The 144,179-nt window shown below is 41.7% G+C and overlaps 1 protein-coding gene across 14 annotated transcripts; it reads left to right on the forward strand.

Moving 5' to 3' along the window:
• Positions 1-27,857: 27,857 nt before the first annotated feature.
• LOC131465100 (ephrin type-B receptor 3-like) lies at positions 27,858-85,505 on the forward strand. 14 transcript variants are annotated; one of them, XM_058637433.1, is made up of 16 exons: positions 27,858-28,654; positions 55,441-55,505; positions 59,975-60,647; positions 63,799-63,954; positions 65,108-65,443; positions 67,663-67,799; positions 68,061-68,223; positions 68,624-68,732; positions 70,242-70,294; positions 70,554-70,772; positions 72,790-73,037; positions 73,270-73,485; positions 75,159-75,344; positions 75,699-75,898; positions 78,876-79,031; positions 81,024-85,505. In XM_058637433.1, exons 1-16 carry the CDS (start codon positions 28,597-28,599, stop codon positions 81,130-81,132), a joined length of 3,084 nt encoding a protein of 1,027 aa, XP_058493416.1. In that variant the 5' UTR covers positions 27,858-28,596; the 3' UTR covers positions 81,133-85,505. The 14 variants fall into 14 exon arrangements, with proteins under 14 accessions (XP_058493416.1, XP_058493419.1, XP_058493421.1 ...); XM_058637436.1 differs by having other exon boundaries at positions 75,195-75,344; XM_058637438.1 differs by having other exon boundaries at positions 70,554-70,688.
• Positions 85,506-144,179: the final 58,674 nt, after the last annotated feature.

Genomic DNA, 144,179 nt, shown 5'->3' on the forward strand with positions numbered 1-144,179 from the left:
TGTCTGTTTTTCATTCAATAACATTGGCAGACTTAACACACAATTAAAAAGGGGATCAAAATCAACACAACAGCACCAGGGACGTCATGTTTGTTTATTCCGTGCTCACTTCTTCCTGAGCCTATCCCCAAAATGGGGCTCATTCACAAGCAATTTGTAAAAAGGTTTAAGCAAATTATGCTACTAGAGCGTCTGATAATAGTTCTCCTTTTTTTTTTCAACCTTGTAGTTTTAAGTGCCAGTGCGATGTCACTTGAGCACATTTATCATAATATGAACAGCTTTATACCCACAGCTCCAATATTTATTTTACATATTCCCATTAATGCAAAAGTTGCACTCCCTAATGTTGTAATAACACCTACTACAGAGCACCTATTCACATGTATTTAGAAACTAAACACACTTCACAGCTGCTTTTTCAAAACAATAACATTAAGGAGGAAGAGGAGAGGGTTTGTGGATTTGGGGCCCAAGAAAAGAGCATCTGTTCCCACATAATTACAGAGACATATTTGTTGCCCTTGTTATAATAACCTTTCACCAGATCTGCAAACTTCCAAATATGCATGAGCTGTAAGGTTAGCACACTCACATTTGTTTTTTGTTTTTTTTTCAGTGAAAGAGCACTGAGCTCATGTTATGATTTTAAAATCAATATACTGTATGTACAGTAGGCACATGAAGTCAATAATAAGAGACTAACAGTGGAATATCATTCTACAGAAATGAGCAGTGAGTTTTTCCTCATTGCTGAAAAGGAACAACATCAAAAAAAACAAAACACAAAGAAACAGATATTTGATTCCCTTTCCTTTTGTTTTTTGTTTTTTTAAGGCCCACAGAGGAGAAGTGATGTCAAATCCTGGATGTAATTTTAAGGTGGAAGTGTGTGCTATTTTGTCTCCTGCTTTACGGGGACTGTTATGAGTGCAGTTCAGTTCAAAGATTTTTTTGGAGAGATTCCTCCGAGCACAACTATACCAACTCAGCTCATTTTTGCGAGAGAAAAATAAGTGAGCAGCGGTGTTGTCACGGCAACCGTGGCACATTCAATTCGGATGCAGGCAACTATGAAACCCTTACGAATCAGACTGCGCTAATTGTCTTGCAGTTACTACATCTCGCTTGTTTCTTGAGGTTTGATAAGTGATGTAAAGCGGCAATGTAGAATGTCGGGCATTCAAATAAAGTCTCCAAGATTATTTGTGATGGGACATCAATTTGCAACAGGGCGAATGGCACCGCTGTCGCAGCATCGTCTGCATTTGAATTCAACGAGCAATAGTTGGAAGAGTTGAAAACGCAAGCTACGGTTGTTCTTTTGTCATTTTTTGGGGCTTTTTTTATATATATATATATATTAAAAAATAAAACACTGCAATCATATTTGTATAAATTGCTCTAATCCTGGCTGCTGTACCTGGTCAGAGTTCATCTGTGTCGTTGGCAAATGCACATGTTACTGCGACAGTTGTAACAAACAGTAAGTGATGGGCGGAATCCAAGAGCAAATCCTACGTTGTGTTACTTTAATGTGAATACTTCAGCATCATGTTATTCCAAAATAGGCTATTGTTTGCTTTCCTCTCAAAATCCCACGAGACACTTTTTCTGCTGATCCACTAAATGATCCTTTATATGCTGTTGGTGAGACCCCACAAACTTCCCCACTCCTTCTATCCATCCGGTCCTCTCCCCCCCCCCCCCCCCCAAATGCTCAGCATAGGGGTTGTGCTTGACTGAAGCATTATAATAGCTCAAGGAAATGGCCCCTTCTTGAGAAACTTTCAGGGAGCTGTCAGCGGGAGAAGATTAATGCCTGGCCAGGCTCTCCAGGGGACTGGGACCCCCCCCCCTCTCATTTCTCCCATCCTTACCCATTTTACCCCCCCCCCCCCACCCCATCCCCTCACCATCATCCACACAGCCAACAACGGCGTGTACCGAGCAAACACAAGGTTCAGTCACAGATCCACGCAAAATGCCACACACACACATTCATTTAGTTTCGTCACACTTTACCGATGTTGTTGGTATTTGCTTCTTTTTTTTTTCCTCCTCCTCTCAGGTGACACCTGAGCGCTTTGAGGACAATACAGCACTGATGCAATAATGATCTGCTCTTAAATGTTTCTCGTGTCTGACATGATGAAACGTGTGAATTGCTGTCGTTTAAAGTACAAGGATCACTCTTGTGCCCACATCTTTATGGAAATAAACGTATTAGTCACTCTTCTCTCTGAGTTTTTCGAGGGGAAAAAAAAAAACAGCACGCCGTGATAATAATAGTTATTGTGAGTGATATCCATCTACGTGCACATTTGCTCACAACTGGCACCTACTCTGCTCGTCCTCAAAACTTCACTTCCTGCTGTTGACACTCTTGACACGGAGGCCTGTTCTGTCTCTGGGTCTTTCTTCCTCTTTGCTCCCTCCCTCCCTCGGTCTCTTCTTGTGTCTGTCCTCTCCCCCTTTCTCCATCCATCCCTCACACGAGCTGTCTCTCATCATTTCTCTCCATCTTACAGTTGATGTGCTTGACACAGAGGTCTGCTCTAGCCTCTCGGTCTGGTTCGTCCAGTCCTTGTCTCTGTCTCTCATCATCTTTCCACCTTCCATGAAATGGAAGCAGTTGACACGTGTGTCCAGTCAGGAGGTTGCTTTGTTTTAGCTGAGTCGTGATCACAGGATAATGAGTTTTTTTTTTGGCCGTCCCTTTTCCCCTTTGTACTTCCTTTGTGCATTTTTCCCCCGAAATGGGTGTTTGACATTATGCGCACAACTGTGTCCCTAATTGAGGGGGATATGTGCAATAATGAGCTCAGCTTTCAAACTGTGTTGTGTGAGATTAATCTGCGTTCTTATATGTTCTCCATGTGGTTAACATGCGATGACCATACATTTCAAGTTTGTGAGCTCGGACCCATCCTGCTGCACAGCTGTTGAGAAGATGGGAGGATAATCAACTACTCAAACAGTCCTCACTCTCTGTCTCTCTCTAGCAGCCCCCCCTCCCCCCACCTTCGTCTTCCCCAGATCTCAGAAAAGTAGGGGAAGTCTCAGCGGGGCATCTTCTCTCTCAGCTCTGTTGTAGAATCGCCCGTCCTCCTCGGGGACTGCTCGTTTGAACTTTCAGAATCAGAATTTGTAACGATAGAGAGCAAAGCAGAGAAGATGCAGCCCATAACAGAGCGAGCACACATCAGACCGTGGCGAGGAGGGGCCAGATCAAACATGCCTCTTATGTAGCAGTGATGAACCTCAGAGTGAAAATCTCCAAACTCATCCGCAGAGCGTGGCTAAATTGAAGATGCCTTTTGTCTCGCACACTTTCTGAGCTTGTGACCTCGGTCTATCATTTACATCTAAGCAGCATAAACAGGCGTGTTATTCATGTGCTACCCACCCATCCCTTCCACTGACAGCAAAGAGAGAATTAAACCCCTACAGGGCAAACCCTGGTTTTCTGCAGCATACACTTTGAACAAAGAAAGCAGACTAAAACCCCTCCTAGCAGAATTTTATGAGCCAAGATATTTCTTCTTTTTCTTTTTTACCCAATTCCAATTTGCTGTTGTACATTTATGTTGGCTCGGCTGCACTGGCTGTGTGATAGAGATGACAGGACTAATTACATAGCTCAGAAAACATACACAGAAATGAAAACACTCGTGTTTTTGTAATGTAGGGCTGAAGCAGACAGCTGGTGGCACTGACCCCAAAGTCACACCGTATTTATTCCTCTGAAATAAACCAGGACCGTGGTGCCACATGGACTTGTCTACATTGCGGGATCCAGCCATGTTAAGTTCTGCCAAGTCAAACCAATAACTTGAAACAAAGAGTTCTTTAAAAAATGGACTGTCCTTACAGTTGGACACAGGTGAACTCAATGCAGTTTCCTGTGAAAGAAAAAGCTCAACGTCAGGTCGTTTTTAAGTCCTGGCCTGAACCTCATCTGGGTGTAGTGAGGAAAAATACTATGAAGACCGTATAATATCTTTTCTGCTGTAATTATACTGCAATTTGTACACAAAGCGCATTGTGGTGTACCAGTGTATGTGTGTGTCAGTGGGGAGATGTCTATGAGACGACTTTTTTTTTGTTCAAATGAAATCGGTCCAAAAAAAAGGAAAAAAACGGGTGTGTGCGTGTGCATAAACATGCATACGCATTCACATGAACTGCTTGTTAACATTTTGAACTGTGTGGTCTATCATTGCAGCCAAAACTATATTGGGTCAGACACCCACATTAATGTCTGTCTTTACATTGGCCAGACGCACATATTAGTATATTTGACAGCTCTCACGACTGCTAACAGAGAAGAGAAGAAAAGAAAAGCCTCTTGGGTGAGAGGTGGAACATCAACTAAACTCAAGCAAGTCCGGTTACCTTTATCTATTACCATGCAGTGACGTGGACGACTGAGAGCACTCGCACACAACATGTGCAGTACATAATGGATGATAAGGTCATTATTTACAGAAAAAGAAAATAAGCCAAAGCGTTCAAACCTCCTCACAATGATGCTCATCCTCGTTTCCTCGTGTGTTTAACCCCGGACAATCGGCAAAACCGGTTGTCAAAGCAAACCAGGTTGTAGTCATGACAATGGGATACAGAGCAAATGAGAAATATCGGAAAACTCATCATTTGAAGTCCAGTCCCAGACCACCATCTGGTTAAGTCAAGAAAAAAAACACTAAAGGGAATGTTAGACCAAGTCAACATGACGACCACACATGTACTAGAAGGGAAATGAGATATTATGCGATTGTATCTGTCATAATGCTTTGTATGAATGCCAGTCACTGGTTTGGAAAAACAATGACCGCCCGTAAAAAAAAAAAAAATCTAGGAATCTGGGAACTCACAGACATCACCTGCAACCAAGCTACTATTGGACAATACTAGCTGTCAGTCACACTGGTGTCCACTCATATGTGTGCTTTATCATCTATTATAACTGGAAATATAAATGACAACATAGATAGATAGATAGATAGATAGATAGATAGATAGATAGATAGATAGATAGATAGACAGATAGATAGATAGGATCGATTTATGGTTGTGACTGCAACATTCCCATTAAAATGTAAAATATATATAAAAAAACAATATAACAACAGAAAATGAGACAAAGACAAATACACTGATATAGATATAGTGGGACTGCTTCTCTCCGACTCGCACGTCTTATTGCTTCCACACAAAGACTCTGACATGGTCTTAAGCTCATTTATGGTGGGTCTATCCATATCAGGAGGGATTAAGTGTGCTTTGTTCACCCAGCAGCTCCAAGTGTTAAAGGTGTGTAAAGTGTTATTGGCAGTAGCCCTGCCTGACCTCCCCAGCACAGCTGCCTCCCCTTTAACCAACAGGGTTGAGCGGGGTCACGGCTTACCTAACCATGTGACCAGAGGAGGCCACAGGGGAGAGGTGAAAGGATCAAGTCCACTTCCAGAGAGGCCAACAGCATAAATTCTGTCACAAGGTTATGGTACTCGTGGTCAAACTCCACAAACAATGGGTGTCGGTTTGTGCTTAATGGTGTACTTGTACTGTAAAAAAATCAAATAAATTAATGAGTAAATAAAACCTCCCCCATCTCTGCCCAAACGAGAGCACGTCACAGTTCATAATGGATAAGTTTAGGCCTGGAGGATGCGCATGTCCTGCTGAATAAAGCATAAGCACGGAAGTGCAAGTCTCTTTTCTCCTGACATCAAAGACAATCACTTGCACATGCACACATATCACACAAGGACCCACACTTGTGTCAACTTGCATACATGAATGTCTTTCCATTTTCGTCTTTGATCAGCGCCTCTATCTCCTGTTTTTATATATCAGCTTTTTCTCCTCCCCCCCACCCCCCCTGTTTCTGACACATACACAAGCAAACACCTGCATATGTGCACGCACACATTCATCAAAGCATGCATACATAGCATATGCACCTGAGAAAAAAGAAAAAAAGAAATCGTCTCAGAGTTGCTCCGTTCAGCCTCTCCCCTCCGCACTGTTCCTGTTGTCTCCAATTAAAACATATGTCCCGCTCAGCTCACTCACTTTCACAGGAACTTTTTTCAGGACCACGAGAAAAGGGATGATGAATAGCAAAAGTTGCAGGTTAGCCAAATTCTGTTAAAGCAATACTTCACCCATTTGTATTTAGCTTTGTATTACTAGAATAGAGGTAGTATTTTTGAAAAAATGGTGCTTCCCAACCTCAGTTTCCCCCGAATCGAGAAATATCTTCATTCTTTGTTTTGTGACACTTGGTCCGAGGCTTGAAACTGCAACGCTGATTCCTCACTTTTTAGACCCACTCGTAGCAGGACAGGACCTCAGTCATTCAACATAACAGCAGGTTCAAACAGACGTCATATTACGGCCAGGATGTTACTGTTAAGTGAGCAGCATGTTTTTGTGTCCACTAAGCAAAGTGGTGGTGAACTGGTGATCAGTGTGTTTCTGCCCCTCTCTGTGTCCTCCCTGCAGACTCGTGTGTTCTTTGCAAAAAAATCTGTATCTGCCAAAGAAATATTGCATCTCAACTCTGTAACATAAGTATGAAGTGCATCCCTAAAGTGAACAACCACCAGTAGAAGTCACCGCGGTGGGAGTTTAATGCATCCATGGTATTTGGACTGAAACTGTAACAGATCAAATTGTTGTGCTACTTTATAAACACCTGGGAATGCAATTTTTTTTTGTTTTACGAGTTTATTAGTCATCTATAATTGAGGTGCAGTTAACATCTTGCATCAGGTTTGGCATGGCAAGTTGGCAAGCACTTTTTATATATATCCTGCCAGACTACTGTCAATCACGCGTAATAAAAAATATATAACAAAAACAAACAAGCCAACAAACAAAAGAAAATATCTCCATTATCATCTTTACTAGTCTCTTCTTTAGTTATCAAGCTATTGTATCTTTTTTATCATACGTTTTAACTGATATCCAAAACATATGTTAAATGTGTGCTAAAGGCTTGTGTGACTCAGCCTCATTAAACAGCCTGGCAGCAGTGCTGAGAGATTCAAGCCACTGAGGAAAGAAGCCTCACACTTCTTGATAGAAGGCTGAAGTCAGAGCTTTGCTGGAGCTAGAGTCAATATGTGAACATGATTCAGTTCAACTATTGCTCCTGCACCAGGGCTTCAAACTAGTGTTTGCCACAGGAAGCTGTTGCTGCAGCTGAGAGAGCACATGTTTAAAAATAATAATAATAATAATAATAGTAATAATAATGATAATAATAATAAAAAAAAAAAAAGATGTAAATAGTTTCAGCACAACTTTTTCTGGACTTTGATAGGATAAATGTGTGTGTTATGTGCTCAGATGAACAGTGCTACACTAATTCTGAACAGTATAATATGTGTGTACTTGCAAACAACACTTACTTATTGCACAGACAGGGCAGCCAGTGGCGCATAGTGGAAAAGGGAACTCTGCATGGACCCTCATGCCCTCATGGATGTTGGTTTTTAATTATGATAAGGATGTTGTCATGAATAGTGAGAAGAGAAGTGCTGCTTCCTGTAAAATGTCATAAAATAAATGGTCAAATATGGACTGTATTTCAGTTATATACACACACACACACACACCTTTTACAGAACTAGTTAGTTCAGAATCAGCTGTTTATCCCAGATCGTCTGACGCAACTTTCTTCTCATACATTCCAATAGCAGCGCGGCACATTCACACTAGGAGAAGCTCAGCTTCAGTTGACCTCTACGACACAGCACAGAATACCTTTTTTCTTTTTTTTACTGCAGTGAGCGTGAAGGTGATTGGATAAATGTGGCAAAATCGTCCCTTCCAGGGAAACTCAGTGTCTCTGGGAGTCAATGGAGCAGTGGGCGGGCACAGACACTGGGCTGATTGATGATGATGATGATGATGATGATTGGAGGAAAGCTGTCTCTTTTTTTGGACTGAGTCCCACACGGATTTGACATATTATACACTGACTGTAAATAAAAACACTATTATAGCATTTCCTTATCTCAGTTTTACAAAATTGTCAAGCTTCCTTGTTCCACCTCAGGGGGGCGAGACTCAATATTTTCAACAAAAGGAACTGAGAGCAGATTTGATATATAAATAACTGGGCCTGAAATGAGCTTCCCCTGTTTCAAAGACCAGCAACTGCCACTGGATGAAAGATGCATTGCCATGGCTATAAGCTGCACTGAGGCCTATCTTCTCATGGAGCTCGAGAGTCAGTCAGAAGAACTGGTAATATTGACTTCCCCTCAGGGACAGTGCAGGCACTTCCTAAAAAGACAGATGATTTATCCTTTCAGTTGTTTATCTTGCTTTAGATAAAAAAAAAAAAAGGGAAATCCTTTGGAATCCTGGAGGGTAGAGGTGATAGAGTGATAATATTGAGGTTAGTTTATGAATGCACTGAGAAGTCGAGGAGGATGAGAAAGGTGGAATGTAACTGCCACCTTTCACTGAAGACACACCCACACATATGTTCATGGACACTCCCCTCTCACCTCCTGGTTTCCAGCTGTCTAAAGCATCACTTTATTCCTCCTGACCACCTACCCAAACATCCACTTGCTTATCACCTTGCTTCATTGACGGCAATCATTCAGTGTGACTTCTCACAGATGAAGTGACCCTCAGATCATCCACCCGTCCTCCCCCACCTTCCCCAGCCCTCCCTGCTGATTTCCTCACTCCCCCGGTGTCCAGAATTTGTACATTTAGGAGGATTTACAAAGGAGGGCTGTGTGCTTTATCTGTGTCAGGATTAAACTGTTAACTAGGGTGTGACAAGCTGAGGAGGCGCTGCCTTTGAAATGCAAAGTGAACATAAATGGGGGTAAAAACCATGATGTTTTTTTTTTTTTTCCCGCCTTCCTCCTTCCTCCTTCCTGTGAACGTTGTTATGAATTTGGTCAAGGATTAAAATTATTGCTTGCTATGTATCAAGTCAATTCCTGAGAGTGTTTGTGCTAAGTCTCGATAGCCCTGAGGCCTCGTGTGACTTTGAAGTGGTTTTGTTTCAAAAAAAAAAAAAAAAAAAAAGATCTGCAGCATTTCTTTAAGCCCTGACAAAAATAAAGTGGCCATAGCCGGAGAATGAAATTACTGGGCTTTTGAATTCCCATTCATCATATTAAAGGAATGTATTCATCCAGAAAAAAAAGACGGAATAAAAAGAACACATGGGGAACGAGTGAAATAATCCTCTACCCCTTGAATGCTCGGGCCAATTTTTCTCTTTAATCACATGTGAACCAGGTCACTTTTGACAGTGCTGTTAAAGGAAACATAGCAGCAGTCATGTGAGGAAATATCTCAACTTTTTGTCACTTACAGAGACTAAACCGTGGACACAATACATCTGGTATGTCTGGTCTTGCGGAGACAAATAGGGACAAATGGTCAGGGGTTAGTGGTTTTACAAAACCAGACAGCTTTGGGCTGTGAACCAGACTTCTGTAACAGAGAGTGAGCACTAAAACCTGAGGTGACAGATGGGGCAGGAAGTGTGAGCCACTTGGCCACCAGGACATCCTGTGTGACTTATTTTCAAAGGGACAGTGGCCAGGCTGTTTTTGGATAGCTGGTCTCTCCAGCAGGCTGAGTGCAGGCATCCATTAGACACTCATTACATCTAAAGCGGCCAAATTTCAAGGAGTTAATCTGTAGGCCATCACAAGGCCCCATGCCGAAACAAGACCTGACTCTGAATAAAGCAATTATGAGGTGCACACATAAAAACATGAATAATGAATGACTGCATGCTGAATAAATGCATTCACAATCCTGGCATGTTGGCTGAAAATGTGCCAGTTTTATTTGTCGAAAATCAAAATTTATGTTAATTTGCATCCCTTAGTATACCGCACTGAAAGTGAAATGGTTTGCATTTCAATGACAAATCCACACTGAGCCTCCACTCAGACATTTAAATCCAAAGTTGGAATTTCAAATGGAGAATTTTTCGTTTCAGGTTCTAGTCATCGCCCCCACCCCGTTAGCATCTGACTCTCCATCTGACTGACACAAAGTCATATTGTCTGTGGTCTATTTATTTTTGATGAGTGCGCATGCTGTTTATTTTCAACATGGCATACGGTATGGCAGTGAGGTGACTCCAAAGCCAACGGAAAACCTGGATCATATGGTTGCTAGGATGCAGAACAGCTCACATTACAGGACAAAGACACTGCTGATGATGAGAGGCCCTGAGTGGAATGGGGACCTCAGCCAAAAGATGGTTATAATAAAACTTTAAAGAGAGATCAAACCCAGTGATAACATGTCTAAATTCAACTAATGTAAAAGGAAACATTGACGAGAATCCATCTTGCATGTCATGCCGGGTTTTTTTTTTTTCCAGAACGGCTCCATCGACATGTTGTAAGTTTTGGCTCTTTAAGACAAGCCCGGGCCATCCCTTCAATAACAGCTCATTGCCAACTTCTTTCTCTCGACTCGTGAGAGTCCTTCTTTACATAATGAAATGAACCCTTCCTTTAATTTGTTGCCAGCAAGTCACTTTTTGCATTAACATCAGTGCATCTACAATATAAATTGTAATTTAATCACGCAGTACATGATTTATTTGCCTTTTTCCAGGGCAACATATTGTAACGTTACCGAGGAGACATGCGTAAAGAGACAGAAAGACGGAGTGAGGCAAATATGAACGAGTTCACAGGAAGGATCGGGATCATGGAGGAATTACTCGTGTCTGCCATAAGGTTTTTGGCCTGGGATCCACTCTGCATGTTTGTTCAGTAGTAGTACTGGCATCTCCTCATAGCGGTTATGGGAAAGATAGCCGACATCGTAATCCAATTAGCCGTAAACCGCATTCTCTTCAGACCTTTCTCTGACCTGAAAACATCTCAAATATAAAACAGCCTTTTAATTGTGTGCATGAGCGTAGACGTGGTGTATGTGGACTCCTTATGTGACGATGCAGGTGTGCTGCGTGCAGGGAAAACCCTCTGTCTCATTGACAGAGACCGTGCCCACTAACTGTCACATAATGTGTAATTAATCTAGTCGACGTCTTTTCACTAAAACAAAAATGATTTTTCTGCATAAAAGACAAGGAAAGGTACGGAACTCCTCCAGCTTCCCCTGGTTGTTCCAAACTTTTGAGGCTTTCTCATCTCCTTACACCTTCTTCATGTTCAGGGGAAAAGTACAGGATGACTGACATACTCTATTCAGCCATGAATCACACTGAAACAAAGTCATATATGAGATGTGTCTCGGCCCAACTCTGAACTTGTCGGCAGCAACCACACTGTAAAACTCAGTGACATCTTTATGTTCTCCGAGGCATGTTAGTGCAGTTGGAACCATTTTGTAGGAATTTTGGATCAGTGATGTTCGGATGTTAGGTCCATAACGGTGCGCGTGCCCAGACGCACCCTTGGAAGACGAAACATCACAACAAAAAAACAAAAAAACAACCAATCACAGCATCCGTGGAAGGGTAACCTGTCCTTCTATGGTGAATAACACACTCAGCTTTGCAGCAGTTTTCCTTTCTTTTAATTTCTTCCTTCGTTATCTGCCAATTTGAGTAGACAGTGATTCATCAATGAGCCCCTGTGAGGCTGTACATGTCATATATCACTCACCTTCTTCACTGGTGTCAATGAGGTGGAGAACAAAGTATGTGTGATTCTGACAACAAGCAAATACTTGTAACTTATTCAAATCAGGCCACAGGTAGCAATTACACCGGCTCTGTTTCTTGTTTTAAGTTTGTCAGATTTAGCAGAGCAGTGATCTCCTCCTGAGGTGAACTGACTCCACTGAATTCCCCTCGCATCCGAATGGTTGTGTCCTCGCTAATAGCAGATGTCAAACGTGTGTGTGTGTGTGTGTGTGTGTGTGAAGGAGGAAAGCAACAAAGCAAATATCAGCAGTGCAAACGGGGATGAGTTCCACGGTCTTAAACCTATTGTGTTTACAGATTGGGAGCCTAATTTTGTGTTTGATCAGCAGAGATAACCAGAGGTCACGCCGATGTTTAAATAACGAATGTGGCTATAAAACAATAATTCTGCACTCCCTCGCAAACCTACACTCAGGATGGAAGGTGTGAGGAGGAGGGAGATTTTTGGCACACACAAAAAAAAAATTGTATTTGTTTTTCTCATCCCAGGGATGGGAGCTCAACTGCCACTCCCATACCCACACCCCTCCTTGTGTGCACCTTTCAATTTTCCAGATTAGTACCCCTATTGTACCGCTGGCATGTACCAGAGACACACAACGGCACAGCACAGCAGCCCTCTTCAAAACATCAGCGCTACCCCCGCTGCTCATATCCTCTGGTCCAAACATTTCCTGTCTCTCCAATCTTATTAAGCTAATTAACTCTTTCCCCCGCTCCCAATCTCATTTAGTCGTTTCTGCCCCCCCACCCCCCCCCCCCCCACACCACCCCCTGCACCACCCACCACATCTTTAATCACGTCTAAGGTGAATCTGCTGCACCTCTACCACAACCTTTGCTCTTGGGGCGCCTTGTAAGCTGTGAGCGTGTTCCTTCAAACAATTTCTACTGGGGAAGAAAGAAAAAAAAACATATTAATAAAATCCAAGCCTTTATGAGACCAAAGAAAATCTGTTTCCATGGCAATATGGTATTAGACAAGCTTCAAGCAGCATACCATATGACCGCTTCAGGGTTTTTTTGGTTTTTTTGGGGAGACTGAATTTTCTCTGATGTGTTTTTTTTCTTTAACCTAAATCTTACTTGTATGTCTTTTTTTTTGAGTTACATTCTGCTCTGTGACAAAATCTATATCAGCAGCACATGCTACTGTAAACCCAAAGAATTAAATAATCCTGTATTTTCATAATACGATAGTATACTTTATAATATAATAAGTATGAAATGTTCACATCGCACATCATACGTATCAATTTCACAGTTAAATAATTAAGTATCAGAAGAGCAACAGTCAGCTATAGGTCTGCCATGAACTGTACAAGTACTTTATTTGTGCTTTGCCATCGGAAACTGCGCAATATTTCAGTCCGGAACTTGAAATGAAAACTACTCTCACCTTCAAACAAGCTCGCCTTGACTCGTCTATCCGTCAGAGCACTGCGCGGTTCAATTTTAAAATAAATATGTCAAGTGTACGTTTAATCATCAGAGTCTCGGTGTTTACGCCGGCGTATAAACACACAGTTTGGCGAAAGCAACGCTCCTCTTCCCTGCAGCACATGTCTCACTGCAGGAGAGGATGTGACCTCTCCACCTCAGGAAGGAACACTTATGTGTGATGAGAGACAGTTTGTGACAGTCTTAGTCAAAGGCATCCAGGTTGTGGGGTATGGAATTTTAAAGTTTTTAGTTTAACATCCTTGTTCTAAAATATCAGCTGTTATTGTCACGGTGCATGCCGTCATTGACTGGATTTCACTGTCACCGTCGTTTTGAGTCTTCTTTCTCCCAGACCAATCGACATGACATGACTCACTGCTTTAAGTGTGTGTGTGTGTGTGTATGGTCCTGCTTCTAGTAAGATCCTATCAGCATACGATGACAGTATCTCTTGTTCCTACCATGTTCCTTTTCTTTTTATAATGGTTGAAGTAGATCTGACTGAATGGTTGAGTATTTGAAAAAAAAACGATGTTTTTAAAGAAATATTATCATCATAAACCTCTTCTCCTAGAACTTGATGTCCTTCTTTGTACATTGAAGGCATTTTTAGAGAGGCCACTATACAGGAGGGCAAAATGGAGCAGTTTGCATCTTGATAAGGTGGTTAGCTGGGATGACTAGATTAATTGCAGCCTCAATCTGGGTTAGCAAGTGTTAAACATTACACAGATTGGACAATAAACGAGGAGTCCAAATGTTTTCCAGCACATATATGACACGTCCTCTAACCCAATACTCGCAGCCGAGGATTGCAAAAGTTTATTTCCTATCTGCAAGGTCACCCAGAGTCTCATGGTCTGTCAACAAATTCCTCCCCCGGTTAAACCAATAGAGCGCCTTAAAAACAGAGCCGCACCTTAGACACACGTCTCTGACCAACCATCGATCCTTGATTTGAAAGTCTGGGTCCCGACTTTGCTTTTAACAACACAAAGCAGGACCCCGTGAAGGATTAACATAAGGCATGGACAGACACAGAGAGAAACACAAGGGGGAGATGGAAGGATGGATGAGCCCCCTGGTCATGGGTGTTCTAGTGGCAGCTGACAGAAGCCACATTTTCAGTAGGGTGTGAAATTCCTGCTTAGATGGGACCGCGGTCTAGTAAAAAGCCACCATGACAGAGAGGGAGGGGGCAACAAGTCAGCCTGTCTGCCCGCACTGGTCCCCTGAGTCTTCCCATCATGCTCGGGGGAGGGAGGAGAGTTTAGAGGTGGTTGCCGATGCCCAACCGATCTCCCCACTGACCCCAGCGGGGAGATTGTTGCACAGACCAACTAAACAGTGTGTGGTCTAAGCTGTTGTAGAAATAGCGTTCATGAATGAATCCTTATCACTAGGGACACAGGGTCAACACATGAAGATAATGCATCATAGAGGGGGACTGAGAGTGCAAAGAAATGATGTAATGTATGTAATGTGAGGGAACGTTGCTTTGATGAAAAAAGGAAAGGGATGATAGACTCAGTTTGGCTCAAATGCACAGCTGTCACCACAATATTGTTTCAAAGCACGCTAAGTACTTTACACATTGCCACCATAATGCAAATTAATGACAGTGTAAGCCCTCTCAGGAGAAAGCCCAACAGTAACGATCTGTGCCACAGGAGATGTTAAAGCGGGAGATCTCCAACACGAGAGCACTTTTTGTTCAATTTCATTTGAAAACTTTTCCAGGTTTAGAAGTGACACAGTTCCTCGACCTTTATTGGACCAGGGTCACACCACTCACCTCAAACTCTGTGACACATTTCTCCAATAACAGCCCATTAATTGGTTGAGCACATTATTCTGTTCAGAGGTAGGACATTTCTTTGCCTGGAGCTGGCCACCGCGTCCCGGGTGGATAGACACATGCAAATCTGTTTGTTTCATCAAGTGTGAATTCAATTTGTGAGGTTCTTTTTAATCTAGAGCACCTTTGCCCCCAGCGCATATAGGGGGAGACCACAGAGTTCCCCGTTTGGGGAAGTTTTCATGAAAACAGGGAAAAGAAAGGGCAAAAGGAGAAGGAGAGGAAGAAAAATGATGATAAAATGGGTGTTGTGGGGGGGGGGAGAAAGAATGTCCTGCAACCTTGGGGAGTTTATATAAAATGGTCTCTTTCCCTATCAGCACCCATGGGAAACTTCTCAACATTCACACAGAACAGCAGAAAATACCCAACACAAAATGACAAACAATGACAGACAGCACTGGATAGGAAGAGGATAAAGAGAGAGAGAGAGAGAGAGAGAGATGGGTGAGAAAGAGAAGGACATTATCAGCACTCACTGTTTGTAGTCACTTTTGTCAGTGTTTCTCATGCTTGTCTGTAGAATATGTTCTGTTTCCCCAGCAGATGCAGCCAGTTGAGAAAACAGGGAATTATAACAAAGGCAGAGTAAAGGACGGTATCGCAGTCCCCTGTGGAAAGTTTCCTTAAAGGAAGAAGGAAGAAGTGTGTCTGACTTTCTTGTTTTCTCTTTTTTCCACCAGGACGTGAAGGAATACTCACTTACATCAAGACACACATACAAACACAGACAGAGACACTTAAAAAACACACCTCACATGCCAAACACTTCCCTACACACACACACTCACTCAAGCTCCAGCTCTGTACTTGTTAAACTAGTTGAGTAAACTCTCTCACACACACACAGCTATTGTCACTGCATATGCGTACACACATCAATAAAACACAACGACTGAGATTCTCAATCATCTTCCAAACGGGTGACTAAGTGCCATGGAATGTGTGTGAGCTCCACAGAGACGCTCTCGACCCCGCGATTCTCCACACAGGTCTCTGTGGGTGGAGGCCATACTGTGTCAGTGGCTGCTGATGACAGACGAGCAGTCTTGGCCCTGCACTGTCAGGGGTGAGGCATGCAGTGGCATGACATAGTCTGTTATCACATGAATGTGAATCAGCCCCAAAAGCAACAGACCACAAATCACATCAGCGAAAGCAACAGCTAGACAACAGTTTCCATTTTAGGAGCTTGTGGGGATGAGCAAAAGGCTCCCCAGGCCAAACGGAGATGTGGTCTGTTTATTTATTATTATTTTTTTGGTGGCAGGCTACAGTTTCATAATAAGACTGCACAATGTGAGGCATTGTGGGTGTGAAAAAATGATACTTACTTCCTCGCTTTCGTGTTTACAGTATTTTTCAGTTGGTTTTGGCAGGAAAAAAAAAAAGTAAACATGGTATTTATTTCAAAATAAGTCTCACCACGAAGAACTGAGATGGAAACATTAAGCATCGCACAATCCTTTTCTCTCAAGTGTATAAAGTACGTGGACACATTTAATCCGCGCCCCCTGTCCCTGTGCCGTTTCATAACAAAGGAGATAAAAAGGAAGTTATGGGAGATACATTGCTTTTTTTCAACGGAAGATATAAACTGTCAGAATTTGCTATAAAATTGGATTCATGCTTTAACAATAGTATCTGATTGTCTTTAGACCACAGGTGAAAAACAAGGGATCAACTCTGGAACGAGTTGCAGAGATAAGAACATTTGTATTTCTGTTCTGTTTTGTGTTTTTCATTATGATGTTACTGCTTTTATCATCTCATGGTGTTTCTTATTTTTAGACTGGTCTTCATGTCATACTTTTTCGGGAGGTGTTTTCTGGTTTGATTTGTAAAGAAATCTGACTTTGAAGTGTTGGGGTTTTTTTCTCCCCCGGGTTCTGTGTGGCATTGAATCATAAATTGGATCAGGTACGGCCTGTTTACGATCCATTCATGCCTGTCAGATAATCAGTTACAATTTCAATTTCCAGTCTGTTCCAGACTATAGTTCTCGTATCCCTTGAAGTCAATGAAGCCCTGATGGCAAAAAATGAAGAAAATTGGTGCAATTTATTCTGTGTAATTTAGTTTTATATTGAAAATTAGCCAAGGAAATATAAGCCTTTTTAGAAACAATGGACAGGGTCGGTGCTTTGCTTTTGTGAAGGCGAGAATACCTCCTGTGTCAGTGAGCAATTACCTGCTTTCAGCTTACAATAACTGATTTCCAACATCCAGTCTCTATTTTCTTTCTTTTTGTTTAAGATAAAACCTCATAATTATCTATTTTTATTAACTTTACAATGGTAGTCTGTATGAGGCCGCAATTGTTCTTCTTCGATTAAAACTGTGAAAGGTTTGGGATCCGGCTTAACTACAGTATGTGTAGCCCACTGTTCCGATGACAAGTCGCAGCAGCCTCGCGGGGACGAGGACAGACAGTCGAGACAAACACCACACCACTGTACTGCAGCAGTGGTGTGGCCTCAGAGAGTCGCAGTAATCCTACCGTATACCATTACACTGCATATAGACTAAACACAAGGTCAGGTGAGAGAATGACGGAGTGCGGCGTGTGTGTGTGTGTTTGGGATTTACCTTTTTTTTTTGGTAAAAGAAGTGGCAGTGTGTGAACGTGTGTGCGTGTGTGGGCCTGCTTGCCCGTCTCACCCCGTGTCTCCACTCTCACAATACATTTTTATGGGGAACAACACAGAGTGTGTATGCAACCAAGCTTGTGTGGATGTCAACATAATGCAGAGCAGCCTTTACCTCCTGCCCCAACTTGAGAAGAGAGAGAGAGAGAGAGAGAGAGAAAGAAAAAAAATATCACAGCCAGGAGGCCACTTTGAAACACCAGGTGCTCATTTGGCAAATCCAGACAACTGGGGTGTTTACATTTCAGCAACTGAGAGGGGAAAAAGACCAGATGCCCCCTTGAGCTGTGCTGCTCAGCGGCGTCCATACAGAGATCACTCATATCGCCATGGATGACAGACCTGTGTGTGTGTGGTGGGAGGGGTAGACGCATATATAAAGTACTGGGGAAAGTCACTAAACACCCCATGATGACTTGCAGTAGGGGGGGGAACAAGAAATAATGCAACAATGCTGAACATTTGCTGGAAGTTTGTTTGTTTGAACACCTCTCTCTGGCTTTTGAAAAGCTCTGTTGTTCGCTCTTTTGTTGACAAGTGGTTTACAAATAGCTAGCCGTGAAAAAAAAAAATATATATATATATAGGACACACACTCACACACACACACTGGTTTCCATCACTTCAGAGGGCTTTGCATCGACTTACATGTATTTCCTGGAGACTTACTCTAACTTTAACCGTAATTACTACTCACCTAATCCTAACCCTGACCTTAACCTTCACCTTAACCTAACCCTGACCTCAGCCTAACTTTAAAACATGTCTGCACCTTAAAATATACAAATTTACATTATTTGTGTCCCCATAAGGAAGACAAGTAATGTGAGTGTATAAACAGATTTAGGTCTCCACAACATAGGAAATACCAGGTGCATGCAAGTAACCACAGAGCACCTTGTACCTGCAGACATTTTTATTGTTTCATGATATCTGCTAGGAATTTACTGCATAAAATATCATCTGTCGGTTTTCTCTTAACAAATCACGTACTACGACTACAAAACGTGAATACAGACGATTTACCACACTATATTTGACTGATTTCCTCTTGACTGGTGTGTGGGTCAGTGCTGTTTCCTTGTGTGTGTGTGTGAGTGTGTGTTTCTGTGCCACAGCGATGGGTGGGGCAGCTTGAAAGGGGGTGAAAAAAAAAAGTCTGCACATTCACAACTTGTTTCTGTGTCTGTGATTGTGTGCATGCCAGCGGGTGTGCTTAGGAGAGTGATTGACTATATTTTTATGAGGCACTGCACCCATTTAAATATAGCACTATTGCAAAGTGTTTCTATTCGCGCCGCGTGCATTGCTTTTTTAACGGCTTTCCCCGTATCAGCACATTCTCCGCAGCGTCTGGAAGAAGAAAAAAAGAATGTTTCTTAGTCATAAACTTTCACATTGTGTGTTTGTTTGGGTCAGCGTCAACCTGTCTGTCAAGTAAATGCCACATGGGGATTGGAAAGTGGTTGAACTTGTGTGTCGCTGTCTGTCAAAACACTTGCTGCGTTACAGTCGTGTGTGGCTACACAACTGCGTGCATTCATTCCTGCTGCCATGTGCACGCTGTGCAGACTTGTCTGCGCATGGGTTCGCGTTCTTGAATTACATATCCGCTTTACCAAATTTCCTCCTCTGCCAGGGATCTTGCTTTTCTCTTGGTCTGCCGGTTGGTCGTCATAGCATGCATGAGTAGAGAAAGTGACACTCCTTGTATTTATACCCACATGACCAGCTGCAGTGTTCATTCAGCTTTTAGCTGTTTGTGACACAACGTGTGTGTGTAATCATTCGAAATATAACAACAAAAACTAAATAAAGTATAAACGACATATAGCCAAATACATTAGGTTTTAAAACCTAATAGTATTTGAGTGGAATCAAGCAAAAGCATTGACTCAACATTACCACCAACAGTAATGTGTTGAAAAGCATTTGCATTCACTCTGTAATGACTGGTAATGACCACGCTCAGTTCAGTCAGACAAAAGAAGACAGTGATTAAGTGTGAAACATCCACCTCTGTATCAACACGGCGGCTCAGCTTGTTGTGACTCATACGTTAGTGTGATATTGTGAGTTGCAGCGCAGCAGTCTTACTTGTTGATGATGTAATCGTGGGTAAATGCATGGACAAGTCAGAGGCCCTGGGGCAAAAAAAAAGAAAAAAAGAAGCTGCCCTACATTTTCTGCCTCAAGTCTCGTGGAAGATGAGACATATGTGAAACTGCACGGTGACGGTGTCGAGTTGTTACGTCTGTGGCTAGACTTGAACGCGTTTGAGGGACTTTATTTGTCGAAAATGAAATGTAGCCGGGTCTAAACTGAAGCAATATTTGACCCGATTATGTCCTCTTTGACCTCAGTAGCTGCAAACAAAAACAACAACATTTTAATAGTGTTAAAACATTGTTGTCTTCAATAAAAAGTCAAACTATTCACACTAAAATGTGTAAGAAAGGCTTAGTTTTATCCAACTGTGCAAGGATGGATGAAACACCAAGCTTGAAATTGTATGCGTGTGTGAGAAAGAGAGAAAGTACCATGGCAGTTACTAATGAGAGATACTAATGACACGGCAGTTGTATCTTGGTAAATAATGCTTGTTCTTAGTGTTTGTGGCAGTCCTGGCAGGGCCTTGCTGTGTTTTGTTGCTTAGCATGCTAACTTAGTGCTCAGGGAGTATCATCTGGGCTGGAGGAAGGAGAAAATGGGGATGATGAAGAACACACTCACACTTATGCCATGCCTGGGTAATAAGTAGTTTGGTTACATTACGCATACGCTAAGGTAATAAGGACTTAGCACGCACGCACACACTCACAGCACACACACACACTCACAGCACACAACACACTCTCTCATACACAGACCACCTCAGTCCCACCCACACTGAGTTAATAAGGGCTTGGCGAACACATGAGCTCACACACACATGCACACTGAATGACTTGTTTTGCAGCATCTTGCCAGGTGTCTCTGATCTCTGCTCTCTTGCCACATACCAAACAACAAGCCAAGCAAATGACCAGCTGATTCCATGTGTGCCACTACCACCACTGCAATGCAATTTGCCCAGATGTAGATGTTTGGAATTCACTTTCAGATCCTGGAGCAAAGTCCTTACCCATACAGGAAGAGTCATTAGAAATATAACCGGCGTTTGCTCAGGGTTGTGGCCGACTTTTCCTTTTTTGCGCGGCCAGAGTTTTGGGTGGTAGCGGTTAAAGCCCTCTACTTCCCCCTTACACATAGCTTTTGGGTCGTGGTATATCATATATGAGTGGTACGATCACGCAGAGACAGGGAAAGCAACCGGATGGGAGCCACATTGAATGGTAGCATGAGCTAAACTGGAACCATGTGCCTTTGTGGTTCGAGACTTTGTCATGACTAACTACCTCGGGGAGGGCTGCCGTACAGCTGGACACTGAGGGGGAAGAAAATCACTTTCCACCTGACTGACAGTAACTAGACAGGGCTGATTTGTTGTGATTTGATGCTCAAAAAAAGTAGAAACCATACCTATTAACCTCTGCTTCACTGAATGGCCTCGAGTACGTTTTTTCTGAATGAGTTTGAGTACAGCAGTAACTACGCTATTACAGACTCTGGTGTGCTTCCAAATAGCAGAACATCCCCACAGGCTGGTTTAATAAGTTGGTCTCCAGCCTTGTTTTTGAGGGATATTGATAGGGAGCTCCAATGACCTACAGTAGAAAGCGTTTGACACCATTTGCCACTGTTGCCAACCCTCAGGGTCACAGAGCGCATGGAAGATTGCATTTTGCAGCTGGACATGCTGAAAGGTCAAGGTTCAACGGAGAGTTTCTGGGTATGGAGGAAGAATGGGGCCCATGAGGGAGACACTGTGTTGACATTGTGTTTGGGCACTTTGAACAATGTTATCTCAGACAGTGTGAGGCTCTGGGCCAATCAATCATTCTGTTATTGGACCAGCTCCGGTGATTATTCATCCTAGACCCTTGATATCGGCTGGCGTCAAACAGATCCTGCATGAGCCTCCTCACTCTCTCATTGTCTGGACTTTGTCCTTGGAAGTCATCGCATGCTGTAATTTCTTCAAAACTGCTAGTTCCTATCGAAAAATTGAGTGCTCTTTCCTCCGTCATGTGTGCCGAGGACGGAACCTTTCGGAATACTCGTGAATCCAAAGCACCAGATAGTCCAAGTCTGTACGATACAGGTGTGTGTAAGTAGGTGCAGGTGACACATTACGACCTGCCAGTGTACCTGCATGGACCTCGCCACATGAACTCGGTCTTTTAGGCTTTACAGATATGCTAAATAAATCATATCCAGATATTATCTGGAGCTAGTTTTAAATACGTTTAAGTAACATTTCCATATAATTGTTTGCTTTTACAGTGGCTTAAAAAATGTCACTAAAAAAAATATGAAATGATCTTCAGGCTTTACAAAATGTTTTCGTCGTCTTATGTGTTGTTTCAAAATTTTGATAAATTTTAGTTTTGTGGGAGTAGTGATAATTCTGCAGATGTCACCAAACAGACACATTTTCTTCTATTTTAGTTCATAAAAACAAGCCGAAGCAAACTTTGAACTGTGACTAAATTTCACCACTTCAATTGGATTTTTAAAATGTGAGTACTTTTTGCTCAGGTGTGTTTATATAGTTGGTGAAAATGGAAACAAAAATCACATCGCTTATAGGGTTGTGCTGAAAAAAAAGGATATAAGACACTCTATATTGCACATGCTCATAGCCTCTGTATATACGCTTTAACATAGTAATGAAAAAAGGGGTTAACTAAGGGTTAACAGCAGAGGTGAAAAGATAAATGTATGGCGATACCTGTTGTTGAGTAAAAGAACACCACTTCAAACGTAGTTGGATGTGATAATGTCACGTGGAAATATCAGCCAACACTTGAGTTCAAGTGAAGTAACACAGTTACTGCAAAGGTCAAACTTGGAAAGCTTCTTTTACTGCTCAAACCCTCACATATCAGGATCTGAACCTCAGTTGCCAGATTTGCGAGTACTTATCCACAATCTCAATTCTTTCAACCCTGCTTCTGTCCCTGTTCTCTACATAAGCCTGTCATAAAGTGAAAAACCTTTTTTTTCTTCTAATTTTTTTGTAATTGGCATGCTTCGGCTGTTTGTCAGCTGTACATGTGCGTGCGTGCGTTATTACGCTGTTCTCCTCGTATGTGTATGACTGCATCTGACTATGACTGACTGCCTGTCTGTCTGTCTGTCTGTCTGTCTGTCTTTCCGACTGTCTACGCAAAGACGGCGCAGTCATGGTGATTGGAGGTTGAGTCATAAATCAGCTGAGACAGTGAGGTATAGCTGTTCTCAGTGAGGTGGAGAATGTACTGAAAGGTGATAGAGGCTCACCAGAGACAGACAGTAGCTGGTTGTGGCAGAAGTGTGGGTATTGCTGGTGGTATGGGAAGTAGGGGGGGGGGGGGGGTGTTGGCAAGGAGGTGCGGATTTACAGCGGCAAGACTGGAGCTGGAGGTGACACAGTGGTGGTGGTGTTGTGTGTGTGTGTGTGTGTGTGTGTCATTGTGCCGGTGTTGTGTGGATGATGGTGGTCTTGAGGGGGTGCAAGTCTGGTCTGCATTTGTGATCCTGTGTTAAGTGCTCGGTCAGTGGTGAAGGCCTGGAGGATTAGACCCCCACGCATCACTCCCCCCCCCCACCCCCCTCCCCCCAATACTCTTGTGAACAGCTCCCCTCTCTCCCATACTCACAGCATGTCACCTCCTCTCTCACACACACACACACACACACACGCACCTCCTTTCTCGCTGGATTCCAGCTTTGAGCTCAAGTGAGATTCTCCAGAACCACCTAACACCGGCTCCTCCTCCTCCTCCACTAGCACTACCAGTACTATTTTCCTGTTCACACGCACACACACACACACACACACACACACACGAAAACACATGTCAAGAGACGCTCTAACATAACCAATGGCTCGCCATTCCCTCAATATTGCCGGGGTAAAGCGATCCTCACACACTCACATCACATTAGTGCTGTTATTAGACCAGACCCAGACATAAGAGCTACAGGCTGTGTGTGCATGTGCACAAATGCGTGAGAGAGAGAGATAGTGAGAGGGAAGGAGAGAGAGCACAGGCAAAAAAAAAAAGTGCTATGAGTTTCATGCATACTAGAGAGGGAGTGAAATGTGTGTTTATATACATTGTCTGGCATGTGAATGGTGTGGGAGGACGTGAAGGAGAAGTTTGCTCTATCAGAAAGAGTGTGTTTGTGTGTTTGTGTGGGCTCTGTTTTAAGAGGGACGGTATAGAGACAGCGATATCCTGGTACCAGATGAGTGGGAGGAAGGATGGATGAGGTTAGCGAGGGTCTGACGAGTGCGCGTTAGGTGCAAGCGTGGAGAAATTTCCATATGGCAGTGAAATGTCGGCCATTTACTTATTGAGTTTCTAATGTGTGCCAGGTGCTTCTCGGGAGGAGCACTTAGTGGACCATTTATCTGCATCTGTACAGTATGTGTTTTTATGTGTTTGTTTCAGTCGGAACTAATTGTGGTCTTTAAACCGGTTCAGACACGACTTCAGGACAAAATTGGCGTCCTGAATTTGGTTTCAGAGGAGTCGGAGTCAGAATGTCTTTTTGTTCTCATGGAGCTTATATCAGAGGGTACTGGTTAAGGACAAGCATTTTTTGGTTGTGGGTAATGGGTAAGCCACCAGGAAGTAAGGGGGGGGGGTTGTCGTCTCCAGAAATATCTTTGTGCCGATGGGTGTTTTCAGCGCTACAATATTTACCCGTTAAAGTCATTATGTAACAACAAGCGCCGTACATAGAGTTTTACTGCCACCCGTCATAGAGAGGAAAACTCTTAACCATCAAACCATCTCAAATAACACAAACTATAAAATGTAGAAAAATAAATCAGCTCCATAGGTTTTGTAAAAAAACGTAACCATAGAGCCATAAAGCGCAGGACGACTGATTTATTAATGTGGATGTTCCAGTCATTGGAAAAAGTCTCTCCACCTAGTGTACTGGGTTATACTAAGCCCATATTTATGGTTTGACACACTTACTTTTTACATTGGTATACTGTACGTTTGGACGTTGAGGAATTCTCGGAGAAAAACCCCCTGGTAATCTTAGACCAAGACTTTTTGCTCTTTGATCTTCTGGAAAATAACTTCAAAGGTGTAGTGACACACTCCGAACAACAATCGCTGAACTAGACATAAAAGCTCACATTTTGGACTTACCATTATTTATTTTACCTTCTTAGTGAGGTTTTTCTTTTCTTTTCTGATGTCTTTCTACCTCATTTCCCTTTAAAAGCAGTCAGAAGCATATGGGGTGATAGTTATGAACCCAGTGGTTGCCTTATAATGGCGGGAGAAACCGGGGGTTCTGTGGTTTTGGCAACAAATGAGTCCACCTCTGATCTTCTTGCCCACGTCACTTCACTTATTAAATGATTTTTCCTTCGAGTGCACTATTTCCATGTGAGATAGACAGGAATTAATTTGTCTATGTAAGAAACACGTACACCACAGGATATCATGAGTCAGTCTAAGGCACCTTTTAACACATTTTTCTTGTTGTCTCCCAAAAAAGAATATGCAGAATAAAGAAAAAGGCGATTTGGATTTGGATTTCATGAAATGTGTTCATTAATGTGTTTTTATTAGTGCAGAAAGCAAAGAATGTTTTATTTTCTCCATCATTTGTCGTTAAAAAAAGGTTACTGAGGCTGTGATGTGGGTACCCTCTGATATTTTTAGGCACCGTAAGCTGCTACGACACCGAAATACACCGTGAATAATCACAAACGCAAACTACACATTAAGTTGTTTAAAGATGTTTCATGTGGGTTGATTATACCATCAGCAGGGGTTATGGTTTCAATATATGACTTTGTAGTTTGGTTTATTTTGGTATCTTATCTGATTCTGATTTGTATACACAACATATACAAAAAATAAACCTGTGCTTTGACCATTGCTGGTATCTGTCAGGTGGTATCTCTCCAACTTTCTAACCAAAAAGTTAAAAAAAATAGGAGATTTAAAGTTCTTTCACAAGTTAAATAAAAATAAGCGACATTAAACTAAAATGACACTATTATATGTGACAGAATGCCTGCCCTTTCATGCTAAGGCTCGCCGTGCAGTTGCAAAGATTTGCCAAATGGCAGCATATTAACTCATTAAAGTGTATATTACCTGCTAACACAGACTGGCTCACAATATACAGCCCACACTACGGAGCATGTGGTTGCGTCCTCTTGCTTGCACCTCTCAGGAAATGGCATCCAAATCACCTTTCAACTTTACACTAACACACCAGTCATTTGGCTTTTGGCTTGACATTTCACAGATCTACTCTCCTCCTAAAACACCAAAACATTTCTCTGTATATACCCCCAACAGTAACAGCTTTAATTCAATTGTATAAACAACACCGGGTGCTGTCCTCTGCACCAGGGATGAAATTAACCAAAAGATGTGGTTAGTTCCACCCTTACATAAAGTTCACAGCAATAACTGTGTTTGAAGAGCGGAGTTCGGCTGCCCACTCGTCTCCTTATCGCCACACAGGCAACAGCAGAGAGAACACATCAATATTCAATATGATTAATAATGGAGGAGACTTTGCTATTTAGATGCCTGGTGTTAATGCTGACTGTGCCAACACCAGCCTTTCATATTTGCAGAGCTGTCTGTCAGCTCTGACTCTGTTATGTATTTCCGAGTTAATTAAATGCAACAGTAAACTATGGGTATGTTGTTGTTGTTTTTTTTTTTAAATAAAGAGTATATTGCAAAGTGTTCCAGTAAAGCCCCCGTGAATCTTCAATCACAGATCACAGGGTTATTATATTTATTTTTTATTTTAGGGACCAAATGGCCATTTCCGTTCCTTTTAAATGACTCTTAAAAGTCAAAAGACGTGCTCTAAGGGACAGTCATTTATTTCCGCCACTAAATAACAACACATGATTGGCTCCCTCGGATTGAGACTGCATTACTCTTTGCACATTCTTTAACTTTGTTTACTGCTATTCTGAGTATCGACTGAAGCGCTGACTAATAAAATAAAACGGCTTTTAGAGGCAGACAGAGAGATTAGAGGGAGAGAGGCTGTAAAAGTAATTCAACTTGACGTGGAAAGAAAAATAAAACCGTTTTATTATCATTATTATTATTATTATTATTATTATTATTATTATTATTATTAATAATAATAATAATATTTTTGTTATTATTATTATTGTTGTTGTTATTAATCGAGACAATCCATAAATGTATGTTCTATCCCTTCGCCAAAAGTTTTTTAAATGTTCTAAATTAGTCAGAAAGCAACTGACACTGAAATGAAAATGAATACATGTACAACGTGGATAGCTACGTAATTCTTAGATGTTTACTCTTACAATTGCGTTTTATTCAACAATTTTCTTTTCCTAGAACGAAGACATAAAAGGGGATAGTGGCCGGGTGTGATAGTGTCCATACTTACGCACAACTCTCCAAATGAACGAGGTGTCTTTTCAGGTTCAGTGTGGGGACGATGTCCACAAGTGTCCTCGTGAGGATTTCTTGGATGTTGCAGGGTTTTTGGTTGTTTTTTTTCTGCTCGGTACAGTTGAAGAAAAATCGTTTTAATCACGGCCAGTGAAAATAAAGTCAGGAGAAAGTTCTTTCCCCTCATCATATATATCAAAACACAGCAACCCGCAGGGGGGCGCTGTGCGTCCATGCCTGTGTACAAGAAGTGCTGGGAGTGTTTGGAGAGGCAGAGCAGCAATAACACGGCGCAGAGACGTTGACATAGAAAATATGAGACGGTTCATTATGTGCGTCTCATTTTTATTTTTTATATATACATATATAAATGAAACTATATGAAAACCAATAACAAATAGACATTTCTAAGTGTAGTTGTGTCTTTGTCAAGTGTGTGCAGGAGGAGACAGTGTGGCGCAGAGCTGCGCTGCAGCACAAACAAAGAAGGAGCTGGAGAGAAAAGAAAAGGGGAACACAAATAGTGTAAAAGCGAATTTTTTAAGCGCAAAGTTTTTCATAATGAATGTGAGATAGAATGTTTCTCAAGGTAGACATTTTTATGCAGTGCAGCTGCTTCTAACGTAACCCCTCCCTCCTCTCCCAGCTCCCTGCTCTCTCTCTCTCTCTCTCTCTCTCTCTCTGCCCCTCCACAGTCAGTATGTGCTTCATTCCAGTGCACAAGCCGAGCGAAACAGACGCTTCACGCAGCAGCAACAAGCTGACAAATTCGCTCAGGGAATAAATAGATCCACAGAAACGCGCGCGGCAGTTCTTCTTCCACGGGAATAACGCTCGGTCGTGGACGCGTGGACGTGAGTGCGAGCGCACATGCTCGGCTGCGTGGGACGATACAAACCATGGTTCTGACACAAGTGCGGCTGTATCTGCCTCTGCGCCTCTGACCACAGAAAACAACCAAAGTGTTTGGATTTCAGCGATAAGGCCCCTACTATTTATTTTCATTTTTTTTTATTATTATTATTTTTATTTTTTTCCTTGACTCTCAACGAAAAAAAAAAAATATTGCTGGAGATATTCCTGTCCTGGTGGTGACAGTGGACACTGGACGACCTGTTTACAGCTGATTCGCTCCACGCGAGGGGAAAGGGACTGTGGGACCTGTGGTGGCTGCCTTTTTCTCTTGGAGATCACTGACGGACTTTGTGCATTTTTTATAACCACGGCTGTTGTTGTTTGTTTCCCCCCCCCGAACTCTCACATGTGCGTATTTTGGTGAATGGAGGTAACTGTGGTGCTGGAGGCTTGACGAAGCTGGGACTGAGGACGGGAGTGTGTGCGTGGAGCGTCGGATAACCCCGGGATTGTTTTGCCCTCCTCACTCTCTCGCTCTCGTGGGTCTATTTACATGTCCGACCTGAGCGCTTTGTGACAATGGATTACTTTCTGATTTTGTGCAGCGTCTTGCTGCCGCTGGTGTCCGCTGTTGAAGGTAAGACATTTCATGTTCTCAGTGTCAGATTGTGTTGCTTTGCAGGATGCCTTCGCTGTTGTCGCACGCAAAGTGGAGCAGCGCGCGCGCGCGCGTCTCTCAGGCAAATCTCCTTCATTACTACATTCTTTATTGTCTAGATCACCACGAACTAAAAGTGGTGTCTTCACTTTTCAAAAGTGGCCACCTGGTTCGATTTCAGGGATCGCTAATGTCTTTACGCAGCCAAGCGCTGCTGTGGCCGGCGCAGGTCTCAATACACTATTGTTGCGCGCGTCAACCAAAGCTCATCCATTTCAATGGTCGTTGTATATTCTCTTTTTTTGTAACGTCAGCTTTTGTCAGCTGGTAATGCTTTCTTTGTCACTTTAAGGAAATTAGCCGCACACTGTAACTCATCGGGGAGTCGTGGAGCAAACCACCCACCAGCAGACACTGTGCCTCAGGTCGGCTGCTCGCGTTAATAGGGCTGCGTGAGTGTGTGGCCTTTTGACATGTGTGGATCAGTTTAAGCCTTAATATTTGAACACAATATTTTTTACAATTTAAATTTGACAGTGAGATTGAATGAGATAAACGACACAATGTAGTTTTATCTCATTTCAAATAAATAAATAAATAAATTATACTAATCAATTCCTCTGTTTTTATTTAGTTTTTTCCCCCCTCCGTACGAACTGCCATCAGTTGTTTATATCGCTTGCTGTCTCCTCCAATAACAAAGCCATCTGTTTTAGCTGAGTGTTGACGTTTGCCGTGCGTAAAATCGATGGGAAATCTCCTTCTCAGCGAAATAGTCTTCCACTCCTGTGCAATTCCTTCTCTCCATCGTCCTCGTGCCGCTCCCCGCTCGGTTTGCGGGGATAAAACATGAAAGAATATTGGGAATGAGGTTGATTATTGGGGCCGAAAACTGTAACCGTTTGACTTGTGATGCCAGTAGGAAAGTAGGACAGTGGGCCACTGGTTCACTAAATTGTGCCGCTCTCTCTCTCAGTCTGTCTGTGGAGTCGCGCGTCTTAACTTTGTTATTCTGGTCTTTCATTATAAGCTGAATAAGCCCATGTAGGCAGTGGAATTGTGATTTTAAAATTCATCTTGAGTTGCCTATATTCTTAGTTCATGTTTTGCAGTTTGGTAAAAAAAAACTACCACCATGTAAATCAAGTATCTCCTCTTAAATAAGTGGACTAAAGTGACCTTTTTTGTCAAATCCAGATTTGAGGAAAACAAAAGTGCAGGCCTGTTACAGTCAGTGCTGCAGAAAAAGAAAAGGGGGAGAAAAAAAACACGTCACGCAGCCTCTTTGTCTCTTCGTGAAATCACCATTCGGACAAAAACTGCTTTCCACGCCACTGCTTCCTCTGTCACGACCACGCACGCACACACACACACACACACTGGACATACTGTAAAAACCTTATCTGATAACGGTTGTAGTTGTATGTGTACTTATTGATAACGTGGATCGAGCACGTTACATACAGGAGTTCCAATCCAGGAGTCACTTTTTCAAACTATAAATCATTCCCAAAAAAAAAAACATGGAACTAATAATTGCACTTCGTTATTGTAACAAAAACTAAAGTCACCGTCGTGCAGGAAGTAACGACCCCCCCCCCCCCCCCGCTAGTGTGTCCCTCTCTGAGTGACCCCTGCAGGTCACAGATGCACCACAGTTTGGAAAACACATGGTTTGAGTGAATATGAGTGGATTCCTGGAGGTTTACAGGTAAAGACGGGAGGAGAGAGGAGAAACCGGGTGTGGGGGGTGACAGTAGTTGGAACTCGGCTGCGCACCGGCTGCAAGTTGAAGTATTTCGTTAGAACAATCTATTCCCTACATAAGTGATGCCATAAATTGTTCCCGACTGACCTGCCAGGGGGTTTACCTAAGCTTTTAATGCAGCCTCTGCGATTTATAGCCGCTGCTTTAACTTCTTTTTCGGGGATCTTACAGTGATCATTGGAGGGGGGGTGAATCAAGCGGCCTGACCGGGGAAGTGAAACCTCGGCCTCGCCGTGCGTCTCTGTGGGTCACACAGCCCCCGGGAAATCACTCAGAACGAATTCACGTTTTCTTTATTATGTTTTCCACTTCACTAGATGAAAATAAAACAGTTAAACCAAGTGTATTCATATCTTATAAATTTGCTGTTCATTATTTAATTATGGATCCACTGCGTACGTGCCAACAGTCACAATCTTGTAGAATCCACATTATTTTTTTACTGGATGTATTCTAATGAATTGTGAATAATGAGAAGTTGAGCTGTCGAGTTGGGGTCAGGACGCCCAGTGCAGAGGGAGAAAGAGAGAGGGAGAGAGAGGCCTTGGTGTTGAACTTCGAGCTGCCCCCGGTGTGAGCTGAGGAGACAAATTGCGTCGATGACAGTCCTGTATAGCGAACAGGCGGTTTGGTTACTCTGGGGTGTAAATTACTTGTGATGGAGGAAGGAAACACAGGAAAAAAAAGCTGTAGGCGCACAGGCACCATAATGATATTCAGGCCAGGGCAGCAGCAGCGGCAGCAGCAGCTGACCCACGTCGATGCCGTTTGTCTGTGTTTATTGTTTTAATGCGCCCTTGGATCTAAGCGCTCGTGTCAAACTCATATAAATGTTTTATTATTGATTCTCGGGCTCTAAAATGAAAGAAAAGAAACTTTCCTGGAGCGAAGAGTTCAGTAGGTGCCACTCGTGATAAGGGAAGGAAAAAGTTTAGTGTGTATTTAGAACAAAAAGAAAATCCCCGTTCCACTCACTTAAAACTCAAAAGTGGGACAGTTTTCTCTCAAAAATAGCTTTTTATTCCAGTCCCAGCTCGGGATTTAACTCTCTATGTCTCCCTCTCAACGTGCGTTATTTGTTCACATTGCGCCAATTCTTTGAAAAACACATGTTTGTGTCTTTATGTGGGTGAGCTCACACCTCCACAGGAGCTTTCCTGAGCCGGTTTGTAGTTGGCACATTTCTCATCACACACTTTATTCTGCTCCCTGCTCTCTTTTCTCTCTCTCTCTCTCTCTCGCTTCGCTGTCGTCATCACCATTTTTTTTATTATCAGTATAATGAGATGAGGAGGTGTGTGTGTGTGTGTGTGTGTGTGAATAAATAATCACAGACAAACACCCGTGTCTGAGTAATAACGCACGTCAAGATTATAATACAGCGATGTCATAATCACCATTATTAGGCCGTTATCTGTGTGTCAACTGTTCCGTAACACGGATGAAAACGAGCCCCTCACACAAGGTTTTTTAGGTCAATCACAATTAACATTCATGATAAACGGGGCCATTTTGTCCACGCACACACACGCAGGCACCGAGGCCTTCATTTCAGAGTGCAGAAGGCAGCATGTGTGGCCCGAGCAGGACGCACCGGGAAGTTAGGCAATAATAAATTAAAAAAAGTTAACTTCAGCAACATGATATTTATATTTAAAGGCAAATAAGTGGACAAAATGTATTTAGAGTGTGATTAGTGTCTGTGTGGAGGCGATGACACGTTTGTATCTGTCTAATTTATGCATCATGGATGAATTATTCGTATATAAAGTGTTTATTAATTATACAATATGAAGATATAGGGAAGGGGTGATGGGGGAAGACACTGTCCAAAGTGTCAATTGATGCGGTCTCATTGATCGAGCAATCAGCGCTGCTCAGCCTTTTAAAACCGCAGAATCAGGTTTGATGCGGGAGACTGCCCAGCTGTATAGCACCAATTAACAATTCATAAGGGTGTTTATCAATTTGCTCGCTGAAGGAGGAGCTGCTGCAGGAAGCACACTGCAGGGCAAAAAGGGGCTTTCTGTCATTTCAAATATGAAAAAAAAAAAATAATAATAACAATGCTGATAGTAATCATTTCACACAATAACATCCAGTTAGAATAGTGTGTGTTCTCAAATATGAATGAATGAATAAATAATAGAGAGGAAAGCACACAATTGATATTATTTGTATTTTATAATGAAAAAAACATACAGGATTAACATATGGCCAAATTATAATAAAACATATACATACAATTATATTTATTTCTGTGTCTCACCCGAGTGTATCCTACATTAAGACACTTTTTGAGAGGAAGGTCGAGCTCAACATTCACCGGTCTGCACTTAAAGGAATAAAAGCCTAAAGACGCGAGAGACAACAGACAAATGTAGCTCTAGTCCCTCACCACCACTAGTATCTTGACCTCGCCGTAGGTCGCATGCAAGGCAGCAGCCATGTTGAACAGATGTACAGTGACTCAGAGATTGGCGTAAGAAAAAAAAAAGAGAAAAAAACACGGCGTATATGACGACATATTGGGAGTCGGGGTGAGATGGTATGGGGGGGGGGGGGGGGGGGGGGGAGTGGTGGTCGGGTTATAGGGCAGATCTGGATCAGAGAGACCCAGAGAGCAGCAGAGCAGGCAGACTTTACAGATGCCATGGGCCTGCGGGAGTGCTCATGTGCACCGTCTGATGGGTCAGAGCTTAAATGGCGGCACGGAAAGATTCACTGAGCTGGAATTTACATGAAGGCAGACAACAGCCGTGTCAGGCCGGCTGGGGCCTTCCCACACCAGGAAGTTGGACGACCGGTGAAAATGGCTGCCGGGTTGGAGAAAATGGACGCTGCAAACGTTTCAAACTCTTAGGCCGTACACAGTGGCGCTGTGAAGTCTGTGTTGAACACGACAAAATGGGACAACCGGGATGTAGTAAAGTCGTCGCTTTCCCTGTATTTGTTTTGGGCTTTGCAACCTAGAGGCGCTCCCCGGCTTGTTCTGCTTACGCAACAGTATGAACAGGGTTAAACATGAGAAAGTCATTCTGTGAAATGATACTGTTCGGGAAAACCGGGGGGAAAACACTGTACGAGACACCGGTGTCGTGTGTGACGTCGCTGTGACATAAGTGAGGAATGTGTAGAGCTGTCGCCTGTCAATCCAAAGTAAAAGATTTTCCTCTTCACACATTATATATGTGAGAAGATAGTGGCTGATAACGCAAAAAAAAAAAAGAAATAAAAACCACTGTGGAGTACGGAATTACTGAGTAAACGTTTTCAGTTTTTTAGGCGTGTCAAAAATAAAAAAAAGCTGTGTGCTGTACTGAAACTGGTCCTTCCTTTTTCACAGTATTGTTACAGTTTTATTTCTGTGCTCACAAAACATTATTATCCCTTGGGAATATTTCCTGGACGAGCTCCAGAGCTGTGAGCGGGTGTGCAGCTTGTGTTTGTGTGTGTGTGTGGGGGGCTGTTTTGTAAATGGCGTTTGTGTGTGTGTGTGTGTGTGTGTGTGTGTGTGCAGTCCATCCTGGCATCCGACAGAGGGGCCTTGTGGGATGGCAGGTCTTTGACACCCACTGTCGAGAGCAAGCAGGAGAGGGCGAATGTGTCTGGGCCTGCCCACTGCACAGACACACTGCTGCTGTCTGAAGTCAGCCAAGCAGAACAAGGGAGGAGAGAGAGGGAGACACACACACACACACACACACACACACACACAGGCACAGGGAGTGAGAAAGTGAGAGAAAATAAGAGTAAAGGAGAGATTTTGATCTATCAGGGAGAGCGAGATGAGGCGTTCATCAAGGGGGTTAGAGGGTGTGTGGTTAAGATGTATGTTTAGAAGTTGGAGCGGTTGGTGTGTATTTGTGTGTGTGTTGCTGGAGGTAAAAGTGTGTCAAAGTATGCTCACTCTAAAGAGGATAGATTAAAAAAACCTAGAAGAATTGGGATGTCATCCTAAGTTCTTAATACTCTTTGACAGATGTTCTCTTGCAGCGCTTTTTTTTTTTTTACCCCGCATTGTGTAAAAGCTCATTCACATTTTCGCCAAGAGAAAGCGCCACATATTTAAGTTTTATAGCCTCTGTGTGTGTGTGTGTGTGTGTGTGAGAGAGAATGAAGAGATGATGGGTGTTCCACACTGCCAAGCTCGCTCAGACATGGATCTATTCCCTCTTTTGTCTTTACCAACTTTTATAAATGGCTTTCAACATGCTGATGAAATGCCTGACATACGAGTTAGCGGTTTCAAGGCCCCGTCTCCAGCGGATGTCCATAAAGTGTGGCTGAAATGACCATGTGTCAAAATGACCGGATTATTAGCGAGTTAGGACCTGCTGTTTTTTCCCACCCACACTTCCTTGACCCTTATCCACAGGTCACAGGGGATGTGTTTGGAGTATTTTCAGGGGGAGCCCACTCCCCAAGTACCCCCGCTTCTCAACAATAGCCGTTTTAACACACAATCAAGCTCCAGGGTTTTTTCTTTTCCAGCGGTGAATAAAAATAATCTGAAGGAGGATGTGTTTATTTTGAGAGAGCGACTGTGCAGCTTTCCGCGGCTCGGTGACACACACACAAACACAGCAGGTTAAAAGCACAGTGGGAGAGTGGATCAGTGATGTGCGTTTGGTCTGCCGCTGAATTTATTTTGCACGTAGGACCACGACGACGTACGAGGACTGACTGAGAGCTTGTATGATCCTAGCTGTTACGCTGAGCACAAAAATGGAAGGCGCTGGCGTTTTGAAGGGTGGAGTTTAAAGGGGTTGACTTCTCCTTGCAGCATGTCTGATCCACCTCGGGGCCTCCTCCCACAATTTCTTTACGAGCCGCAGACTCCTGTAACAAAATTTGCAGATGGAGCAGAAAGGAGATCTTTTGATATTTGACTTTTAAAAAATGGCCAGCTACATCTGTCTGGAGAGTCAGTGCTGCTGTAAAATGGTGAGCCTTGAGGGGGGAGAGACAGCCACATCACCTTTCCAGCTTCTGCCAATCTTGTTAAATATAAGGAGGAAAGAGACATGGGGGAAATGGGGAGGGAAATTTCTTTTTTAATTTTATTCGTAGCTGGATAGTTTATTAGTGGAACTTTTTTTTTTTTTTTTCGAGGCAGAGGAACTAAAGCTGCAGGCCCTGCTCGCTTCAAGGGCAGAAGAAAAAAAACAGCTTTTGCCAGCGTTCAAACAGCCGTCTTGGGTAGCTGAGAATAGGAAGGGCTTCGGTAGAAGTAATAGGCTTAAATGTCCACTGTAATTATCCATAATTCATGTGTGACAAAACAAGTGTTTGTGATGTGTATAATTTACATGGTGAGGGTTCTTTTTGTTTACACTGGAGTGGCAATGCAACAGGCGACTGCTATACTGTACCTTAATCTGCCCCACTTCTCATCCTCGGTGTCAAAAACACTCACCACCTGCACTTCATCTTCACTTCAAAAGCTCCACGGGCCAGAGGAAGGCTCCTCGCAGGAATTGAATATTTTCCCCTCTCTTTCCCTTTTGTCCTCACGTGAACAGCAGCGAGTGTACAGTTCCCCCCGTATTGCGTCTTAAATACAGTCTCTTCCGCACCGCTCACACAGGATGAATCCAGCACACTTCAGCGGCAAGCGGCGCTGAACACATGTGACCTTTTGTCGGGGTATTTACATAATCCCCATGGTTCCACGCGGGAGGCTCCTGGAGGCACTGCCACCTGTGAGGAGCATTTATTTAACCTCAGCTTAAGTTAAAAACGGAGTCTCGGTGATATTGTGACGTTAATGCTCTAGTGAGTGCAATATTTCGCAGACAATGAAAGGAAGTTCAAAACGTCTGACTGGGTATTATGGAAGTATTTCATGGTGGGGCGGGGGCGGGGTTTGGGGGGGGGAGTTCTGGGGTGTAATGCTAGCAGATGTGAAGGTGTTGGTTGATTGTTGTCAGATGGTCCCAACACCTTTTGGTGGAGCTGTAGGTGGTAGATGGCTTCAAAGAGAGAAGCCAAAGATATAAAAAAATAAATGTGTGTGTGTGTGAGAGAGAAAGAAAGAATATACATGCATGGATACATATAAACTGCACACATTTAAAAACTGTTATTTCTTTGTTCAAGAGTATAATTAGATTCAATTCAGCCTACATAATGACTTTATACTCTTATTATAGTAATGTTATTATTTATTAAATAATTACTTCTTCTTCACAACAAAGCCCATTAGGGATAAAAAAAAAAATAATTCACATTTATCATGTGATTAAAAATGCATACATTACACTGTGTAACACGGTGGTTTGTTCGCTGTGATTTAGAAGCGATTTGACAACGTGTCATAGTAATCGAAAAGACAAATTGCACTGAGCCAGATGAAAGCACCAGACAATATAGGCTGACCCCCTCCCTCTGTGCTAAGTTAGACCATAAAACGCGTCCCTTTCACCTCTCACACCATCTGGAGATCCCTTCTGACCCCTCAACTCTCTTCATCACGCACACGCACACTGAACAGACATGAATGGCGACAGTTGCTTGATCACACAGACAAAAGTGCACACGCATGCGTGCATCACAGCGGCTCAATACACATGCACAGCCCGTGTAATCCTCGCCCATGCACCTTTCTGCTTTCAAGCACCGGCGCACACGTCCACATCCCCTTTGCCGCTCTGCTAATGAATCAGTCAGCTGCTTTCACTCATTTTGTTGCTGTCAGAGCCCATCGATCAGCCCCTTTCTCCCAGTCCCAACAGAGCAGCAGGGGATCCCAGAGAGCAAGAGGAGGAACGGGGGGCTCAAAACTTCCAGACAGTTCAAAGAGGCATCATTTCAAATTTGGTTTGGTAACAAAGAGATATTGCAGTTGGGTGGTTTCTAGCAGTGTGAATATGCAGTATGTGTGTCAAAAAAAAGGGGGTGGGTGGTGATTGGGGGTGTTTTTATACATGGCGTCTGACCTTCCTCTTACCTTTGAAAGCCTAGTGTGTTGGCTCTGTCAACTACAACATCACAGGGAGACTTGAATTTGCAGGTGGTGGATTTCAGCCAGGTGTGAGTTCATTCACTTCCCTCCTTTGCTATGATGCATAAACTGTCCCACGGCACTTTGGCAGCTGAGCCTCTAGCGAGGTGAGTTTAATATATGGTGGATCCCGCCTCCCACCTGTCTAGTCAAAGTCAGAAAGGTTATTGATTGTGGAAGAACCCCAAAGTTGGAGTTTTGTGTGTTCGTGAGACCATGCAGAGTATGTGTGTGTGTGTGTGAGAGAGAGGGGTAATGGCAAGAGAAGAAGTGCTTTTTTCAGAAGCCAGTGTTTGTTGGCCAGCCAATTCCTTTCAAAAGGTGTTGAGGGAAGCAACTTTGCAGCCAGAGGTTGTAGAGAGGCTACAAAGACCCAAGGTCAAGTGAGTTGGAGTGAGGGATTGAGGAGGAGAGGAAGAAGGTGAAACAGGATGAGGACTGTGAGATGCATATGAGCAAAGAAATTTTTATATCCGGATTTGGACATTTGCCACCAATCTCGGTCCAAGTCTCCATTTTCACACCGTGCACCACAGGCTCCTTCCTGATACAGAGTTGTGCCAGAGAAAAGGAGCTTCACCGTTTCCACCAGTAACTTTCACTGTCTTTTACCCACAGTCTGAGTATGCTCGCACATATACTCACGCTGGTCTCAGATAAAAGGCCCGTGAAATGAAAGGCTTTGATGCCGTGTGGCTGGAGTCTGCAGGCAATTTTTTAATGAACCCGCGAAGCAACCCAGTGCCGATCAATGGAAACATTGTGTGATGATTCCAAGATCCAATCTCTGATGGTGTCAGAATAGGTGAGTCATTGACAGATGGAACGAAATAATAATGGCTGAACAAAAAGTAGAGGCAGCGAGTGAGCAAACACCAATTTCAAATGCGCTGTGATTGCAAAATTACTAGCAGGAGCATTGTGGAAATTCAAAACCTCAGGACACTGAGGCTATCAATGTAAACAAAGCTATTATTTTGTATTCGGTTTCCTGTGTCTGGTACACAAGTACCAATTATAATCTATTGCCAATTCATTAGAGACAGTCTGAGGTTGTGTAAATACAGTGATTGAATAACATACTTTTATCAGGTACCACCATCTACAATGTCCTTGCATGTATTGTGCCAGCCAGACAGCTGCTAAATAGTAAGAAAGCAAAAGAAATCAAGCAAAAATCCACTGCAAATAATGCCCTCTTTTATATAGTTTATATGTTTACCTGTCCCTTTTTTCACCTTTATGGCACTCTTTGGCTTCTATTCTCTTATGTCCACGCCCTCTCTATGACCTTTATTTGTTCATTCACTCTTTTTGTCCATCGTTCTGCCCTCTGCCCATGTTCAGTCCGCCCTTCTGTGGCCGCAGCTTATCACAGTAACCGTAGGTCCTAATTGCAGTATTCTTTTCTTTCCCGTGTTATCTTGTGCCCTTGTGATATCAAAATACCAATGGCGACTGTAAACAGCAGGGAGACAGATGCTATTTACTGCTGCGAGAGCCTTTGTTGTTGCCTACCACTTGATAAGGTCTCGACTGTCAAGATGACTTCCTCTATTGTGTGTGTGTGTGTGGAGAGAGGGAAGTCTTAAGTTAAAAGGCATGGCAAATGCATGTCCTTGTTGTTTGTTCCCAGATTGTTTCTTGTATCTCAAGGAGGCCAAATGGTGTTCTGTGTACGGAACAGAGAAACCAAAACAATCAGGCTCATAAATTGACACTCAAGTGACAGGTCTTACATGCACACGTTTCTCTCCACATGTCATCTTTCTTTTTTTTCTTTTTTTCTTTTTTACAAATCATGTTCCTTGCCTGTCGACTTGTACAAAAAAAGATTAGAGTGGAGAGAAACGGCTATATAAAAGAGAGGCCCCAGTAAGCTGTAATGCAATATGTTGGTTTAGCTGCATGGCCAAGGGTGTCTAAGAGTGAGTCGTGGGAGGTGTCTGGGTTTTTAATACCTCTGCCACATAGAGTAGTGTGAAAACAGTCGGCAGAGACATGAAAGTGCGAGGAGGAACACACAGAGGCGTCAGATAACCCATGGCCAGATGGGGATGGTCAAGTGAATGAGGGGAGAGAGAGAGGGCTGGTGGAGGTTACATTGTTGGTGCCACTAGTGTCAGGAAAGCGATACAAAAAGCATTACCCCTTATGCCACTTTTGGCCTCTGTAAATCCCCAGGGGTGCAGGAACTAAAAGGGTGGTGATGATTAGAAATTCAATTTGGCTTGCCATCAATCAATCCCACCAAGACAGGCAGGTTTGCTGCCGAAAACCTCTCCTCGCGACCAGATTTGCTCTGTGCCTCTTGGGATTCACACCCTTTTTTCACGCTTTGTTAATTAAGCGACCAAGCTGCCCGTGCACTTACTTATTTATGAATCTTGGCTTCGACCGGTCCTGAAGGCCACTTATTAGTACCCTAATTAGGCCCCCACTAATGGCCCTGCTTCTAGACAATCCATACATTCTCAGTCCAGGCCGCTGACCCAGTCTGTCTATGCACACACAGAACCCTAACGACCATATGACCTTGACAATACGCAGTCCACGCTGTCTGGTGTTGTGTTTCTGTGGTACTGGATAAAGTGGCCCAAGTGGGATAATGAGGCAACACTTAAAAAAATCAATTTCCATCTCTGTGCCTGTCTAAGTAATTCCTCACCTGTTCGTTAACCCAAGAATAGAGCGGCCCGGATGTGTTGAGCCTTGACAGTCATTAGATATGTAAGAGAACCTGCAGAAACAGACTGGGAGTTCAACTTGGTGAAATATTAACGCTCACCTAGAGCTGTGATTGCATTGCAGATTTAGGTCCAAGGCAAGTAGAACAAATTTACACTCCTAACATAACACATTTCTGAATGGTGTACGCCAGTAACATGACATCATTCCTATAACAGCGATCTTTTATTTTACTGTAACTACCTATTTGTCCTACAAACACCGTGCCCAGAAGCCACTTTCCCCTTTTTTTCCCCCAATAAAGTCGGTGTTCTGAGTCAGTAAGCTCATCGACTGTGGCCTTGTGCTGCATGGTTTGAATCCCATAAACACTGGTCCTGAGTCAGATTTACTGGCTAGCAGCTCTGGGGATTCATTTGTATTCTACCCACTTTGGCAGTTTCAGGGTCAAGGCCAATGAGTAATCAGGTCAGTGTTGATCCACACCCTTGTGGTTTGTGTACAACCAACTCCACCTAGCCCCACTTGCACCTCCAAGAGGTTGGAATTCTGTATTTATGTGCCGAATAAAAATGAAGCACAGCATTGTGTCTCGTTCTCTATGTCTCAGACTGGGGAGAAGAACAAAGTTTGTCCATGTTGTTGTTTATTGTCTTCAAATTGTCTCCCCAAAGGCAACATCTGAACTGAACCAGGTTGGACACATATGTGCTGCTACTGTGTGGGCTTAGGTTAAAACACACTTTGTTTTTACCCTGGTAAGCTTGACTGGCAGGTAGGTAGAGGTAATATCCTGTGGAGTTTCTCTTTGCCAGCTGTGGTGCAAAACATCACAACCCTATAATTTGTGTTTACTTGCATGTACAAGTACACAATATAATAAATCTAGTTCTCTGGCAGCTCCCCTCAGACTCACTTCACCCCACTCTCTCTCTCTCTCTCTGAGGAGCATTAAATAGATTTACCATAATCCCAACCCCTAACTTTAATTAATTACCCAAAATTCAACTTTTCCCAAGTGGGGACATGGCCTAAGTCTGTCCCCACTTGGGAAAAGTTGACAAGCTTATTAACATTTTTTCTTCTTCTTTTTTTTGTTGTTGTTGTTTTTTCCGTCTGTAATTTGTCTCCAAATTACAACAGACAGACAGACAGACACAAAACACAGATGCACTAGCATTCAAAACAGATATCCATGTTTTTTTATACAGGGAAATGTGTGTGCATGTGTGTGCAAACACGCACTGTGTGTGTGTGTCAGCGCATAAATCAATGGGTGCCTGGCGGCCTTGTGGCTGCAGCTACTGTGTTTGTGTGTGTGTGTGTGTGTGTGTGTGTAGGTGGTATGGGCTAATTGGTGACACAGTGCTCCCTACACACTGCCAAGTTTAGTTACACATCAATGAAGGGTGAATAATGTATTTACCAGGATAGCCCATATATTCGTCTTATGAGAAAGACCGTTGATCCTTTTCATTCTGTCATATGTCAATAAAATATCTCTGTCGGTATCTTTTATAGAGAACAAACAAAGAGAAAAAAAGAAATCTGCTATGAAGATATAACAAAGAGCTTCATGTCCCCGTCCAAAAAGTGTCATTTGTCAGGAAACCAAACCACCAATCTTCAGCCATATCTCACTTCCTCTTTAGATAGTTCTCCTCTTCCCTTGTATTAATATAAACCCAGCTTCTTTCTCTTAGATTTATGTCACTGTTTAGGAGCTTTAAGGACAACAGGGCACCTTCAGATGAAAGAGGAATCGAGGCGTAAACTCTAGGCCAGTCGTCAGGATTATGTTTAGAGGACTTGCTGGCGTGTGTGAGGGTCCTTGAGCTGGAATCACTGATGCAAGTGGTACCGTAATCATGGAGCAATTACGTAGACATCCATCTTACTGGGACAATGACAGGATGCATATCAGTTTGTGTAAAATGCTCGAGAGAGAGAGAGGTAAACTAACTATGTGTCTATTTCACTGTGTGTGTGTGTGTGTGTGTGTGCGTGCTTATGCCCTTGCCTGTGTTACTGTATCAGTGCACATGTGTACGTGAGGCCATGTATATGTTAGGCTACTAAATGTTGTAAGATTTATTCCTTCTTTCTCTGGTGTTGCTGTCTGAGCCTTCAGTGAGTCGTGCTAATGCACAGAGGTCTTTATGTAATTGACATGGGCCTCTGAAAGCCCCCTGCCATATGGACGAGCAGCCTTGGATGCCTGTCTGTCCATCCGTCAGTTTTCTTTTAATTGCCGAGAGCCTGGATTTTGTGCTATTACTATCAGCTGAGTGGCTTCTCTATAGGTTTAAATACATTAATATATAATATGGTTTGGGATCTCACAATCCCTGATCGTGAGATTGACCACTTCTGGGCTATAGGTAGCAGGTAAAGTGGATACGGAGAGTTTATCATCCTCTTTTCATTTGCACCTGCTTTTCCCTTTCACTAATTCTATCTTACATACAGATGGTACATTTCACTGATATTTATATTGGAATCACTGAAGTCATTTGTGTTTATTGTCTACAATAAAAATTTAGTTATATTTTGTATCATTACGCTTTTTTTTCCTCCATGTTTTGGAATCTATGTGGCTCATAGTGTGGAGTGTAAACGTCAAAAGTTATGTGCATTATGCCAATTATACTTAGATTAAAAGAAACATTAAAACTGTGATGATATTCAGGCAGTACAGCAACAAGTGCCTTTAGACACAGACTTACATCTGTTGTCAGAATGCTTCATATCATTAAACAATGGCAATGTATATATATATATATATATATATATATATATACATATATATATATATATATGTATATAAATAACATGGAGTTTATTCTCTTTCCCACCACACTCACAAGAAGACTTAGCTTGGATGTAATCTAAAGTACAATGCTAATATGTAAATGTAATATACAATATACATGTAAAGACAAGAATGGCAAGGCCATATTTTATGCTTTTTTTTAATGATGTTCTCACTGCGTCTGTTTCCTGGCTGCATTATTTGTCAATGCTGTAAGTTGCTAAAGAGGTGAAGTCCAATTTGTGCAGAGGAGCTCTAACTTGTCAAGTTATTACAGCTGCCAAGTGTTAGATTAATTAACTCAGGGGTGATTAAGAATGCAGCTCCTACAAAAATCTAAGTGCATGCTCGAGAGAGAGCGAGACAGAGAGAGAGAGAGAGCGAGCGAGCTTCCACCTCAAGACGGATCAATGGGATTAATCTCACGTAGCAAATTCTGAGTATGCAACATGGGAAAACTAAATATTCATACACACCTCATACCATACATCCATGATTCCAAATTAAAAAAAACAACAACAGCACATTCATTTGCCATTACCGGCTTCAGAAATGAAATGAAATAAAAAAAAACATATAAATTAAGCTTTGTCAATAATCAGCAAAACAGCTGTTTGTCATTATAACCCGTTAACCATTGTTCACCGTGCAAAGAATGAAAAAGGGCAGCCAGCAACAAGGTTGTTTCCAGCTGTCAAGGTTTTGCGGGGAGGAAATGTGAACTACTTCAAAGTGTCAAAGCTGTTTAGTTATAGCCAGCCAACACACACACCTGGGCAAGAGACAAAGAATGGGAGTGGTAACCATGTGTGTGAAGGAGAGACTGTGTCATAAAGGTTAAAGACAAAGTAGAAAACAGAAAAGGAAGGAAGGATGGATTTGTGAGGGACAGAGAAAGGCCAAAAACTAGATCACCTGCCCAGTTTACTTAGACAAATGCTTTATAAAAAAACGACATCTGTTGTGTGAGCCCTTGTTCCCGTTCCTGTTTGCATTTGCATTGTCTCATGCTGCATTAAGATATAATTTGTTTGACATAAAGCGCCACTCCCCAAACGTCTTTGTGTGTGACGGCGCAGAGAACGAGGTATCTGCCTTTTTATGTGACCTTTGTGTATGTGGATTTGAGCGGCTGTCGGGAGACGAGGCGTGTGCGTGCACGCACATGCGTGTGTGTGAGAGAAAGAGATCCTCTCAGTCTCACAGTTGCGCGGAGAACTGACCTGGCAGGCTGCATTCCTAACTTAAACTGCTCCAACCTTCCTTTTGTTCTCAGTGTCTTTGACCTGAATGGCAAATGACTGGGCAAGCAGGTAAAGTGTAACAAGCCCTCTGTCTGCTTAACAAGCTGGTGTGAGAAGCAGCCGTCTGCCTGCAGCGTTTGTAAGTCACCTTCCTCCCTTTAGAAAACACAGGACAGATGATTGCGGGTGCAATGGTGTGTACGTGTTGTGGTGATGAGGGTATAGTAGTAATTACTCATCTTCTAAAATTCCCCATATGCTTTTTTTTTTCTATCTCTTTTCTTCCTCACAGGTAAGCAAGGGCATACCTGGGAAATTAATGACTGATGGTGATAATTGAGTTGATAATTACCCTACAACATCTTCATAAATCAGTGGTTGCCCAATGAGCCGAAAGGCATTTTTTAGTGTGTCTAGCCGCCACACACGCTAATAGGGTAGTTACGAGCTCCTATTCTGGTTCTGTTTTTTGTTTATTTTGCCTTTGCAAGTTTCCAAGGAGATGTAGAAAAGAAACAACCAGACCTCAAAGACTTTTGGTCTGTGCCAATGTGGTACTTTTTTAAAACTGTTTTAAAGTAATTGGAAGCCACTGGCATGCAGAAAATGCGGACCGCATTGGGGCTTTGCCCCTCACTACAGACACACAGGCAGCTGTTCCGGGCGGAACAGGAAGTAGACATCTTTAATTAGATTGAACAATCACTGCACGCTGCCGTGGAAGTGGATTGTAAGGTGATCTGATGTTTGCGGGACGACTTTATTAGAGGAGACTGCATTAAGAGAAGCAAAAGTAGAGCGAGAGGGAGATAGAGCGTGTCTCGCTGGAGACGGAGCGTAGTGGCTATTGAAACAGAATGGCAAAGCTGGGCGCTAAGCACTTTTCTCATGGTGTGTGCAGCCATTCAAAAAGCAATGCCTATTATTCAGTGCCTGGTTCCAGCTCTTTCTAGGCTACACCCATAGAGAACAAACAGGACGTGTTTGTGTGTGTGTGTGTGTGCGTATCTGTCTGTGTGTGTTTGCGTGTGCATAGGTGCCTGCGCTCCACTCGTGTGCGCGTTATAATAGTTTTAATAATATATCATTAATATACGACGCATGACGTGTTTTAGCATTAGCATTGTGTAGGTGTAAGGTATGGGCCTGTGTTCCCAGGTGATTGAGCTCTGTTTGTTGAGTCAGCCTTTGCTGACACACAGAAACGTCTGAAACCTGCTATTAGAGCTGTGAAGTAACTGCTCACACAAAACCATGACTGCACAGGCAGCACAATAGCCCACCTCCTACTTAACGCAAGTCTCTCTCTGTGTGTGTGTGTGTTTTTGCATGTTTATGGTGTTGTGCCTCTAAGACACTAATCACAAGCTTCCACCCTCACAGGCAAATACTCATTCATTTACGCAGGTGACTGTGTCCTAGCGTGCACACACACACACACACACACACACAATTATCTGCACCAATGAAATGCCTTCCATTGAAATTCATGTATACAGTAGCTCCTCGGGGACATTTGCTGCAATCACATTTTCATGCACAGTATCCTCTCCAGGAAACTGTGCTGTTATTTGAGTTTGTCACAGGAGCGATTGTGTTGTTATGAATGGTAGCTCCGCTTGGCACAGGGGTTAGGAGAGGAGAGGAGAGGAGAGGAGAGGAGAGCACAAGAGTGTAGGAGACACGAGGGGGATGAAAAGACAAGCGGGTAAAAAAAAAGAACAGCGACGGGGACAGAAGTGAAGTATCGTAATGGCTCCCTGTCCGGCAGTAAAGCAATGAGCAGGAGCAGTTCCCGTTGAGCTGCGTGTCACGCACACACACACACGCACACTTGAAACGAACACACAAACATACACAGGACTTACAGAACTTTGTACGTAGACACACACAGTGTGAAAACACAACAGCAGTGAGGGAATGTTGTGTTGGGAATACGAGAGAGCACGTTCCATCCTCTCCATCCTTTCCCCTGGTTCTCTCTCCTCTGTGCCCCCCACTGCCCCCACCCCCCTTGTTACCTTACTGGCCCCCTCTGCCTTTCATTCATTCCAATCTCTTTCTCTGCTTTGTTTGCTCTCTCTCTCTTTGTCTCTACTTTGAATATCTTTTTTTTGGTACACTCCCATCTCTTGCTACCCCCTTCTCTCGCCAGTTTTTTGCTTTGACTCTTCCCTTTTTACCCCTGGCTCCTTCCACTTGTGTTAAAAATCTGTGGAGATTTAGTAGCAATGCTGCTCAATAAATGAGTGTGCAGTGAATGTGTGCCACACCCAACGCTGGGAATCTTTTCCCTTTCACTGTTTCTCTGTGACTTTTCCTGGCTTATCTCAACAAATAACCCTCCTATTCAAGTAAATCCACGATCAATTCTTATTGAAGTCACGCTGTGGCTGTATCAGGCAGAGGGGTAATGCTTTGAGAATGCACGAGGTTATTGGCACATGTTGTGATGGTTAGAGCACGGTTAATTCCCCCCATTTGTTGCCTTTTGTATCTCGTGTGCGTGTTCCAACATTTAAAGTAATCAGTTTTAGGCCCTGCTCTGTCTCATAGTGACTCAGGATTTGCACAATGTAGGTTTGATTTGCTTCTCAAGGGCAATTTAAGGGCCCATTAATGGACGCTGACCTTAGAGATAAAAACCTGTGATGTTTAAAGTGGTTTCTGTGTCCACATGGCCACATGTCATGGAGTCTTTGGATTCATTTAAGGACACATTTGTAGATATATGAAAGGATTAAGTATAGGTAGATAGATAGATAGATAGATAGATAGAATATCGACTCTGTTTTATCTCATCAAGTGCGTTACTCCACTGGCCCCTTTCAGATGAGCATATAATGAGGCAAATTTTGAACAACGGTAAAAAAAGCTTTTCATTAAATTGCAAAGTACAAGAGCTATGAGATGTAAAGATAAAGAGACAGGCATCTTTTAAAAAAAAAAAAAGATGTGAAAGGAAAGTTTTTATCGTCTTGTCAGAATTGATGCTAAAAGCAAGAACAGTGCAGTGTTTTATTAATTCCCTCCACTGAGGTGCTCTTGAACAAGGTTTTTGAAGTGCTGCACATAAAGGAGTGCTTTGGTGAAAACATGCCAGTGCAATTGACAAACTACAGAACTTCTAACGCGCGTGTTATGAATAGGCGTCGCTGAAATCAAGGTAGCAGTGGAGTTGATATTAGAATGCGAGTTGCTTGTCAGACAATCTTTTTTTTTTTTGTCCTATAGAAATTTGAAATATGTTTTCATGTCTACGACTTCTAGCATATTTGTTTGCCATTATCTTGTGTGTCTGGCTAGTCAGTCAACCAGAGCTTGGTGAGGTTGCAGTTGCGCAATATTGTGTTTTGCATTTGAATCATATTCCAGGTATTTCTGTCCCCCACGGAGCGTGCGGCGGAAAGGAATGAAATAAACAGCTGTAGTGAGTCACACACGCACACCGTGTCAAACATTAACACACACACACACATAAGTAGACAACCAAATTAACAAATGCCCACAGAATTCGAGATCTGTATTTCCATATGCAGATGCTCGGGGGGGAAAGAGAAGCTCCTCCTTTGCTCGCTTGTTTGCATTTTTCAGTCGCAGTTGGCTGATTCATTCGCCAGGAAATCAGATGATGGCACCTAGGCATCTCACGCAGAGGCACACACACACACACAATCTCAGCCTATGACTTGAGTGTTTTGCCTAAACAGTGTTTACTGTCAGTTTTTGATGTGGCATTTTACTGTAGGGGAAAAAAAAGGCCAGACTGAGTTATGAAATGTAAAACAGAGAGGGAGAGGTGTGGAAAATGTCCAGAAAGGGGTGCACATGAAAGCCAACTTCATTCATAGTAAAGTCTGAGGTAAGCGTTTCCATGTTAGGTGGTGTAAACATTCCATGTCCCAACAGAAATCTGGTCCCATGCCCACTTCCTGGCGGTGGTTAAACACAGACAGACCTGATGCCCTTAACATAATCATTCGCAAATGAGGAACATGACTTTCCAAAATGACATGAAGTGGTAAACATGGGTCCAGTCGTTGGTACAACAAAGCAACACTTGGTAGATTACACATATTTCTTTTATCATAAACTCGTAAAAAAAAAAAAAGAGAAGCGGATGCTTTTTTTTTTAAGTGACAACCGTATTGTTTATTGCAAATGTCGTATTGAATTTCAGATGATGTCAGCATCAAATATGTGGCCCCACGCTTAGTTCCCAGTGAGAGGTGAGTTAGAGCACCGGCGGCCCTAATTAGATTTCACATGACAAGGCCAAACGTCTCAGCGTTGTAAATCAGCATGAGCCGGGATGACTCCTCGAGAGGAATATTTCAGTCATCACGTCATCTCAGGGAGGCATAAATAAAAAAAAAAAGAAAAGAAAAAAAAAAGGTGGTTAGGTTTTCTGAGACACAGGACGAGAAGTCTGTTATTAAGTCAAGAGAGTCGGCATCAGCAGTCTTGTGGGAGCAGTAAACACACGTGAAGATAACTACATGCGTGGTGAAGGAAGGGGCCGGAGACACATGGAGATGAATGTGTAATGACATGGACAGAACAGAACAGAAGCTTCTACATACCTGAAGGGAACTAAAAAGGGTTCAGCTTCAAAGCCACAACAACGTTAGCGAGCCAAACTTGACCTGGACAATTAGTATTTGTATAATGACAAACCGTTGCTGAGTTACACAGCACAGTCACATTAAGAGCCCAGATAACATGATCAAGGCTTTTCCACTGAACATATTCAGAATTGATTTTGAAGGCGACCCCAAGTGCTTGTGTCAGCCAATAAAACAAGTATATATGCTCCACCCCCAACCGAGCGTACTCTATGTGTGTATTTGTTTTACATTCTCATAAATGTTGATGTCAAAGGCCACTGGAGACAAAATGTATATTTTCACATTTACATTTCGGTCGGTTCAATTCTGCCCATATACTTAGAAAAACTCATCCTTGCATGTTAAGACACGAACGTACAAGTCAACAAAACAAGAGTAAGCGTCGGTCTGAGCCACTTCCATTTAGAGAGAGACACATGTACTGTCACTCAGACTTATCATCGCTCACAGACACCAGTTTACTGAACGTTGACACATCCGTACACACACACACACACACATCATAGCACACATACTGACGCACACCTGGTTTTGTAGATGTTGCCCTAAGGGCTACCTGTTCGTCAGATCCTCTGTGCTTTGTAATTAGGGGAGTTAGTGAGAGAAGGGGTAAGGGAGGGGTAAAGAGAGACAGCTAAGAGAAAGAAAAGAGGGAAGGCGTAAAGACAAAGAGGTCAATTCCCTCGGAAGAACAGGAACTAGACTAGACTTCATCAGCCCTCGATAAAGGCAACACCTTCCGTAGTTTGGGCAGAGCTGACACACACACACACGTTTGTGCAGCTATCCTTCGTAGGACATTAGCCTACATGAAGCATCCATAACCAGTTACTCAGAAATGAGGTTCTGCCTCATTAGGAGCAGGTTTTGGTCTCCACGAGGAGTGCTGGTCCTGACCAGGCCAGTGTTTATGCCAGAGGAGGTCCTAAAGAGGTACCAAATACAAGCACACGCGATATACAAGCATGCATGATTGGCAAATGTGCTTTTCTTAAAGCAGCTGCACTTGCTCAAAGTGACCTCCTCGCTGCTATCAAAGCTCATTTCCCCTCAATTTCAACCGCTTTGCTTTGCTTCTGCAAAGCCTTTGAAAAAAAAAAAAGAGCATTGTAGAGTTTGGTTTTGTTTATTTCTCACAAAAAACAGCCTCGCTGGTTAAGAGCTCGCTGCTTGTCAGAAATTGCCTTGACAGACACAACGAGCAGAGGAGACAGAAAAAAAAAAGTGGCACACTGTTACAACCCAAATAGTTCTCTACCCCAAGGTATCTTCTGACGAGGGGAAAATAATTGAGGCCAGAGGCCCAGTGACAAATGCACAGGGCAAAGACGTGCATTCATTAGACTTCCCCACAGGGAGAGATGAAACTAGAGTTACTCTGAGACAGACGGGAAAATAAACAGAGACAGGGGGAAAGATAAAGAAAGGTAGACTTATTTGCCAGATATCTGCGGTGTAACCCTGTTAGCACACACAGGACAAACCTCACGTGTGACAACCATTGTGGGATGAGTGATAGTGAGTGTTAGCAGCATGTGTGTGTCGATCGGGTGGTGGGGGGCGGGGATCCGTCCAGGAATTCCACAGAGGAATCACCTACTTGGCCTGTCCGTGTCGCAGAAACCAATTACCGTGACTGTGAGTGTTTGTGTGTGTGGGTGCTGAAGGGGAGGTCTCGCCACAAAATGGAGGGGACTTCTCCTAATCATTGCACTCTGGCCCCGCACAAAGGCAAAAAGGCTGCCAGGACAATTTGAATTTGAATGGCATCGCTCCTCCTGCTCTCCTTTTTCAGTGTCTCTCCCTCTCCATCGCTCTGCGCCTCAGCCTCACATTGGACGACAAAAGCGAAGCCAACAAAGATAGTGCACAAAGCAATTAGGCTAATAGCGCTAATAAGTTGAGCGCGGGGTCCTCACTCTCCGTGTTGACACATTTCACTGTTTCTGTGGCTAAACAGAGGCTCAAGTGTTTGGCAACCAGACGGCATAGTATTTTAATGGAGTGGCTACCCCATGCCAGGTTGCCATGTGCATGGTCTGTTTGACTGTCGAAGGGAACAACAAAGGCAACTTGGAGAAGAGGTGGCAGAAGATAATTAACTAGTGGAGAAGTCTAAAGAGAAGGATTTTTAGGGAAAAGGCCGTCGGGGATTAGATTTTGTTTTAATTAAAGCTAAACACAGAATCTTGCCATCATTGTGTTGCAGTGCTATTCCGTTAACACAGCAGCCTTACTCTAATCATTAACTGTAAATAACGCTGAAAGGAATAATAGCTAACAGTTAACGAACTGGTCTCTCTCCGAGGTTGTGGAGACACAACCTGTGTTTCAGCTCCCTCGGGGATTGGTCCCGTTGAGTTTTCAGTTGTCGCCGGTGTCACGCCGACAAAGACGAGGCATGCTCAAAACCTCACAGTAGTTCAATTCCTCACCTGTCTGTCCCATGTGACCCACAGACATGGCCCTATATGGCCCTGCACATTCCTCTCTCAATAATAGCCTTTCTTCTCCTTTCCTCCTTTAGTCTTTCTCTTTTTTTTCTTTCTTTTAGGAATTCTACTTGTTCGAACAAAGGCATATTTTAAGAGGCTTGTAACACGCTCTCTCTCTCTCTCTCCCCCTCTCTTCTGTGTGTGTGTGCGGGCATATTGAACGTGGCCATAGGGACGAATGCTTCGTTGCCCTCCCCTGTTATTAGGCCTGCCCTGTCATTATGGGATTAGATTGTAAGGGTTGGCTTTGTATGCGTGCGTGTGTGTGTGTGTGTGTGTGTGTGCGCGTGCACATGTGTGTATTTGCATGTATCTTTCCCATCTTATGCTCTCCTCTGTTTGCTCTGTTTGTATCTCTGCAATTTTTCTCCACACAATCAAAATGACACTACTACTATATTGTTTCTCCTCCCCCCCCCATGTTTGTGACATTAATCCCAGGTGCATTTGACCTCCGTGATGAATAACACTCCGCTAAGGCAGTGCTCGGGTTACTCAAACAGTGACTCTCTAATTGAATAGTCTTCATAAGCAGTAGGAGCTTGAAAAACATTCCCCTGTCCACCGCACATCACATCCATCACAGCGCAGCATGAACACCCAGGCACACATTGAGAGAGATTGTCAAGGAAGACAAATGAAAAGGGGTTGAAAATGGAGTGTCGAGAGAGAAAATAGTTACAGAAAGTGTGGGATGAATAGGGTGTAGCGGAGGGGAAGGAAAAGGGAAAAGCACGAAGTAATGAGGAATGTGATACAACATTTCATAGGATTGATTGGACGTAGATTGAAACTGAATAAGACAAAAAAGCGCGAGAGGATGGATTAAACAGGCCTGTGCATCTGTGTCTGCAGATCGGCACTGCCTTCTACATGCACTCACAGTGTATTTTTGACGGCAGCACATTTTGCATGTTCATTTTCCTGATTTACTCTTTTATCAAAGCTCCAAGTCAATTGTTCATGTTACACTCCCCAAGTGAAGTGAAACGTTTGGAGTTAAAAAGCAAACAGCAACACTTTCTTTGCACTGAGGAGGGTCTTATAGTCCCATGCAAGTTGTTTGTCCCTGAACTCGTCCGTCTGGTTCGCTCTACAGCTATTTTCTTTTTTCCCCCCCCCCCCTCTTTCAACTATAGGTCGATTAGGAAAAACCCCCAACAAGGTCTTAGAAGCTTTCAGAGTTTGTTTGCCTTTTTTAGAAAAATGGCATCTGTCTCATTCAGAGACAAGCGTTCCCTTTACCATTCTCTTTATCATTCAGGCAGCACAAAGTCACACAAAACAGGTGCTTTGTTTGTGGCCATGCACCTCCTGTGTGTGTGTGTGTGTGTTCTCTGTGGCTGTGCAGGTGCCTGAATTTGCTATACAATCACAAATATTGCAGTGTGTGTCTATCTCCCTCCCACACACACACACACACACACACACGCACGCACGCAGAAACATAATGTGCAGAACCAAATGACAACAACCCCCCACATGCACATACACACACACTGACACAGAGGGAGTGTCCGGGTGAGGTGAGGGTCATTCAGTCCTTTAGCTCCAGCCCATTGACTCAGGACTGGTGCTCCACTTTGAGCACAATAAAGGGTTTTGCACCAAACACACACATTCAAATGCACACACTAGCACAGACCCAGGGAGCTCGAACAATGCAGATGCATCGGGACGGCGAAGAATTCATATGCTCCTAAATGATCCCCTGTTCAAACCAATAGTTCCCGACTGTGTTTGTGTTTGAACGTGTGTTGTCTGTTGCTCTCCAGCTCTTGTTATTTCGCTCACATTTCTCGCCACCCCTCTCTATCCCCGTCTGGCTTTGTGTTTCACCATGTTGCCATTTTCAAGCAAGGTCAGCTCTAATGACAAGCCATTGTACCACACAAGGCCTAGTCATAATAATAAACACCCAAGCAGGAGAGGTGTATCATTTCCACCACACCAGTTTTTACCTCCCCGTGTATCGCTGACGGTAACAGGTCCCAAATCACACACTGTCATTGCATGAGTCAGGGGAAATCCTGCACCGAACAAGCACAGACACGGTTTCAGTTATGAAAAAAAAAAAAAAAAGGCTCAAAAGGGCCAAGACATACTTACCGTGTCCTGCATCCATGCATCCACTTTACAGCCAGTGGTATTGTTCATATTTAAAATCTGCATCCATCTAATATTCCACGCATGCAAATTCACTCTCATATTCTTAGACTCTAGTTGTGGGAACTTTGCACGAGGGGTTCACACTCATTTGTAACCCCTTATATTCTTTGAGAGCTGCCTAGTAGGTGTGTGTGTGTGTACTTGTAGGCCTCATATAACTTCAAGCAAGTTTCTCTGGTTACCTCGTCATCGAAGACAAGCGTGTGCCACCAACTGGGATGGGAAGTAATGTGCTAACATGTGCAGTCTGTGGGTAGGGCCCATGTGGAACCGGACTGGAGCTTTGTGCAGATTCATCCATATATGGTCTGCATGAAGCATTGCAGCAATGGGCAGATGATGAAATATACTGTATGTCACTTGGACCACACACGAAAATACTCACAGAAGTATGACCCAGCTCTCACCGATAGCAGGGTGCACGCGTGATTTTTCTGCAAACCATTTCCACTATCAGGTAGAAAAGATCCTCTGTGACGAAGTTTGCAAGCCAGATCTGTGAGTGCATGAGATTCACTTCAGTTCCCACAACCACTCCCAGAGAGACAGCATGAACTGGCTCCAAGTGAAGCTTCCAGACCAGTAAGAGGAACGAGCCAAAGCTACATCTGAAAGCTGATTTTTATTTTTTATTTTTTTTAAGTGTATGGGAACATATCTGGCTGTAACTATTCTTGTAAATCATATTTGTTTTGTGTAATAGGCACACAAGCACATCAGAGACACTGTCACTCAAAGCTTGTGGGGGCAAAATTCGGTGGGAATTCCCAGCTGTAGGAGGCTGCCGTCTCTACAGAGTTGGACATAATTCTCGATGTAGTTGGAGCGTGTTTGCATTTGTCACTGCTGGTGCTCCTGAATGCAGCAATAGTGGCAGTACGTATGTGGAGGAAAGGATGGTGAAATCCTGGGGTTATAGCACTTATAGACTCCTCCGAATGTGCCATCTTCTGTCAGGTTACCCAGCAGGATAAAAAGTGCAAAGATGAAAGGGGACGACAGAAGCAGAAGAAAAAAAGAAAGTGAGATGGTGAAGAGACTTTGTCAGGTTTATCCCCTGCAATTGAGGCAGGGATCATGAGGCATCTTACATTTCCCACCATAGTAAGGGACAGTGGAAGTTCACTTTCTTCTAGTGCTGTTTCATCTTCTTTTACTATCTTGTAGAACAGCGCAGTGGTTGAGATAATAACGGTGGATGCGTACTGCGCCTTGAGCGCCAGGTACTAAAAGGCTCGACATTTACAGTCTACATCTTTGCCAATAGAAACAAGAGAGTGGAAAGTGAATAGGAGAAAGGGGACCTTTTTTTTTGGGGGGGGGGGATGTGTGAAGGCTGTGCATTCCTCTGTGTTTCAAGATATAGTGAATATAAAGTGAATCCAATTCAAGCGTTTTGACCTCTCAAGAGCACCTCTTTTGTGATACCTAACTTTATTACCCCCCTCCTCCATTAAAACCGTCTGTTGGGTCATTTATCTTTGAGAGTTTTACAGTCTGTTGCGCGCAGTGTGCGTGTTTGTGTTTGTGTCAGAGTGCCCTGTGGGAAGTGGGACCATTTCCCAGGGAGACTCACTGTGACTTCCTTTCCACTATATAAATGCAAACGTCTAATAGCTGTCCAATTAGCCATATGAGGAGCTATAATAAAACGCTACGCTATATCTCACAGATCACCCACTTAGATCTCCTTCCCTTGTTTACTCTTGTCACAGACACACTTGTATACATGCAGTTCTTCTTTGTTGAATAAAGTCTTCTATCGCATGAAGCACTCGCTTTCTGTCACTGAGTTATCCATCTGTTATCGGAGAACAACTTTGGTCAAAGAGCTCTTATCTATTCCGTGGACCATTTTAAAACTTTTATGACACATGTTGTAAAATCATCCTGTTCCATTGATCTCGCCTGTTTCCTCTTTGTCTAACATCGCTGTCTGTTGCTTCCATTCACAGAGACACTGATGGACACGAAGTGGGCTACGACAGAATTAGCATGGACTGCACACCCTGAAACCGGGGTGAGTTTCCCAGGCAATGAGTGTGTGTGTTTGTATGTGGGAGTGTGAGTGTAAATGAGTGTGTATGGTGAAAAACAGTATAGGTATCTGTTGTATACCTTCTCTTAATAATTTACATCTTGTGTTGTTTGCAGATGTATTTATACACAGCCAGCAGCTGTGACTCTGCAGGCAGGGGTGTCAGAACAAAGCGTGCTTATAGATTACACAAAGAAACAAATCAGAGATCAAAGTTGAAGTTAAAGATGCGCCGTGTTAAGATATATTGCTGAACTCAATTTTATTGTTTTCCATAATTGATTGACTCAAGGAATAGCCTCAGAAGTGCTAAATCTCTACATTGAACTATGGTTTCAGTTTGAGTACTCGCAAAAAACATAAATGTAGAAGAGCGGTAAATGTTGTTGAAATTCATGAATGATTTTTTCCGTTGAAATCCGCAGTATAGTGATGCAATTTCCATCTGTCTTGCCCGATTTCCTCTGCTGCATTGCAGTAGAACAGCGCATACAGGCTTGAAGCCAATAATTCTCAATCATTTTTAAAAGACATATATAAAAGCTAAAAGATAGAAAGCAAAATAAGAAAGACATCACATATGATCTTGCGGACCCGATACAAGCTGGATGTGACTCATGGGCCTTGAGTTTGACACGTGCTCTACACCGCGTTGAACAGTCAACAAATGACTCAACAGGATGCGTTTTAGCGTTCAACAGGATGCGCTTTTTAGCGAGCATTAAAAGATTCATCACATTCCAATCTCAGTGACCCGCACGGTGACAGATGCTCCGCTCCTCGTGCCTCATTGCACTTAAGAGGCGTGAAAGGCACCAGTTACCTCATGAAGTCACCTTTTTAAAAACAGAAATATTTCTTGCTGTTGACCCATTGCACATCCAGGCATTCAAATCTGCCACACACAAAGTGCCAGTGACAGCCTCATCTTCTTTCCCATGTGGTCCCCACAATGGGCTTAAGAGGAGCCAAAAGACCACTGACCCCTCCTTAGCTGCACTTCAAAGACTGCCAGCACTCCCCCTCGCTTTTGTGTGGTCCTCTGACTTGGCCCTTGTGTTTTGAGAGGTGCCCCCCCCCCCCCCCATTTTTTTTTATATTTTGTTTTTACCCCGGTGCCCTTGCAGCGAGATTGCACCCCAACTGTTCAAAGTCAACCACCCTTCCTTATTCACCGCTCTCTTTACTTCCAAGTAACTAAGCACTAATGAAGCCAGACACACTAGCCCCCATCAGTGGCAACAGTCAGTAGAACAAACCCACTCACAGCCTGTCATGAACTCTTCTCCCTTCCTCCGTCCCTCCTCCTATCTATTCATCTTCCTTTGCTTCCCCCTGCCCCCGTCCTCCTCATTTACCCACAGATCCCAGAATGGCATAGGAGCTAAAAAATCTGCCTTCCTATCTCCTTTTCAACCAAACCCACAACAGATGCTCTTTTCAAAAGATGTATATACAGTGAAGAGACCTTTGTACTCCATATTTCCAACCAAAGGACAGGAGTGCTTTTTTTGTTCTGTCTCGGTGTACGATGTATTGTATGTGTGTTTGTTATAGAAATGTTGTTCCCGTGACTGAGAGGACAAACAAAGTGACAACGCTGCGAAAAGAGAGGGGAAGGGACAGGCAGAGAAACTGTGATGAAGTCAAATCCTGAGAAATTTCACCACATAGAAAAAGGAGAGCGAGAAAGAATAAAAGTTGTAAAAACAAATCTATTTTTATCTTTTTAATTAGCACCATGCAAGTGTTGTATAGTCACCGGACACACAATGGGTACATATATAGCATTATAAGCATTTTACCTGTGTCTGCACTTGCATATGTGCATTACTCAGGCTTACTCTCTGCGTCTGTCAATATAGCCTGTAGTATTTGTACATTATTCACATCTATGTTCAAGTGTGTACATGTACAAGTTGGGGCTTATGTTGTTATTGGATTTCCACTTTCCACTTCCTCTCCCTGTGTCATTTCGCTTACAAAACAGATGGGATATAAAGGGGGAATTCCGTTTTATAACAGGGCTCTGCTCAGACACCCACATGGTTATCTGCAGCCATACACTGATAACAATATCCCAAATTAGTTAGCTTGTGGAGATAATAACTGTTGTAAGTGTTTTGGTGCCTGCTTCATGCCCCCCCCCCCCCCCCCCCCCCCCCCCCCAGCATGCTGAACCATGTTATGAACAAGTTTAAAGGCAGTTTGATTGAGCTCATTCATACTATAAACAAACAGAAAAATAAAAGAACACTAATTACTTGCACCAAGCCTGGTTGCCTGCAACATTTCATCTAATGCCTACAGCTAACAGTACTAGTTCATCTGCCATCGAGGTAGCTAAAGCCCACCTTGAGGAGCGTGTACAAAACAATCAATAGCTCTGTTTCTGTCATATTATATTAATATAGTGAAATGGAGCCATCCATTATACTGCTTATCCTTTGAGGATCATAGTGGGCTGGAGCCAGTCCAAGTTGTCACTGGGCAAGAGGCAGGGTTCACCGTGGACAAGCTGATAGTCCACCACAGGGCCAACATATATAGTCGAACAATCATTCACACCCACAGGTGTTTTAGAGTCAGCAGTAAATCCAGTCTTCATGTCTTCAGACTGGGGTAAAACATGATGCAATCTAACTTCACATAAACATTTTTAGTTTGAACCATCTTTGCCGTGACGTGGTACTGTGTTCTGTGCTGTTCGAATGGAATGGACAAAGTAGATCACACTTCTTGCATAACCTTTAGTGTGACCCACTTAATACATTCAGGCTTGCTTGACAGGCACTTTGACCACTTGTGTATGTCTTACAACGATTGTTGTCTCCCTAAACACAGACACACACTTACAGTACAGACACTCAAACAGACATATTATGATCCGCTGTGGCAACCCGAAGTAGATACACTGTAACAGACAGACAGAAGTACACACATGCATACTCATACATACACCCACAAACACAATGCCTTGCTGTTTTTATTTTTTTTTTGCATTGGGTGATTTATTACAGAGAGCTAAATACCCATTGACACTTTATGCTTTTAGCCATCCCATTGACCTGGCTGGTGATTTCTGCTTCCTCCCTTTCTCTTGCTCTCTTTGGGCCATCGTTTTAATGCCACGGCCGAGCTGTGCCCATTCTACTTCTCTTTCCTCAATGGTCTCCGGGGGTCTTGGATTAATAGCCTTGTCTCCACCACATCCATATCACAGCTTTAATTAAGATACTCTGAGCTCAAATGGAAACATTTAGGCTCTGGAGAACAAATTGGCGACTTAATGCCAAAGTTACGGAACAATCAAATGTTCCCAATCGAACTTTGGTCACAAGGGTATAACCGCAGACAATGTGTTATTTATGTATCTTGGTATTTAATTCTTTTAAGGTGATAGTGGAGCTGAGTGATATAAAAGACCCCCTAGAGTCAGAGGGTCACGGTTCTCGTGGATTTAGTTAGCCAATTGTGAATTCATGGGATTTTAGCTAAAAGTAAATCCAAATTTAATAGTATTTTTATTTGCCTCCTCATTGTCTTTTAAATGCTCCAGTGCGTGACCATGTCACATGCAAAACACTTTGACATATTTGAAATTTGGTATGCAAATCATTTTGTTAGACCTTGGCCTAGTTGAATGAAAATAAATGCACTTTGTCTGTTTAATAGAAAAAGGGAGCGGCACATTAAACACAAAGGAATTGCCATTTGAATTGCAATGATTTAATCCCGGGTTCCATGTTTGAGATTGTAAAATGCATTACATTACAATGTCTCACAGCAAGTCTTTGCAGTCTGGTTTGCTCTCGTTCATTTAATGAAGCTGGTAATCAAAGTTTAGAAAATTTTAATCCCATTTTAACTGGGGTAATTCACCCTCTGGGTACTGTAGTAGAACTGAAAACGCAGAGGAGTGTAAAAACAGAAAAGCATGAAGGTTAACTGGTGCCTTTTCCCTGTATTTATTAGAGGACATTGCGATCATCGCTCTGTAATTGAAGCGTAATTGGTTGTGAAGCCGTGTGGCTGCTACTTCCAAACAGATATGAGGTAAACATGCTGTAGAGGGTCTATGGTGAGGGAGTGACAGATTGCTGTAATTGTGATGAATTTGTAGTCCTTGTCTCCGGCTTTTACACTACATTTAGCAGGGATTCAATTCATAGCATGGCAAAGACACAGGGATGTTATTTTATACACCCAAAAAGAGGGGGAAAAAAGCTTCTTCACTTTTTTCTTGATTCTAACCTACACCCTGCTTTCATTTATTTACTTTTTTTTTTACCATGCATTATGGAATCCTCTCTTTGATCTTTATTGCAAGGTGTGCAGAGATGGGTGAAAGTACATCCCAGATACAGATTAAATGTCTTGTCAAACTTGATCTGCCAGAGATATCAACATTTACAGCCTCTAACTATGTTCTTTTTCTTCTGTCTTCACAGTGGGAGGAAGTGAGTGGCTATGATGATGCCATGAACCCCATCAGGACTTACCAAGTCTGCAATGTACGCGAGCTCAACCAGAATAACTGGCTGCGCAGTGACTTCATACCACGGAAGGATGTGCTGCGTGTCTATGTGGAAATGAAATTCACTGTGCGTGATTGCAACAGCATTCCCAACATCCCAGGTTCCTGCAAAGAGACCTTTAACCTCTTTTACTATGAGTCTGACTCAGACTCAGCTACAGCCACCAGTCCTTTCTGGATGGAAAACCCTTATGTCAAGGTGGACACCATTGCCCCAGACGAGAGCTTCTCCATGCTTGAATCGGGCAGGGTAAACACAAAGGTCCGAAGTTTCGGGCCACTGTCAAAAGCTGGGTTCTACTTGGCCTTCCAGGACCTTGGGGCTTGCATGTCACTCATCTCAGTTCGGGTGTTTTATAAGAAATGCTCCACCACAATCGCCAACTTTGCAGTTTTCCCAGAGACAGCAACTGGGGCTGAGGCAACGTCCTTGGTAATTGCACCAGGAACTTGTGTTCCGAATGCCGTTGAGGTGTCTGTGCCACTGAAGCTTTATTGCAATGGTGATGGGGAGTGGATGGTTCCTGTAGGAGCCTGCACCTGTTCGGCTGGTTTTGAACCAGCAATGAAGGATACCCAATGTCAAGGTGAGTGTTGTTGTTTTTTTTTGGTCAGTTTCATATTTCATTATTCTATGTTTGCAATTGTGAATTATTAGGGATTAGACTATAAAGAGATATACTTGAGAGGAGTAAACATTTTCCAATCCTGACTGGCAGAGAGAAAGTCAATGCATCTACATAAAAGGTTACGTCACAGTCTTACTTTCTTGGAGGCGGATGGTGGGGTTGGACATGACGTGGGGGTTCATCTGAACACATTTTTGGGTTCTTGGGGAGATTGAATCCGTATTGTTTTGGCTACAGGTTACAGTCCATATCACTCGATTGCCCAGCTGCCACTGTATTATGAGTCATTTATTTGCCTTGTATTGTCTGACACATTAAACCAATGACTACAAGGTAGAATATTACACAGTAGATGACACTGTCAGCGGGCGGCAGTTCACTCCATTGACCTCTGCCTTGCCTGGCAGCTGGCTACTAAATAAATGGAAATGCAGGGAGGCTGTCTGTTTATGAGAGCTGTGAGGCCAAATGATGCTTTCAGGTCTGATGGAAAAACATAACGGGTTGACAGAGGTTGAGAGCAAGGTGAATTTAAACACCAGGTCTTGTCTGAAATGGAGTGCAGGTGAAAACAGCACGAGAGGGAAAGATAAAATGGAAAATGTGTGTGTGCTGAAGGATATGGTGTGTAAAATTAAGCTTTGGGTGCATAGGTCAAACGGAGGCAGCAGAAGGATGGGGGGGGCGGGGGGCGGCTGATAGGGTTATTGATCAGTGGGGTTGATCGCAAGGTGTCATATGTGCTCTGTGCTCAATTTGTACATCGTCCTTGTTTGTCTTGGTTCAAAGGGTTCATTCTGCTTTATATAGCGGTAAAGGGATAAGCCTGAGAAGACCTTTTGTTCAGCACACATACAGATCATCAGGCAAAGTGGGAGGATACTTGTTTCTGCCAGCTTTTGACAGACTCTGAATACTGAATGCAGGCTCACCTTTAGAAGGAGAGTGTACGTGTGAGTGTGTGTGGGAAAAAAAAACAATGGTAAATATAAAGTATAGTGTATAGTATGTGGTTAAAAACTCATTTGTTTGTTCTTGGCAGCTCAAGGTTAGAGCTTTGGCGACTAAGCTCTGATAAAACAACCTCTAATCAAACTTTACTTGAAACCACAAGGGATAAATCTCCCCCTTTTAACTTTCTCCTCACATCACCTCTTCTCAGGTCCACTCTCCTTTTCTTTCCTATGCCACGATTAAGCCCCACACTCATTTCTCATCACCCTTTAGCCATCACTCTTCCTCTCTCTACTTTTCTGTCCTCAGTCCAACGCCACTGCTGCTGTTCTACCTCGCTCTCTCTTCTCATCGTTTCCTCTCTCTCTCCTTCCTAATCTGAAGGCTGTTGCTCTTGTTAATATGGCAGCAGAGTTACAGTAAGGATGTCTGCATGAATATTAATCAGTGAACCTTTTTTTTTTTGCGTTTACACTCATTTGCCTCACATTTTTCACCCCAATATTCTTTACTTCTTTTCTCCATGCTCCACACTTTCCAATTTCAGCATTCACTCTAATCAGTTCCTTAAGCTCTATGTTCTGCATGAGAGGATAAGACACAGGGGAGGGGGGTGGGGGTTTGGCAGGATTAGCATTTTCTATGCCTACACCTCTTCCTCCACACCCTCCCCTTTTTCTCTATCCCCTTGTTTCTCTCTCTTCCTCATTCTTTAGTGGTTCCTCAGGATAAAATGGATGAAAGGATGAGGATGACCCCTTTACTCTTTGGAAGTGATTGATCAGCATGTGCATCCCCTCCATAAAAAGGGAAAAAAAAATATCTCTTTTAATAGAAATTCAACTTCTGTTAGGCTAGCATTTTCCAAACCAATACTCTTGTCCTCCTGTGAGATGATGAATTTTGACAAACCTGCCGGGGTCACGATAAGTAATCAAAGAGGCTGTTCTCCCACATGGTTAAACTCTAGGTCATTTCTTATCTGTTTATCAGGCAGTACTTCCTCTTAGTCAGTGGTGTGAAGATTCTGATTAATGGTGGAAGAACAAACACACTCAGTGCTAATGTACACGGCGCAGTCGACTTTGGTTTCTGTGCTAATATTGAACTTGCCGAAATGATAAAGCGGCAGGGCCAGACAGTTGTCGGCGTAGTTCTGGTCTCGGTGGTTTTCTAACATGAGCGAACAACAAACTCAGAGACTATGTACAAAATTGTCATTCAGAGGGACAAGCGTAGCATTGTGTCCTTGACTTTGAAACGCTAACACACTAGCGGGTGAGCTAATCAACTGGCCCCTGTAAACTTTGCCTGTCGTACCTGCTCTCGTCCTTTTTTTTTTTTTTTTTATTAAGCACCACAGCAAACTCATTCATCTTTTAATGAGATAGTTTATCAAAGATATGGAGCCTGCCAAAGGGTTCTGGATCACAGTGCCGCTGTCAGTGTTTTCTGGTGCGTCTGCAACTTATCACCTGAGTTATAAACTTCCAAACAGCCGCAATAAATGGAGCTATGGCATTTACAAAGACGTGCCGTGTTTTTTTTTTCTGATTACAAGGCCTCACCTAATCAAAAACAAGGTAAATCTATGTCTAAGTTACTGCCTGTAACTGTGTTTAAGGTGTGGGTCCATAAAGGAAGTGATTAAGTGAAGATATTTCTTTAAAAAAAAAACAGCTTCTTAAAACTGAATGCAGCCATGTGGCTCGAGCCCAGAATCCTGTGTGTGTCAGCACAGGAGTGGTTCAACCCGTGGTTGTGTACACATCAGCATGTGTTGTGTGTGCTTCTGGTTGTCTGCGACTGTTTATTTGTATTCCATTGAAGACGCAATTCCGATGAAAACACCATGCCAGCATTTTGGCTCCGAAGGTCGTGCATGTAATTTGGATTGACAATGGTTGTATACGAGTTTATTCAAACAGCTACATGCTGCTCAGACACTCCTTTCCGCCACTGTTTGCTGAACACATACACTCCATAATTAAGTCAAGGGGGACATGAGGGTTCAGAGGAGAAAAATAAAATCATTTGTAAATAAGCGAACTTGTCAAAGTCACAGTTGATTTCATATTGAACAAGTATGATTTATTAATCTCACTTCGTCTTGCCTTGCTTAACTACGATGTTATTGTCTCTCTTTGTCCATCAGCCTGCAGCCCTGGCACCTTCAAGTCCAAACAGGGGGACGGCTTCTGCTTGCCCTGTCCAGCCAACAGTCGTGCCAGCTCGGGAGCAGCCAGCGTTTGCTCCTGTCGTAATGGTTTCTACCGATCAGACACAGACTCTCCGGACACCCCCTGTACCAGTAAGAGAACGCTGCTTTCAATGGACTGTGAAATTGGCATGTTTGAAAGGCATCATAATAATGTTTGTTGCTGTTTTTGCAAGCCATACACTCTTGTTCTCAGTCAAAAGATAGAAATGGGGCTAAATATCCAGTCCAAATGGTGATAAAAATGTTAAATGTTTTCTCAAACATTCCTCTTTGAATTGTGTCCTCAATGGCTGATAACGCCTACATTCCCGCCGACGCCATATGGACGACAAACAAGTGTGCTTGTTTTCCCAACCCTATCCAATAACCTTATTATCAAAACCCTCCCATTCGCGCCTTTCTATCTGTTCTCCACACTGCTACTCCTTTACAGAGAGAGAGTGTGAGGAATTATTCTGGTAGTGGTGCCTTCGTTAAGAGCAATTATTTACATGCAGGAACTAATCCATTCACTGCTTTCGAGAGCAGAGGATTCTTTTTTTTTCACTTGGTGGGTTGGGAGACTGATTCTTTCACAACAGTGCAGTGAACGATAAGACTCTGGTAATTGGATAAGAATTGCCAATGCTCTGCCAATAGTTTGTCTCCCTCGTCTCCTCCAGCACTTTACACACACACACACAAATACACACGCGCTCAGTGGAAATGAGCATGCAATTTAACGGTGAACTCCTGTCGTCTTTTTTTTTTGCATTTCCTCAAGCAGTCTCTTATTGCATGGAGGAAAAAGGTTGATCTTAATTCATGAAAACTGTGCTTAAATGACGAATTGTGTTGATGCACAGCATTTGAATAATGCATGTGTGTGTGTGTATATATTGTCATGCAAACTGTTTGTCTATTGTCATTATAATATACTGATGATAATAATAATAATAAGCGTATTCATACGGCGCTTTTCTTGACCATGTTACAAAGCGCTTAACATTCAAATCAAATATAGTATCTCAGTGCGTTGTACACGGTAAGGCAAAGAAAAGAAACCCACCAGATCACACAATGAGCAAGCATGTGGCGTCAGTGGAGAGAAAAATCTTTGAACAGGAAGAAAATTAGTCTTTTTATGTCCGCACAGTCACCAAGACAGGTTTCTCTGCACCCTTTTGTGCATGGAGAATAAACTCATCCTAATTTCAGACCTCTTCTCCTCATCCGTTCCAAATGTGTCCTCCGTTTCTTGCAGCTGTTCCCTCCGCGCCACGAAGTGTCATCTCCAGTGTGAATGAAACGTCGCTTGTGCTAGAATGGAGTGAGCCACGGGAATTGGGTGGCCGCGACGACATCTTCTACAATGTCATCTGTAAGAAGTGTCTGCCCGAGCGGGGGATGTGCTCCCGTTGTGACGACAATGTCGACATCTCGCCTCGCCACCTGGGCCTGACCCAGCGCCGCGTGGCTGTCCGCAACCTGCAAGCCCACACACAATACAGCTTCGAGATCCAGGCGGTCAACGGCGTTTCCCACAAGAGCCCTTACACACCTCATTTCTCTTCAGTGAATATCACTACAAATCAGGCTGGTAAGTAAATGCTGCAGCCTCGTGGCTGTTTGTCAAAGATCAATGTTGAATTTGTAGTCACTGCCAACTTTCAAAGAAAATGTTGCGTGCTGAAGAGGTCCAGCTCACGTTCTTGCATCCATGTAGGAGTATGTTACGTGTTTTCTCTTTAAACAGGAACCGAGAAGGAAGAAATTATTCTGAATGAGCTTAGATAGGGACCCTGTTCACACTCCCACAGCATGCCCTGTACCAACACAGCTGCAAATAGCTGCTGTAGAACAAGGCAGTGTAGTGAGTATTCAAAATGGTGAACCTTCAGTAATCTAGCTGCCCACTGCTTCCAACCCACCACTCCACCAGCCCACAGCTACAGCAGAAACTAGGCCAGTACGGCAATCAATGCTGAGATGAAACCAAGATTGATCCCCAGCTAATGTATATGCATAATATGTTACAGTAGTTAGATAGTGCATAATTTAAAACTTTGGAATTTATTATGTAAATTCTCTCAAAGTGGGTCAGAAGTTAGGCAAAGTGTTTAGGTTAACATTTCTTTTTTTTTTTTCTTCAGTTACTTTAAATTACAAACTACCGTAGTAAATTTCCATGCTGTTGAGCTTGTCTGGACTCTTGTTCTTTGCAGTTGGTGTCTTTGTTGAGGTTCTCGCAGGGATTTTAAGTGATGCCTTGGATGTGTTTATTCGCTTTGTTAAATTTGCTTAGACTGCACCAGGGATTATCCTTTCGCTCCATCCCCCATCATCTCTCCTTGTCATGGCCCTATGCTCATCACCTCTAACCCTGTATTCCTATGCCTAAAAATGCTTAAGATTGCCTTCCGTTTGAGGGTCTAGGACCAAAACGCCCCACAGCACCCTGTTTTCAGGCCTCATTGTATTAAGAGAGCTCCGGCACTGGGCTGACAGAAGTCCTCAGTGGGGGTCACTTGGGTGCCGAGAGAGAGGTGAAAGACGGGGGGGGGGGGGGGGGCAAAAGAGCATCAACTGTGATCAGATTATCCCCTGGTGTAGTCCCAAGACCATTCCTCCATGTGCATTCACCTTTTAAGAACCAAAATAAATAGTAGAGTAGTGATAAGCCGCAGGGGCTACCTCCATGGTTACTGCAACATCTTCTCCCAGAGGAGGGCCCCTAATCTCTTGGCTAGGGTAACCAGGGGATCTGGCTAGGAAGTATTGTCATCAGGGGAGAAAGAGAGATGTGGAGGGCCTGGGTGGATGGGGAGTAAATGAAGGAGGAAAATGTTTGGTAGAGAAGAGAGAATGGGGATGTCTGAATAAAAAACACACGCGGGAGGAGAAAGGAAATGCAAGGCTTAGGATCAAAGAATGTAAAACTGGGGATTAAAAAGCTTTTAAGAAAAACAGGCAGTGTCTTTGCTGTGCCGCAGTGAAAAATTAAATGAAAATTGACGCTGATGAGCTGAGGAGTACACCGAACCTGGGAATAAAACAAAAAAAAAGCCAAGCCATTTTGTGTAAGAGGTGAAAAAAAAGTGAGGTACTTCATTTTTTGAAGAGCAGGTACCGCTGGATCTCCAGATTTAAACTTGGGAAACACAGGTGCTGGAGTAGACTGAGAGTGAGAGTGAGTCAGAGCTACAGAACAAGCGTGAACTTAGACAAAGGGAAAGAGAGACAGGAAAGCAGACAGCTCTCGTCCATTAATAGGCACATGTGAACAAAGCACTGTAGCTTGTGTTGGTGGAATGCCTGTCTTCTGTGAGTGTATACAAACTAAAGCATGTATGTGTTTATTTGTGTATGTTAATTAAATCTAATTATCAACATGGCAAATGCCCATTTGTATGTATAAAAACAGGACTGTTATCAAATACATCCTCTGGGCAACAAAGCAAGTGTTCAGCAATTGTTTAGCCAAAAAAAAAAAAAAATCAATTACATTTTTTCTGTTCTTGTATGTCTTTTCTTATGTTTACCTACAGGAATTGCATGTGTCTGATACTTATCTCTCGGTTTTGGAGTGGAGTTAGACATCCTCTCTTACTCTCCAGGGATTCAGGGAGGAAACATTTGAGCTTTAGTGGGGAATGGTCCTGAATACTAACTATTGGCCCACGCTTTTCACAAAGCCCACAGCCGACGACTTTATGTTTGGGCTTATGTGAAAACACAAAGGGCACAGAATTTGAAAAGGCATCAAATGGAAAATGAGAAATAAACCAGCTCACCCCTCGTTTCTTTTGTTCCATGCAGCTCCATCTGCAGTACCCACGGTTCACCTGATGGTGGCCACAGCAAGCACAATGAGTCTGTCCTGGCTGCCTCCAGAGAAACCAAATGGAATCATTCTAGATTATGAGATTAAGTACCATGAGAAGGTAAGCAGCAATGTAAGTCAACACCTCTAATTTGATCCAATTGCAATGTCTTACACGGTCTCTGTTTCCTCTAAGTCTCCCCTTTCCCCCATGTGTTTTCCAGCGTTATGACTAGATATGTGGGGAGAGAATTTCCCTCTCTCACACTCGTCTGCATATTTCTCTCATCCTGCATGGTTATATTGGTCAGACTTGTCAGATAATGAAGATGAATGAGCACAAGAGGCTGCCATGAGGTCTTATTTTCATCACTAAATGTCTTAATCTCTGCAGGATCAAGGTGAGGCCATTGCCCATACCATGACTGCCCAGCGGAGCAATGCACGTATTGAAGGTCTGAAGGCTGGTACGCCTTATGTGGTTCAAGTTCGGGCCCGAACAGTGGCCGGTTATGGACGCTACAGCAGCCCAGCTGACTTCGGCACCAACTTGCAAAGTATGTTATTCCCATTCCCATTCTATTACCCAGGGATATATTAGGATATCTAAAAAAAAGTGCAGCACATCAGACAATGCATATAGTAGATGCTTAAAAGCTCATTGAATTAAATACTAACTTTTTTCCCCACGAAAAACAAGTGAAAAAAAAATAACTATGTGATGTATGATTTGGTATTGCTCTCCATTCTGCTTAGTACAGCTTAAATAACACAGGGGCATCGTTCAAGTTATGTACCGTAAGCGCACAGATTTTAAGTAGGCAAGAAGAGGCAGAGAATGCAGGGTGGCACAGTCTTTCGCTGCATAAATGGATTGCAGGTGCTGTGGGCGTTTGTGACAAGTTATCTTTGTTTTGTTTTTTTTAAGTAATCATTTTCTCTCTTTTATTCCAAAAGGTGACCCTCCGAAGTCATGGCAGGAGCAGTTGCCACTAATCGTGGGATCAATCACCGCCACTTTGGTCTTCATCATTGCAGTCGTGGTCATTGCAATCGTATGCCTCAGGTTAGAAAATAACTTGCCTCGTCGAAGTTAGAACATATGATAGATGAGCACGTGCAGCTGTGAGCAGAGACGGTAGAAAACAGGATATTTTTTCATCGATCCTAATAGGAAATATTTTTGGGGGAAAAACAAGCACTGAAAGAGCAGTGAGAAATAGAAGATAGCTTCAAATGCCAACCTTGTTAAACCACACCAGATCAGTTTAAGCTCATTTCTGTGCCACCTGTGAGGCCACTGAATGCTAGATTACCCCTTTGAATGTGCAAATGGTAAACAGCTTTGCCCAGAATGCTACTTTGCTTACTGGACACATCATTGTGGAGCAGCTGTCAGGTCTGATAGGCTTGCCCTTCTGGCCCAGCACTCAGAGTCAACAGTTGAGTTTACTCAACACGAATAATCCACACGGACCTCACTCTGCTTGGTCCAGTTCCCTGGTAAAATGTGCACTGTAGCTGTTAACATGCCTTACACTGCAACAGCTGGGTCTAACCACATACATTGATCCTTAAAGCACTCATTTGTCAAGCAGCATATTCAGTGTGCTTTTGTTTTTATGTGCAAAAGGTTGGCGGTTGTGCTCACTGGATTCCCACCGAAAGCCAGTCCAGGCAGTTCCTGACAAGTGTGGGCATCGGTCACACTAGACTGAATAATAATCTCCCCCCCGGCTCCCCCTTTTTTCTCCCCCTTGCCTCTTTATTCTTCTATTTTAACACCGCTACACTGCATCTCACTCAGGGTTTTGGCTTAGCTCCTGCTCTGACTGCTGCAGAAGACGAAGAGAAAAAAGTAATAATACCATAGTAAAAACACAGAGCTTCGGCATATTCCGGAGCTAAATTAGAATTTAAAATAAGATGCAAATCGCCACCGGGTATTATTGCCCCGGTTACTGGTTATACAACAAAGGAGCACATTAACATGTCATTTCAACAACCCAGCCCCTCACTCTGTCACTGCCTCTGTGCCATCACACACCACGCAGAAGGGACACATGGAAGAAGATCCGGATCCAGAAGGACATGATAGAGAGACATGAGGAAAAGAGAATAAGAGAGAGAGAGAGAAAAAAATGGGAGGAGAGAATGACAGCAAGTCCATCAGGAACAAATAAGAAGCAGATTGAATTGAGACAAACATTGTGATGTCTGTGGGGCTAGAAAGCCAAGACAGCTGAGCTTGCTTTTTTAAGTCTGCTTCTGAGGGTATCAGAGTGAATGGCTTTCACTTGTGGTTTAAGACAATGGCACAATACCCTTTGTTTAGACTTGTCCCCAAGTATGAACCATCGTACCACAAGTCATCGATACAATCTTTATCTACAGCATATCCCTTGCTCCCACTGCAGAAAAACTAAACATCTTCATTAAGCCAAACTGTAGTGTGGCTATATCTCCGCAGACATTATTAGGGATCTGTTTTCTTCTCATGCCTTTGTTCCTTTCCAGTACTGGCACCTTGCTGTGAGTCCATGTGACTCACTTTGTGTTTCATCTTTCCCAACAGAAAGCAGAGAAATGGTTCGGAGTCGGAGTACACAGAGAAACTGCAGCAGTACAGTAAGTCTCTTTGCTGAGATACTTCTCTTTGTTATATATCTCCAGCAGTGTTATTTGGCCTCAATTTAGCATTTGCCGAGCGTCCCCTCCCATCATGGAGTAGCTCATATAACATGAATTGCTTGATTGATGTGAGGAAGTTCTAAGAAGGGTTGTGTTTTCTTTTGCAGTTAGTTGATAAACAATGTCTTTTCTTTATACACTGTTCATGAAGACGTTTATTTGGCGGCATAGATTCACTTTCCTGTTCTTGCCACTGAATCCCCTATAGTAACGCCGGGAATGAAAGTCTACATTGACCCCTTCACCTATGAGGACCCCAACGAAGCTGTTCGCGAGTTTGCCAAGGAGATCGATGTCTCCTGTGTGAAGATCGAGGAGGTCATCGGCGCAGGTAACCCACCAAAGCTCCTGAGCTACAGGGGGAAGGCTGCTAGTCACCTCCAGGCCATACCATTAGAGGACTTCACATCAAGCGGTACTTTCATTCAATTCATCGCTTGCCCTCTACTTGCCCTTACCCTACCACACTTGTCACCTCTTAGGAACCCCTACCCAGATGTTTCCAGCACTCATTGTACTGGAGATGTACTGAAACTAGCACAACTAGCTTCAGTATGTCCTTAGATAGACACACAGTCCTAGCACCCTTAAGTTATTTACCAGGTTTCGCGCATTTAGATCAGCTGTAAAACATTTTGTTCGGTGAATTACCATTTCACCTGTACCCTAAGAAGGGAGACCAATCCTGGAGAAAGATAGACTTTTCATTTTATGATTTCAAATTGGTATGACACTGCAGAAAATCCTTTTGAGACTATCGGAAGACAATGCAGATGTGCTACCTCATACAGTCTCTACCTCTTAAGGAAGTAAATAAATTAAGGGCCGTCAAGTATTTAACTGACTGAAATGTATACGATGCCGGAGAAACATGGGCTTTAACAGGATTTAATCATCCCTAGAGAAATAAATCCTGGTGGAGTGTGTGTGTGTGTGTGATTCTTATCACAGCCAGTATTAATTGCAGCTCATCGTTTTTTTTGGGGGGTTACTTATTGGCCCTCCATTTTTTTTAACTTCCTTCAGACAGACAGTCTGTGATTTAATGTGCGTTTGTCCATAAAGTTCCCCCCTCTCTAATTTTTTAACTTCAGCAGTGCAATAAAACCATTTTATACAAAACCCTCACTTTTATCTGCTGAGTTATTAAAAGCCAATGTGGGGAATCTGACCTACCCAATAATCTAAATGGATTCACCGCTATCTTACGCTAAACTAATCAGTGGCCTGTGACATTGGAACATCTTAGAGGGTTTGTTGTTCAAAACACAATTCTAGGGAACATTTATATCCAATATAAGATTATCTTGTCCAGGATTGGCTGTCCCTGTCCCTGTGTTTTGAGAGCCTCTTTAAGACAGAGAGAATCTTGTGGATCACTTTATTTTACCCCTTTTCCTGGCACATACATCTTTTGCAGTTTGTGGTTGTGCCCCCTCCTTTAGAGACCCCCCCCCCCCCCCCCCCCCCTTACATTTGATGTTGTAGATCGTAAAATATTTTATGTATTTGATATATTTGATAGTAATATCTCTGCTCAAAAGCTACAGGACTGTGCCAAATGAGGTTGAGTTTCCTTAGCATTGTATCTGAGCCAAAATGGAAGACCTTGTGATGGCAGAGATGGGAGTCCTCACTTCTGCTTCTGCTACTACCAATACTACTGCTACTACTACTACCACTATGACAACTCTTCTACTACTGAGGCTACTACATGAAACCCGTCGCTTCCCAGCATTCGCCTTAAAAGTGACAATCCCTCAACCCCTGTCTTCCCTGTCCCCCTACTCTGCCCCTTCCACCATCCATACCTCCATCCCTCACTCCTTCTCCCTGACTTTCCCAACTCTGACACCTCTGCACCCCTACCAACACACATTGCTCTCACTGCCTAATTTTGCACTATTGCATACGCTTGCTGTAGACTCGAAACGTAAAGCGTCCAACACCCCAAGAACCCCTAAGCTTCTGTCTCCACCTACGTCCTCTTCCTGTGCCCGCTTCTCCAGCCCCTCCAATGCTTAGCACCGACCCCTGACCCCCTCTCGTTCCTCTCACCCTCCTTTTTTTTTTTTTTACATTGATTTTTGTTTTTCATCTTCACGTCATCGCACCCTCCATCATCATGCCTCACTGTCATGCTGTTTCTTTCATTTTTTAGCATAACAGCATAGCTTGTATGCTTCCCCATCACCACCACCATCCTTTGACACTGAACTAGAGTCCTGGCTTCTCTTGCAGTTCCCTTGTCTCACCCCTCCTGCTCCCCTTCCCTGGCTCCTTGGTTCTAACCAGTTAACTGTCCCCTCTCCCCTCTTTCCCCCACTCTCCTCCACTCTTCCATCATGCCTCTCTCCCCTTCCTCTCTCTCTCCCTCTCTCTCTCCTACCATCTCTCCTCTTTCTCTGGCTGTCTGACCTGGGCTCCTGCAGGAGAGTTTGGGGAGGTATGTCGTGGTCGCCTCAAGCTGCCTGGGCGCCGGGAGATCATTGTTGCAATCAAAACACTGAAGGTGGGCTACACTGACCGCCAAAGAAGAGACTTCCTGTCCGAGGCTTCCATCATGGGCCAGTTTGACCACCCCAACATCATCCGCCTGGAAGGTGTAGTCACCAAGAGTCGGCCAGTGATGATTGTGACTGAGTTTATGGAGAATGGGGCGCTGGACTCTTTCCTAAGGGTAAGGAAAACACATCATCAGACACACATATCACACCCAAGAAAAGCTTTATTAAAGTAACGCCTTATTCATCACGTATGTATAATTTTGTCAGCAAAATTGACGCAAATTGACATTCACAAATAGCTGAGACCTCACTGAGTCTCTGCTTCAAAGTCGCATTTTACATTTTGAGCACACCACCTTGATCTACAATACAGTTTATTTTTGCCATTCTCTCTTCCTTCCCCAGCTCAATGATGGACAGTTTACAGTGATCCAGCTGGTGGGCATGCTGCGTGGTATCGCAGCAGGCATGAAGTACTTGTCAGACATGAACTATGTGCACAGAGACTTGGCTGCTCGTAACATCCTGGTCAACAGTAATCTGGTGTGTAAGGTGTCTGACTTTGGACTTTCTCGCTTCCTCGAGGATGATGCCACGGACCCCACCTACACGAGCTCACTGGTGAGTGTGCACATGTGTACATATTTGTGTGATTGTATTTACATTTCAAAACCATGCTTTGACGTTACTGTATGTCTATCAATATATCACTGGCCCCTTTCATAATTGAATCCCTTGCAAGTATCGGTATATTCCAAAAATAGATCTGTGTCAAGTGTATTCCCACAACACATGACCAGTGGAAAGGATTTTCTTTTTTCTCTACCATCTTTAGATAGCAAGGGCAGAAGCGAGAAATCAGAGCAGACGAAAGAATCAGAAAAACATTTATGTTCAGTATACTGTATGAAGCTGAAGGAATGATGAAGGGATTTCTTTTAACTTGGGCGTGTTGTTGTGTACTGCAGCAGAAATCTACAAGCAATAGAGGAACATGTTGACAGTTGTCTGAAATGTCTGATATTAAATAATGATTATTATTATTATAATACTTATTCTCCCACAACAGAAGATGTAAAACTGGCAAAGCATGTCAAGGCAGATATGAAAGGGTCTTATGGGATTCTATGTAATTATAATACATGAATATGGGTTCTGGTGTGAAGACAGGCAGCTTGCTCCAGCCAATACGGTAGAAGTTAAGTTTGTGTGCATCTGGATTTGGGAGACTGTCCTCCAACAAAACGTTACTATGGGTTGTATGCAGGAATTACGACCCATAGGTACGTTTTTAGCATAAATAATAGCAATGTGGTACCCCTTGATGAGGTGTCCACCGGCAGTTTGTTTAGTGGTTAAAGCATTGTATTTTGGTGTGATTGACTCTTACAGACTACACCACACGACATGCTATTTTATTTAATGTCATTGTCTGTAACTTACTGCCTGGCCCTGTCTTTTTTATCCCTAACCCTAACCTCACACCTTCTGTGGGCCCTAACCATAACCTCACACCTTCTCTCGGCCCTAACCCTAACCTCACACCTTCTGTGGGCCCTAACCATAACCTCACACCTTCTGTGGGCCCTAACCATAACCTCACACCTTCTGTGGGCCCTAACCCTAACCTCACACCTTCTGTGGGCCCTAACCCTAACCTCACAACTTCTGTGGGCCCTAACCCTAACCTCACAGCTCTCGGCCCTAACCTCACTCCTTCTCTCGGCCCTAACCTCACTAACACTTGTGCCTAGTTGAGTTGAAAAATACCGTTGTGCTAAAAACTTACCTTTTGGGTGGTCGTATTCATGGATTGGCCAATACGACCCATAGTTGCGGTTCAGTTAGAGGACAGGTTGGGATTTGGTGTTGCCAAAGCAAGTGATTCAGGTCAATTTCAGGTCATTTCAAATGTTTAAACTCGAGCACCCAAAACTATGGCAGTGAGATGAATGGTTGTACCATGAAGCTATGGTGTTACTTGGTAATTGTGAGCTTTACTTTGAGAAGAACTGTTGGCATAGGATACCATTAAACCGGGAGTTACTAGAAATGTCTTTACGATCGATATATTGATATTGAAAAATACAGTTTGTAACACATTCAATGTTCATACCGTGTAAACTGTTAGTGCATGCGTTCTCTGTGTTACTAACCTTGTGTGTATGTGGTGTTTGGGTTCTGCAGCATGCACCCATATGTTGTGCTTCAGTGTTTCCCTCAGACTGTTTTTTCTCACCCTTTCTCTCCCTCTCGTATGTGTGCGACTCTGTGTTTGTGCTCCATCCCTCCAGTATTTCATGCTCACCTACTCATTCGCATATCCACAGGGAGGGAAGATTCCCATTCGCTGGACAGCTCCAGAGGCAATTGCTTACAGGAAGTTCACCTCGGCCAGTGACGTGTGGAGCTACGGAATTGTCATGTGGGAAGTGATGTCGTATGGCGAACGGCCGTACTGGGACATGAGCAATCAAGATGTAAGCTGTTGAAAAAAATATTATTCATTATTTGATTGGTTACAAATGTTAGTCCCTTGTAAATATGTAACATCAATTATATCATATCTCTCTTAATACTAACATTCTTCAGTTGTTTCTACAGCACTCCTACAACTACTCATTTTTTCTCTCGAGCACATTTATTCATTTATGTTTTATTCAACTTGCTTTTTTTTCTATTTATCTCTGCCTCTTCTGTCATTTTTCTCTTTTATCCTCTTCTGTCCTCCCCTCCTTGTTCTTTCCATCGACCATCTCTCTTCTTGTGGTGCTCATCCTCCCCCTACACTATGTTGCATGACTAGAAGTGATTTCTCTCTTGTCCTTCCTCAGGTGATAAATGCCGTGGAGCAGGACTATCGACTGCCCCCACCCATGGACTGCCCCACAGCACTGCACCAGCTCATGTTGGACTGCTGGGTAAAAGAGAGGAACCTGCGACCCAAATTCACCCAGATTGTGGCCACACTGGATAAGCTTATCCGCAATGCTGCCAGCCTCAAGGTGGTCACTAACAGCGCACAGTCCACTGGGTAAGTCGGAGAATATTGGTCGTATTAGGCTGAGAATTGGTGTAAAAGCCACGCTTCGCAGAAAATGCCCTTTAGCTTGCAGGAGAGTGGAGCTAGAAATGATAGAAATAGACTTACACCTGCGATTGTGTGCGATTCTCCTCTCTGACGTCCTTGTTGAATTTTATTGGGTGGATCGATGATTTAAATTTCATGGGCAATAATGCTCCATTTTGCTCACTGCATTATGGATATTAGAGTTTTCTTAAGTCATATATTGAGTTAGAGCAGCTGAACTCTTGTGACAGAATGCAGTTACAGGCCATTACTTTGTCGAGTTAAATTGCTTCTTTGCAGCCACGCAAGCACCAGCCAAGCCATTTAATTTACACCTGAGCCAGAGCAACAGAGATAATGATTTCCTCTGTGCAAATATTCCTTATCCAAGTTGATATAGTGTATGTGAGTCACCCTGTACACTCAGCTGTAACAATCTCTTAACTTCCTTAAAGTGCACCTTTATTCTTGTATGACCCTTTGCTTCTTAAAAATGCAACCATTATGCAAATCCAAATTACCACAGCTCAGTACGGCCCTTAAAGCACGTCCTCTGTGGACCGGGGGCTCAATCAGTGGTGTCACATCCACATTAAGCTGCTCTACCTTTCTCTGCAATCTTCTTGTAGAGAATTCGAAGGAGAGAAGGTGAAGCACGGGGGGGGGGTGGCCTACCTACAGTATCTGTCCCTGCATCAGGGTCTTTCTGTCTTGAGGGAGGGCCGCAGACAATCCTTGGCTGAGCTCATGGGGGAAGTCAGGGTCTCAGTTGGCCACCAGAGTGACGTTCTGAGAAGATTAAGCTTGCCGTTAATTAGCTCGATTCAGGCGATGCAAAAAAGAGATGGGAGCGCTTTTTAATTAGCCACTAACGAGATTTTAAACGGGCCAGCAGAGAGGTGGCCTCTTGCTGACAGACCTAACAAGGGAGGAGTGAGCGATGACACTGTCATACTGGTCTGCGCTGAAGTGTGGCTGGAGGGGAGCTTGCACTGTCTGACACAGAAGACTGTTGGTTACGTACTTACTGTAAGACAACTGCAGATTGCACGCCAATTCTGCAGTTTATTAACTGTTTACTGCTTCAGACGTGAACTACATCGATTCTCTCAAGTCCTTTAAATGCAAAATAATGGCCTGACCCCATGGAGAGACTGTGACACTTCGTCGGATTCACTAGTCAGCATACAGTATTAGTATGCTCTCCTGCTGGTTTTCTGCTTGTGGCTCACATGTGGCCTGGTATGGTTCTGGACCCTTTTGAAGCCAACTTTAGAGAAGGAGGACTAACAATACTCCATTAAGCGAAAGAGCCAGAGTCTGGCATTAACAACGTCCCGAGGCCTTGGGCTCTGAAGCACAAGCCTTATTAAAAATCACTCCATCTACACCACTCAAAGGAGCCTCTGTATCACTGTTATTAACTCCCTCTCCATGCCTTTACTCCTTTCTCCCTCTCTCTCTCTCTCTCTCGCTCTCTCTCTCCATTCCTCTTTTAATTGTTAATGAATCTAATGCCATCAAAAAGGATGACAGGGATCAACAGAGCAGAGAGGAGGGGAGACAGTGGTGCTCATTCTCTTTGCCCGGTCCCTCATCTGTTTCTCCTCCTTCACCTCCCCACACCTCCCCCTCCACCCCCTCTCTTGTTCATCCGTTCCACTTCGCCCCGAGTTGCAGCACGGTGTTATTAAAACTCCCAAGGTGGCCTCTCTATCTGCACTATTGATCAGCACCATGAGTTGAGATTCTTCTTTAGAAATGCCCTATTTGTCCTGTCAACAGGTGTGCAAGAACATGCAAAAGTAAATCTCAAGAGATTTACGCGCAGACAAATTGCTAAAGAAGCCATCGCACGACTTAGTACGTCCACATGTGCAAAGATACACAGACGCACACGCATGTAGCACTGTGAGTCACTTCTTCCACAGGTTCATGAGTTTCAATATGCGACCACACACACACACACACTCACACACACACATGTGAGCGACATCTGTGTTTACATTCCACAGATATTTCTTCCCTGTCACAAAGCATTTTCCCAAAGTGACTTTCCACCTCAGTGGGATTATGTTGCACGCAACCGAACGTAGATGTGAGAAAAAAGACGTTATCGAAAGAGAACATGCATATACGGTTAAGTTCAAACACACCCTGAAAATGTTTTCTAAACACAGTAATGATATACTATAAAACATAATGGCTTATAGCCTCAGAGTTGAGTGAGCTATGTTCCTACTCATGACCCTACTCTGACTTGAACCGACAAGCTAAACCACAAGGAATCCAGTCCTCCCAGATCAGATTTTGACCACATTCGTAGGTAGTTTGAAAGTGGAACTCATAGCAACCACTTTTTGGATTGGATTTCAAGTTTTTCTTTTTTCTTCTCAGTCCCTGAGGAACACAATGACATCTAACTGCAACAAAACAGACTCATTCAGATATCCCTATGGCTTCGTGAGGCACGTTCTCACTGATCCTGCCATGCAACGGCGTTTTTGGCTAAATCATGCACACTTTCTTGCAGTTCTGTGGCATCTGTTTCTGTATTGACAGCAAAGAATTAGAGTTTCTGAACATAAAACAGATCTGGTTCCATGTACGTTATAAGTTCATAGTCAGCGTTCAAGTTTAAAGTCTGTATCTGCTTTATCAGCACATACCATTTAGTTTAACCAGCTGCAGTGCCAACATCCACCACCCAAGCCTCCAGTCAGTCTCTCTACAGTCATAAAAGTGCCCACTCCCCCCCCAAACACAACTCCTTACATGTGGAGAAGAGGGGATAAGAGAGGAGGAGAGGTGGAGAAATGGAGAGGTGGCGCTCAGCTGGGGGCGTTTGGGGGTGAGGTTGCCCGTTAAAGGCAGTAGATTGACGACCTTAACCCTCTCTCTGTTTCTCTTTCTCCCTCGTCCTTCCCTCTCCCACATGTAGGGTGTCCCAGCCCTTGCTTGACCGCTGCATCCCAGACTATACCACTTTCACCACTGTGGGGGACTGGCTGGATGCCATCAAGATGAGCCGCTACCGTGACAACTTTGTCAATGCTGGATTTGCTTCCTTTGACCTGGTGGCCCAGATGACAGCAGAGTGAGTGTGTGTGTGTGTGTGTGTGTGTGCGTGCGTGTGCATGTGCATGTGCATGTGTGTGTGGTTCCAGCTAATCAAGCCTAAAGTGAGTGCCTGGGCTGAGTTTCAGAGTCAAATTGGTGTTACACAAATTGACCTTGAGGGAATAAAAAACAGTCTCATGTCTGTTTATCCAAATGAAACAGGATAACATGTGGACAGTGAGCTCAGAGAAGGTCTGAAATGAAAAATAACAGGACGTGACGCATAAAGAAAATCTTATTTCACTCTATTTGTACATTACACGGGTATTTCAATAAGATATTTGTTTTTTTTGGATCAAACGATGGTGCGAAAAAATAAGTAATTATGTACAGCTATTATACTGTAGTTAAAAAAAAGATTTGAAAATCTTCACTGCATTTTCTGTGATTATTGAAATGCAATTTTAAAATAAAAAATAAAAATTATTATTACTGCGTTCTATGTATTCATACAGAATGCAAGGGAATGGGTAACAACCACCTGCTTCAAAGTCAGACAAATCTCATACATAGTGAACAATTCAAAAGCATAATCCGATTGTTCAGCAGGCACTTGCCTCTTCATCTCCAATTGACCTTGATGACTCACCCTCACCCTGACCCAACCTTTTGGCCCTGTTTACAAACAGGAAATGATGTAATGGAAGCCATGGAAATTAGAGGCCAGTGATGATCAAATAAATGAATTAAGATTATAATGATAAATAAATCATCCTCATTAGCTGCATAATAGGCAATGGAGGTGGAGGTAATTTATTTCAATTTGGTCAGGCTGACAGGTGTGGTGTACCCTGGCTCTCTGTGGCCCTTAATGGCCAGTAATTCCTCTAATGGTGCCCATTTATTATCATTTCATCCACCGTTGCAGCACTGATGGAGATGGCAAAATATGAAAAAATAAACCGCTATTTATTTGTGGAAAAAAAGGGTTCCTATTTGGCAGTGGAGTGTGCGTGTGTGTGTGTGTGGTTGTGTACATACTGTATTTGTGTGTGTGTGTGTGTGTGTGTGTGTCTGCCGTGTGGGTTAGGTGTGTGTTTGTGTGCTCAAATGGATAGGGCCACAAAGTCAGTGAGACACGCAGAGTGTATGGCATCTGTGTGTATTATTAGATTATCCTGTGTGTGTGTGTGAGAGAGACAGACAGAGTGGAGAGGACGTAGACTTTGACTGAGCACAAACAGTCTGCTAATCACTGTCCCAGACGCCATCTACTCTCTCCACTAACTATCAGCCAGGGAGATCAAACAAGAGCGGATTCTCAGACCTCTTTTGTCATACAGTGGATTATGCATTTGACTTACGATGGCCAAAGCAGGGGCTCTCTCCTTGGCCTTTTGGCGTGGTAAAGTCACCATTCCTGTCATGTTCCTGCTTCACTACTTCAAAATGAAGAGCCTCTCTTCTTACGAATTTTAACACCGCCTGTTGCCTGTTAAATGCAAACCCCCTCGTCTTTTTTTGCTCTAGTTGTTTTCGTATGTTGCTCAACAGTGGTCAACTCAAAGCTAATTTACTGAAACAGACTGAAACGACATGAGAGTGAGCAATCAGTCTAATCTACAATAAGTTTCAGACCGCTGTGAAGTCCACCAGCTGTCGAACAGTAGCTAAGTTTGCTTTTTAATCATTAACTACCACATTATGGCTCGTTTACTCCCCTCTGCTTGCCCACCTGCCAGGCAACAGAAATATGTTGCAGTAAGACTAACATTTGCTGGCTGTAGATGGATGAGCGCCCCCATTTTGTTGACATACCCTCTGGAAGCCATTTTATGGGTGATTGCCAAAGTGCTACTTGTCCCCGTTCCCACCTGGTAGAGAGCGTGAGTGTGTGTGTGTGTGTGTGTGTGTGTACTTGTGCAAGACGTGTAATGTGCACTTCAACTTCATAACGTGCGACGTCTGTCTCCTTTTATGTTGACTCAGCCACCTGTTCTCATTTTCTTCCTCTCTGCTTCCTCCTCAGGGACTTGCTGCGGATAGGGGTGACACTGGCTGGCCATCAAAAGAAGATTCTTGGTAGCATTCAGGACATGAGACTACAGATGAACCAAACTCTTCCTGTCCAGGTGTGAGCAACTGGACGCACGGACCGATGCAGTCAAAGGACAGCCAGACAGGAGAAGGGGAAGGAACTTTGGCAGAGAAAGCCATTGGAAAAACCCTAGCTGCCTGACCTATCTCTGCCAATTAGACGCGATGAGACTGGCTTGCGGTGCCTCTGAATATTTTTTTTCTTAATTTCATTACCACTTCCATTCCCTGTTCGGGCTTTTTTGTTCTTGCCGTTTTTCATCATTTCCTTTCATTCTTCTTCCGGCCATCCAATCCTAATTTGTGTGTTTTTGAAGGAGGACGAAGTGTTAACCCTCTTAAATCCCACGTGTGCCTCACCAGCTCTGGTGTGGGGTGACATTTGCATGCAGGTGTCTTTGGTGAAGTTGGCCTTAGCCCTGTAACCGAAAACTTCACAACGTGATCCTCACGCAAGAACCCCGCCCCCTTTTGCCCCGTAATCCAGTTCTGATGGACGTAATATATATATATATATATATATATATATAGTAAAGAATGAACACCCTGCTATAAAAAAAAAAGAGAACAAGTGTTCACACGTGTAAAAGAAAACAAAAACACAAGTGTTTTGGAGCCACAGGAGGATTTTTTTCTCTGATAGACATTGTTCTACTCAGCACGCTTGTTGTTCTCCATCTTCATATTGAAGATGTGTTATCCAAAAGGGCACGAGCGGAAGAATGGTGAGGTGGTGAAGGAGGAGAAATAATGGGCTGAGGTCAAAGGTAAAGAGGATGACAGAGGTCGAAAAGGTGCACCCACATTTTTGGACACGCGTTTCGGTTCTTCACTTTGACCTGAAGTGACTCAGGATAGTTCCACAGCTAGGAATCACTTGCTCATCAAGTGTGTTTTTACACATTGAACTGTTTGGAGTTTGTTTGTTCATACATTTTTCTTCCACCGCCCTCCTTTTTTTCTTTTCCTTTTGTTTTTTTTTGTTTTCAGAATCTCTCACACATTCTCACACACGAGAATTGTGTGACGGCTGGCCAAACCTACGTACCCCCACTGGACTATGTGATTGGGGGGCATTGACTGTGGCGTTATAGAAAGACCACTTGGCCTTTTGTGTGCGTTTTTGTATGTGTGTGTGTGTGTGTGTGTACACATGTATGTGTGTGTGTGAATGTTTGATTAAGTGTGCATGGATGTGCGGATGTGTCGAGTCGCACACAAATATACTGTACAGTACGGCCGCCGCGATTTGCTTCCATGGAGAATTAACGCATGAACTGAACCATGACAAGGAGCAAATATATCTGAAACAATTATGCTATAGTCTGTGGACAAGTGTTCAACATTCTTTTTTTTTATTAAATCCAAAACAATAAAACTTTTGACATAAACACACATATATAATTATATGTGCAGAAAGTGAGAGACATCTCACTTTTTACATACTACTATCTGGATTTAATCAAAATTCTTGTTATGATTTCTTGACATCCTCCCCTATGTATTTATTTGTACCTCGCCCACAAACCCCCCTCACCCCACCAACACTCAGATGGACTATTGGTGGACAGTGGAACAATCAGAAGGAAGAAAAACTCCAAGAGGATTCACCTTATGGCTTGATGATTATTAAACAAAAAGAAATTGCATATAAATTGGATATTGTATTTTTGTTGTTGTTCTAAACAGCCTGTACATGTTTTGTAACAAAAATATGATAAATATGAAAAGAAAATGGTGTTTTGACAAAATGGAAGTGTTGTTGTGAAATGATTCAGGTTCGAAAAGGAAGTATGTGACGGTCGGGACGTGAAGAGAATCAGACAGAGTGAGTCACGACCTATCATCCCTCTGCTCTGCCTGACGTACATGTGTTTAGGTTTGTGTGTGTCACATGAACTGGAAATGATGCTTCCCTAACTCAACATACAGAGCGATTGGGAATCCCTGAGCTGTTACTATTAACTGTCTTCCAGGCACCTTTTTTTTTCTTTTAATTCAAAACCTCCTACAGACAACTCAGACGCATATTGCCTTTGTTGTAATTGTACTTATTTGGCATCTAGCAGTGAGGTTCTTGCAGCCTCGTCTTATGTAGGGCGCTTCATTAGGATTCATTAGTCAAGGAGAGGAAGGTACAGAGTTGATGCAGCCTCATCGCCAATCATGTCAATCTTCCCAGACGCAGAGCTCCATCACAAGGCCTGCAGTTTTGCTTTCCTTGCAACGACACCCTCATCAGAGAATCCGAGCTGTCACAGGAGAGACCTCTTAGTCCCCGTCTGTCAGGTCGATTCATGCGGCAGCCAGTCTTGCACTGTAAGGATGCAAACCGGCGCGAGTGCATGAACATACGGCGAGCTGACCTATCATTATCTCTCTTCATTTTCTGTCTGACCTGCAATCATCGTGTCTCAGGCTGCTGCGTCGTTAGTACAGTGCAGCATCGACAGCCCTGGGATTCAGACAGCCAAATTCTGCAGGCCCACTCATCCTAAATGATAGCAGCTGCATCACAGAGGCCATACTTGCAGAGCGGTGTTTGATTGTAGTGGATTAAGGGAGCGGGGTTGAACCACTGATGTGATAGTCCATTCTCCATATATTGTCTGGGTTGGAGCTGATCGATGCAATATGTGACTATTATTAGTTAGGGTGGCGTGATGCAAGTGGCCATGCAGTGTGTCTTGCCATATTACTTTAGTCAGCCACGCTTCAGATCCCTCAAAAGCCATGGAGAATTTATGCAAAATAGCAATGTGTTCCTTATTTTCCTATTGTTTCATCATACCACGCGTACAGATGTTTTCACTGCTCCCAGTGCATTCTTTAAAAAAAAGAGAGAAAAAAAAGGCCACACCTGTAACAGTTGTAGTCCAAAACCAAGTAGTCATGTTAACAGTTCTGTTCTCACACCATACAGGAAATACGTCTCAAATGTTTCAATTGTTTCCATGAGTCAATTCTTGTTTTTCCGATGTGATGAGTCAGAGGTGCTGTGTCAACGTAATGAGAATGTGCTGAAAGTGCCTCTTAAAGGAGCAGACCAGATTATTTTGGATATACTTTGGCGGAATGGTTTTATTCGCACATACACATTATTATTTAATGTGTGCGCTCACACACACATTCTCATGCAGCTTTCTTACTGAGGACACATAGACATAATGCATCCCCTAGCCCCTCACCCTAACCGCAACCCACCAAAAATAAATACTTAACCCTTAACCTAAACATTACCTAAACCCAATTCACCCCAATCCTCCCAAAAAGTCATTTAAAGTTGTGAGGACCAGACAAAATGTCCTTTTTGGCCCTCACAAAGATACACATACAAGAACACACACACACACACACACACACACATAGGAGACCACAAATAATGCACTCACTTTTACTCAGACTCTCAGGAATTTCCATTTCTCCCTTATTCGTTTAATCAGTTAAGTCCCACTCTTCCAAACGTTCTTGTGGCACCACACAAGGCACAGTCAAAGACCATCAAATCAAGATGGTGGTGGTGGTGGTGGTGGGTGGGGCTCCTATTGAAACACAATCAGATGGCAGACATGCCCACTCATGAAAAATGGCAGCGCTTTTGTTTTCACACGCACAAGTGATGAGGTGCACATGGTGCGCTGGGATCTGAAGTTCTGCTCACCAAAGTCAACCAGCCATGAGCGATGAGCCCGACCGGCACATCTTAAAATGATAAAACTGCCACCACACGAACGGCAAACAGTTAATCACTGAGTGGATTTTACACACGTTCATGCTGAACGTGTGTTTTAGATTTGACTTACGCATAGAGTGGGGAGGGAAAAGTCACTGTTAAGAGGTTGCAGGAATTAAGATGGACTGTTTGTGTGTTTGTAATAAAAGAGTGTCTTTTTTTTATATACAGGAACATTTTGATCAGTAGAATCTAGGCTTTGTCGGATGTGGTTATCTTTTTGTGCCAATAGGATTCAGACTATCCCAACTTTCCTTCTATCCTTCGTTCTTATTTTACATCCTCCGCAGATCATCTAATAAGCCTGGCCTCACTGACACCCCTTTACTTCCATTTTTTCTGACTTTTTTTCTTCAGTTGTCTGTTTTAAATAAATATACACAGTTCTGTCCTTTCCTTTGTCTTGTAATAAGCTGACTGCGCTTCTGTCCCGGACACTTTCGGGAAAAAACTCCGTCTTCTAACAAAGAAGCAAGATGTTCCACAGTACTGTACATGTGTAGTGAACTGGGAGGGGACGTAACAAAGCGCCAAGAAATGCAATTGTTAATTCCTCTTTGAGAAGCATTGAGATGTATTTAATAGTACAGACATACACATCAAATTACTAAAAATGATGATGCATTCTTGTTGAAATATTTTTAAAGACCCTTTTGCAATTAAATTATTTAAGAAATGTGACCCGATCTCCTGGTTCAGTCTTTGGTGTGTTATGATGAAATAATCTTTCAGCTGTTCCTATGCTACGTCATAAACTCCAGTCATGTAATATCCCAAGACACACTGCATTTGATTTCTCTGCTTATCATTGATGGCCATCTCTCACTGATCACCATTACGTGATTGGCATGAAGGTTTTCCAGCAGTTTCACAATAACATTTCTTGTGTATTAAGGGAACCACAGCCCAACTTCAAATACATATCTGCTTTAGAGCAACATGTGTTTATTACATTAAGGTGTGTAATATTACTCTAGAATGGAATGTATTATTATAGAGTTTATAATAATATATAATAATATTTTATATGTTATATTATAGAGTCAGACCTATCGTTCTGTGCATGCACCAAAATGTCCTCCTTTGACCTGGAAGTAGAAGGAAAACTGCAGTACTGTTGTCAGAAATGATTAGAGCCATGCTGGATCTAATTTGTATCAGCATGATCCTTCTCACTATTTGTGAGGGAACTCAGAAACGGAGTCAGACATACAATCCATTTTCTCCTCCGCATGTACACTTGGACTTAGTCTTAGTCAGACTACGGCCTTAGCTCGATTAAACATCTAAAGCAAAAGAGTGAGGTTTGAACACGTGCAGTAAAATAATAAAGATGGATGTTGGACCTGTCCCGCCACAGACCACAGGCCAGTAAACACCCATCAAGAAATGGGTTACATAATGATCTGCTCAGTGTTCCTGTAATCAGGAGATGTTCCAGGCAGTTTCAGACTGTATCATCTTCTTGCCTTGGAAAAGCCTGAGGGAAACTTAGTGTCATACTGTCTGTAAAAATGTGCATTCTTTGTAATCCTGTCTTTCATCTTTACAGCTACGGGCACCTGATGAATGGATATTGATCCTTTTGCGAGAAGTCACCCAGAGTTCATTTGTTTCTAATGTGTCAGTCATTGCTAAGTTCCTTGCCATTACTTAAGCTGCAACTGTCAGCAGGATGCAACTATTCTAGCAACAGTCTGACAAACAGTTTGCAGTGACAAGCTTGACGTTATTGCACGTCTCTCTTGGAGAATGCCAAATATGCAATAGCATAAGTCTGCCATCACAACATGGCTGATTTCTCTTCACAGTTCTGCACATCTGAAAGACATGTCACAACCAAATCAAAACGCTTGCAATTCCCAGTATAGTTGTGTCAATAGCTTACAGCTCTAAAACTCCCCATATTGGCTTTCAAGTCCACTAATTAATGAGTTCCACCCATCTCCGCAGGCACTGAACCAACAGTTTTGTTTTCCAGTAAAAAAAAAAAAAAAAAAAAGATGCTCAGATCACAGATTCTACCTTATCTGCCCAGCACTTTGTCCCCTGGCTCCCCACGTCTCCCTTTCCCTGTCCAATTAAATTCCGAGCTGGGGATCACGCGGCTTCAGTGTCTGAGCAGACATTCACCCATAGATGCGCTTGGTGAAGTTTCAACAGAGGATTATGTGGGTTTTCTTTGTGATGCAGCAGACAGAGTAAATTTCATCTCAGATACCTACAACTTTTACAGCCTCTTGTTCGCCATTGTCGTTGTGCTACGATGGATTCAGTTGACATATATTGGCGGTGCCGTCGCATTTCATGGACACAAAATACTATATACATTTTTCTTCTGTCTTGTCATTTAGTGCCATACCCGGCCATTATTTTCCTTCCATTGTGTCACAACTTTGACAGCCAAAGCTTATATATCCCTTGTGAGGGAAACATAACAGAATACAGAATAGGACTGCATCATATAGGCTCTGAGTTGTTTTGACTGGCCAGGTGCTAATTCAGTACTCAATACAAAGAATAATTTGTCACTTTTAAGTACGTTTGGACCAATTCCAAGAGAAACTCGAGCTCTGTTCTGTATACTTTCCTACGGGTATTGACACAGTGCTACCTTACCCCAAACGGGAGACTATGGATTACATTTAGGCTTGTTTCATCAAAATATGTCATAAAAAGCAAGAGAGAAAAATAACTAGTACCGCGCGCGGTTCTGAACGGGTTCGAGCCGACCCATGCGGGTCGCCGTGTGCCACGGCTCCCCGCATGCCTCGCGCTCTCACCCGTTCATTCACCGCGCGCGGTACTAGTTATTTTCAGTACTAGTTATTTTCAGTACTAGTTATTTTCAGTACTAGTTATTTTCAGCGGCGTCCCCGCGCATGTCGATCCACATTTCGGGGGGGATCGGGCAACGTATGGCAAAGTTATAGGGCACTTCCTGTTTAAAATGGCAGACTTCCTGTTCGGTCAAGTGCGTGTACGTAAACGTGTTCAGGGAACTTCCCTTGTCTTACATATCAAGTTTTGTGCAGATCGGATAATCTTAGAGTTTACTTCCTGTTTCGGGCATTCCACTTCCTGTTGGGAGGTCATCTCTTGCAGACATGCTCAGGACAGGTCCCTGGTGTCACATAAAAGGTTTCGTGCAAATCGGACAACGTACGGCAAAGTTAGAGGGCACTTCCTGTTTAAAATCGCCAACTTCCTGTTCGTCTCCGTAAACGTGTTCAGGGAAGTTCCCTTGTCTTACATATCAAGTTTTGTTCAGATCGGACAATGTAAGACTTTACTTCCTGTTTCGGGCGTTCCACTTCCTGTAGGGAGGTGACCTTTTACGGACATGCTCAGGACAGGTCCCTGGTGTCACATATAAGGTTTTGTGCAGATCGGACAACGTACGGCAAAGTTAGAGGCCACTTCCTGTTTAAAATGGCCGACTTCCTGTTCGGTCAACGGCGTCTCCGTAAACATGTTCAGGGAAGGTCCAGTAACTCACATATCTAGTTTCGTGTCAATCGGACAATGTAAGACTTTACTTCCTGTTTCGGGCGTTCCACTTCCTGTAGGGAGGTGACCTTTTACGGACATGTTGAGGAAGGGTCTGGGGTCCCACATACTAAGTTTCAAGTGGATACAACAATCCCTGTTGGAGCAGCATCAAAAACTATAAATGTAATTCTGTCTGCTGTCACCAGGGGGCGCTGTATTTGAAAATGAATATTTTCATATAGACGTGTTCAGGGCCGGACTGTCATCAATCCTTGCAAGTTTGGTTCAGATCGGACCAGGATTGGCAAAGTTGTAACAGTTTGTTTTTTTAGAATTTTCTACCACCACCAGGAGGTGCTGTTTTCAAAATGTACCGTTTCAGCAACATAGTCGTCTTCAGCAACTAACCAGCATCAACTATAGCAAGTTTGGTTGGGATCAGACCTTCCATCGCGAAGTTTTAAGAGTTTCATTGTCTGTTATGAAAAATTATTATTATCTCCAATTTTGGCGGCCCCTATCTCGTACGCCATACAATATTTTAAAAAGCTTTTGATAACTTTTGATGCTCAACTCGTCCACATTGATCTCACCAAGTTTGAAGGTGATCGCACAAAAGCTCTAGGAGGAGATAATTGAAATACAAGCTGTCATATTGTCTACTGTCACCAGGGGGCGCTGTTTTCGAAATTTAATATTTTCATATAGACGTCTTTAGGGCCGGACTATCATCAATCCTAGCAAGTTTGGTACAGATCGGACCAGGATTCACGAAGTTGTAGCAGTTTGATTTTTTGTCCCAAAAATCCGACTTTGCGTCGTTGCCATGGCAACACCGTTAAACGATTTGTCGTCATATTGATCACGCATCATCTACCATGTGTTTTGACTGTTGTCAGCAATTTTGAGTGCGGTACGATTATCTGTGTAAAAGTTATTCCCGAAATCGTAAAAAAACTTTTTTTTTGTGTATTTTCTTTCACCACAAGGAGGCGCTGTTTTCAAACTTCACCGTTTTTTCATAGACGTCTTCAGCCATGGCCCATCATCAATCATAGCAAGTTTGGTTCGGATCGGACCTTCCATCGCAAAGTTATAAGAGTTTTGTTTTTCTGATGCGAAACATCAGAATCATCACGAACTTTGCCGCCCCCTATCTCGTGCGCCGTGCGACATTTGAAAAAACTTTTGATACCGTGAGCTCCTCAACTGGTCCACAGGGACCTCACCAAGTTTGAAGGTGATCGCACGAAAACTCTAGGAGGAGTTAGTTCAAATACCATTGCTGCGAATTCGCCAAAATCGCCAAAAAATCGCCAATCAACCCAAGATGGCGGATTTCCTGTTGGGTTTGGATCATGGTCATAATGTAATTTTTTCTTCATCTTGACCCACTACACATGTGTACCGAATTTCGTGCATGTGCGATATTTGTGTTGGTCATGGTGAATTTGGACAGGTGGCGCCGCACTTATTGGCCCCTCCCACATTCAATTTTCGACGCACATTCCCCGAACCTTTTTCAGACGTAAATTTACACCAGGATTGATGCGGTCACAAAAATTGGTGAGTTTTGGGGTATGGGAAAGGCCTCAAAAAGGCAATTCATTTGGGGGAATAATAAGAATAATAATAATAAAAATAACTAGTACCGCGCGCGGTTCTGAACGGGTTCGAGCCGACCCACGCGGGTCGCCGTGTGCCACGGCTCCCCGCGTGCCTCGCGCTCTCACCCGTTCATTCACCGCGCGCGGTACTAGTTATTTTCAGTACTAGTTATTTTCAGTACTAGTTATTTTCAGCGGCGTCCCCGCGCATGTCGATCCAAATTTCGGGGGGATCGGGCAACTTATGGCAAAGTTATAGGGCACTTCCTGTTTAAAATGGCTGACTTCCTGTTCGGTCAAATGCGCGTCCGTTAACGAGTTCAGGGAAGTTCCCTTGTCTTACATATCAAGTTTTGTTCAGATCGGACAATCTTAGAGTTTACTTCCTGTTTCGGGCATTCCACTTCCTGTTGGGAGGTCATCTTTTGCAGACATGCTCAGGACAGGTCCCTGGTGTCACATATAAGCTTTCGTGCAAATCGGACAACGTACGGCAAAGTTAGAGGGCACTTCCTGTTTAAAATGGCCAACTTCCTGTTTGTTTCTGGAAACATGTTCAGGGACGGTCCCGTAACTCACATATCTAGTTTCGTGTCAATCGGACAATGTAAGACTTTACTTCCTGTTTCGGCCGTTCCACTTCCTGTAGGGAGGTGACCTTTTACGGACATGCTCAGGACAGGTCCCTGGTGTCACATATAAGGTTTTGTGCAGATTGGACAATGTACGGAAAAGTTAGAAGGCACTTCCTGTTTATAATGGCCGACTTCCTGTTCGGTCAACGGCGTCTCCGTAAACATATTCAGGGAAGGTCCCGTAACTCACATATAAGGTTTCGTGCAAATCGGACAACGTACGGCAAAGTTAGAGGGCACTTCCTGTTTAAAATCGCCAACTTCCTGTTCGTCTCCGTAAACGTGTTCAGGGAAGTTCCCTTGTCTTACATATCAAGTTTTGTTCAGATCGGACAATGTAAGACTTTACTTCCTGTTTCGGGCGTTCCACTTCCTGTAGGGAGGTGACCTTTTACGGACATGCTCAGGACAGGTCCCTGGTGTCACATATAAGGTTTTGTGCAGATCGGACAACGTACGGCAAAGTTAGAGGGCACTTCCTGTTTAAAATGGCCGACTTCCTGTTCGGTCAACGGCGTCTCCGTAAACATGTTCAGGGAAGGTCCGGTAACTCACATATCTAGTTTCGTGTCAATCGGACAATGTAAGACTTTACTTCCTGTTTCTGGCGTTCCACTTCCTGTAGGGAGGTGACCTTTTACGGACATGTTGAGGAAGGGTCTGGGGTCCCACATACTAAGTTTCAAGTGGATACAACAATCCCTGTTGGAGCAGCATCAAAAACTATAAACGTAATTCTGTCTGCTGTCACCAGGGGGCGCTGTATTTGAAAATTAATATTTTCATATAGACGTGTTCAGGGCCGGACTGTCATCAATCCTTGCAAGTTTGGTTCAGATCGGACCAGGATTGGCAAAGTTGTAACAGTTTGTTTTTTTAGAATTTTCTACCACCACCAGGAGGTGCTGTTTTCAAAATGTACCGTTTCAGCAACATAGTCGTCTTCAGCAACTAACCAGCATCAACTATAGCAAGTTTGGTTGGGATCAGACCTTCCATCGCGAAGTTATAAGAGTTTCATTGTCTGTTATGAAAAATTATTATTATCTCCAATTTTGGCGCCCCCTATCTCGTACGCCATACAATATTTTAAAAAGCTTTTGATAACTTTTGATCCTCAACTCGTCCACATTGATCTCACCAAGTTTGAAGGTGATCGCACAAAAGCTCTAGGAGGAGATAATTGAAATACAAGCTGTCATATTGTCTGCTGTCACCAGGGGGCGCTGTTTTCGAAATTGAATATTTTCATATAGACGTCTTTAGGGCCGGACTGTCATCAATCCTAGCAAGTTTGGTTCAGATCGGACCAGGATTCACGAAGTTGTAGCAGTTTGATTTTTTGTCCCAAAAATCCGACTTTGCGTCGTTGCCATGGCAACACCGTTAAACGATTTGTCGTCATATTGATCACGCATCATCTACCATGTGTTTTGACTGTTGTCACCAATTTTCAGTGCGGTACGATTATCTGTGTAAAAGTTATTCCCGAAATCGTAAAAAAACTTTTTTTTTGTGTATTTTCTTTCACCACAAGAAGGCGCTGTTTTCAAACTTCACCGTTTTTTCATAGACGTCTTCAGCCATGGCCCATCATCAATGGTAGCAAGTTTGGTTCGGATCGGACCTTCCATCGCAAAGTTATAAGAGTTTTGTTTTTCTGATGCGAAACATCAGAATCATCACGAACTTTGCCGCCCCCTATCTCGTGCGCCATGCGACATTTGAAAAAACTTTTGATACCGTGAGCTCCTCAACTGGTCCACAGGGACCTCACCAAGTTTGAAGGCGATCGCACGAAAACTCTAGGAGGAGTTAGTTCAAATACCATTGCTGCGAATTCGCCAAAATCGCCAAAAAATCGCCAATCAACCCAAGATGGCGGATTTCCTGTTGGGTTTGGATCATGGTCATAATGTAATTTTTTCTTCATCCTGACCCACTACACATGTGTACCGAATTTCGTGCATGTGCGATATTTGTGTTGGTCATGGTGAATTTGGACAGGTGGCGCCGCACTTATTGGCCCCTCCCACATTCAATTTTCGACGCACATTCCCCGAACCTTTTTCAGACGTAAATTTACACCAGGATTGATGCGGTCACAAAAATTGGTGAGTTTTGGGGTATGGGAAAGGCCTCAAAAAGGCAATTCATTTGGGGGAATAATAAGAATAATAATAATAACTAGTACCGCGCGCGGTTCTGAACGGGTTCGAGCCGACCCACGCGGGTCGCCGTGTGCCACGGCTCCCCGCGTGCCTCGCGCTCTCACCCGTTCATTCACCGCGCGCGGTACTAGTTATTTTCAGTACTAGTTATTTTCAGTACTAGTTATTTTCAGTACTAGTTATTTTCAGCGGCGTCCCTGCGCATGTCGTTCCAAATTTCGAGGGGGATCGGGCAACGTATGACAAAGTTATAGGGCACTTCCTGTTTAAAATGGCAGACTTCCTGTTCGGTCAAGTGCGTGTCCGTAAACGTGTTCAGGGAACTTCCCTTGTCTTACATATCAAGTTTTGTGCAGATCGGACAATCTTAGAGTTGACTTCCTGTTTCGGGCATTCCACTTCCTGTTGGGAGGTCATCTCTTGCAGACATGCTCAGGACAGGTCCCTGGTGTCACATAAAAGGTTTCGTGCAAATCGGACAACGTACGGCAAAGTTAGAGGGCACTTCCTGTTTAAAATCGCCAACTTCCTGTTCGTCTCCATAAACGTGTTCAGGGAAGTTCCCTTGTCTTACATATCAAGTTTTGTTCAGATCGGACAATGTAAGACTTTACTTCCTGTTTCGGGCGTTCCACTTCCTGTAGGGAGGTGACCTTTTACGGACATGCTCAGGACAGGTCCCTGGTGTCACATATAAGGTTTTGTGCAGATCGGACAACGTACGGCAAAGTTAGAGGGCACTTCCTGTTTAAAATGGCCGACTTCCTGTTCGGTCAACGGCGTCTCCGTAAACATGTTCAGGGAAGGTCCAGTAACTCACATATCTAGTTTCGTGTCAATCGGACAATGTAAGACTTTACTTCCTGTTTCGGGCGTTCCACTTCCTGTAGGGAGGTGACCTTTTACGGACATGTTGAGGAAGGGTCTGGGGTCCCACATACTAAGTTTCAAGTGGATACAACAATCCCTGTTGGAGCAGTCTCAAAAACTATAAATGTAATTCTGTCTGCTGTCACCAGGGGGCGCTGTATTTGAAAATGAATATTTTCATATAGATGTGTTCAGGGCCGGACTGTCATCAATCCTTGCAAGTTTGGTTCAGATCGGACCAGGATTGGCAAAGTTGTAACAGTTTGTTTTTTTAGAATTTTCTACCACCACCAGGAGGCGCTGTTTTCAAAATGTACCGTTTCAGCAACATAGTCGTCTTCAGCAACTAACCATCATCAACTATAGCAAGTTTGGTTGGGATCAGACCTTCCATCGCGACGTTATAAGAGTTTTACTGTCTGTTGTGAAAAATTATTATTATCTCCAATTTTGGCGCCCCCTATCTCCTACGCCATACAATATTTTAAAAAGCTTTTGATAACTTTTGATGCTCAACTCGTCCACATTGATCTCACCAAGTTTGAAGGTGATCGCACAAAAGCTCTAGGAGGAGATAATTGAAATACAAGCTGTCATATTGTCTGCTGTCACCAGGGGGCGCTGTTTTCGAAATGTAATATTTTCATATAGACGTCTTTAGGGCCGGACTATCATCAATCCTAGCAAGTTTGGTTCAGATCGGACCAGGATTCACGAAGTTGTAGCAGTTTGATTTTTTGTCCCAAAAATCCGACTTTGAGTCGTTGCCATGGCAACACCGTTAAACGTTTTGTCGTCATATTGATCACGCATCATCTACCATGTGTTTTGACTGTTGTCACCAATTTTGAGTGCGGTACGATTATCTGTGTAAAAGTTAATCCCGAAATCGTAAAAAAACTTTTTTTTTGTGTATTTTCTTTCACCACAAGGAGGCGCTGTTTTCAAACTTCACCGTTTTTTCATAGACGTCTTCAGCCATGGCCCATCATCAATGGTAGCAAGTTTGGTTCGGATCGGACCTTCCATCGCAAAGTTATAAGAGGTTTTTTTTTCTGATGCGAAACATCAGAATCATCACGAACTTTGCCGCCCCCTATCTCGTGCGCCATGCGACATTTGAAAAAACTTTTGATACCGTGAGCTCCTCAACTGGTCCACAGGGACCTCACCAAGTTTGAAGGTGATCGCACGAAAACTCTAGGAGGAGTTAGTTCAAATACCATTGCTGCGAATTCGCCAAAATCGCCAAAAAATCGCCAATCAACCCAAGATGGCGGATTTCCTGTTGGGTTTGGATCATGGTCATAATGTAATTTTTTCTTCATCCTGACCCACTACACATGTGTACCGAATTTCGTGCATGTGCGATATTTGTGTTGGTCATGGTGAATTTGGACAGGTGGCGCCGCACTTATTGGCCCCTCCCACATTCAATTTTCGACGCACATTCCCCGAACCTTTTTCAGACGTAAATTTACACCACGATTGATGCGGTCACAAAAATTGGTGAGTTTTGGGGTATGGGAAAGGCCTCAAAAAGGCAATTCATTTGGGGGAATAATAAGAATAATAATAATAAAAATAACTAGTACCGCGCGCGGTTCTGAACGGGTTCGAGCCGACCCACGCGGGTCGCCGTGTGCCACGGCTCCCCGCGTGCCTCGCGCTCTCACCCGTTCATTCACCGCGCGCGGTACTAGTTATTTTCAGTACTAGTTATTTTCAGCGGCGTCCCCGCGCATGTCGTTCCAAATTTCGAGGGGGATCGGGCAACGTATGACAAAGTTATAGGGCACTTCCTGTTTAAAATGGCAGACTTCCTGTTCGGTCAAGTGCGCGTACGTAAACGTGTTCAGGGAACTTCCCTTGTCTTACATATCAAGTTTTGTGCAGATCAGATAATCTTAGAGTTTACTTCCTGTTTCGGGCATTCCACTTCCTGTTGGGAGGTCATCTCTTGCAGACATGCTCAGGACAGGTCCCTGGTGTCACATAAAAGGTTTTGTGCAAATCGGACAACGTACGGCAAAGTTAGAGGGCACTTCCTGTTTAAAATGGCCAACTTCCTGTTCGTCTCCGTAAACGTGTTCAGGGAAGTTCCCTTGTCTTACATATCAAGTTTTGTTCAGATCGGACAATGTAAGACTTTACTTCCTGTTTCGGGCGTTCCACTTCCTGTAGGGAGGTGACCTTTTACGGACATGCTCAGGACAGGTCCCTGGTGTCACATATAAGGTTTTGTGCAGATCGGACAACGTACGGCAAAGTTAGAGGGCACTTCCTGTTTAAAATGGCCGACTTCCTGTTCGGTCAACGGCGTCTCCTTAAACATGTTCAGGGAAGGTCCGGTAACTCACATATCTAGTTTCGTGTCAATCGGACAATGTAAGACTTTACTTCCTGTTTCGGGCGTTCCACTTCCTGTAGGGAGGTGACCTTTTACGGACATGCTCAGGACAGGTCCCTGGTGTCACATATAAGGTTTTGTGCAGATCGGACAACGTACGGCAAAGTTAGAGGGCACTTCCTGTTTAAAATGGCCGACTTCCTGTTCGGTCAACGGCGTCTCCGTAAACATGTTCAGGGAAGGTCCAGTAACTCACATATCTAGTTTCGTGTCAATTGGACAATGTAAGACTTTACTTCCTGTTTCGGGCGTTCCACTTCCTGTAGGGAGGTGACCTTTTACGGACATGTTGAGGAAGGGTCTGGGGTCCCACATACTAAGTTTCAAGTGGATACAACAATCCCTGTTGGAGCAGCATCAAAAACTATAAATGTAATTCTGTCTGCTGTCACCAGGGGGCGCTGTATTTGAAAATGAATATTTTCATATAGACGTGTTCAGGGCCGGACTGTCATCAATCCTTGCAAGTTTGGTTCAGATCGGACCAGGATTGGCAAAGTTGTAACAGTTTTTTTTTTTAGAATTTTCTACCACCACCAGGAGGCGCTGTTTTCAAAATGTACCGTTTCAGCAACATAGTCGTCTTCAGCAACTAACCATCATCAACTATAGCAAGTTTGGTTGGGATCAGACCTTCCATCGCGAAGTTATAAGAGTTTCATTGTCTGTTATGAAAAATTATTATTATCTCCAATTTTGGCGCCCCCTATCTCGTACGCCATACAATATTTTAAAAAGCTTTTGATAACTTTTGATGCTCAACTCGTCCACATTGATCTCACCAAGTTTGAAGGTGATCGCACAAAAGCTCTAGGAGGAGATAATTGAAATACAAGCTGTCATATTGTCTACTGTCACCAGGGGGCGCTGTTTTCGAAATTTAATATTTTCATATAGACGTCTTTAGGGCCGGACTATCATCAATCCTAGCAAGTTTGGTTCAGATCGGACCAGGATTCACGAAGTTGTAGCAGTTTGATTTTTTGTCCCAAAAATCCGACTTTGCGTCGTTGCCATGGCAACACCGTTAAACGATTTGTCGTCATATTGATCACGCATCATCTACCATGTGTTTTGACTGTTGTCACCAATTTTGGGTGCGGTACGATTATCTGTGAAAAAGTTATTCCCGAAATCGTAAAAAAACTTTTTTTTTGTGTATTTTCTTTCACCACAAGGAGGCGCTGTTTTCAAACTTCACCGTTTTTTCATAGACGTCTTCAGCCATGGCCCATCATCAATCATAGCAAGTTTGGTTCGGATCGGACCTTCCATCGCAAAGTTATAAGAGTTTTTTTTTTCTGATGCGAAACATCAGAATCATCACGAACTTTGCCGCCCCCTATCTCGTGCGCCATGCGACATTTGAAAAAACTTTTGATACCATGAGCTCCTCAACTGGTCCACAGGGACCTCACAAAGTTTGAAGGTGATCGCACGAAAACTCTAGGAGGAGTTAGTTCAAATACCATTGCTGCGAATTCGCCAAAATCGCCAAAAAATGGCCAATCAACCCAAGATAGCAGATTTCCTGTTGGGTTTGGATCATGGTCATAATGTAATTTTTTCTTCATCCTGACCCACTACACATGTGTACCGAATTTCGGGCATGTGCGATAATTGTGTTGGTCATGGTGAATTTGGACAGGTGGCGCCGCACTTATTGGCCCCTCCCACATTCAATTTTTGACGCACATTCCCCGAACCTTTTTCAGACGTAAATTTACACCAGGATTGATGCGGTCACAAAAATTGGTGAGTTTTGGGGTATGGGAAAGGCCTCAAAAAGGCAATTCATTTGGGGGAATAATAAGAATAATAATAATAATAATAATAATAATAATCCTTCCAGTTTCAATAGGTTTCTTGCAACCTTGTTGCTCGAACCCTAATAATCCTTCCAGTTTCAATAGGTTTCTTGCAACCTTGTTGCTCGAACCCTAATAATAATAATAATAATAATCCTTCCAGTTTCAATAGGGTTCTTGCAACCTTGTTGCTCGAACCCTAATTATTGAGACATCAATAAAGATTCATTTCTTATCCCTACTTGTTCAGTGGCGTGGCATTAGCATAAATATCGCTATGCATTAGTGTGTCTTAGCCCCACGACGTCGGTCATGAGAAAGATCAATGCAAAACATGATCACACGGCTGTAGAAAAAAAAAATCCGCTTCTTTACTTACACCCTCACCCACTCCTGCTCCTCTTTTCCAAAGCCAGACTCTGTCTCCTTTTATTCTTTCTTATTCCCTGCAGAATATCCCTCACTCTCCCCCTCCACTGTCCCAAAACCCCCACGTTCATTCCGTCTACTTTTTCATCCTGCTCCATCTTCTGCCATAATCCCTCTCTTTCACTTTAGCTTGGCACAGCTAATTGGTCACGTCTGTACTGTGACATGGGGACCTGCCATAATTGCTGGACAAATAGCGAGGCGTTTAGCTTCGGACCTGTCTCAGCTAAGCTGTGCACAGACACCAGCTGACTGGAAAGCCTAATTACCACTCCAACTCCACCACTTGCTAATTGGCAAATGCTTCCAACAAAGGCGTATGTGTTTTCCTCCGTCCATGTGCATGTGTGCACGCGCGCTTGTCTACACTTTGATTTTCTTTAAGGGCTGTTAGTAATAAACACAATGAGGATACTACAAAAAAAAGTTGGAAATTAACCAATGCAACATTTCAAAATATCCTTCCATCCTCTCGCTGGGTGATAATACAAAGATAGCACTATTGTCGTTTAGTAACAGTAACTGTTGTTTTTTTTCGTTTCCAATGTTCTCTGTGAAAAGTGCAAAGCACTAATATGTCACTGAATGATAATTGCAATAACATTTGGAGATAGCTTGCTAATGACCTGGTGGATTTAATATGAAGGTTACGTTTGACACAGCATGTCATGATGATCAATGGCTTGGCAACACATCGCATTTCATGCCGCTGTTTAATTGTCAGTGCTGAGTGTGTTTACGTTTAAAGAAAGAAAAAAAGAATTTGGGGTTTACTTGTTTCGTGTAGAAATGTCTGATTGTTAATTGCGTATGTCTAATATTTGCAGACGACTGCGCTTCCATTCCCAGGAACATCACAAAGGATTATCCTATGGCAAAACCCCTGAAATATTTGACCACCCGCTCGCATCAACCCCCTTCCTCAAAAAGGGGAGCCGGCCTTTTCTGCACCAGAACAAGCATCCTATTGTTGGTTGTTTGGGTGCAGCTGCATGGTCTCTCTCTCTGATGAGTTGAGCATGTCTGCCAGGGAAACAGTATTCGTCAGGACTGCACCCAGGGACCATGGGGTGACATGGAGTTCACGGTCAAAGCTGGACAGTTGGTGGGAATCTGTCACATGTGAGAGGTACGGCAGCCTTTGGCTGTGCTGAGGCGATTGAACAAGCACATCAAAATGCCGCCGCGTGAAGATAAGATGTCCCCGTGACAGCAGTTATCAAGATAGAGCCTTAATTTACTGTAAACAGAGCGTAATACCAGAGCTGCGAAGCATAAATCACGAGGCCACACTGATGTGGACCGCATGGCTGCTCAGGGTTAAAGAGCTCACATATACGTTGAGTGCATACGTGATTGGTGGTGAGATAATGTATTTACTTTCTTCTAACCCCCTGCTAAGCTCGTGTCCCCATCACAGTACAGCAGATGCCTTGCAAACTTGTATTTTTCAACTTTGTGGGGGTCTTCTCTGCTGCAGTCTTTGCAAAAAAAGACTTCAGGCATGTTTACGTTACAGAAAAATAGTGTTGTGTCATTATGCTAACCAAAAAAATCAATAACGTCTGCATGGAAATGTTCATCTGTAGCTATTTGAGTTTATTTTGATGGCTTTTAGACTTTGATGTCACATCTACCGACTTCTTCTTTTAGCTTCTCCTCCACAACTGATCATCTGCCTTCATCTTGCCTTATCCCCTGTGTCCTCTTCCCTCATGTCCTCCCTCGCAACATCCCTGAACCTTCTCAGTGATCTTAGTCTTTTCTCTCCTGCCCGGCAGCTCCATCTTCCACATCCTTTGTCCAAAAATAATCAATCTGGACATGACCAAACCATCTCAACCATGGCTGTCTTGCTTTATTTCCAAACCGTTCTTTAAGACAGTGCCACTGTTGTCATAGCAGGTCTCATTACCGTCCTGCAGACTCTCCCTGTCACACATCAGTCTTGACTCTCGTCCCCACCCACTCCACCGTGCCTGCACTCTTTTATTTACCTCTCTTGTGCACTCCATTGCCTTGACCTCAGGTATTTAAACTCATCCTAGACATCTCCATACCCCCACAGGTTTGTCATCCGCCTTCCTTCGCTCCAACCTCTTCAGAGCTGCCCTTTTCTTCTTCTTTACTAATCCTCTGCACTTCCTGCGGCACGGTCTCTCCACCATCTATCTACCTCGCTCTCATTTTCCTCATTCATCTCACATCTACAAGCATTTATCTTTTTTTCATCAGCAAAAAAAACCCACTTGAAGGAGCTTTTTGTTGACTACATGTCTGCCTCTGTTGTGAATGAAAATGAACCATACAATAATGATGATGCCATTATATGAAATAACTTTCCAACAAACATCTGCTAGCCCGCATCTATTTGATGTGAATAATCTGTCTGCACTGGCGATAATTTGGCGCACTAAGGGTTATTAATAGCTTGTGCCCGTGTGTTTACAATTGATGGTCATGACGTTGCCAAGTCAAGGTCATTTTTCCCCTCCACTGGTGTCATCGGTATGGATAAAGGGAAGGGCCTTGTTCCTGCCTGACATCTCATTAACCGTTCATCGATATTTATCAGTCTTAATCAGCGCTGTGGCAGGCCTGCTGTGATTATTTCCTGGGTGTAGACGCAATCACACCTCGTCCTCCCCCATTGTCCTTGATGTACAGAGGGAAAAACTGTTCTGACATGGCTGAGGAAGTTTGAGGGAAAGCCGTGGAGAAAGCAAGGAAAGAACACGTACTCTTCTTGGCTTCTTTACGAGATGAAATCCATCAGCATGCATGTGAACACCCAGTAATGATATACATTTTATATCCCAGATATGCAACATGTTACTTGACCACTACATGTTTGATAAAATTCAGAATAAGGATGGGAATACTGCCATAGTTCTTTTTATTTCCAACACGTGCAACATTTATAATGACAACACATTTACATTTACATCTCATCACATGTTTGAAAAGGAGTAGGCAGAAGTATAAACATATATGTACCTACCCCATTCCATATTTCCATATTTACAGTATTTTATGCAATGTTCTTAAGTTCTTTATACAACACATGACCATTTCCATCACCGTCCTGGATTAAACTGCTGTTCTTCATCCTTATATTTATTTAAAATTTGTATTTTGTATATTCTTTTTTACTGATTTACGTTTGTATTCTGCTTTAATTCATCTGTTCCATAATTGAACCCCGAGATTGAAGTTGAATGAAATTTAGTTTCCCTCTTAAATTATATCCCCCTTGTCTCTCTGAAAAGAATGTCTTTATTGTATTTGGAGGTAAATTATTTTTCGCTTTGAATATTATTTGCTCTGTTTTAAACATAAAAAAAAAAATCCGTATTTGATGGATACATACAAAATATCGCCAATTTAATCACGGCAAGATAAATTGCATGGCAATAAAAAAACAAAACAAGCAAAGTGTACATGATATTAATATTAATAATAACAAAACACTGTGAATTAAAGGCAGGAGGCTAAAAATGTTCCCAATAATTATTTTATTTCCAGTTTCTCTGTTTCAGTATTTCGATTATTATGGGATGTCTCTCTGCAGGACACAGAAGGACACAGGTTGACGTTGCCAGTGAGGGACAAACCAAATGGACACCGATAAGCAGATATTATTGTCATCGCGCAGCCAGTAGAAGGAGAAAACAATGACAAAACATGGCATTGACCACAAATGAAGGATTCATTGTGTGAAAATGCACCAGATTCAATTAACTGGCAAATATTTTCTACGATAAAATGATGAATGTGTGTTTGTTTGTAGTGCTGCGTGAAATGCACGTATATTTCATACAATAGTTTGAACAACCTGACCCATATGTAGGAACACAATCACTAAAACAAATTTAGATCAAGGGGGCTAATTCATTTCTTGTTCATACAAAAGCTATAGTTGACCTTTAACCTCATAGGGACCTCTAACAAGTCGCAAGTGAAGCAGGCTGATCTCAGGTGGCAGCCAGACAAAGGTAAGACAATGGGGGTGCTTCGTAATGTGTTAACATTCTTGTCGGATTCACAGCTGTGTGGGTTCGAAGGCCATAGAGGTGTTTTTATGTGGAACCATTTGTCAACTCATTACGCACTTAGCCTCCCCTTTTTCACCGCCGTTGACCTGTGAACGGTGCAGGTCGCCCCAAGTTGTCATGAAACAAAGGCGAAGAGTAAAACAGTGCTGCTCGATTGTGAGGCAAACACAGCGGGGAAAGCCAAAGGGCTTCTCTACAGAAGGCAAATCATGAAAAGTGGGACATGGTCCAATTTCTCAGATTAAAAGATTGTATTATGTCTGGGGTTTTAGGGATATTTTTTGCCGTTTCGTCTGTCGCATTCATTCTGCAGTGCTCCTCCAATCGCGTCTCTGGGCACCGTCTCAGCACCAGTCACAGCCATTCAGTCACAGCAAAGGCTGCTGATTGGACAAAAGTGACCGATATGTGACCCCGCCCGCGGCCAGACACTCGCAACATGGCGTACAGGGTCATAAAAAGGCCAGATCGTGATGCATCTTGGGTAAACTGTGCCCTCTTTTTCCACGGTGGAGAAGGACAGTTGTGAAAGCTGTGAGATGTGGGACAGCTGGTAAACAGAGAGCCATCGTTCTGTTAAATTAGACACAGATTTAAACAAATACTCTCGCTGTAAAGATAGTTGTTGGCCTAATGCTACACCACTGAACACTGTGTTTAATAACTGTATTGAGAGAGGTCTAAACACACAGTACTCACATATGGCTCATTAAAAAAGATTTGCATCAAGCCTAATTTAGCAGAGTGTGCTATCAGGGTGTAAATGGTGTCCAATGAAGAACAAAAAAGACTTTCGATAGGAGCGTGTTAGCGCTGGCAATTACCTCTCATTACTTTCTACATCGTTAAGGCTGTCATATTAAACACATGGAAAACGTGAAATAAAAGCTATGCTCAACACATCAAAGGCTGCTCATAAACACGGCTTCTATAATGAGATTTGAACATGCTAATTTTTGAGTTTCATTTTCAAAGTGTTGTAGGAGTGGAAGAAAAATAAAAACACAGGATTTAAGGGGAAGTACAAGCTATAAAAGCACTATAACAACAGTGATGTCCCATTCATTCACTTCTCTAAATTGCTCTTAATCATAACCTCTTATTCCTATATTGATAATTATAGTATATTGGATTATAGTAAATTACAAAACCAGCATTTTTTTGTAGCTATTGGAGCACATGCAGTGATTCTGATTGTTAGAAGATGGAAGACGTCTCATTGTGTTTCTGAAGTGAAATGCATATTGAAAACATGTTTAAATAAACAGAGGAAGAAGTTACTAAGGGTCTATACAGATGTGTCACTATATTTCAATAACAGCGTAAGCTTTTTACCATCTACGTTTTCCCAGGCACCGTACAGGACTCTTTGCCATAGAACGACTTAACCCTTTAACACAAAAGAACTACATAAGACATACTATACTTTGACTTTTTTGACTGATTTTGGACGACTATTACTTTTTTGACCGATTTTGGACGACATACTATACTATGACTTTTTTGACAGATTTTGGACGACATACTATACTATGACTTTTTTTACGGGTTTTGGACGACATACTATACTATGACTTTTTTGACCGATTTTGGACGACATACTATACTATGACTTTTTTGACCGATTTTGGACGACATACTATAGTATGACTTTTTTTAATGAATTTGCACGACACACTATACTATGATTTTTTTGACCGATTTTGACTGATTTTGGACGACATACTATACTATGACTTTTTTGACAGATTTTGGACGACATACTATACTATGACATTTTTGAATGATTTTGGACGACATACTATACTATGACTTTTTTGACAGATTTTGGACGACATACTATACTATGACTTTTTTGACAGATTTTGGACGACATACTATACTATGACTTTTTTTACGGGTTTTGGACGACATACTATACTATGACTTTTTTGACCGATTTTGGACGACATACTATAGTATGACTTTTTTTAATGAATTTGCACTACATACTATACTATGACTTTTTTGACCGATTTTGACCGATTTTGGACGACATACTATACTATGACTTTTTTGACAGATTTTGGACGACATACTATACTATGACTTTTTTGATTGATTTTGGACGACATGCTATACTATGACTTTTTTAATTGATTTTGGACGACATACTATACTATGACTTTTTTGACCGATTTTGGACGACATACTATACTATGACCTTTTTGACCGATTTTGGACGACATACTATACTATGACTTTTTTGACTGATTTTGGACGACATACTATACTATGACTTTTTTGACCGATTTTGGACGACATACTATACTATGACCTTTTTGACCGATTTTGGACGACATACTATACTATGACTTTTTTGACTGATTTTGGATGACATATTATACTATGACTTTTTTGACTGATTTTGGATGACATACTATACTATGACTTTTTTGAATGAATTTGCACGACATACCATACTATGACTTTTTTGACCGATTTTGACAGATTTTGGACGACATACTATAATATGACCTTTTTGAATGATTTTGGACGACATACTATACTATGACTTTTTTGACTGATTTTGGACGACATACTATACAATGACTTTTTTGAATGATTTTGGACGACATACTATACTATGACTTTTTTGACCGATTTTGGACCACATACTATACTATGACTTTTTTTACGGGTTTTGGACGACATACTATACTATGACTTTTTTGACCGATTTTGGACGACATACTATACTATGACTTTTTTGACCGATTTTGGACGACATACTATAGTATGACTTTTTTGACCGATTTTGGACCACATACTATACTATGACTTTTTTTACGGGTTTTGGACGACATACTGTACTATGACTTTTTTGATTGATTTTGGACGACATTCTATACTATGACTTTTTTAATTGATTTTGGACGACATACTATACTATGACTTTTTTGACCGATTTTGGACGACATACTATACTATGACCTTTTTGACCGATTTTGGACGACATACTATACTATGACTTTTTTGATTGATTTTGGACGACATACTATACTATGACTTTTTTGACCGATTTTGGACGACATACTATACTATGACTTTTTTGACAGATTTTGGACGACATACTATACTATGACTTTTTTGACAGATTTTGGACGACATACTATACTATGACTTTTTTGAATGATTTTGGACGACATACTATACTATGACCTTTTTGATAGATTTTGGATGACATACTATACTATGACTTTTTTGACAGATTTTGGACGACATACTGTACTATGACTTTTTTGACCGATTTTGGACGACATACTATACTATGACCTTTTTGACTGATTTTGGACGACATGCTATACTTTGACTTTTTAGACCGATTTTGGACGACATACTATACTATGACTTTTTTGATTGATTTTGGACGACATACTATACTATGACTTTTTTGACCGATTTTGGACGACATACTATACTATGACTTTTTTGACCGATTTTGGACGACATACTATTCTATGACTTTTTTGACCGATTTTGGACGACATACTATAGTATGACTTTTTTTAATGAATTTGCACTACATACTATACTATGACTTTTTTGACCGATTTTGGACGACATACTATACTATGACTTTTTTGACAGATTTTGGACGACATACTGTACTATGACTTTTTTGATTGATTTTGGACGACATTCTATACTATGACTTTTTTAATTGATTTTGGACGACATACTATACTATGACTTTTTTGACCGATTTTGGACGACATACTATACTATGACTTTTTTTATTGAATTTGCACGACATACTATACTATGACTTTTTTGACCGATTTTGGACGACATACCATACTATGACTTTTTTGACCGATTTTGGACGACATACTATTCTATGACTTTTTTGACCGATTTTGGACGACATACTATAGTATGACTTTTTTGACCGATTTTGGACGACATACTATACTATGACCTTTTTGACCGATTTTGGACGACATACTATACTATGACTTTTTTGACTGATTTTGGATGACATATTATACTATGACTTTTTTGACTGATTTTGGATGACATACTATACTATGACTTTTTTGAATGAATTTGCACGACATACCATACTATGACTTTTTTGACCGATTTTGACAGATTTTGGACGACATACTATAATATGACCTTTTTGAATGATTTTGGACGACATACTATACTATGACTTTTTTGACTGATTTTGGACGACATACTATACAATGACTTTTTTGAATGATTTTGGACGACATACTATACTATGACTTTTTTGACCGATTTTGGACCACATACTATACTATGACTTTTTTTACGGGTTTTGGACGACATACTATACTATGACTTTTTTGACCGATTTTGGACGACATACTATACTATGACCTTTTTGACCGATTTTGGACGACATACTATACTATGACTTTTTTGACTGATTTTGGATGACATATTATACTATGACTTTTTTGACTGATTTTGGATGACATACTATACTATGACTTTTTTGAATGAATTTGCACGACATACCATACTATGACTTTTTTGACCGATTTTGACAGATTTTGGACGACATACTATAATATGACCTTTTTGAATGATTTTGGACGACATACTATACTATGACTTTTTTGACTGATTTTGGACGACAAACTATACAATGTCTTTTTTGAATGATTTTGGACGACATACTATACTATGACTTTTTTGACCGATTTTGGACCACATACTATACTATGACTTTTTTTACGGGTTTTGGACGACATACTATACTATGACTTTTTTGACCGATTTTGGACGACATACTATGACTTTTTTGACTGATTTTGGACGACATACTATAGTATGACTTTTTTGACCGATTTTGGACCACATACTATACTATGACTTTTTTTACGGGTTTTGGACGACATACTGTACTATGACTTTTTTGATTGATTTTGGACGACATTCTATACTATGACTTTTTTAATTGATTTTGGACGACATACTATACTATGACTTTTTTGACCGATTTTGGACGACATACTATACTATGACCTTTTTGACCGATTTTGGACGACATACTATACTATGACTTTTTTGATTGATTTTGGACGACATACTATACTATGACTTTTTTGACCGATTTTGGACGACATACTATACTATGACTTTTTTGATTGATTTTGGACGACATACTATGCTATGACTTTTTTGACCGATTTTGGACGACATACTATACTATGAATTTTTTGATTGATTTTGGACGACATGCTATACTATGACTTTTTTGACCGATTTTGGACGACATACTATACTATGACTTTTTTGACAGATTTTGGACGACATACTATACTATGACTTTTTTGACAGATTTTGGACGACATACTATACTATGACTTTTTTGAATGATTTTGGACGACATACTATACTATGACCTTTTTGATAGATTTTGGATGACATGCTATACTATGACTTTTTTGACAGATTTTGGACGACATACTGTACTATGACTTTTTTGACCGATTTTGGACGACATACTATACTATGACCTTTTTGACTGATTTTGGACGACATGCTATACTATGACTTTTTAGACCGATTTTGGACGACATACTATACTATGACTTTTTTGATTGATTTTGGACGACATACTATACTATGACTTTTTTGATTGATTTTGGACGACATACTATACTATGACTTTTTTGACCGATTTTGGACGACATACTATACTATGACTTTTTTGACCGATTTTGGACGACATACTATACTATGACTTTTTTGACAGATTTTGGACGACATACTATACTATGACTTTTTTTATTGAATTTGCACGACATACTATACTATGACTTTTTTGACCGATTTTGGACGACATACTATACTATGACTTTTTTGACCGATTTTGGACGACATACTATTCTATGACTTTTTTGACCGATTTTGGACGACATACTATAGTATGACTTTTTTTAATGAATTTGCACTACATACTATACTATGACTTTTTTGACCGATTTTGGACGACATACTATACTATGACTTTTTTGACAGATTTTGGACGACATACTGTACTATGACTTTTTTGATTGATTTTGGACGACATTCTATACTATGACTTTTTTAATTGATTTTGGACGACATACTATACTATGACTTTTTTGACCGATTTTGGACGACAAACTATACTATGACTTTTTTTATTGAATTTGCACGACATACTATACTATGACTTTTTTGACCGATTTTGGACGACATACTATACTATGACTTTTTTGACCGATTTTGGACGACATACTATTCTATGACTTTTTTGACCGATTTTGGACGACATACTATAGTATGACTTTTTTTAATGAATTTGCACTACATACTATACTATGACTTTTTTGACCGATTTTGACCGATTTTGGACGACATACTATACTATGACTTTTTTGACAGATTTTGGACGACATACTGTACTATGACTTTTTTGATTGATTTTGGACGACATTCTATACTATGACTTTTTTAATTGATTTTGGACGACATACTATACTATGACTTTTTTGACCGATTTTGGACGACATACTATACTATGATCTTTTTGACCGATTTTGGACGACATACTATACTATGACTTTTTAGACTGATTTTGGACGACATACTATACTATGACTTTTTTGATTGATTTTGGACGACATACTATACTATGACTTTTTTGAATGATTTTGAATGAAATACTATAGTATGCTAGTTTTTTAGTTCATGGTTGGCCTAGTGGTCTATGTTGACATTTTGGATACCAGCCTCCCCAGGCCACACTGGTTCGAATCCCACCAGTCACAGAAATTATGAAATTTCTAGGTGACTTTGGACGACATACTATACTATGACTTTTTTGACTGATTTTGGACGACATACTATACTATGACTTTTTTGATTGATTTTGGACGACATACTATACTATGACTTTTTTGACCGATTTTGGACGACATACTATAGTATGACTTTTTTTAATGAATTTGCACGACATACTATACTATGACTTTTTTGACTGATTTTGGATGACATACTATACTATGACTTTTTTGAATGAATTTGCACGACATACCATACTATGACCTTTTTGACCGATTTTGACAGATTTTGGACGACATACTATAATTTGACCTTTTTGAATGATTTTGGACGACATACTATACTATGACTTTTTTGACTGATTTCGGACGACATACTATACAATGACTTTTTTGACCGATTTTGGACGACATACTATACTATGACTTTTTTGACCGATTTTGGACGACATACTATTCTATGACTTTTTTGACCGATTTTGGACGACATACTATAGTATGACTTTTTTTAATGAATTTGCACTACATACTATACTATGACTTTTTTGACCGATTTTGACCGATTTTGGACGACATACTATACTATGACTTTTTTGACAGATTTTGGACATACTGTACTATGACTTTTTTGATTGATTTTGGACGACATGCTATACTATGACTTTTTTGACCGATTTTGGACGACATACTATACTATGACTTTTTTGATTGATTTTGGACGACATACTATACTATGACTTTTTTGATTGATTTTGGATGACATACTATACTATGACTTTTTTGACCGATTTTGGACGACATACTATACTATGACTTTTTTGACCGATTTTGGACGACATACTATACTATGACTTTTTTGACAGATTTTGGACGACATACTATACTATGACCTTTTTGACCGATTTTGGACGACATGCTATACTATGACGTTTTTGACTGATTTTGGACGACATACTATACAATGACTTTTTTGACTGATTTTGGACGACATACTATACTATGACTTTTTTGACCGATTTTGGACGACATACTATACTATGACTTTTTTTACGGGTTTTGGACGACATACTATACTATGACTTTTTTGACCGATTTTGGACGACATACTATACTATGACTTTTTTGACCGATTTTGGACGACATACTATAGTATGACTTTTTTGATTGATTTTGGACAACATACTATACTATGACTTTTTTGACCGATTTTGGACGACATACTATACTATGACTTTTTTTATTGAATTTGCACGACATACTATACTATGACTTTTTTGACCGATTTTGGACGACATACTATACTATGACTTTTTTGACCGATTTTGGACGACATACTATTCTATGACTTTTTTGACCGATTTTGGACGACATACTATAGTATGACTTTTTTTAATGAATTTGCACTACATACTATACTATGACTTTTTTGACCGATTTTGACCGATTTTGGACGACATACTATACTATGACTTTTTTGACAGATTTTGGACGACATACTGTACTATGACTTTTTTGATTGATTTTGGACGACATTCTATACTATGACTTTTTTAATTGATTTTGGACGACATACTATACTATGACTTTTTTGACCGATTTTGGACGACATACTATACTATGACCTTTTTGACCGATTTTGGACGACATACTATACTATGACTTTTTAGACTGATTTTGGACGACATACTATACTATGACTTTTTTGATTGATTTTGGACGACATACTATACTATGACTTTTTTGACCGATTTTGGACGACATACTATACTATGACTTTTTTGATTGATTTTGGACGACATACTATACTATGACCTTTTTGACCGATTTTGACAGATTTTGGACGACATACTATAATATGACCTTTTTGAATGATTTTGGACGACATACTATACTATGACTTTTTTGACTGATTTTGGATGACATATTATACTATGACTTTTTTGACTGATTTTGGATGACATACTATACTATGACTTTTTTGAATGAATTTGCACGACATACCATACTATGACCTTTTTGACCGATTTTGACAGATTTTGGACGACATACTATAATTTGACCTTTTTGAATGATTTTGGACGACATACTATACTATGACTTTTTTGACTGATTTCGGACGACATACTATACAATGACTTTTTTGAATGATTTTGGACGACATACTATACTATGACTTTTTTGACCGATTTTGGACGACATACTATACTATGACTTTTTTTACGGGTTTTGGACGACATACTATACTATGACTTTTTTGACCGATTTTGGACGACATACTATACTATGGCTTTTTTGACCGATTTTGGACGACATACTATAGTATGACTTTTTTGATTGATTTTGGACGACATACTATACTATGACTTTTTTGACCGATTTTGGACGACATACTATACTATGACTTTTTTTATTGAATTTGGACGACATACTATACTATGACTTTTTTGACCGATTTTGGACGACATACTATACTATGACTTTTTTGACCGGTTTTGGACGACATACTATACTATGACTTTTTTGAATGATTTTGGACGACATACTATACTATGACTTTTTTGAATGATTTTGGATGTAATACTATAGTATGCTAGTTTTTTAGTTCATGGTTGGCCTAGTGGTCTATGTTGACATTTTGGATACCAGCCTCCCCAGGCCACACTGGTTCGAATCCCACCAGTCACAGAAATTATGAAATTTCTAGGTGACTTTGGACGACATACTATACTATGACTTTTTTGACTGATTTTGGACGACATACTATACTATGACTTTTTTGATTGATTTTGGACGACATACTATACTATGACTTTTTTGACCGATTTTGGACGACATACTATAGTATGACTTTTTTTAATGAATTTGCACGACATACTATACTATGACTTTTTTGACACATTTTGGACGACATACTATACTATGAATTTTTTGATTGATTTTGGACGACATACTATACTATGACTTTTTTGACCGATTTTGGACGACATACTATACTATGACTTTTTGATTGATTTTGGACGACATACTATACTATGACTTTTTTGACCGATTTTGGACGACATACTATACTATTACTTTTTTGACAGATTTTGGACGACATACTATACTATGACTTTTTTGACAGATTTTGGACGACATACTATACTATGACTTTTTGATTGATTTTGGACGACATACTATACTATGACTTTTTTGACCGATTTTAGACGACATACTATACTATGACTTTTTTGACAGATTTTGGACGACATACTATACTATGACTTTTTTGAATGATTTTGGATGAAATACTATAGTATGTTAGTTTTATAGTTCATGGTTGGCCTAGTGGTCTATGTTTACATTTTGGATACCAGCCTCCCCAGGCCACACTGGTTCGAATCCCACCAGTCACAGAAATTATGATATTTCTAGGTGACTTTGGACGACATACTATACTATGACTTTTTTGACTGACTTTGGACGACATACTATACTATGACTTTTTTGACCGATTTTGGACGACATACTATACTATGACTTTTTTGACCGATTTTGGACGACATACTATACTATGACTTTTTTGAATGATTTTGGACGACATACTATACTATGACTTTTTTGAATGATTTTGAATGAAATACTATAGTATGCTAGTTTTTTAGTTCATGGTTGGCCTAGTGGTCTATGTTGACATTTTGGATACCAGCCTCCCCAGGCCACACTGGTTCGAATCCCACCAGTCACAGAAATTATGAAATTTCTAGGTGACTTTGGACGACATACTATACTATGACTTTTTTGACTGATTTTGGACGACATACTATACTATGACTTTTTTGATTGATTTTGGACGACATACTATACTATGACTTTTTTGACCGATTTTGGACGACATACTATAGTATGACTTTTTTTAATGAATTTGCACGACATACTATACTATGACTTTTTTGACCGATTTTTGACGACATACTATACTATGACTTTTTTGACCGATTTTGGACGACATACTATACTATGACTTTTTTGACACATTTTGGACGACATACTATACTATGAATTTTTTGATTGATTTTGGACGACATACTATACTATGACTTTTTTGACCGATTTTGGACGACATACTATACTATGACTTTTTGATTGATTTTGGACGACATACTATACTATGACTTTTTTGACCGATTTTGGACGACATACTATACTATGACTTTTTGATTGATTTTGGACGACATACTATACTATGACTTTTTTGACCGATTTTGGACGACATACTATACTATGACTTTTTTGAATGATTTTGGATGAAATACTATAGTATGTTAGTTTTATAGTTCATGGTTGGCCTAGTGGTCTATGTTTACATTTTGGATACCAGCCTCCCCAGGCCACACTGGTTCGAATCCCACCAGTCACAGAAATTATGATATTTCTAGGTGACTTTGGACGACATACTATACTATGACTTTTTTGACTGATTTTGGACGACATACTATACTATGACTTTTTTGACTGATTTTGGACGACATACTATACTATGACTTTTTTGACCGATTTTGGACGACATACTATACTATGACTTTTTTGACCGAGTTTGGACGACATACTATACTATGACTTTTTTGACCGATTTTGGACGACATACTATACTATGACTTTTTTGACCGATTTTGGACGACATACTATACTATGACTTTTTGATTGATTTTGGACGACATACTATACTATGACTTTTTTGACCGATTTTGGACGACATACTATACTATTACTTTTTTGACAGATTTTGGACGACATACTATACTATGACTTTTTTGACAGATTTTGGACGACATACTATACTATGACTTTTTGATTGATTTTGGACGACATACTATACTATGACTTTTTTGACCGATTTTAGACGACATACTATACTATGACTTTTTTGACAGATTTTGGACGACATACTATACTATGACTTTTTTGAATGATTTTGGATGAAATACTATAGTATGTTAGTTTTATAGTTCATGGTTGGCCTAGTGGTCTATGTTTACATTTTGGATACCAGCCTCCCCAGGCCACACTGGTTCGAATCCCACCAGTCACAGAAATTATGATATTTCTAGGTGACTTTGGACGACATACTATACTATGACTTTTTTGACTGACTTTGGACGACATACTATACTATGACTTTTTTGACCGATTTTGGACGACATACTATACTATGACTTTTTTGACCGATTTTGGACGACATACTATACTATGACTTTTTTGAATGATTTTGGACGACATACTATACTATGACTTTTTTGAATGATTTTGAATGAAATACTATAGTATGCTAGTTTTTTAGTTCATGGTTGGCCTAGTGGTCTATGTTGACATTTTGGATACCAGCCTCCCCAGGCCACACTGGTTCGAATCCCACCAGTCACAGAAATTATGAAATTTCTAGGTGACTTTGGACGACATACTATACTATGACTTTTTTGACCGATTTTGGACGACATACTATACTATGACTTTTTTGATTGATTTTGGACGACATACTATACTATGACTTTTTTGACCGATTTTGGACGACATACTATACTATGACTTTTTTGACCGATTTTGGACGACATACTATACTATGACTTTTTTGACACATTTTGGACGACATACTATACTATGAATTTTTTGATTGATTTTGGACGACATACTATACTATGACTTTTTTGACCGATTTTGGACGACATACTATACTATGACTTTTTGATTGATTTTGGACGACATACTATACTATGACTTTTTTGACCGATTTTGGACGACATACTATACTATGACTTTTTGATTGATTTTGGACGACATACTATACTATGACTTTTTTGACCGATTTTGGACGACATACTATACTATGACTTTTTTGACAGATTTTGGACGACATACTATACTATGACTTTTTTGAATGATTTTGGATGAAATACTATAGTATGTTAGTTTTATAGTTCATGGTTGGCCTAGTGGTCTATGTTTACATTTTGGATACCAGCCTCCCCAGGCCACACTGGTTCGAATCCCACCAGTCACAGAAATTATGATATTTCTAGGTGACTTTGGACGACATACTATACTATGACTTTTTTGACTGATTTTGGACGACATACTATACTATGACTTTTTTGACTGATTTTGGACGACATACTATACTATGACTTTTTTGACCGATTTTGGACGACATACTATACTATGACTTTTTTGACCGATTTTGGACGACATACTATACTATGACTTTTTTGACCGATTTTGGACGACATACTATACTATGACTTTTTGACCGATTTTGGACGACATACTATACTATGACTTTTTTGATTGATTTTGGACGACATACTATACTATGACTTTTTTGACCGATTTTGGACGACATACTATACTATGACTTTTTTGACAGATTTTGGACGACATACTATACTATGACTTTTTTGAATGATTTTGGATGACATACTATACTATGACCTTTTTGATAGATTTTGGATGACATACTATAGTATGACCTTTTTGACCGTTTTTGGACGACATACTATACTATGACTTTTTTGACAGATTTTGGACGACATACTATACTATGACTTTTTTGAATGATTTTGGACGACATACTCTACTATGACTTTTTTGAATGATTTTGGATGAAATACTATAGTATGCTAGTTTTGTAGTTCATGGTTTATGTTAACATTTTGGATACCAGCCTCCCCAGGCCACACTGGTTCGAATCCCACCAGTCACAGAAATTATGAAATTTCTAGGTGACTTTGGACGACATACTATAGTATGACTTTTTTGGCCGATTTTGGACGACATACTATACTATGACTTTTTTGATTGATTTTGGACGACATACTATACTATGACTTTTTTGACCGATTTTGGACGACATACTATACTATGACTTTTTTGACAGATTTTGGACGACATACTATACTATGACTTTTTTTATTGATTTTGGACGACATACTATACTATGACTTTTTTGACCGATTTTGGACGACATACTATACTATGACTTTTTTTATTGATTTTGGACGACATACTATACTATGACTTTTTTGACCGATTTTGGACGACATACTATACTATGACTTTTTTGATTGATTTTGGACGACATACTATACTATGACTTTTTTGACCGATTTTGGACGACATACTATACTATGACTTTTTTGATTGATTTTGGACGACATACTATACTATGACTTTTTTGACCGATTTTGGACGACATACTATACTATGACTTTTTTGATTGATTTTGGACGACATACTATACTATGACTTTTTTGACCGATTTTGGACGACATACTATAGTATGACTTTTTTTAATGAATTTGCACGACATACTATACTATGACTTTTTTGACCGATTTTGGACGACATACTATACTATGACTTTTTTGACAGATTTTGGACGACATACTATACTATGACTTTTTTGATTGATTTTGGACAACATACTATACTATGACTTTTTTGACCGATTTTGGACGACATACTATACTATGACTTTTTTGAATGATTTTGGACGACATACTATACTATGACTTTTTTGAATGATTTTGGATGAAATACTATAGTATGCTAGTTTTATAGTTAGCTTAATGGTCTATGTTGACATTTTGGATACCAGCCTCCCCAGGCCACACTGGTTCGAATCCCACCAGTCACAGAAATTATGAAATTTCTAGGTGACTTTGGACGACATACAATACTATGACTTTTTTGATTGATTTTGGACGACATACTATACTATGACTTTTTTGACAGATTTTGGACGACATACTATTCTATGACTTTTTTGACCGATTTTGGACGACATACTATAGTATGACTTTTTTTAATGAATTTGCACTACATACTATACTATGACTTTTTTGACCGATTTTGACCGATTTTGGACGACACACTATACTATGACTTTTTTGATTGATTCTGGACGACATACTATATACTATGACTTTTTTGACCGATTTTGGACGACATAATATACTATGACTTTTCTGATTGATTTTGACGACATACTATACTATGACTTTTTTGACTGATTTTGGGCGACATACTATACTATGACTTTTTTGACTGATTTTGGACGACATACTATACTATGACTTTTTTGACTGATTTTGGACGACATACTATACTATGACTTTTTTGACAGATTTTGGACGACATACTATACTATGACTTTTTTGACAGATTTTGGACGACATGCTATACTATGACTTTTTTGACCGATTTTGGACGACATACTATAGTATGACTTTTTTGACTGATTTTGGAGGACATACTATACTATGACTTTTTTGACTGATTTTGGGCGACATACTATACTATGACTTTTTTGACTGATTTTGGACGACATACTATACTATGACTTTTTTGACTGATTTTGGACGACATACTATACTATGACTTTTTTGACAGATTTTGGACGACATACTATACTATGACTTTTTTGACAGATTTTGGACGACATACTATACTATGACTTTTTTGACCGATTTTGGACGACATACTATAGTATGACTTTTTTGACTGATTTTGGAGGACATACTATACTATGACTTTTTTGACTGATGTTGGAATACATACTATACTATGACTTTTTCGACTGATTTTGGAAGACATACTATACTATGACTTTTTTGACAGATTTTGGACGACGTACTATACTATGACTTTTTTGATTGATTTTGGACGACATACTGTACTATGAATATTTTGACTGATTTTGGACGACATACTATAGTATGACTTTTTGACTGATTTCGGACGACATACTATACTATGACTTTTTTGACTGATTTTGGACAACATACTATAATATGACGACTTTTTTGACTGATTTCAGATGACATACTACTGTATACTATGACTTTTTTGACTGGTATTGGTGGCCATACTAACCTATGTCTTTTTGTCACATTTTGGACGACACACTAAAGTACTACTTTTTTGTCACATTTTGGACGACATACTAACCTGTGACTTTTTTTTCACATTTCGGAAGACATACTAAAGTATGACATTTTGGACGACATAGTAAGCTATGACTTTTGGTCACATTTTGGATGACACACTAAAGTATGACTTTTTTTGTCATATTTTTGAAGACATACTAACCTATGACTTTTTTGTCACATTTTGGACGACATACTTACCTGTGACTTTTTCTTTTGTCACATTTTGGACAACATACTAACCTGTGACCTTTTTTTTCACATTTTGGACGACATACTAACCTATGACTTTACTGTCATATTTTGGACAACATACTTACCTGTGACTTTTTTTGATGGCAGACTTCACCCCATTCATGAAACAAGCCTCTGTCAGCCTATACAGTATGTGTAAGAGACTCTGTTGCGCAACTGTAGAGGGTCTGACTCCCGATCAAAAGCTTGTGAGTTGTAATCCACATCAGGGTTAAAATTCTTGGGCAAAGTGTGTATCTATCACAAATTCTAACAACCCTCTGTGTTACTCATATTGCATGCAGATTCGGAAGCACACAGATACACACAGAGCCACCAAAAACAATACTTCACTCACACTCCATGGGGTGAACTAACACATTGGAAATAAATAAATGCAGAAATAAACAATTGAATTAAAAAAAGCAAATACAGAAATGAATGAATATGTGATACATATTTGATATATTTCTGTAATTTTTTCTACACTGTATTGATTTATTTCACTATTATTATTTTTGTCTTCATTTATTCATTTATTATTTTATTCATGTATTCATTTATTTAGTTCTGTATTTTTTGATTTACTTACTTTTTGTCATTTTCTTTTGTTTCGCTTTGTTTCCGTGTGTTTAGTCTTGTGTGTGTTTTTCCACATCAGGGCTGCTGTACACAGGCATTCACCTTGAAATTTTAGTTTATCAATTTTAATGATTTTGCACCTTTGGTTGTAGTTAACCCTTTAACACCTTCGCCTCAATATGTCAGTCTGGACTTTTTTGCTTATTTTAACCATAAAAGGGCCAGAAAATGTCCTGTGAGTAAGTGCTTTTGCCCATTTTTCACCACACCAGATTTTGCATGTTAAATTTGAAATGTGAACAGTATAAAAACATTTTTTAAATAACATTTGTTTCAGTTTTTGTCTCAATGTCCAAACACAGGCCAAAAAATGGAAACTATGTACAGGCATTTTGCCAACTCTCTCCTGATTCTCTCTGGTGACAAAGACACTGATTAGCCAGCTTCCTGCAACAGCACGATTGAAATTACTGTAATAACCACACATTGGCTTTGATGTTCAACTTATAAGCTTTCAGAAACCATTGGATTTCGCGAAATTGCGGTAATGCAAAGTGCGCTTGTGCAAGTGTGTCGTCTGCGATACGCACACAAAGGCGTGTCTGTCTGCAAATGAGTGTGGCTGTTGATGTTTACATTCATGACACAGCTGTATCTTCATGAAGCTGGTTTTCTTGCGATGATGAACACCATTTGTGCCTGACAGAAGCAAAAAAAAAAAAAAAGATTAGGGGCAAGTACACCTCCTGCTGCACGCGCTTCACTGGTTTCCTGTGATGTGATAAAAAACATCAAAAAGGCTGAGGGGCATGGCAGACAGTGGGGTGATGTGCACAGGCATAGCTCTGATAGCTTTCACTGCTCTTCGCACACAAGTACTGTCCTCCAACCAAACGTAACTATGGGTTGCATGCAGTAATTACGACACAAGTTTTTAAAATATGCGCCGCTAGTGGTCCTATAAATAACAGCGATCTGGTACCTTGGATGTGTCATCATCAAGTAGCTTTGATGTGGCAGTTTGCTTAGCGGTGAAATCATGTATGTGTATGTGTGTGTGATTGACACAGGTTCAACTGCCATATTAGGCTTAGCGCTAAAAACTTACCTATGGGTCATATTCAGGGGTTTAGCCAAGTTGACTTCCAAAGCAATATTTTGGAATTCCCTTTAATTTGCCACCATGTCCCAACCTTTGACTTTAGGTGAATATTTCATGCTAATGAAAGTGACATTTTGAAGCAGTCTAAGAAATACAAGACACTTCCACCTTTAGACCCTCACAGCGATTTTTGTCCCTTTCAGAAACACTTGTTATATCTCTTGAAATCCCCTTGAAATCCTTATAGCAATGAATAAATGAAATGCTCACATGACTGAAAGGTCTGCCGTCTGTAAAAGCTGCTGGGCCGTAAAAAGCTCATTCAATCGTTTTATTTGTCCCAGATGAAAAGCTCTCTGTGATACAAGATAGGAGACATATATTATGGCTTGAACTAGTAAACATTGTTGATACTTATTATGATAATTTTTGCTGCTCTCGTCCCTGTGAATGCTCCGCAATCTGTAAGATTTACTTCTCTTTTGTGGCTTTATATGAAGGTCTGTAGGCGAGGTCTTGAATGGCTTTTTAGTTGTATACTATAAATCTATCTTTCCTCTATTCTCCAGCCTCTCCGGTTTGTGCTACCTGAAAAATCCCATTGCTTGATTATTACGGTAATTTCACATAGTTTCCATGAAATTGTTTCTTGTTTTTGGATATTGAGACAAAAACTCAAACAAATGTTATTTTAAATGTGTTTTACACTGTTCACATTTCAAATGTAACATGTACAACTACAGTGTTTTTCCTAGATTAAACGTTTTGTTTTTCTTCATTTTAAATTGTTAAAACACTATTTTAACATGTTAAGAAGTTAAATAACTGCCAGATATTGAAAGTCATTCTGGGAAAAAATGGGCAAAAGCACTTGCAGGATCATTTCTGAACATTTTATCGTTAAAATTTGCAATAAAGTCCAGACGGTCATTCGGCATTCTTTGTTTGAAAGTTTGAAGTTTGAAAGAGTTAAAAACAATTTGGAAATCATATTTGTATAAAACCTTCTTTTAACACTCTGTAACAGAGACCTAAATGAAACCATGTGCTTTATTTTTGTGCCCCTGCTGCTAAACCACTCTTCCTTATTGCACTACAGGGTGACACAATCTTTGCTCAAGGACAAACATAATGACACGTTCAGTTCAAAATGCAACCCGATATCTTTTACACCTTCCTGTCTTTCTGGTCTGAACTACAGAACCTGAAAAGTTCAATTCTCTCACCGTTAACATGCCGCTGTGTATATTTGAGATAATGTGAGATAAGCGGATGTCTTCCTCAAGACACGCTCTCTCCAGCTATAGGTGATTATTGCCAGACTTTATTGCTTCTCACACAGACCACATTCCCGCCACACTCTCATATACACACAAACAGAGACGCAACCGTCACACACATATTACATGGACAAAGAAAAATGCATACCTGCACACAGAAGCCCACATGATTCACCTTGAACATGAAGATACTGCTTCTCCTAAAGGACTTTGGGAAGAATGGAAGGAAATTGAATTGATTTAGAAGTGGTGATTAGGGTAATACATCTTTGTTATGGCACAGAGAAAACAAGTGAAGACCCAGTTACTCTGAAATTGACGGCTTTTCCTCTTCTTTTAATCTCAAAGTCAACTTTATTTTTATCTGCCCTTTGCTTTGAGGGTCAAGAGTGATTAAGTCTGCTAACAAATTGGTTTTGGTTCCTGTGAGAAAGGCTAACATGCAGTTCGCTAGTGTCATTTGAGTCATGAATGATCCACATTTTACTCTGAAAACAACTGCCACACCACATCATGTACACAATTCAATGTTGTTGTGTATTTAGTTGTGTATTTATTCCTTTAAGTGCTGAGTATTCTCCATGTGAAACACTCCTTTAGCTGCAAATACAAGCAAAGACCGTGGGGCCCTGTTGTAAAATGAAAGATGCTTTTTTTTTTGCAGAGGACTGAGATGTGACACACATATACATACGCCGAGAAGAGGGTGGGAAACTGCCAGCTGTGATGAATTGCTTTCAATCAGGCTACAGAATTGGTTCACACACCTCTTAGAGGGGAGTTTAGTCAGATAATTGCTGCTCTGAAGAAACGCTCTTGCATTACTTCTGGGGACATTCATTACTGTTTGTTGGAGTTCATCAGTAGTAAGCATAAAAAAGGTTTAACCCCGTGAAAGTTTGTTCATACTCCTTAAACTTGTGCTTAAGTTGTTATGGTTAGTGAAGTGCTAACTGAGAATATGGTAATAGAGTAATAAAATGTTAACAATCAGTAGAAATTCATCTCGCTGACAATTGTGATCTGAAATTTGCGAACATTTCGGCAAAATACATCTTTGAATGTCGTACTTTATACTGGAAATGTTGCCTTGCACAACTGCTGTGTCAGTCCGGTCAAAAATGATTGTACTTCAAGTGCCTGGGTTACAGTGACAGTGACACTTGATATGTCAGCACATCAGTACTATGGTAGTATTTGTTTGTTTTTTGTGTTTCTTTTTGTGTTTCCCCAGTTTTGGAGAAACATGAAGCTGTCGATACAACTTAAAAGCAACATTATTGTCACATACAGCTAGGTTTTAATATGTATAATAGGTAACATTTAACCAGGCCTTGACATGGAATCTATAAGTTAATTACCAGTAAAAGAACACATAATAAGTTGAAAAGGTGCCTCCGACTCATTAGGGCTAATGAAAATTTTAAGTTCAGTGTCAGATAAGCAACACAACAGTGGACAATCTAATGGCACAAATTACGCCAGCAAAGTGCAGATTTTTTAACCATGTTGGGTGCACATGGACAGCGCATGTGCTAACTGAATTTCAGCCCCACCGGTTGGTGCCCAGCTCATTTCTGCAACAGGTCGTCAAGGATAGTCACCCGAGCCTCGACCTGGCGACCCACGAAGCGGCTGACACCCCAGTGTCTGATGGAGCTGTACCATTGTTCTCTTCTTCTTTAGTAGGAATGCGTCCTTTTCCCTGTGCCCAGACCGCCACCCAATGGTTAAGTGGGATACTACAGGACCCTGACACGCGAGTATACCAGGGTCCGCAATATGTACGCAGAAGTATACCAGGAGCTTATAGTTATTGCAAAAAGATAAAGATGCAATCAGCACATAACCTAACCTAACATAACCACGAAGGAAGAGGAATTACTCTCCCTGAAGCCTTTCAATGAATGAGTAATAGAGAGGTAAGAACTGCACAGTGAGCAGGTTGAGCGGACATTAGTAAATGCTATGGAATTCAGTGTTTTTCCAGTCAGATTAGCGACAGTGGCAAAAAAGACAGAGTATGATAAGCAGACATGTCGTGTTCGAACACAAGAAAACAAGTGGAGCAGTAATAACCTAATGAAATCAGCATGGTGGGTTACAAACATGGAACTAAACGAAGGAGATCAGAGGAGTGAAATACGTTTCTGTACAACACGTGTGTTGGTACATGGATCAGACAAACAAAAGCAGAAAAGAAAATTAGAATGCCATCACTTAAGGGGAAAGAGGACGAAGACTCGTATTATGTAAGCAATACGGCAAAGTTGAGAGCAGTCATCTCTGGAGTCTTGTTATGTGGAATATGTTAAAAAGCAGATCGAAAAAGTAAAGCAAAGTAATTGATGGCACGAGGCCAAAGAGCCAGCGATGACTTACTGAAGGAAACTCTATCTGTTGTTATTCAGTTTAGGCGAACCTTCTTTAAATCATTTCAAATGGGCTACGCAAACGACAGCATGAAGGAATACGTTCCCAAAACCACTTGGATGATATGCACAGCACCCCAGCGTAAAGAGAAGTGAACATCTGGAACATGTGGAGGCCGGCTTTGAGTATGGAGGAGAAAAAGATGCTGAGGGTAAATGTTTCTCCGAAGGCGAGCATTTAGCGACGCTGTGTTTGCAGTGAGTACAGTTTTAATGTGCAGTAAATCATCCCTGGACCCAATCCCCTCTTTTACAGGTTGCAGGTTACGGTATGGTGCTTCACATTCTCCAGGAAAGCATGTCGTGAAATATGTATCAAAGGGAGCATCTGATCAATAGATTTTAATACACAAGATTATTATTCTGTGTGTGTATTATTCAGCCCTCTCTTTTTCAACTCAGTGAAACATTCTTTTGCAGATGAATTACAGCGATGTTTGGTTCAGACCTACTGGAAGAACAATTCTTTTATTAGCTTATTCATTTTAATATTTGACTTTTTGCTTTTTTTGGCCATCAGAGGCAGAGTAAACCTGGATTGTGAGCAGCTTGAGTGGATAAATGGGCTTTGAGTCTTCATCCAGCACGTCTACCGATGTTGAAACTCGAGCAGGGCCGGACACAAGCTGATATCGTTGGCCTGTAAGAAGCAGTTGGGGCCACAGCCTAACTGAGAGCACGGCGCCAGAGAGGTCATCATGCTGTTCTGCTATCATTAGGGTAGAGGACCAGGGTGCTCTACATGAACCTACAATCAGTCACCTCTAAACCTTAGCTATGTCTGGTCCATACACAGAACACAGACACCGCCGTGGCCTCTGGGAAGGATAAATATAGGTAGATTATGGTAATGATTTGTGGATTTGGAAAACTGCTATTACTTATTATGCCTGTGAACTTTGACATGACACAAATACAATACCAAAAGCAACAAGGAAAGGAAAGAAATCATCTTTATTATACAACCGAAATGTTTTGATGTTTGGGAGGAAACCGGAGATCCCGGAGGAAACCCACGCAGACACGGGGAGAACATGCAAACGCCACACAGAAAGGTCTCAGACCGGGAATCGAACCGCGCTAACCACTACTAACCACAACAAGAACACAAGCATGGATACTGTACCTTAAAATTGAATATGTTGCTTTGGGTTAGTCTCTGAATACAGGTCAGTTCCAGTTGCCGGGACAGGCCTTTTTCAAACAGCACCATTCACTTCCAGTCTCTCCACATGACACTATCTGCTTGCAGTATGAGTTCATGTCACTAATGTAAAAAAACATCTATAAACGCGAATATAAAATTCAGATTTTCATAAAACTGTCAACATGCTATTGATGTTTTGAAAAAGTGTGAGGCGTTGTTTATGTCTCAGTGACTTTATTTAATGCAATAAATCGGCACAAATGAGATTAATTCCATAAGATAAATCAATTATTTTATTATGACAGTATAATAATACATGATGTACAACTATTCCACCTTTGAAACTCAATAGTCTATATGCAACGCAATATTGTTTCACTCTCTTCCCTCAAAGACTGGTACATTATCCAAAGCCATTACCTACCTCTTTCCAATTCAAGCTTACTTTGCCCCAAAGTGGAATAAAACACGATTAATGATTTCAATTACTCTGACCCTGCTTGCCGTTTACTGTGCCTGAAGTCTGGGCGAGGGAGCTGTGCTGCATAAAAGCCAATGGTGAAGGACATTTACTAGAGGAATGATTCAGTGAGGGGGCTGGCAGTTTGTGCTGGCTCATCAGTGCGGGGAACAGAGCTTCTCTTTGTGCTATTGCTCGGTTTGGAAACCACATTGTAGATTCATGCTGCTGATGCTGCTAACCTGCCATACACGCGTACACGCTGGAAGATGCCAGATTGGTCCCTTTGAATTTAAGAATGAGTCAAATGTATGAACATTTAAATTCTCTCAACTCAAAAATTGGGGGAAAAACAAGGAGGTTGCGATAAACTGTAATTTATGTTTTTTTACCAGAGGTGCATAAGGATATTTATTTATGTATATTTTAATACAGGTATTTTACCACTGCTTATATGATGCATACATATGTGATATGCACAATTTGTGCAGGTTTTGTGTCATAATGAATAAAGTATAACAGAGCCAACACAACTTACCTCTTGTTTTGAAACAGTAGTGCTATGTTATCTGGTCTACAGTCAACAATGTGACTTAGGACTTAAAGCTTCTTCACTAATAGCTATAGACAATGCTGCGAACGACTGCAATTAAGGATGTCTTAAGTGCTCTAAGTGCTAATAAGAATGTTAACACGCCACCAAGTTGTCTCACTCACGCAAGAGCTACAAAATCAACAGGAGAGTGCAGCTGTCATTCAAACCTAATCTGTCCACACCTACAGTTGGATATAGATATTTAAGATTACTTTACTTTAATTCCACTTAGTTAGTACACTGTAAGCCAGGGGCCTCAAACTTGAAATGATCTGGGGTGAAAACGTCCAACTGCATGGGGAAAAAGTAACTGTTTGGAGATTATAAATTAAAATGATATCTTGATAATCCATCATGATGTCGCAATTAAAAATAATTCACACTGTTCACAACAAATAAACTTATTTATGATGCAAAAACTGAGGTTTTTATTTTTGCAGGGTTTCAATTGCAGCATGTGCCAAAGACACTAAAAACCAATGTTCTTAATACTCTAAGGTCCTCTGGGTAAATATACGCCGTATAAAAGAAGACGTTAGCGGGAGGAAATGTTAGAAATGCTTTTTATAGTTATAAACTGAGAGAGGTTGGGGGCGGTGAGTGCACATGTTTGGCCTGAGGTCAGAAACATAATAACTTTTTATATTCACCTTCAGCAGTGAAATTGAGAAGGCACAGGTATGGCTACAGATTAACACAGTTCCCCTGGGTTCACCCCAACATAGATGACACTTTCACCATCATCTTCAAATAGGAAAACTTTTAATGATAAGGTCGCCTAAGAATATTTCACAGTACAGGGGATAAAAGTACATGCTCAGACAGCGGGCATGTGAGCTCATAGTATTTTTTTAATTAGACAAACCGCTTCTCACAAGGCTTTTAAATGGAATATGACACATGTAGCTTGTGATAGCAGAAGGTGGCGGATGACACTGAATAAATGCATTAAATGACTGACATTAGATAGTAATTCCTTTCTTTAATATTGAATGACAGTTTCCAGTTGCACATACTTCATGACTAATCATCTTTACTGATCAGTGCATGGTTGAGCTGCTGCTTTTTTTTTTTTTTTTTAAATGCTTCAGTAAGGTATCATTTGGTGCTACTGCCACTGCTGCTGCTCTTTCCTCTGCCACATCATTGGATTTGAGTTTTTTTTGTGTGTGACCTGGATTTGAGATGTTCACACACTCCATGCCTGTCATTCAGCCGAGTGTTAAGTATCAGCGTGCAAAGCAGTTATTACAACGAGAGACAAAACAGGTGTCTCTCTTCAAGCTACACTTCAAAGAACTGTGGTGGCCTTTGAAGCCGTCGCATGCTCGTACCTGGGTGGAACAGATAGAGAGCAATCCCATTTGTGTACAATTCCTACCTTTTCAAATGTCCACCACCGAGGGGAAATGGAGGAGAAGAAAAGAGAGAAATACAAAACAAAAACATGTTAAGTGGATTCCTTCGCCGCCTGTAATCCCCCCCCTGTACTGTTGAAACGCCTCTGGATGTCGGGCGGTGAGGTCTAACAGTAACAATATCCTTTTCAGCAGGTGATGAATGCATTTCAAGTCATTCCCTATTCTGTGCAGGCTTTTGAGGCCCTTATCCACTTATTCAAATCAGTGTAAACGACAATATGTCATATTAGCGGGGCTGAGTGAAAGAACTGCAGAAAGGCTTTGATATGTGTGGAAACAAAAGTGAAAAGAGGGCAACGTGCGCACACAGGCCCAGTCCACTGATCCCTGCTTTGGTAGAGGTTACAGACCACCAGTCTATGTGTGTGTGTGTGCGTGTGTGTGTGTGTGCGCAGCTCCACGAGCAATGGATTTATTTTCAATTCAATTGAATTTTATTTGTCTAGCGTCGAATCACAACATACGTTATCTCAAGGCAGTGTACATAGACAACACTATAGAGAGCAGAGAAACCCAACAATTCACACAATAAGCAAGCACTAGGCATCAGTGGACAGAACCAGACTCAAAGTTGTGCAGCCATCTGCCTTGACCGGTTGGGGTGAAAGGAAAAATGAGCTATAGAGGAGACAAGGACAGGAGGGAGGTGAGGTAGAGAAAGAGACCAGGAGCAGAATATACAACTATATACAACTACAATTATATCAAGTTATAAGTTTAGACATGTTTATATAAGCAGCAGCAGAGATTGTTGATAAAAATTATACTGATATCAACTTTAATTATAGCATAATAATAATAATAATGGCGATGATATGATGTGAATGATAATAATAAAAACAATAGCCTCGAAACTGGATCTGGATCCTGCAACTTGCAAGATGAGGACATAGACAGAGAGAGAGAGAGAGAGAAACTAGGGAGAGAAAGAATATGGTTAATGACAGGTAATGAAGTCATATTCATATCCTGAGTGTGAGGCCTTTTTATATGACACATACAATGTCCCCCCCTCACACACAGCCACCTCCCCTCAGATAGAGGTAAAGGAATTCTGGGAGTATTAGTCAGCCAGGCTGGGGCCGAGACTGACACAGTGGACTTGGATAGACAGACGATGCAAGGGAAGGAGAGGGAGGCTCTGGGAGCAGCATTAGGAGGCTGAAGTTGTCAGCACCACATCCATCATCCCTGCATATTAGTGAATGCAACAACTATGAAGCATAATCGTTAATTAGCCAGGGCATGAACTCCCCTTGAAAGAAACCCTGAACATTCCAAGGTCTTCCCACCCTCCTTGTGCTTTCACCCGTTTCCCCCAGTGGCCCTATCTTCTACTTTTAAACAAGAGAGGATAACAGCGGCCCTTCTTCACCCAGCAGTCCTGTTTTATCATTTGAAAAAAAAAAAAAAAAAACTAGAAGGGAGTGAGAGAGAGAAAGAAAGGAGAGAGGAATGGGTCAGGGGGGGAAAGGCCATTCAGACTTCTGAGAATGTTGCTAAACAGGATTAGAATTGGGTAGAATAGGGGTAAACAGTAACATGCTGCATGGGGGAGCAGTGGGATGAGAGTTTGCTCTAAGGGGTTGGATAGAGAAGACAATGGATAGATTAGCCATCTGTGGGGCTTCTGGTGCCCGGCGTCATTAACCGGCTTAGGGCCCCATAGTAACACAAGACACCCTCCTTCTCCCATGCATTAAATATCAAGCCCTGTGAGACTTGTGTGTCTGTGTGTGTGTGTGTGTGTGTATATGCAGGGACAGTTGGATGACAGGGGGAGGTCGCCGTGACAAGGTAACGTGTGATGCAGCTAATAATTTTATACGCAAATACACGCACACACGGGCACATCAATGTGGGTCCTTGAACATCTGCTTGCACTTTTAAGAACTTGCTGGCACGCAGACACACTCTGAGACATTTTTGCATAACTTCCCCGAAACATCAATATGCCCCCACCACTGCACCCACCACCCCAATCCCAATTCAGGGGATCACAGTTTGACATTTGCTTTGTCTCCTTTTTTTAGTCTCCTGTGGCCATTTTGCATATCACTGAGCATCAGTTGGGTGGGACACATGACCGACACTCTTAGCTCTGTGGTAAATACTAACGCAAGTATTTACCGCAGAGCTAAGAGGACTGAGTGTGAGGTGGGAATTCTAATCTTTTTATTGGACATTGATGTTGTTTCAGTTTCCACATGGTGAGAGTCAGTATCCCAAGCACTGTCATCGTCCATACTGTGAATTCTCTCTGTAGTGTCATGATTAGTTCAGAAATGGTTGGGCACTGATCTGTCATTTTGTTTACTTAAAGCTTTTATGTTTCCAAGAACATGTTTCTGAGCTAATGGGCCACTGAGCCACATGTTCATGCGACCATTTTGCACACAAAAGATTAATAGTCTCTCTAATTGAGTTTTTTTTTTTTTTTTTTTTTGCTCATGGATGCTGCTTCACACACACATGTTGTGTTCATAGGTGTTCTGTTCTGTAATGTACCTGCAGAGGATGGAGAAAAAACAACAACACCTATGTTGAACAAATTAGCGAAGATAAAACAAACAAATTGACAATCAGATATGAAACGCTAGATGTCTGACTCTGTTCTAATCTGTACTGTAACTATAAAGCTTTCATTACTGCACAATTACGGCTCTCCGCGTAGACTCATTATCCCTTCCGAGTGTTTATATTACGGCCCTGACTTGGTGCAGTTATAATGAAAACCTATTCATCAATCTAATGAATAAAGCTTCTGTGTGTTTGTGTTGTTTTTTTTTCTGTGTTATTATCATCACAATTTCTGACACGGTTTTCTTTCCACGGTTTTAACTGTTCCACTGTGTATTCCACAAGCCCATGACAGTGTTTGACGTGTATTAACTTACATTCAGTGGTTATTGTGGTGACATGAAATGTGATACGATTGACACATGTGTCACCGCCGTTTACAAACAATCTTGAACTGAACCTACAGTACCTGGATTATTCTTTCATCAAAAGCATATGTCACTTTCACTCATTTATTTTGCCAATACCTTCTTACACCATCTTTTTCATCTCTTGCCATCTGGCTCTTGACTAGGGGTTAGCTAATAAGGTCACGGCCCGGCCAGCATGTCTCCATTTATGTTTTGCAATGAGACACCGAGGTGTGCGTCTCCTGCTTTGTATGTGCCATTGTAAGATCACCTTGTAATCCTCCCTGACATTTCAATCCTCAGTACTGTTTAAAGGTGTCCTACACGGCAAGCGGGGGAATAGACATTGTTAAGTATAATTGTCAATGTGCTATCTCAGAAGTAAATGGGGGGGGGGGGGGGGGGGAAGAGAAACATTGGCAATGAAGAAGTGGAGGATGAGGATGGAAAGAATGGAATGTGGTCCATGTACTGGGTTACATATGATGGATGAGGATAAGGAAGGTGATATGTATTCAGATTTGTAAAAAAAAAAGGTATATTGTGATGGTATGGTTTTGATTATTGCTGCTAAAATATTGACACTTTTTTCTCGATGGCACCTAGATGAATACGTCTCCCTAAAATGACTGCTCTGTAGCCATAAATCACCCCTCCGCTTGTCTTATATATTGGCATTTTCCCCTTATACCAGAACATGGTATACGTGAAGTCCTGACACTGAGGCACAGTATTAAACTGCAGGCGAGCCGTCTGCTTATGACTGATTAATACAATAGTCTTCATTAGTCTCTCTGATGGAGGCACACGAGCTCAAGTGCCTCTTTAAAATGACGTCCGTGTGCAAAGAACACTCTGATTAATGGATCACTGCATTGTTTTGAGGCACTCCACCTGCCAGAGCAGTCGTTACAAGGACTGGGTTTTTTTGAAGTGCAATAACATTTGGTTAGAAACATGTGTAATTGGTCATATATATATATGTATATATATATATATATATATATATATGTATATGTATATATATATGTGTGTATATACTGTATAAGCACGCTGTTAATCGTTTAACTCGTACATCATGCATGTAATGCTCAAGAATGTCTTGAATAAACCTGCCATAATAAACCTTTTTCACAGCAAGAAATATTAATTGGGGTTAAACTCCAGGTTCAAGAGAGCCAGGGTTGTGCTATTATTGTTCAAGTGTGACGGGTGGGTCACACTAAATACTTGACACTTTAACCTGCAGAAGTAGGTTGTTTTTGTTTTGTTTTTCTGTTGTTGTTTTCTGGATATGTTCCAATAAAGTGATTGAAATTGAAATTATTATACTGTATGCGCATTATAGCATTGCTAAAACATGAAATCTAGTGGGCTTAAGACCTTTGCTCTCTCTCTCTCTCTCTCTACATATATATATATGTATATATGTATACAGTATATACTGTATGTATATAATGTAAAAAAGACTAAATATAACAATACAATCCAGGGAATATATAGTATTTTGTGGCTTGTTATGACCCAGGTTATTTTCTGGAATCCAGTGCAGTTATCCCGCTGTGATGTTTCTTCAGGTACTAAACCTAACCCTCTCAGAGTGATGGAGAAGGCTCTATGGGGGATTGTGGAGATTAGGTGTCTTCCTAGATTAGAGTTGACAGAGTGCCACGGCTCATCCCCTCTGTCCCTTGGGGTATTTACACAGTGCTTGGCTTGCCCACAGGTGGCTTATACGTGGTTAGTAGGACCCCCCCTTCACCCCCCCTTCACCCCCCCTTATGGCATGTGTGCATAAACTGCCTCTCTCTCTCTTTGTCTCTTTGTATGTCTCTGTGTGTCTGTGTGTGAGATCAATAAACACATAGATAAGAATGTATAAAGTTGTTAAGTGCCCGCTGGAAAATCAGTCGGACAAACACATAAAGAAGTCACTCACAGACACATTCATGCAACAGGTTCAACATCTCAACGACACCGTCATTAAAACCCAATTAAAACACTCTTTAATGTTCACAAGCACAAGCTGTGTTTGCTGATTGTGTGCAGTGTGACAAAATGGCTTCCTTTGTCTCTTGAGCGGGTGCAGGTGGTGTGAAGAGTCCAAGAAAGCTGCAATGTAATGTTTGCCCGTGTTTGCCAGTACATGCAATACAGCCCCTGTCAAATTGGTTTAATAAAGTAGCCGCTAATCATCAAATATGAAGGACTGTTCTCAGCCAAGGAGCCACAACAAGATTAAAACAATTGCCAAGGAATTATTTCACTTTAAAATGTTTGATTTGAAAAAGAATCTGTGACCTATTTCAGGCAGCAAAGTCAAAATAGTTTGAGTATCCATTGCACTCTGAAGACTTAGAACTCCAGGGGTTTTTGGACCAACATTTAGGAACCACTGCTGCAGATAACACGGTTGGCAATTTTGACCACTAGTTGGAAAAATAACAAACAAACAAAAGAAGAATTTACCTTCTGTTCTTGGCATTGTTTTTAACAGCTGGTTAAGGGTTGTGTGATCAGTGACTGAATCTGTGGTTGACAGACTAACGTGTGCCGGGCCAAAGAAGTGAGCACTGAGAGTTTCCAAAGCTCCGTATGCAGATGTATGAAAGAGATGGTTGGGAAAGATCACATAAATGTATTCTTTAGCTGAGTGAGTATATGTCAAAGCAGTGGAAGTCTTGGCCTACGCAGAGACCAGGACAGTGACTCATCTCGACATATCTGGTGTGTTTCTTTAATATCCCCGTCTTATTTAAAGTCAATAATGTCCATGCATGTATGCAGCCTACATCGCACAAGTATTTTCTGAGCGTGCAGAAACTTTGGCAAGAACAAAGTCTGAGTTTATCTGTCTGGGTTTTACAACCTGAGCTGGCAGGAGCGACGCGAAACATGCACTTTGAGCTGACCTCCCTAATGGAATGGGGGTTCTTAGGAGAGACAGAGTCTTGGTTAATCTTACAGATGGTTCTCATCACGGCTTTCGGTGTGTGTGTTTTTTTTCCTTCTTTTCGCTGTTTTCTACATATATAGAAAACAAATGGAACATTGTATAAGTTCGGGCAGATGACTGAAGCTTAACTTGCATCAGCCTACATTTGCACGTCATCATACAGCTGTGGATTATACGGCTAATCCTAGCCCTGCAGCTGCCTAATGATCAGTAACATTCATCCAGATTTCAGTCTTTTTAGTTGTTTTTGCTCAGCTGCAGTTAATTAATGCACCGTATGAATCATTTCTTAAAGTACAACACAACACTCAATTGATCACCTTACTCTGCAAAAAAAATGGCAAAAGGAAGTGTCCTTCACACGATGACGTGTTTCTATATGACCTGTACTTTACGGAACAGTAACAATAAACAAAAGAACACGTGCTTCACGTTGGTCAAGAAGTAGGTTTTGTCTCTTGGGGTCACGTACAAGCAATAATTTTAATTTTGTGTATTTATGTCAAGTGGAAAGTATTGCTATTCATCATCTTAAGTGTAGCTTCTGGATCACTTGGCAATTTAATCCATTACAAAGTGAGCGTGCTGATTGTAGACAGAGAGGATGAAAGCAACGAGAAGGGGGGAAAAAAGTGCGGATGGAAATTTAATCAGGTGCTTTAAGCTTAGATAACGTGGCAGGAGCAAAGGAGGGAAAGTTGCCACAAAGCCACCTTGGGGGGGAACCGAGGAGGCGCTGTCGCAACTTTCATCACCTGGAAATTATACAACATAGAATTTAGGTCAATTGTTAACAAGGCAGCACAGGTACATCTTAACACACTGGCTCCAAAATAAGATTTTATTGTCAACAGTGTTAAGATGATCAATAAAATACCAGTCACAACACATTTGCTGTACAACGGCACAATAGTTGAGAAACAGGGGAGATCAATGCCTCAAAATAAGCCAAATACTCGAATGCAATTCAATCCATCGATACATTAAACAACTCAAAGAATATGTGAAAAGAAACAAAACATAAAGCATAATAAATGTTTTGTCTGCCTGTGATTATAAAAGCAAGCAGACAACTCAGGTCGGCCACTGAAAGGTTGTTAATTGCAGAGTCAAACCAGAGATGAAAGAAATTCTTAACGATGACGACAAGAATGAAGACCATAGATCAAGAGCATCACCTGAAGCACAGCCCACAAAAATGCGCACAGATAGGATGTAGTTAATTGCGTGTTAATAATTCATTTTAATAGAAGTGCAAGCCGACCATCACACCTAACTTCTGGGCATTTTTTTTTTTCCACCACTTGATTTATTCTATGTCAGTGTTGTTGCCTCACATCTCTCAAAAGAAACATTTACAGTGGAAGCAAATCATCACTCTTTCGCACGAGGTTGAAGGTAAGATGTGATTCAGCTTTAAACACAGCGCAAGGCGAGGCCTTCGTATAAGCACGCATCCATTATTCAACATCCTCAACATTCAACATGACAGATGTAGCCTGAAATCCTTTGACATTTTTAGTAACATTCAAAAAAATGTCACACAACAGTCACCGATTTCGCCGACATGCTTTACAATGTAAAAAGGAATTTTTAGGGTGAGAATTGTGCAGCGGAGGAAGTCAAAGTGGTTCAATGAGCAGGAGTTAATAGCACGGGTTGTACTTTTGTTGCGCCTCCTTGAGTTTTACCTTATTTTTAACCTGTTTGCTTTCTGTTAACTTCAGCACCAAACCAGAGAAAAAACATTATTCAAGTATAAAGTTTGAAAGGCATCGACTCTGTTCAAGTGTCCATGAGAACGAACAGAAACAGCACAAAAACATTGCTGCTGCTGACCATGACATCCCTGCAGAGGAAAATCAGTCCCTGGTTTGCTTTGATGCTTCCTTGGCCTTATTGGATAACACTACACATCACACATGATACAACATTAGCATACTATATAAGTTTCATTATGCATGCTTGCCCCTATTTGCATAATTCCCTCTAACTGGCTACTGTTATGTTTGTTAATTAATTTACAGTAAATGAGTTTATTATCTGAGCCTCCATGGCCAAAGGCCCATTAATTTCTTGATTAAAGCAGGGAAAATATGGCCCCAAGAAGTCAATCCTTGAGGACAGCTCGACGCAAAGTGCTGAATGTTTACAACTCTTAGCAGCCACGATCAAAGTGGAAGAGGATTTCCACCTGTCCCCTGTAACAGAAATATGATTTAATAATAATATCCACGAAAATAATGTCTGGTGTGTGATTATAAAAGGGCCTGAAAATGATCCTGTGAGTAATTTTTCCAGAATATCTTCAAGTACCTGGCACTTATTTACAATTTACTGCATGTTAAAACAGTGTATTAACAATTTAAAATGAAGAAAAGCTAAATGTTTTATTTAAAAAACAAAACAAAAAAAAACCAAAACAACAACAAACACTGTAGTTTTACATGGACACCAGATTTTAAATTTAAATTTAGTTTTGAGTTTTGGCTCAATGTCCAAAAAAACAGGCTGAAAATGGAAACTATGTACTACATTTTTCCAACTCTCTCCTCACTGATGACAAAGACGCTGATTCTCTGGCTTCCTGCAACAGCGTGAGCGAAATTACCGTAATAACCACATGTCGGCTTCGACGTGCAACTTCTTTTTCTGATAGCCCAAACCGTCACGTAATTACGGTGATGCAAAGCGCACTTACGCAAGTGTGTCGTCTGCGATGCGCTCCATGTTAAAGGGTTAATACTTATTTACCATATGCATACGTCTGCCTTTACAAACTAAGAAGTAGCATACCACAAATTTGAGTAAATTAAAGTGAACGGCCACTGACAGACATAAAAAAGGAGCTCTAATCCCAAATGTGCACCCAGAGACACAAACGTTGTTCACAAACGCTCACCAAGTACAGCCTCTTGTCGTCCTCATCGGAGACAGATTTCAATGATTTTCAATCAAAATACAAGATACATTAGGTGATATGTCGACTTCTCGCAGCTGCTTTTCATTTTCGCGAGTATACACACATCTCCAGCCTGTGAGGTATGGTGCATCAACAGATGGACGCATTCCAGTCATCTCCGAAAAAAGGCGCCGCTTGTTACACATGCATCTAACCGAGCGTTGGGAGTCTTTCTTTGGTCTCAGACAGTCTGACGAAGAGCTTTAAAACGCTGCTCACACAGTGGTGACACGTTGCAGGCAGATGTACTCGGGGTGTGAATGAATGAAGCGGCGAGTCGTCTAGCGTGTCTCTGCAGCGGTGCATTTCAGAGCGTCTGAGAACGATGTTCTAGCTAATGATGAGCCTAGATAATCATACGAAGAAGGATGGCGGTCATAACCATTACTGGGCCCCATGGCGATACTTGTTTACAGTTATTAGTCAGCGTACTAGCCTGTGCTGTATGATACACATTAATAACGTGTATGTGTGGGGTTAAGTGTCAATGCAGCTGAACGCCACATTTGGATTTGAGTGTGTGACCATTTCAATACGAGTGCGATTGTTACCATTTCGTAATGATGTCTTCTTCTCTTTTTTAATTTACATGTGTGAATGCACTTAGGTGTGCCTGCATACCATATGTGTGTGTGTGTGTGTGTGTGTGTGTGTGTGTGTGTGTGTGTGCGAGAAGGTGTGATTTTGAAACTCTGTTTCTGCTCAGTCTCCATCTGCAGCAGCACCATCCATCAATCTGTCGACTCCCCAGCCCACCATATCACCTTTCCTTTACCTTCTTGCATTCCTCCCATCCTTCTCTTTTATCTCACACCTCGCTCTTTCTGTCTCTCACCAAGCACCCCCCCCCACTCCTTATCCAGCTTCATCCCTGTCACCCACTCATTGTCCCATTTTGGCTATTACCATACCACGATGCTGCTGCTGCAGCACAAAATACCGTGTCTGTGTTTGTGCTAAATGGTTTTTTTTTTACAAAATAAAGTAACTAATGGTTCTTTTCTTTTGCCGTGTTTTTTTTAATATCCTCAGGGAAAAGAAAAATTGCAAAGTTGCAGTTACACCACACGCACACATCAGGATCCTTTATTTGGCTATGGCCATTTCCTCAACTCCTGGGGGCAGGAACAGAAAGCAGCTGAGGTCAGTATAATCGTAGCACCCTTGATCAATGCTCATTTGCTTCTATGGCTAGTGTTGCCCACTCCCTCTCCTTTCCCAGACGGGACCAATCTTGAGGTGGTAATGCATCATTCATAAGGAGTGTATCGAAGCACTGCAACTCTGAGGCCTTCTAACCTTTAGGCCAAGGCTGGCCCTTCAGTGCCCTCTGTGAGTGATGTTGCGTCCTGCCTGTGTACAAACATGACAAGGTGTTCAGTTGCTGGGCAGAAGTGTCTTCTGGAGTGAACAGGATTTTTTTTTTTACCAACAACATATTCATATTGTACCAGGACTTGAGGCATTAGATTGTTCCATATGAATGGTCTGCAGCGCATTAATGTGTACACCAGCACGCCCATCAGGAGTAATGTAGAGTTACGTGTCTTGCCCAAGGACACACTGGCATGCAGACTAGCGGGAATCGAACCCACCACAACCTTTGAGTTGAAGGATAAATTACTCTACCACTGAGCTACCGTTGCAACTGTAAATGAATGTAAATAATATCCACTGAGAGATAACCTTTTAACTTGGTTAATTAAGTGGCTTTGACCGTTTTAAGCAAAGTAAATTTCAGTACTTGACACAATAGGGCTACTGCGGTAAGGATGCACACCAAACAATACCAAAGAGATGCTACCAAAGTAAAATTGGAGGATGTTTAAAAAAATCTAATATGCAATTTTCAAGCTCTGGTGTGCTGTCGCCAAAACACTGCTACACGACGAGCGCAGAGAATGAGCCGAGCAGTGAATCAAACACTACACTAAACACTATTATTAGGTATTTTTCTGATAGTATTGCTGGAAGTATAAACAGACATGAAATGAGCACCTGCAGTGAGTGACAGAGACGGTGCTGTGAGAAAGCCACATCTTCTCCTGCTGCAGCTTTTTGACATACACACAGAACTATGAAGAGGAAACTTTCCACTGGTGCTCCTTGGCATTTTCAGTCAAGAAGGCAGGCAGCGATATCAGACTTCCCCTTACTCCTCAGATAAGCCTGCAGAGCTCTCTGAGAGGACGACTCGAGGTCTATTTTCTAACCTGCCATATCACTGTTTTGCTTTACGCGTGTCGCTGTTACGCTTCCACCTTTGTTTCATCAGTCGTGTCACTAGACGTCACAAAAACAACACTGGTCCCTTTACACCTGGCATTAGTTTTTTGTGACCAGATAACGATCGGATAGCGTTTCACCACATTCATTTACACCTGGTATTAACACGCGTCTCTGGTGTCCACATCAAGATCAGATCGCTATCTGATCAAGGTCCTCCTCCCCTTACGTCACCTCCCCCTCTTACTACAGTGTCGTTAGAGAGACTCGTCTTTGCTTTTCAAAGCAGGGGAGGAGGTCTTCTTTGCAGAGGAGACTGTGCAGTTTTGCTGTGCTTGGAGCCACCACCGTATTTCCGCTTACATAGGTGTTGTGGGTGGAGCAGAGATGCACTGGAGACGCATCGGAGACTCAATGCATTTACACGTCTGCGTCTCAGACCACCTCCTGAAGTGGTTTGGCAGATCGAATAACAATCTGTCCTTGGGTGTATTTACAATTGTACTCACAAGTGGTCAAGCGCTATCCGATTGCAACCCGACCCCAGAAAACACTTCCTAATGGCATAAAGGGGGCCACAGAAGGAGTCATGAGGAGCTGTTTCATCAGTTTCATCAGCATTGTGTAAACTCAAATAGTTTGAATACAGCAGACATGCCAGAAACCAGAAGTTCCATAGTGCCACTGCCAATGCAGGTGGTGCCGTACTGCTCAGGCTTTGACAGGGATGCTATTCACCCTGTTGTAAGTTTATGTACATTCAAAATAAACATGGACATTTAAGATTGAAATTCTACATTGAGTCAATTTAAAGCCTCTGATTTAAAGCATCCATTTTAACATTAGGGGTAAAAATACAAAGATAGTTGTGTTGATGGGTCACTGCAGGTAAACAAGTTGAATGAGTGGCTCTGACAGCTGGGTAATATAAGTCTTACCACTGTCCCCACACTTCTCATGTGCATGAGCTATGCACAATATAAGCTCCTGTGTGATACATCTACAAAATTAATCTAATCCCAAAGGAAGGAGAAATAATTTATTCTAAATAAAGAAGATTTTAATATGTGCATATCCCAAGGTCACAGAAGTCAATGCCGTAATAACACAGGAAATCACATGCTATCAAGTTTGTTTTTCCCACTTTTGCAACTCAAAGAAAGGTAATCAGTCAGAAGCATTATGTAAATAACTTCCTATCTGCTGCTGTGTGGGAGCCTTGTGTATTCAACGTACCTGGTGTTCATTGGTTGTAGTCCCCACTGGTGCCTGTTCTTTAGTTAGGACAAACCTGGCCAAGGCGTAATGGTATCTACAACATCGGTTGACATTTCTTTAATGCCATAGTTCTACGGTCAGCGTAACAAGGCAAAGCTGTGAGGCACAGTGTGACCACATCTTTAATGGATGTGGCGCTTTGCACAGATCCCTGATACAAAGCTGGTGTGAAGGTTGGTGACAGTTTGTGTGTGTGTGGGTGTAACACAGTGTGAATGCCTCTTCCAGGCAAAGCTCATGAAAGAGAAACTGTCCTATAAATGTTGCGCACATAACAATAACCTGCGCGCACACGGGCCTTATGCCTACGACTTTACCTCCCACTCTTCCTTATGTCTTCCCCCTTGCCTCCTCCATCGCCTCATCTTTACTTTGATCCCTGCCCTCTCTTTTTTAATGGGCTTTAAACAAACTGAAACTTTGCATGTGTGTGTGTTTTTTCTGCACCTTTCTTTCTTTCTTTCTTTCTTTCTTTCTTTCTTTCTTTCTTCACTCCCTGGATATCACCTCGACTTTGATCTGCATCACAGACATGCACATCCCCTTTCCTGTTCCTCCTTTGCTGTCTGTCTTTCCCTTTCACACATCTTGTGATCCCATTCCTTTGTTCCTCTGGATTTCTTCCATAATTTACCCTGTGCTTCTCTATCCCAACACAAACTTACAAAGGCTACCCAATTTAATCAACCACCAAGTGTTTTATTACTTTTTTGTGTGGTAAACAACAACAGGAAAAGCGAAATAACAAGTGGGGATAGATCCGGCATTAGTACTGCATTAATATTTTTGTGGCAGCTGCTGATTGAAGACTTTTATAGAAATCAACACTCTTCCAGATGGTCTAGATTGCAGCAGCACATCTGGTCTTCGATCAGGCTAAAAGGGCACATGTCACTGCACTGCTCATCACGCCCATCGACCTTTACTGGTTACCCATGCCCTGATTAAATTCAAAACACTACTACTTCTGTGTCTGCACCTATCTACTTGAACTCAGTCTCATGGGTTATGTCCTGCCTTAGCTGCTGCAAAAGGTTGTCCTCTGGCATGGCCATGCACACAGAAGAGCCGCAGTCCAGCAGATCGTCAGCAGCTGATAGAGCTACCAAATGCCATCAGTTCAGGTTTGGCTCTCTCTGTCTTTAGAAAATGCCTTGAAGATGCATCTCGCCTCTAATGTTGAGCTAACATTCAGTAAGTTTACATGCATGATAAAGGTTTAGTTTAGTCGGACTAAGACAATAATCAGTTTTCTTAATCTCATGTACTGTAAACACGTCTTAGTCTGACCAACGTACCTGGATAATGGGGTACGATTACTCCTGCATGTATATGCTTAATCGGACTGGAGTCAGACTTGGCGTACAGCAGATAAGAAACAGTGCATGTAAACTTACTGACTTTCTGATGTCCTACATATTGCTTTATTCAAAGTATTTACTTTAAGGTCTCCTACTGTATCTGTGTTGTCTCACAGTTGTGAATAGCTTCGGATGAAAATGTCTGCCAAATAGTATAAATAAATACAGAGAGACAGAATTCACGATGGAAAAACGATGAAAGGCAAGCGTATCATCGGCCCCTATATCTTCCACCAGTCCTTGTGAATCTTCTTTTTATTAGAAGATAGCAGTAGCCATGGTAACAAGGACAAAGAACAGTAGAGTGAGAAGCAAGTATAGAAGAGAGGAAAATGCAAGAGAGAAGCAAGAGATGAAAGGCAGTCAGATCATTACAGATGGAGAGGCGTATGTGATGAAGAACAAGGACAAAAAAAAAGAGAGAGACAGTCATAGAGGCAAGGCGTGAACAAGCAGGGACAGACATAGACAGGTTATCTCCTCTGAGGTCTGACCTGGAACCAACAGTAGGTCCTTGCTGCTGCCTGGAGACTTGAGCCCTGTGAGGACTGTGACACTTGCAGGCATCACGTCCCAAGGGAAGTCATTTCACAGACACCATGTCCTGCCGTGAGAACTTCCATTTAGCAAATTTGTCCCTCTGGGATGATAAAACTTCAGGGACATCTCCTGCCTTACTGGCCTTTGTTTTTTTTTTTAAAGATTTCGATCTGTGTTCATCTCTGTGACTCTCTGTTCCGGCCCAAATGTGCTGTGATTGCAATTTTTTCTTTTTCCTTTCTTGCACAGGCACACAGTCATTTCCAAAGAGGACAGTTATTAAGTCAGTGTTTGTCCACATTGGCAGTCCCCCATAGACACAACCTTGGAAGGTGCAATGTGTTAGCCTTTAGCATGCACACAAACAAACTCCAGCTGGTTCCGAGAGTGGCAGCCCACAGCCAAACTCTACAGTGCACTAAACGCTGCCAAGACAATGCAGCACAGTTGGGAAAATAATGAGATACACTCCATGTGGCAGCATGCTGGAACTGGAACTGTCAGAGGTAAACTTGCGGTTCTAAAGTTTGATGCGCTACTCACCGCATCGCTCGATCAATCTGACGGCTTAAAAGCGTGTTTCTTAAACTAGAAGGATCTGGAGTCTCTTAAGAATCAACAGAGTTTTTAATTGTTGTGCATCATAAACACTCATCAGTCACTGATTATGATTTTTTTATTACTAGCTGCTCCTTAGCAATCACAAGTGGTGTTGAGTACGTTCCATTAGCAGATTTATGTGCAAAGCATCTGCACATTGTATTCCAGCCTCACTACTAGTACACAAAAATCCGTTTTTTATATATATGAAATGCTACATTTGATCAAAGCACAGAGATCTGTACCTGTACAGTATATTTATTCTACATGCAACACACTGTATGTTATTTACTACTTATTTTATCATGTGTATAAATCCAAAGTTGTGTCCAGGTAACATGAGTTTGTCAACTGCAAGGAACTCACGCACCGGCAGCAATGGCAGGAGGAAGATTAGATGGAGGAGGAAGAGGATGATGCCCCTGCACAACCAACAACCAGATTTGAGTTAAGGGGAGTTTCTTACGCTCGCTGTAAAATCAGCAAAAGTCCTATGACACATACTGAAGAAGAAACCGTTTCTGACACATAAACATTTGCTGCTACCCCAATAAAGTTTGACATTTCCACCACAGCAGATTTGTGGACAGTCAACTATAAGAGTTTAATGGTCATAATCAACATGATTTTTTTTTGGTAATGCAGAAATACATTAATGAGTTACTTTTTTTAGATGGTAACGTTGTAAATGTAAGTAGTTCATTTGAAAAACAAACGTAAAAGTTCCCCAATACTACTGCTGAAAATTGCTCTGTCAAGATTATGAAAGCGTTCTCCTGAGACAAAGGATCATGTATAGTGTTATCACTGTGTAGACGGCTATTTTATCATAATCTTAGCTGGTTATCAGATATATTTGTGTCGTCTCATAAGAGACTATTACAAGCCATGTCAGTTGTGTGGACAGGACTTGAGGTAAAATCTGATCCATCCCACTCCCACTGGAATTTAAAAAAACAAAACAAAGAGTTATGACACAGGTCCAAATCAGAACAGAATACAGTAAATGTACATCCTGTTTTCTCCTTTCTTTAAGGTTTATCTAGGGGTGATGTGTGCAAGGTTATCCTGAGCAAACTCTGTGATCAGAGAGGCCAAATGTAAGGCGAACTCATTAGGAAAGGAAGAAGTATGCCAGGCTGTCATTATCTGCCATACACCAAGTCTACCCTCGGGCTGGAGTGTGTTGCTGGATCCTTGCCTGAGGTTTGACTCTAATCTGCGTCGTCTCTCCGACTGCCTGAACAATTTCCCAAGTCGCCCACACAAACACTTTTGTCCATTATGTACCTTTAAGCTCTTTTCACTGACAAAATACCGTATTACTACAACACGTTTGGTTGTAAAATGAAATCAAATCCCTCTTCATAATTAAGATGTGACAGTCGAAGTGCGCCGATGTGAATACAATAATAGAGAGCCCGTGGAGATTATGATGTTTAATGGCACATCATGTTCTTCACAGTGTTGCCATTAAAGCAGAGGCAGGTTTGCTGAGCTGCTTTCAGCTATGATTGTGTGAAATAAGCCAGTTATCTTAGTCAACTGCTGTCTCTGTAAGAAGTGCCGCCTCCAGCACAGCCTCCACCTGTGGCTTCTGAGTCTGTTTCCCCAGGGGTTAAGTTATCATCCTCATCCATGTCTGCTGTGTTGAATTGAGTGCTTTAAAAAAAAAACATCAGAGCCCTGATTCCAAATATTCTATTCTATTCTTCACTAAAGAAATTAACTCATTGTTAAATTGTTAATCGAGATTAATCGCTATTAAAAGTGTGCTTCTCTTCTAATGACTAAATGAATGAGTGATCAGACTATCTTTCTTTTTAAACACAGAACTACACATAGAACTGTGTGGTTTCAAAGAGACTCATGCCTATCAAGTGCCAACCAGGTCATCTTAAAATAACCTGACAGGCATCTTAAAATAAAGGATGGGAACATGGATGACTGCCATCCTGTATCCAACGAGAACATCACAACAACAA

Source organism: Solea solea, chromosome 9 (genome assembly GCF_958295425.1).
Source record: "Solea solea chromosome 9, fSolSol10.1, whole genome shotgun sequence".
NCBI classification, from domain to species: domain Eukaryota; kingdom Metazoa; phylum Chordata; class Actinopteri; order Pleuronectiformes; family Soleidae; genus Solea; species Solea solea.

Bases quoted from the DNA above. Each gene is read 5' to 3' on its own strand.
- LOC131465100 (XM_058637433.1), top strand. From the start codon at position 28,597: ATGGATTACTTTCTGATTTTGTGCAGCGTCTTGCTGCCGCTGGTGTCC. The intron at 70,773-72,789 runs GTACTTTCATTC...GGGCTCCTGCAG, and splicing joins AGAGGACTTCACATCAAGCG to GAGAGTTTGGGGAGGTATGT. The intron at 73,038-73,269 runs GTAAGGAAAACA...TTCCTTCCCCAG, and splicing joins CGCTGGACTCTTTCCTAAGG to CTCAATGATGGACAGTTTAC.